Consider the following 143,561-nt stretch of genomic DNA (forward strand, 5'->3'; position numbering starts at 1 on the left):
GAAATACATCACTCCAAGCTCTTCTTGCCTAGAGGGTTTGCATTGAGAAGTCTGCTGTGATTCTGATGGGCTTTCCTTTGTATGTGATTTGTTTCTTTTCTCTCACTGCTTGTAGAATTTTGTTCTTCTGTTGGATTTCTGGAATGCTAACTATTATATGCCTATGTGTAGATTTTTTTTGATGAAGGCTAGCTGGAGTCCTATATGCCTCACTTATGTGTATGTCAAGTTCTTTTCCCCTCCTTGAGAAGTTTTCTGCCATCTCTTCCATGAAGAGTTTTTTTTATGTCATCTGCACTCTCTCCTCTTTCTTCATTGACTCCAATCAGTCTTATGTTATTCTTCTTTGCATCATCTAGCAGCTGGATTGATTTCGCATGCTCCCTTACAATTTTAAAGCAAGTTTTCTTTTCCTCCTCACTAATTGCAATCTTATCTTCTATATGTGAAATTCTATCCTCACATTGGTTCATTCTGCTGTGTAGACTTTCGATGGAGTTTTTAATCTCTTGGAAATCTGTTTGTATCTGTTTTATGGATTCCATTTGTTTCCTATGTTGGGATTCCATCATGTTCCTCAGATCCTCTATTTTTTTATCTGTGTCCTCTCTAGATTTATTAATCATGTCTTGCACCATGAGCAAAACCTTTGCTGTTATCTGAGTAATTATTTCTGATTTCATTTTTCCCAGATCCTCTTTTGTTGCCAGTTCAGAGAGTCCAGGTGGTTGAGTATCAGAGTGTTCCATCTCGTTTCCGTTTGCGGTTGCTGTAGGGGATCCGGAAGTCTGTTTTTGAGGCTTGTTTATGTGTCTTCTCATTTCCACGGGGAGGGGGATGCTTCTGGCACCCACATGGTTCACCTTCTCTGCCCTAGGAGCTTGGGATGGCGGTGGGGGAGCTTCCTTCTGGGTGCTGGGACCAGCTGAGCTTCTTGGCCCTAGGAGCCTGGGATGGCAGCCACCACCCATAAATCTTAACTCCATGGCTTTATCAACTACAAGTTCAGCCATAAGTCCAAAGCACTCTTCCTTCCAGTACTTCGATTCATAGATTTGGGTCCGAATGATCATCTCCACCAGATGTTGGGGGTTGGTGCCATGGATGCTATGTGCATCCTTCACTGTATGGTTCGCCATTTTAGAACTCTAGTTCTACATATTTCTGTCGGATCCCTTACTGTGTCCCCTCCAGGTCAATAAAACACAAGGAAAAGAATGGAGAAAGGCGGAGGAAATCTCTACATTGGCCGAGCAATCATTTTGGAAGGGGAAAGCTCAGCGTCTAGAACTTCTGGGGACTGCGTGCCAGTCAAATGGATGTTCTAAGTTTATTTTTTTTAATTGTTGCACAGACTGAGAGGTGTCACAACACATTCCAAAACTGAGTTTATTTTGTTACAGTGTTAAAAATATCAGCATCACCAAAAGATAAATACCATAATTCAGAGTATTCATAATTTAGAGTATTACCAAGACACAAAAGCCATAAAAAATGATATCCAAAATTTTGATAATAGCAGCTTCCAGATGTTTAATAGATTCCTTCAGTTATAATGATCAGTAAAGAGAAAAGATTTGGCTTCTGACGTATTATACAGGTTCGAACGCCTTGCTTCTAGTCGTAGCTGTCTAGCTCTCTCTTCAACAGCCTGCTGCTCTGCTGTTTTCTCTATTTGTTTCCTTCTTAGTAGTTATTTAAAAGCCTTTTCCCAGCCTTTTGTTCCTTTGAGAAAGAATAAGCATTCCTCCTGCTTTCATAGTTCTTCTGACTTTCTTTCATCTGCTCCTCATGCTTTTTCTTAAGCCATAATCGGAAAGCTTCTTGCGGATCTCTGTCTTCTTGTCTGCTGTTCATGTCCTCAATTTGCTTAGCTCGCTGGATTCTCCACGTTTCTGGAATCTTCTTTCTTTTTTTGCAGCCATGCTTTGAAGACCATGCCGTTCTCTTTTTTTCTTTTGTTTCTCTTCCATTTTCTGTTGTTCTTCTCTCTTAAGCTTTTCTCTCCTCTTTTCTAGCTGTTTCTGGAGTTCTTTCTGTTGAAGGGAAAGGGTATGTTGAGGTCACTGGAGATATACTGGCAGACTGTGTCCGATGATGAGCTTTCCCATTTCCTTTATTTCCATCTGAGGTGGCAGCAGAGCGTGGATGAGTCTTCGGGTTGGGTGGTGGCTGAGGGACAGAAGCCAGGGGCTCTCCTGCTGATGACTGAGTAATGTGAATTTTTGCCGTGGGCTCTTCTTTCTTGACACCACTGATAGATGAGTTGGAAGATCTGAGTAACAATTGCTGGAGTTCATTTTCAGTACTATTAGCATTACTGATTGGGGGGGGGGCAAAACCCCTGGCTGTCAATATCTTGTAAATTCAGGAGTTCAAACTTTTCATTTTTCTCTACCAGTATTTTTATATCCTTGTTTTCTTCAAAGCTTCCTTCAATAAGTGCCAGGAGGGCCGGGGATTTAGCTCAGTGGTTTTGCCGCCTGCTACGCAAGCACAAAGACCCGAGTTCGATCTCCGGTACCAAAAAAAAAAAAATCCAGGAAAAAAAAATAGTGACAGGAGTACATTTTCTTGCCCTAACTCATTGGAAAGACATAACTGTGATAGTTTTCCAGACGTATTATTTTCATTTTCAAAATAATTTTTGTAATTATCCCTGTCTTCTAGTGGAGAAACTTCCAGATCAACTAATTTGTCCTTGAACTTAAGTTTTCATTCCCTTTTATCATCCACGGGTTCTTGGGTCTGTAGAAGCTTGTTAGCTTGTATAATTTTCTCCTTAATATATCTGCTTACTTCCTCATCCTCTTCCTCCTCCAAGTCTTTCTGACTTTCTAGTTTAGATTCCTGAAAAGAGTTTTCACTATCTGAATCTGATACACAATCCAAAGATTGAATACTTGGGACAGAAATAAAGTCATTTCTTCTTGCTGAAACTTCATCCTTCAAAGATTTATCAAGATCAGAGAGCTGTTTCATGTGTTCTATTTCTGTTTCATTTTCTTTTAATTCCTGAATAATATTCTCTTCCTTCTCGTAAGCCATCTCTATTATGCTGGCATCAATTTCTTTTTCATTAATTAACCACTCGAGGTCCTTCTCAAAGACATCTTTGTATTCTCCACTTTCATTTGAATCAGTATCTTTATTTTCATTCATTTTTGGTTTGTTTAAGAATAGCTGCTGTGTGAGATGCAGCGACTGGGGTCACAGAGATGGCAGGGTTGGGGGAGCTCTTCTCCCCTTGTCTTCCTAAGCTCTGACTCGGAGGCAAAGGAAACCCAGGCGCTACCATGGCAATGGCGTGTCTCCTCGTCCTCCATCCGGGCTTTCCCCATAATCAAATTTCTTAAAACAGTGATAAAGGGGAAAACCTTAAAAGTAGCTGAGAGAGGGGACAAAGGGCACATTACATAGAAGCTGAGAATGAAAGCAAATTTCTCATTGGAAAAAAAAATTCAAGTTAGGAGACAGTGTGACAGGATCTTTAAAGTAGGGGGGGGCCATCTGTCAACCTAAAATTCTTTACTCAACAAAAATATCTTTTTTTGAAAAAAGGTAAAGTAATACCTGCTCCAGATAACAAAAGCTGAAAGAATCCATCAGCAGCAGACTTGTTTTACAAAAACATGTTTAAGAAAATCCTTCATGGGGCTGGGGATTTAGCTCAATGGTTCCGCCACCTGCCTTGCAAGCGCAAGGTCCCAAGTTCGATCCCCAGTACCAAAAGGAAAAGAAAAGAAAAGAAAATCCTTCAGGTAGAAGGACAATGATACCAGACAGAAAACTGGATTTACTCATAGAAATGAAAACCAGCAACAGTAACTGTATGAGTAAATAGGGGGGAAAAGTCTTTAAATCTCATTTCAAGATAATGGAATGCTTAAAGCAAAAGTAATAACCATGTACTGTGAGGTTTAGAAGTAAAATATGTGACAACAATAGCACACAGGCCTAGAGGGAGAGATGAAGGTGTAATGTTTTAAGATTTTTGAGGCAGTGTAATCTCATTTGATATATCACAGATGTAAACTATAACCCTAAAGCAACAATAAAATAATATGACAAAGAGCTATAGCTAGTAAGGCAACAAATAAGATTAAACTATAAAAAATAACCAACACCAAGAAGGCAGGAAAAGAAGAAAAAGGAACAAAGAATAGATAGAACAAATAGAAAACAACTATCAAGATGAGAGATTTAAACATAAGCATATTAACCATCATACTAAGTGTAAATGTTCAGATTGGATAATAAAGCAAGGCTCAACTATGTGCTATGTATAGGAAATGCAATTTAAATATAAACATGTGCAGGGGCTGGGGCATTGTTCAGTGTCAGTACACTTGCCTAGCTTGTGTAAGACTCTGGATTCTATCCCCAACACCAAACCACAAAGCAAAAAAAGAAAGAAATGAAAAGGAAAAAAAGAAAAAGAAGACATGTATGCAATAAATCACATATAATTATCTATTTCCAACTAGATATTGAAAAACAAAGAAGGGCAAATTGATTTACCAGTTAATTGAGAAGACATACTTCCCAATGCACAGTATTAAAACTGGATATTAGCACAAGAAAGATAAACAGACAAGTAGTGTCTGGGTCCCTATGGTGAACCTATGGCGAATCTGCCACAGTGGGCTGTTTGTATCATTGAAAGTTCTGTTATTCTGTTTTTCTTTTAAAATGAAAGATGTTAATATATGAGTTGTTTTTTTCTAAACTAAAACGTCAATATTGGTTTAATGGCAGTGTTGGCATTTTGCGGTTGGATTGCAATATGGGCACTCAGTCTCTAAAAGGTTCACCATCACTGATCCAGGTGTTTTAAAAAATGTTCCCAAACTACCAAGGAAAGAAAGCATTGCTTGATAAATGGCATTGAGAACACTGGTTTCCATATGGATAAAAATAAAGCAAGATTGGGCTGGGGATTTAGCTCAGTGGTGCTGCTGCCTGCCCCACAAGAGCAAGGTCCCAAGTTCGATCCCTGGTGCCAAAAAAATAAAAATAAAAATAAATTTTAAAATAAAGCAAGATCTTTATACTGTTTGTAAGTGAGAACCCCAGTGGAGTTAAAGAACTAAATATTAATGGTGAAACTTAAGAAGTAATAGAAAACGTTGGAGAATTGTAAAATTGAAGTTGATAGCAATTCCTTCCTAGAGAATATCCATCCATACCTAAAAAAAAAAGCCAAGCATAAAGCAAAAGGATATGTGGACTTGAGCATGTCAAATTCATGGACTTCTATTTCACAAAGGACTCAATAGAGTAAGTTATGAGACAGCTGACAGAGAAGAAAAGATAATGATAATGACAAGATTACTACATAGACCCTGCATTGTCCAGCATGGCATTTGCTAGTCACCTGTTGCTAGTTACTTTTAAATTTTAATTAATTAAAATTAAAAATTTAGTTCCTCAGTTGCACTTGCCACATTTCAAGTTCTCAATAGCTTCACATGGCCACTGCTACTATTTTGGACAGCACAAACATAGAACATCTCCATATCTCACAAAGTTTTATTGAACAGCAGTGCTCTAAGATACACAGGAAAATTTTGTAAAACAACAAAAAGAGATCTTATTAGAAAAGTGAACAAAGAGTATAATGAAGGCAAGCCCAAATGACTAGTAAGTATGTGAACAGAACTCACCTCATTTCTAGTAATGAGAACATAAAACACCACTTTATAATTATCTGATTATCTAAAAGTTGAAAGCTTGTAAGAAATGGAACCTTCATTCTTCGATAGTGGGAGTGAGGATTGGCGCAGCCATTCTGGAAAGCAACCTGACACTGTCTAGCGCGACTAAATGTGCACATACATCTGTGACACTAAGATACCTTTATGTGTGGCCTTCCAGAAAAGTTGTACATTGAATACAGCAGTTAGAAGCAGAGCACTACGTCAGATTTACAGCAGAAATGTTGAATCAACAAAAGTTCAAGTTGAAGAATCTTAAAGAAAGTAGATAATACCAGAACCATAATCTTAAGAGATGCCAATGAAAGAGAAAGATTGGGAAAATTAGAGTTTCAGTTCAGTAACTCAAATTACAGGATCCAAAAAATACAATGACCTTGATGTAATTGAAAACACTAAATACCACCATATGGGGATTGAACTCATGACCTTGTGCTTGGGCTCAGCGCCACTGAGCTAAATTCCCGACCCCTGCACCATAGAATTTTTTTTTTTCACCACAGAATTTTAAAGATTCATGAATTATACAAATGTGCACACAAGACATCTCAGGGGGGACTCCGAAGGAGGAAGGCCAACAGAAGTGGCACTCAGATGAGGAAAACACAGTGGAATTCATGTGGGCTGATGAAGACAGTGTATACAGAGTATTTGCCTTTAAGGGGACAGAAAGAGGAAGGTTATATGTAAAGGAAGTATGGATTAGAATGAGAGAAAAAAAATCAAAAGATCAGTCATGTAGAAGCAACTTTGAAGAGGAAGTTCTTTATTTTCTTTTTTTCCCTAATCGATATATCCAATAATATATCCTCCCAAGGGAAGAAATGTACAGTGAAGGCTGAATGTGGCATTTAAATTTCTTTTCACTTAAAGAAACAAGAGCTGGGATGATTTATAACTGTATCAGGAAAAGGTAAGAATGACTTTGACTTGGTGGTATCCTACCAAGAAAAAAAGCACGAGTGCTCCAAACACACCTTCAATATTTCCATCATCAGTAAATTGAGATCCTTTACCATCTTGCTCCTATTGATCTTTTGCAGCCTCAATTTCCACCATACTCATAGTAATGGGGGCTGAGTTTCACCCAGACTAACTCAGTATTCCAACAATTGAGACCTTGAGATTTCCTAAACATCTGCCTATCATTTGCCAATGTCTCTTTAAAGGCTGATTAATCTTTACTCATTTCTTGTGACTTTTTCATATCTGTTCTGTTCACACTTAGGAACTGCTAGAGTACTTGTTGTCTACACCATTCATTGCCTGACTTTTTAAAAAAATCATTTTGAAAATATTATCTGCCATAGTCCATTTTTTCTGTCTGGTATAAACTTATGGCTTAATATCTTTTTTTTTTCTTTTGGTATTAGGGATCGAACTCGGGACCTTGTGCTTGCGAAGTACATGGTGGCACCACTGAGCTAAATCCCCAGCCCTGGCTTAATATTTTTAATAACTATTAACTCTTCAAATATTGTTTCTGTCCAACTTACCTTCTTTCTAGACTCCTGTAATTTCTTTGTCTCTTACCTTCACTTCTTTTCTACCATGTTTTATCTCTTTCTATTGTATTTTATATAAGTCTTCTTTCCATCAAAATTTAATTAATTCTGTCTTCAGTTGTTTATTGTTTTAAACACAGAGTTAATAATTTTTATAATAATATTTATATTTCTAGAAGTTCTCTTTAATTTTTTTCAAATAATCTCACTTTATATCTTTCCATGAATACAACCAGCATAATTATTTTAAAGTCTGAGTTTTACAACTTTGTTCTCTAGATTTCCTATGGCTCTACTGGGTTTTGCCAGTTCTTATTTATGTAGTTTTATTCCCTTGTGTGTCTGCTTAGTCATCTTTTTTTTCAGGTGAAATCCACAGAGCATAAAAGTAACCTTTTTAAAATGAATGACTCAGTAGCATTTAGCACATCCACAGTGTTGTGTAACCACTACTTCTGTGTAATTTCAAAATATTTCCATCAGCTCAAAAGAAAACCCTGTATCCATTAAGCAGTCACTTCCTACTCCCATGCCCCACGGCCCCTGGAAACTACCAAAATGCATTCTGTTTTTATTTTATGTCCTTATATTTAAAACAGGTTTCTTCTAGGCAGCATGTAATTGGATCTTATTTTAGTTGGGTCTCCTTCCCCATACAGCTGCCTAAAAATTCCCAAAACACTAATCTAATGGCACTGATTTGATTTTCTTTTGTCAAGATTATTGTTCTTTGTTGCCTGATGTCCAGGGTCTTGCAAACCATTGTTTTCTATATTTTGTCCATTTTTTCTTTTTTTGGTTGCTTCGGGTGGAAAAGTAAATACAATCTCAGTTACTTTACTGTGCTCTTTAAAAGCATAAATCATGAGGTTTGATTTAGCAGCTAAATTTATTCTATTCCATCTAATTCAATTTTCAGTTGTTTTTTTTCTTTGAGGCACCATGGCATGTGATCACATTTTAACCAAGACATTGACCATTCTGAATATAAGCTTCTCTGGTAGCTTATATTATACAAGATACGCCCACTTCTTCCAAGTTAACATTCCTTGTATATAATGAGCAAGTTCCAGCCTTCAGACCTTTTTCCCCAGGAGAGGGCGAGAATAGCACCTTTATGAACTGCTGACAGTATCCTTAGTCATCAGATGCACTTGACAATAGCTGGGTTCTCTCCTAAAACTAGGATCATTATATCCATCCCCACACCCACCTACCCGGTGTCCACAGAACCCCTGAGCTCTATGGAAACCCCTGTTAGAGCCCTGGAGGTTTTTAATAACTCATTAAAAAACCCACCTTGGGGCTGGGGATTTAGTTCAGTGGCCCAGCACCTGCCTCAGCCTCACAAGTGCAAGCTCCTGAGTTCCATCCCTGGTACAAAAAAAAAACCCCACCCTACTTAACTTTTAGGTGTTTATAGATTTCTGAAAACAATATACATTTACACAAAGATGTTCTGAGTTATTTCTCCTCCTTCTCAATCTTTTTGCCATCAGCATACAGAACTTCTAAATGCCAGAGTTGCTTCCTGCTACCCAGCTAAGACGCTTGGAGTGGGGACTTTGAGAACCACTCATGCTGTGGTATACATGTGATTGGTGACATCAGTCATCTTATTAGAGGCAGACGACTGTGTGAATCCCTCCCTAGAGACCAACTAGATATCACACTGACCCTACCATGGTACAACTAAGGACCTTTTAAACATAAAGCAAAATTTCTGTCATGCTCAACCTTGCTCATCATCAAACTCCCTCCCTGCAGTTATTGTTCCATCTCTCTCTGCTCTTTCTCAGCCAGACTTCTTAAATGAACTGTCTGCATCGCTCCCTCATGTCCCCATGCCTGGCCCATTGCCATCTGGCTGTGACAGACACTCCACACCCAGCCTCCAGGAGTGTCTCACACCAGCCCTGCAATCTCCTTCAGGTATCATCCTGCTTGCAAGGGGAGCGTCTGATACCGCAGACCCGCTCCCTCTCTTCCTTAGTTTCCTGCCACTTCTCTGCTCTTCTGTCCCTTCCTTGTCTGGGTGATAGTCCTGAGGGCTTTGTCCCTGCTCTCTTTTCTTCCAGGAGAACCCATGACTCCAGAAGCTTTGATGACTCCTCACCTGATGGGAATGAAGATGAAAAAGACTTTGTAATCAAGGAAGTGTGCCAGGCCTTGTGTTCAACCCTGAGAGGATTGCTGGGAAGGAGAATTTAAATCAGCTGAAAGAGAATAGGACTCTAAGGATGAGCCTGCTACTTCTAGGTGTGGCATTTAAATGCTGACAAGTAAATAGGACCTGGGTTTCCAGAAAACAGAAATTTTTAAATGCACAAGGCAAGAGGTTCCCACAGACAAGTTATTATCACACCTGACACTTCATGCAAACAGAGAGCAATGCATCAAATTGGAATGCTGAATGAGATTTCATTGTCTCACATGGAAGGAGGAGTATGACTTCAATATGTCAACACTCCTGCCCCACCATGGGAAGAGAACCATTCAGATGTGTCCGTTCCCACTGGATTTTCACGTGTGATGTGTGAACAGAAGACACTGCCCTTTTGAGGCTGCTGGTCTAAACACCAGGACCTAATAGCTACAGTTTTATCCACTTGCCACGCTCAGCCTGGAAATCTCCCTTCCTGCTGAGACTCAACTCTCCTTCCTAGCAGAGTTTGAAGTTGCCTTTCCCAGAAGTCTTTGCTTGCCCCTTTGTGAATGTTTAGGTGCTCACACTTCATTCATCTTGCTGCAATTCAGGTAACTTAAGGACAAACCTTCCTTTTTCAGCATTTCTGTAGGCTTTTCTCCCCCCAGTGCTGGGGATTGAACCAGGATTCACACTGAGCCACATCCGCAGTCCCCTCCCGCACCTTTTTGAGGTAGGGTCTTGGTAAGTTTCCCACGCTCGGCACGCACCGCCATGCCTGGCTTCTGTAGGCTTTCTGAAGGCAGGGCCAGTCCCTCAAGGCACCTAACAAAGCACCTCACACACTATGAGCTCTCAGTGAGCGTGTGTGAACTGAAGTTTACCTGGAAATCCCTGCAGGAAGGTAAGGGTTCCCGCACAGGGGTGGCAGAGGCAAGGCTTCCGCAGCTCACTTGTCTCAGCCTCGTCTGTCAGCCTCGAAGTGCCCTGATGCAGCCTCACCAGTCCCTGCAAATAATTCTCTACTCCAAGGGAAGAGGGAGGACTGGGAGAAAACACTTCAGCCCCTCGGTGCCCCATCCCACAGCACATCCCACCAATAAGCTCTTGGGCGGCATCAGGGGTGCCATGGTAAGGAGGAGAATCACCCTGTCCAGGTTGGGTAATGGTTCAGCCCTGGGTCACCTCAGGGTGTGTGTGTGTGTGTATACACACTTGGGGTAGGGATCCTAGAAGCATCCTAACAGGCAAGGGGCAACCTGGTCAGTGTAGCGCATCAGTGAAGGGTCAACATCCCCTTTGGCCCACAAAGCCTGCCCCGCTGCAGGCAGTGTGAAATTTCACTCCAGAATGGAAGTTAATAGGTTAATATACGCCAGGTTGCTGTCATAGCAACCACTACAGTGTCCTCTGGCCCCTGTTACTATATAGAAACCCGAAGGTGACCAGAGGTGATGATGCCTCTGGTTTGGCCAGGGTGCCCTACTTGCCTGGCATGGGGTAGGGGGCTGACTCCCCAGGAGGTGAGGCCCCTGCACAGTCTGAGAACAGAGAAGGATGAAGGACAGACAATTGGCTACCAAAGTATTACCATGGCTGGGGAGCACCAGAGGAGGGGGAAAGGTGGGGGTTACCTGCAGAGGAGAAGCTACTGCCCCCCAGGACTGGAGCCCTTGAGCCCGCCTGGCTTCTGTGTTACAGGGTGCCAGGACCTTTAGCAACAACCACTGGTAGGGCCCAAGCCAGCCCAGTTGGGCAGTGTGGGCAGTGTCAGCCCCAGGCTTCCAGCCTGAGCACTGGGCCACGGAGGGCAAGTGCAGGGCTCCCAGGCCAACAGGAAGGTCCCTGGAGCTGGTCCAGGGAACAGTGTGCATGTCCTTGCTCTTCAGAGAGTCTTCTTGTCCTTTTCCAGAAGCTATACAGATTGAGATATGGAAAACGACAAATTCAGAGTAAAGTGCCAGAGGGAGGCTCTGGGAGGTCCTTTGGTCCCCTCTGAGCAATCCTACTTGAGTTTCACGGATGAGGGAACAGCAATATTTATAATAAGAGCTGCTTCTTTTTCGTACATATAAAAGGATTCCTGCATACTTGAGAAACACCACCTCATCTGTTCTCAGGACAATCTGATGAGACAGCTGCTATCTTTGCTTACATTTCACAGTTGAGGAAACAGAGACTCCAAGAGGCAAATTCACTTGCCTCAGGTGCCCTGGCCAGGAAGAGCCAGCTCTAGGGGACAGCCTGAGCTACATGACTGATCCCTGGTGATTTCCATTATGCTAGGACACCACAGAGCAGACAACCTCCTTGGGATTGCTCTCCTAGAAGCAGGCTGTTGGAAAGGGTTCCACTTGCCAAGTTGGACAGAGACACAGCTTTGTGTTTAGGTTGAAATGCAAGGGCAGAGCATGAAGACCAGGCCATCAAAACAGTGGTCACTGTGGAGACAACATCCACTGTATTCTTGAGAGCTCGGTCCATTTCCAAGGCCTGAGAGAGGCTGGTTGAGGAGGCAACAGATGTGAGACTGTGGAGGGAGAAAGGGTGGCAATGCTGGGTCTGGGAGAGGAAGGGGCCTACAGATTAGGGAGGAAACAGCTAAAGACCAGGAGAAACTTGGGAGAGAGAAACTTGGAGCCCTGGACTGAGGCAGCCTGGGCTGGGTCATTTCAGAACTAGGCCTCAGATCATGGGGAAAGGGCTGAAGGAAACATCAGTCTATACAAGTAAGTTGTCCTAGACCAGGAAATGGCCTCTGTGAGGAGAGGGTTCTCCCTGGAGAAGGCTGTGAGAGGCGCAGGATTGGGAGGTGTGTAAAGGTCATAGGATATGAGGGGTGGCGGAGGGAGGACAGAAAGTGCTAGGAGAATTGGAAAGGAATGCTCAGGAACTTAAAGAACAGCTAAGAAATCTCAGAAACTGCCAATGTTTGAAGGCCAAGTCTCAGCTAAGAGCCCTTCACCTCTTTCCTCACCCACCATAAGGTCCAGTGTGCTATTTCCTGCATTCCCAAGGTGGCCACGCTGGGCTCTCTCTGCTACCACAACTGACTTCTCCAGGTTGAGTCCATTCCATCTCCACTGCCCTACTCAACATGTTATTGACATTGCTGCTCAGTACACAACCATCCCTCTTCAGCCCTTCAGGACCTCTTGGGCCCTTAGCATGTCTTCCAAATGTAGCATTCTTAATCTCTGTTATCTCACTAGATTGAGTCTGAATTGGGTCTGATTCATCTGGGACCCTTGTACAACACCCTGAACCTCAAAGTTGGTTGTTCATGTAGGGGTGAACCCTGTTCATATCCATCATAAGGGCCACAACCAACACTCCTATAACAAAATAAAAATAAGAGAAAACCAAAATAAATTTATTTAAACAAGGCTTTATATGACAGGAGAACCCTCAGAAATGAGCACCCAAACACCCAGGGCAGCTGTGTGTTTTTATAGTTAGATTGGATTAAGGGACAGCTATGTAGAAATGCAACAGGACAAGAGTCTGATCCAATGTGATAGTGCGGGGATGCCCAGCAGAGCCTGTCTGGCCAGATTCTTCTTGGCCTCTGTGAGGCATTCTTCCTCCTGTGGGGGAAGGGAGCAGGCCTCCTCTGGATTGAAGGCCTCCAAGGAAGAAGGAAGAGTGATCTTTCTAGGTTTGATAGCCTGATTTGGAGAGGGATTTTAGTTTCTATGAGCTACTTTGGGGAAAAGGAATTGTTTCCTTTGACTCACTTCAGGAAAGAATAAGGGGGAGAGACAGGAGGGCAGTAGGAAGGCAGAAATACTTTTTCTGAGGTTGTCTCTGAGGGCTTCTAATCTCCTTTGGTTCACAGCACTCAGCAGGCTGGGCACAGTGACGAGTACCTGCAATCCCAGCACTCTGGGAGGCTGAGGGAGGAGGATGGAAAGGTCAAGCCCAGCCTGAACAACTTAGCGACTTAATGAGACCCTGTCTCAAAATAAAAATAAATAAAGAGCTGTGAAAGAGTGCATAAAACTCGGGTTCAGTTCCTAGTACCAAAAAAATTTTTTTTTCCTTTTTAAAAAGAACTTAGCATGCCAAAGCTTGCAGTAGCATTTTCTGAGTCCCAGCAGTAAGATAATTAACAACAGCAAACTTGTCAGTTCCACCAACTTGGAGATAGGAGGTGGTCTGCTGATAGGCGGGAGTCCGAGTTTAAACAATCAAGTTGAAAAATCTCATTCACCATGTGCCCTCTTGTGGGGAAGAGGACAAAGAACACATTTTTCTACTGTACTGGGGGCTGGAACCCAAGGCCTTGTGCATGCTGTGAAGCACTCTACATCTGAGCTACATTCCCAGCCTGTTTTAATTTTTTGAATTCTGAGACAGAGTCTCACTAAGTTGCTCAAACTGGTCTTGAACTTGTGACCCTCCTGGCTTAGCCACCAGAGTAGCTGGGATTATAAGCGTGCACTATTTTACTACCTTCAAAGAGAGAAATTTAGGGCTGGGGCTTTAGCTCAGTGGTTCCACCACCTGCCTTGCAAGTGCAAGGTCCTGAGTTCAATCCCTGGTGCTAAAAAAAAAAAAAGAGACAAATTTAGATGTTTCCCTACATCTTCTTCTTCCTCTTTTTCCAAATATAATCCAATATTAATGATAAACTTTTGTCATATTATGATTTTGTAAATATTTTCACAAGTTAATCAGGCAGTATTGTATAATTATATTTTGTTTCTGATAACATTCTTTTCTGTTTTTATACTGGAAAATCATTACTTGGTTCATTTTTTGCTTAGTTTCTAGGCACTTATCAAAACTAACGCCTAGGGCCGGGGATTTAGTTCAGTGGTTTCGCTGCTTGCTGCGCAAGCGCAAGGATCCGAGTTCGATCCCCAGTACCAAAAAAAAAACCCCAAAAAACTAATGCCTAAACCCTCTTCTGAAGCTGTTAGAATCTCTCAGTATTGCCAAATGACATGCTTGCCTTTCCATTCTTTGTATGAATAAAAAATTTGACTTTTAATAAATCAAATTATTATATTTTGCTTTGTGGTTAGAGCTGTTAATGTCTTGTTTTTAAAGTCTCTCTGAATCCTCATAGTGTGAAGATATTTTACTATGCTATGTTCTATAATCTTTCTTAGTTTGCTTATTCACAATTAAATCTACAGTTCACTTGGAAATAATTTTTGTGCATGGTGTGAATTAGGGGTCAAACTTTATTTTAGTTTTTCTGTATGGATTTGAACTTATCTGCATAATTTGATGACCATCTTTACCCTGGTATTCTGTAAAGCTATTTGTTTCTTTGGTCAAGCATTCATGTGTGTGTAAATCTATTCCTGGGCCCTTAAATCTCTTCCTTTGATCAGTTTATTTATCCTTATATTAATTCTACACTGCTTCCAACATTGCAACTTTTAATAAATCTTGATAACCTGTAAAATATGTCTTACCACTACATTCTCTTGGCTCATCTTAACATTTTGCTTTTTCATACAAATATCAGTATTAGTTTTTCAATTTCTTCAGAAAGTGTTTCAATTTGGTGGGGGGAGGTTCACATTAAATCTACAGATTAGTTTAGGAAGAATTATCACTTTGCAATATCAGATCATCTACATAATCCATGAACATAGAATATAACTTTATATATTTAAATCTTCTTTAATTTCTAACAGTAATACCTTTTTACTGGCTCCTAAATAACCTATCTAAAAATTTTAATTTCATGTCAGGTAACAACATATTCAAGGGTTTTAGGGATGAAGACATGGATAATTGGGGGCGTCATTATTCTGTCTCCCATACTTGCCATCTTCGGTGTGTCTGCCTTTCATCTTTCAGTTCACTACCTCACAGTTTCCAAATAACTGCGCAGCTTCAAGCATCACCTTCTCACACAACTGTATTCAAGTCAGAAATAATAGGGAAAGGGAAAAGTGTTTTTCTTTTATTGAGAGGAATATCTTTCCCAAAAGCTTTCCAGGAGATTTCTCCTCCATTGTCATTGTTAAGAACTAGGTGTCCTGGGCCAGCCTAGCAGCAGATGAGGCTGAATATGTGATAGGTTAAAAAAGGGGAAATGGAGTGTTCTACCCAGGGGAAAGACATCATCCCTCCTCCCTGCCCCCCAGAATCAGGATTGTGTTAATGAAGAGGGGGGAACTACTATCAAGCAGACAACTAATGGTGTCTGCCTCAGAGAGCCCCAGCAACTAAGTTTTAGTCACTTCCCCTCCCATATTCCTGCTTTCCCATTTACCAGCCCGTCACATTTCAACTTAGGCAGTTGTGTATTTTTTCTGTTCCTTAAGCTATAAGCTTTATATTTGAATCCTTCAGGTGTTGCCTTTTGATTTTTGAAGACAAATTTTTATAACTCAAGAGTAGAAAGAAAAAGAATAGAGAAATGTCTTCAAACTCCCACTTTTTTTTTTTAATGTTTACCGTAATAAAAAGTCTTGGCTTTAGCCAGGGATTTAGCTCAGTGGTTCCGCCGGCCTCAAAAACAGAAGGACCCGAGTTTGATCCCCGGTACCAAAAAAAAAAAAAAAAGACTTGGCTTTAAAGACCATTATGAGGTTTAAAAATTATTTAGAAAAACTCTCTGAATTTTTCTGCCACCTGAAACAATATCCCTTCAGGCTTATAAATTAACTGTAATGGCAGAAAGGCTTCAGGTGAAAGGGAAATTTACTGAGAACAGCATTATCAGAAGTTATTGTTTTAAAGTCCTGGCCACTTGCAACACCTTGATGCCTTCTTTCTGCTCTCAAAATTGAGTCCTCAACTCACTGCAATCTGTATGTCTTCTCAAACCTTTTCTTAGCAACTGTTCTGATACAGAAAACCACAGCTCCCAGGCGAGGGGAGCCTAGGGGGAAGCTCCCCACAGATTCCGGGGCTCACCTCAGGCCAGAAGGTCCGGAAGCCACTTAGAATAGAGACTTTAGCCTCTGGCATGCAGAGGAGGTTACTTCATTAAACAGGTGACAGGTACTTCCTGTCTGCAGAGGATTCAGTAGAGTGATTCTCATAAAACACTTGTCACAATAATGTTAAGTTCTTACACAATGCTTTATTGTTGCTAGTATAATAAATTGATTTCCCAGATGGGAAAAGGAAAATGAAGAAGTTATGCTCTTTGGCTCTCTTCTGTGGAAAAGAAGATTTGGAACATGTGTAATAATCTGTTTTCCACTCTAGGTGTCATTATCTTAGAGGACAGTCTCTCTTCCTGTAGCACTGTGCAAAATTTGGGGAAAGGACTCCCTATTCCAGTCATAAGCAGACCCCTATTACCATGAGGCAGGGAAAGCAGCCTGAGGTAACTGTAACTGGAGCTACACGCTGTGAGGAGTTCAAACTCCTTATTCCAAGTTCCATTTTGTGCTTTATGAAACAAAACATTCTTCTAAAATAAATTTGGCCATGTGAATAACTGCTACAACAGTCTTATAAATTATTTGGGAAACTTAATTATGTTTCCATTGATAAAATTATCTTCTCAAATGTTGCCCTCATTAGGAGACACCTATATTCCAAAGGTTTGCAATTTGCCATTCCTGGATAATTTCTGAAGAGGGAGACTCACGGTAATAACTCGTTTTCTGTTTCACTTCACAGCAAGGATGTCTGTTGAGTTTAGAAAAGATTCTTTGCAGGTTCTCTGAGCTACACATGAAAGAGGAAAAGGTAAGAAAGCGGTACGCAAGGTAAGAAAAGGTAAGAAAGGTAAACACAAGAGGAACCAGGAGAGAGAAGGAGACAATAGCTGAGAGCAGTACCGTAGCCTAAGAGAATTAAATAACTGCCATGGACCGCAGGTCTTTCTAAACTAATGCAGGAAATTTTGCTCTCCAGTTTCACCTGGCCCTTGTACAGTTCTGAGCTGCCTTCAAGGACCCTGCCAACTACGGGGGAAACCAACAATGTACGTGAAAGGGCAGCATCAGGCACTGTGGTGCAAGAATGTTCTTAGTCTTGGTCTACAGAGCTTCAGCCCAGCTCCAGCAACAGCAGAAGATGGAACAGAAGCTGAAAGCCTGTTGCAGCCAAATTTTTCTGAGTGGTTCAGAAATCACTAGAAAACTCAAGTGGGAGCTCACCATGATTTGATTTTATTTATTTATGGTTTCTTAAACCTTTTTTTTTTTTTTTTTTTGCAGTACTGGGGATCAAACCCAGGACATTGCACATACTAAGCACACACTACCACTGTGCTAGGTCCCCAGTCCTCCCTGTGGGTTTCATTGCAACTTCTTATGGACTGGTGGTGTTGGCCAAAATTTCATGTGCTTGTTTTTGAAAACTCAAATTGTTTGCCCTATTGAGTTGTAAGAGTTTTATATAATCTGATGACAAATCTTTTATTGGATTTATGTTTTCAAATATTTTCTCTCAGTTTGCTTCTTCATGGAGTCTTTTGAAGGACAAAATGGTATTTTCTTCTCCTATGGTTCTTCCTCATTGTACCCTACTGAAGAAATCTTTACCTAATTCAGAGTCAAGGACTTTTTTCTATATTTTCTTCTAAGAGGTTTAGTTTTTGCACTTATAAGTAGGTTGGTTATGCATTTCAAAATCATTTTGTGTGTGGTATGAGGTCAGGGTGAAGATTCACTTTCTATGGTGGTTCCCAGCAGCTGGAGACTGTAGAGGATGGGGAGTAGCTGCTTAGTAAAGCAGAATTTTGCTATGTGATGATAGAAGAATTTCGGAATTACATAGTGATCATTTCCAAAACCCCTAAATTGTACAGTTTAAAATGGTTAAGGGGATGAATTTTGTCATGTGACTCTTATCTCAATAATAATTTTTTAAAATAAAAAATTTAAGATTCACTTTCTACCAGATTTGCCAATTAGGGAACATTTAAACTTTCCTTTCAGAGGCTTAACAGGGAGGAACAGATATGATAAATGGTTAGAAGTCAGAGGAAACCCTCTTTTTGGTGGGGGCAAAATATTATGCCCTTGTACAAAATTACAGGCAAGTTTTAAATCACCTGGGTTGTTCAGAAAAATCTCAAAGCTTGCACGTGGTTTAAGATGGTTCTGGATAGGCAGTACCGCTAGGTGTTTAACAAGTAACAAAGGAAAATCTTCCTTAGAAGAAAATGCCTCCATCTAAATCTAAATCTCAGATTCTGAGTTTGATCTGGAGTACTGAAGGGGGAAAGCAGCCCAGATTATTCCTACAAGTAACTTAAAATACAGTTGAAAAGCTAGGTCCTGTGGCATGCACCAGTGGTACAAAGTGTGTCATTTTGTCCACTTGGTTATTGGAAAGTTTCTCTGCAGTACACAGTCACGGCTCGCCTGATAGCAGGAAAGTTCCTGTTGTGCTATGGTATAAAACCTGTTGGAAATCGGTACAGCAGAACCTGCCAGAAAACCTTTCCATGGGAGGCAGCTCCCTGGAAGCACTCTGCAGCAAAACTGCCAACACGACACGGCTGCCAGGGAAAGCTGCTGCTGGACGCGAGAGAAGCTGGCTGCTGCGACTGCCTGGCCAGTGTGAGAGAACGGAAAGGGAAGCCTTTATGCCTGAGGCGTCCCTCCAGCGCCTCCTACTGACAAATCATAGCATTATGCCTCTTGCTACAGGGAAAAATTTGTAAGACCCATTTCATGTAATAGAGTAGGCAAATAAGAATGAATTTCAACAAAATAATAGCTGGCAAAGACACTGTGCTGTGTTGAATAGTGTACACCCCCCAAAATCTGTGTCCATCTGGAGCTTCAGAATGTGACCTCATTTGGAAATGTATGCTTTTTTGCAGGTACAGTTAGTGAAGATGAGGTCAGACTGGGTTAGAGGGGACCCTAAGTCCAATGACTGGTGTCCTTTAAGAGGAGATGAGACGGGCTGGGGATTTAGCTCAGTGGTTCTGGTGCCTGCCTTGCAAGTGCAAGGTCCTGAGTTTGATCCCCGGTATCAAAAAAAAAAAAAAAAAAAAAAGAGGAGATGAGATATGGAAGCACACTCAGACACAGAGTGAAGGAGACCACATGACAACAGAGACAGAGACTGGGATGGTGCAGTTGCAATCCAAGGAATACCAAAGATTGTAGGCAAGGACTGGAAGTTAGAAAGAGGCTCTAGAAACTCCAGCACCTTGATTTCAATCTTCTGGTCTCCAGAACTATGAGATAATAGACTCTTGTTGTTTTACACCACCAATTTTGTGGTATCTTGTTATGGTAATCTGTGCCAAATCAGGTATCATTAAATGTTTAGTTGTGGAGAGTCAACTCGTCTATGAGTACATCGAGCTGAGGCTTTGGAAGAGAGATGAGAGGCAAGACTTTACATTGGGCCAGGGCACTGAAATTCAACATATATCTTGGTTTCATCGTGCTTTACTGTCTTCCTAGATATGGAGTTTCGATACTGTATAAAATGTATCATCTTTATTTCTTTACATTCAAATTGCCAGGAAGCTATTATGCCTTTTATTCACCATGTCCACCTTCATACTTTCTTTTTTTTTCTTCCCCCATTAACTTTATTGGTACATTTTAGGTATACAATACAGTTACATTCATCATTGGGATCTTGTACCATTACATGGGTCTCTTGGTTCTTATTTTTTTTTCCCCTTCCCTTGCCCTCCCTTCATCCCCTCCACCCTTCCCTATTTGCAAAGACCTTGTTTCCATTTTTTTCCTTTTCTCATATTTTTTCCTTTCCCTTTTTTCCCTTCCCCTACCCCTCCCAATTCCCCTGCTCTTTTAGACCTTTTCTTCCTGTTACACAATATCAGTTACACATTTTTAAAATTACAATATTAAGATCTAGGAGACATTAACACAGATTTTACAGAATTTGAAAGGATATAGAAAGCATATTACAAAAATCTTTTTTGAAATAAATTTGACAACTTCTAAGAAGTACCTTGGAAGACAAATTAATGAAACTAACTCTGGAGGAAATATAAAATTTGAATAGCACCTATTAAAGAAAGTATATTCCTAGCTTGAAAACCTACCTATATGACAACAGCAGGCTCATAAACATTTTAACTGATAAAGTATATCAAACATTTAAAGCAGAAAAAAGAAGGAACACTTCTCTCCTCATTTTAGGAAATCAACATTGTGCTAATCCTAAAACTGGATAAAAATAATAGAAGAAAAAAGTATGAACATAGATAGAAATTTGTTTAACAAAACAAACTATTGGAAGTCAGATCTGGCAGGATGTAGAAAGTGGTTTTGTTATAGGGATGGCAGTGTTGGTTCAGCATTGGAAGATCCACCCCCAAAAGTCATCATTTTAACAGAGGAAAGGAAAAACCCATATGATCCTGTCACTAGTTGGAGAGAAAGTGTTGGACCAAATTCTACAGCTGTTCATGGTAAAAGCTATCAGGAGACTAGAAGTAGAACAGAACCTTCTCAACAAATTAAAGATATGTACTCCATACTTCCAGTGGGAACGCCCTGTATGAAGAGAAGATACAATGCTTTCTCCTTAAGGTGGGGAACAAGGGCAGATATGCTTACTCTTTATCTGTCCATTAAACTTTGAAACCTAGTCCCCACCAAAATGGTCTGGCAATAAAATGACACAACTAGGATAGGATTGGCATGGCAGAAGCAAAATCTTTATATGTAGATGAAATGATCATCTCCAGAAAAAATACTAAGAAATCTCTAGGAGCCCCTAGAACTTGTACTTGAATTTAGCAGGATTAGAAACACAAGGTATATATAAAAATTCAGGTCTGTGTATACTTGCTATAAATGAAGAACTGGATATTGAAATTTTAAAGTTATGTAGGAGTACAAAGGACCCAGAAAAGCCAAAAACAAAAACAAAAACGAAAACAGTGCTGGAAGAGATTTAGCATCCAATTTTAAGACTTCTTCTAAAGCTACAGTAATCAAGGCAGTGTTGGTGTGAGGAAAGACATATAGATCATTGGAATAAAACAGAGCACCTAGAAATAGAACCACACATATATGGTCCACTGAGTTTTGAAAGATTATTTAACATTAGCATTTTATAGAATATAAACTCGATTCAAGAGCTGAGGAAGAGATGGTGTCTTCAGCGAATGGCACTAGAACACCTGGTATCCGTATATAAAAAATTAACCTCAACCCCTTTTTCCATACATGAAAATAACTTGAAGGGATCTATGAACCTAAATATGAAAGCCTAAAAGTATAAAACTTTAAGAAGAAATTATAAGGGAAAATATTTATGAATTCAGGGTAGGCAAGAACCACCTAGGATACAAAAAACATGATGTATAAAAGAAAAAAAAATTGATAAATGAGATTCCATCAAAATTTAGAACTTTAAATGACATCATTAAAATGAAAAGTAGTCCTTAAACAGACCATATTTACAATGCATATAAACCTATGAGCAGACTATATAAAGAATTCTTAGAGCTCATTAATAGACAACTCAATTCAAATGTAGACATAAGAAGATGATAAATAGCCAGTATAGCACAAAGAATGGTGTGCAACTCTAGAATCAGAAAAATACTAATTAGTACAATAATAAGATTGAATTATACACTCATTAGGGAGATGAAGTTAAAAGTTTTAAAAGCCTTGTCATGACTTTTTCTTTTTGTTGGATTCTCCCCCTTTGCATTTAATTTGTCACCCCCAATGGATTCATTCTGCTGGGTTTCCTGGGGTTGTGATCCTCACTGTCTTTTCCTAGGGCATTGTCTAAAATTTTTTGGAGTGCCGGTTTGGTATTCATGAAGTTCCTGAGATCCTCTTTATCATGAAAATATCTTATTTCTCCATCAATTTTGAAAGATAGTTTTGCAGGTACATCAGTCTGGGTTGGAGGCTGTTTTCCTTTCAGGCTTGAAATACATCACTCCAAGCTCTTCTTGCCTAGAGGGTTTGCATTGAGAAGTCTGCTGTGATTCTGATGGGCTTTCCTTTGTATGTGATTTGTTTCTTTTCTCTCACTGCTTGTAGAATTTTGTTCTTCTGTTGGATTTCTGGAATCCTAACTATTATATGCCTATGTGTAGATTTTTTTTGATGAAGGCTAGCTGGAGTCCTATATGCCTCACTTATGTGTATGTCAAGTTCTTTTCCCCTCCTTGAGAAGTTTTCTGCCATCTCTTCCGTGAAGAGGTTTTTTTATGTCATCTGCACTCTCTCCTCTTTCTTCATTGACTCCAATCAGTCTTATGTTATTCTTCTTTGCATCATCTAGCAGCTGCTGGATTGATTTCTCATGTTCCCTTACAGTTTTTAAGCAATTTTTCTTTTCCTGGTCACTAACTGCAATCTTATCTTCTATATGTGAAATTCTATCCTCACATTGGTTCATTCTGCTGTGCAGACTTTCGATGGAGTTTTTAATCTCTTGGAAATCTGTTTGTATCTGCTTTATGGATTCCATTTGTTTCCTATGTTGGGATTCCATCATGTTCCTCAGATCCTCTATTTTTTTATCTGTGTCCTCTCTAGATTTATTAATCATGTCTTGCACCATGAGCACAATCTTTGCTGTTATCTGAGTAATTATTTCTGATTTCATTTTTCCCAGATCCTCTTTTGTTGCCAGTTCAGAGAGTCCAGGTGGTTGAGTATCAGAGTGTTCCATCTCGTTTCCCTTTGGGGTTACTGTAGGTGATCCAGAAGTCTGTTTTTGAGGCTTGTTTATGTGTCTTCTCATTTCCACGGGGGGCGGGCGGTGCTTCTGGCGCCCACACGGCTCACCTTCTCTGCCCCAGGAGCTTGGGATGGCAGCGGGGGAGCTTCCTTCCGGGTGCTGGGACCGGTTGAGCTTCACTGCCCTAGGAGCCTGGGATGGAGGTGGGGAGCTCCCTTCAGGGTGCTGGGACTGGCTGAGCTTCACTGCCCTAGGAGCCTCCACCTGCATACTTTCTGACTCACCGACTCTTGTCCTAATGGATTATCTGTCTTCCATGGTAATCGTGCCTTAAAATCTGTCTGAGCAGTCTTTGTTAAATTTCCAATTTAGCATTTTGGCTTCATTCTTGAACTCCTTTTGATTCTACCCTGGGCTCCCATTACCGATATAAATCAAATGTCACATTCTTTTGTGTCCATTTCACACTCATAATCCCATTGCTAATGGGAAACTGACTCATTTATCAATTTATTCATCATATTTTTAATCATATATTTATGGTGCCTGAAATAAGTAGATATCAATGTCCCAGCCACCAACCATATAGGGAACAAAAGATATAAAGAACATAAGATGAATGAGACACAGACCCTCCCAAACATACACATGAGTGGAGATATATCTCCGAAGGTCACAAATTTCCAGTGGACAGAATACATGGATAGTTGTGCTGGTCTAGAAAACAGAGGATCCCGGGGGAAAAAAACAAGTGAGTGTAAGGGAGTAGCTCATGATTAGTTTAAGGTGCCTGTGAAACAAGTATTTAGCAGCAGTCAGCTTTGGGGAAGGAAGCTCGAGAAAAAGGTCAAACTCAAAGTTTAAACCAGAACTCATAGTCAGGCATAGTCCCAGCTCTTGGGAGGTTGAGGCAGAGGAATCTCTGAGAGTTCGAGACCAGCCTAGCCTACGTTGTGAGTTCTTATCCATGTCTTCTTGCCTGGTTTACTCTCTTTTGTGAAGCCTCCTGACAAAGGATGATAGCAGGTATCTTTTTACAAGTAATACTTGCCATGTCTGAAAATGTCTTTATTCTCATTTAGAATAATGATTAGGCAGGGTACAAATTTGAAATCAATTTCCCCCAATTTTATTGGCATTATTCATCATCTTCTAAACTGAAAAGTCTAATGCTATCCTGTTTTTAAATTTTGTAGTGTATGAACCGTTAGACTCTGGAAACTTCTAGAATTTCTCTTTGTCCTATATCTTGAGAAATTTTAGAATGGGATGTTTTCATCCCTTGAGTTGAGTACATTAAGGGCTAGTCTTTTAAATCTGTGAGTTTTTTTTGTTTAGTTGGTTTGGTTTTATCTTTCGCTCTTTTTTTTTTAATTAATTGTATTGGTACACTTTTGACATATATAATGATCACAAAATCATAAGGAATTTGTACCTGTACATATTTTAATTCTTTTCTTCCCATTCCCCTCCCTTTTCTTCCATCCTTCCCCCTCCCTTTACAAAACTTGGTTTTTATTGTTTTCCTTCCACTCTTTTTTATCCCTATTCTCATCCTTTCCTTCCTCCTCCCCCCTCTTGTTCCCCTTCCCATTTGAACATTTTCCTCCTATTTCCCAGTACCTATCATCCATTTTAGTTCTTATTTACTCTTTGGGTTTCTCACACACACAAGAGGAACAATGCAACATTTAAACGTGTGTTTGATTTATTTCACTTAAAATTATGTTCTCAAGGCGCATCCATTTACCTAAAAATGTCTCAAGTTTATCCTTCTTTAGGATAGTTTAGTACTTCATTGTATATAAAACCCACATTTTCTTTATCCATTCATCCACTGATGGGCATCTGGGCTGTTTCCAAGATATAGCTATTACAAATTGTGTGGCTATAAACATGAATGTGCATATATCACTGTGATATGATGCTTTTAACTCTTTTGGGGAGATATCTAGAAGGGGAATAGCTAGGTCAAATGGAACTTATAGTTTTAGTTTTTTGAGGAATAACCATACCAATTTCCATATTGGTTGTACCAGTTTGCATTCCTACCAACAATGGAGAAGGGTTCCTTTTCCCCCAAGCCTCATCACCATTTGTTATTGGTTGATTTCTTGATGAGAGCCATTCTTTGTGTAGTGAGATGGAATCTCAGTGTTGTTTTAATTTGAATTTCTCAAATGACTAGTAATGTTGAATATTTTTTCATGTATTTTTTTGTTGTTTGTACATCTTCATCTGAGAAGTGTATATTCATTTCAGATGCCCATTTTTGGATTGGGTCTTTAAAATTGGAGCGGGGGGGGTCTGGTTCTTTTTAAAAAATTCTTTATATATTCTAGATGATAGTTGCTTGTCTGATGAATAGCTGGTAAAAATTTTTTTCCATTCTGTGGGTTGTCTCTACACTCTGTTGGTGGTTTCTTTGGCTGTACAAAAGTTTTTTAATTTGATATGATCCCAGTTGTTGATTCTTTGTATTATTTACTGAGCCATTAGGGTTTTTTATAAAGTCTTTGCCTACACCTATGTCTTCAAGAGTTTTCCCTATTCTATATTTCAGCAGATTAATTGTTTCTATTTTAATATTTAGATATTTGATCCATTTTGATTTTAGTTTAGTGCATGGTAAGAGAGATGGGTCTAGGTTTAATCTTCAGCATGTTGAAAGCCAGTTTTCCAAGAACCATTTATTAAAAAGGCTATCTTTCTTCTGGTGAAGATGTTTGGCTCCTTTGTCAAAGATAAGGTGGCTGTGTGTGTCAGGAGTTGTTTCTGCATCTTCTATTCTGTTCCATTAATCTTCAGGTTTTTTGTTTTTATGTTTGTTTGTTTTGCCAGTACCATGCTGTTTTTATCACTGCAGCTTTGTAGTGTAACTTCAAGTCAGGGATTGTTTTGCCCCCTGCCTTAGCTTTGTTGTCCAGAATTGCTTTTGCTATTCTAGGTCTCTTCTGGTTCCAAATTAACTTTAGGATTATTTTCTCTAGTTCTGTGAAGTATGCTCTTGGTATTTTGATCAGGATTGAATTATATATGTATAACAATCTTGGAAGTATGGTCATTTTCTCTATATTGGTTCTGCCTATCCAAGAACATGGGATATATTTCCATTTTCTGATGTTCTCTTCAGTTTCCTTTTTCAGAGTACTGTACTTTTCAATACAAAGGCCTTTTACTTCCTTTGTTAGATTGATTCCTAAGTATTCCATTTTTCTTGATTCTGTTGTGAAAGGTGTTATTTTCTTAATTTCTCTGTCAGTGAATTTGTTATTTGTGTACAGGAATGCTACTGATTTTTGAGTGTCGACTTTGTATCCTGCTATACTACTCAATTTGGTTATTAAATTAAATTTGGTGGCATTGTGGGGGTCTTCTATGTGGAGTATCATGTCATCCACAAATAATGATGATTTAACTTCTTCCTTTCCTATCAATATTCTTTTTATTTCTTTCTCTTGTCTAATTGCTGTGGCTAATGTTTCCAGAACTATATTGAACAGGAGTGGTAATATTGAGCATCCTTGTCTTCTTCCTGATTGCTTTCAGTTTTTGACCATTTAGTATGACGTTGGGTGTTGGTTTGTCATAGATGACTTCTATCATATTGAGGTAAAGACCTTCAATTCCAATTTTTTGTAGGATTTTTTTCTTATCATGAATGGGTGTTGGACTTTGTCAAATACTTTTTCTGAATATATTGAGATGACCATGTGGTTTTTGTCCTTGGTTCTATTAATGTGATGTATTACATTTATTGATTTTTGTATGTTGAACCATCCCTGCATCCCTGGATGAATCCTACTTGATCATGGTGTATAATCTTCTTGATGATTTGCTGTATCTTATTGAGGTTTTTCACATCTATGTTCATTAGAGATTGGCCTGTAGTTCTCTTTTTTGGTTGAATCCTCCTCTGGTTTTGATATCAGGGTAATGTTTGCTTCCAGGAATGAATCTGGGAGTTTTGCTTCCCTTTCAATTTCATTAAAGAGTTTGAGGAGAAGTGGCATTAGAACTTCTCTGAAGTTCTTGTAGAATTCAGCAGTGAATCTGTCAGGACCAGGACTTTTCTTTGTTGGTAGTTTTTAAAATTACTTCTTCCATTTCATTGGCTGATACTGGGTTAGAGTTTTTATATCTTCTTGATTCAGCTTTGGTAATTCATATGTATCTAGGAATCTGCCCATTTCTTTTTAGTTTTCCATCTCATTAGAGTACAGGTTCTCAAAGTAGGTATTGTTGTTTTTTAAAACAGGGTCTCACTATATCATCCAGACTGGCCTTAAACTCACTATGTATCCCAGGCTGGCCTTGAACTCCGATTTAATGTCATTGTTTTATGTTTATATGTTTTTTATCGGTTAAAGTTCTTGCAGCTGCTTCAATAAAAATAATTTTTGAGTAAAAAAACCCCTCCAAACCTATTCTTATTATAACTATAACTTTTCTAATCAATATTTTACATTTGTGCCTTTTTTTTCGCTTGTTTTTCACTTTAGCCTGTGAGTTCTGACTATTTGGTGGAACCCAGTTCTATAAATTCATCCCTGACCTCTTGTGAAATCCCAAAGCATTTCACAATTCCTTGTTCCCCTTATAGCTTTTGCCTACTGTCCACTTTCTTCTTAAACGTGCTTCTGTGACTTCACACCTTGCCAAGCATTGCTCTTGTTTCAGATTCTCCTTACCTTGAGGCATTTAGCCTGTGTATGATTTCCATAAACACATTCCTTTCTCTCTGTCTGGGCCCTCTCACCCTTTGTGCTAACAGTTGCCTCAGGAAACAAACAAACAGACAAAAAACCAACCACTTTACCCTGTGAAAGCCTCCTGTCTAAAGTCCGAAGTAGAAATTTCTTCAAATGTCATGTCCTTAAGGAGTATTTTGTGTGTGTTTGTGTGCATGTGTATCTTTTTTGTTTGTTTGTTTTGAGGCAGGATCTTACTATGTAGTTCAGGCTGGCCTTGAACTCACTAGGTAGCCTAGCCTGGACTCAAACTTGTAGCTATCCCGCTTCAGCCTCCCAAGTTCTCAGACTATGTGTGCCATCATGCCTGGGGCTTAAGGGCAAATTGTAAATTTTCAATCTCTTCAAAGCTAGTGTCACCTCATCCCCTGGGTTATAGACTGAGTAACTCATCCTTTTCTCTCTTCACTTCAGGCTCCAGTACTAAAATACTTTTGAGGGGAAGGAGCAAAAGGTTTTTTGTCTTGTTACTGATGTTTATGAATTAGCAAATGGTTTTCTAGCATCTCTTTCCTCTTCCTTATTCCCCTACTTCCTTCTACATTTTTGAGAAAAATACCCTAGGGAAAGCGAATGGAGGAGGAAGCCAGTATATTGAGCTGTGCCACCTTTAGATCCAAACTGTTTTTTGAGACAGGATCTGGCTATGTAGTTCAGGGTGGCCTTGAACTCAGGAGATCCTCTTGCCTCAGCCTCCCCAGTGCACCACCACGCCTGGCTCAAATTTATTTTCAACTACACTTACAACTTATTTGAGATAATATAAACTTATAAACTTGTGACGAAATGAGCGTGTGTGTGTGTGTGTAGTGGGGAATAGGTTCTCACCAAAAGGGTGAGAGCCACTACGTCTTCGGGGGGAGAGGGGGGATGGAGTTGTGGGGTGTCAGACCTGCTCCATAAAACGTCAATACTAGGGGCCTGATCCTATGATTAGAGGAAAGCTGTGCTCAGCGCTAGAGAGCACAGCAGTCGCCAACTTTGTGACCCTGAGCAAGTCCAGGACCTTTGATTTTATTTTCTGTAACTTTAGAGTTGTTGAAAGATTAAATGAAATAACGTAAGTAAAAGTACTTTGAGAAACAACAGTGCTGGTTTGTTTGAACTGGCACAGCGCTCTGTTAGATTCCCACCCTAAGGTGCTATCTTCTCCTGCTCCCCTCCTTTTCCTCCCCTCCTCGCTCTCCTCCCTCCCAAACCGCGCGGAGGTCAACTGGAGGCCTTTGTGGTTTGTCTCCTTGGCAACCGCCCCGCTTCCCGGGCCCCGCCCCCCACGCGCCTGGAGGACCGGAAGCTTCTCCGACTCGGGCGCTTCCCAGGCCTTCTCCCCGCCTAGCTGCGCCAGTCCTTCCACGCTGGGAGGTGAGAGCAGAGGCCTTGCCGGGCCCACAGGCGGGCAGGAGCTGCCGTCACGAGTGGGGATGTGGGGCGGGGGGACCTCGGCGCAGCCCCTCCGTACCCTTCCACCCTGCAGCCCGGCTGTCGAACGTCGGCCCTGCCACCCGCCCGCCCGCCCGGTCCTTCCCGCGCCCCGGCCCCCTCCGAGTCCAGGAGCACCGAGTGCGGGAGCGGAGGGGCCGAGGAAGGGGTGGCCTGGGCCGGTCGGAGGCGGCCCACCAGAGCAGGAGTTTGCAAAGAACCCCGAATCCAGGGCTCTGGGGGAAGCCTCCGCTCCGGGGACCCAGCTCCTTGTAGGTCACCGCGTGCTGTTGGTGGATTGTTGGGTATGGAGCTTTTGTGGAGAGGCACAGCCCTCCCCTGGTGCTGAAGTGGCCTTGTGTTCCCGTGTCGAGTCTCGAGGCTGCTTCAGCTTTATAGTCCCTCACATGGCCTCAGAGGGCCTCTGATGACTCCAAAATCTTGCCGCCAACCTCGCGGGTCCCTTTCCTCATCCTCCGTTCCGGCCTGAGCTCATCCGGATGTGCTGCTGCAGGACCCCCTTTCCTCTGCCTGGGCCAGTGGGCAGGGGTCCCCTGGCGGGATTTCACCGCACCCTGGAGAGGTGCAGGCTGTGTGGATTCAGAGCCCAGCGCTGCCCCTTTGTCCTAGAACACAGAACCTACCATAGCTTGTCTGACAGGTTCCTCGTCTACAATATGGGGGATAACCTCCCAGGGCTTTTATGAGGCTATAAATGAGCTTTATTTATTAAGGTGTTTAGAACAGTGCTTGACATGAAGTAAATATGTGTCACTGTTAGGCTTTGCATTATACCACAACACTGTAAAGTTGCATGACTTATTTGGTGACAAACTTTACGAAGCCACAGGTTTTACTCAGGTCATTGCTATATCTTTAGTGCCTAGAAAAGCAACTTGGTGGAGTAGGGGGAAAAAATTGAATGGCAGGCTACATAAGGAGGGAAAATGGGGGCACACGTAGGATTTTTAGTCATTGCTGAACTTGCACCAAATCAGAATCAGAATCACTGTCCAGCTTTTTAAATCTCATTAATTACTGCTGATACTTATACTAAGATGGTACAAAGAAAATGGTCTCCTTTCCCTTCTTGTTAGCAAATTAATACTTGCAGACATCATTGTAAACTGAGTCTTTTTTGCCATTTATTTGATAATACACAAGATAGAACTTACCACTCTCCTTTGACCCCCCATAAAACAGGCCTTAGCATATGCTTGAAGGAAATAATCTGAAAAGAGAAAAATAGTATATTCATGAAGGTGTGCCTCAGCATCATTTGTAGAAATGATAATTGCTTACAAGCAAAGTATTCTAAAAGAAATAGTTAAGTAAACAATATAGATATTACAAATGGGAATTAGAAGTGACTATGGAAAGTGAGAATACATTAAGATGAAGGAATATGCAATTGTTTTTCCTTTTGAATGGTTCCTTTAATGTAAAAATAACTATCTTAATAATTAGCAAAAGTCGAAGAACCTGCACAGAAGTCTTGTTCTCATGAGACTATTCCTCTGAGCTCTTTGCAGCAGACTAGGTAAAACTAATTGGCTCTTTGAACCTGCCCCAGAGCCAGCTTTTCTTAGGCTTCCCTTATGTCTGCTCTCTGGGAGTTCCTTTGTAATCCTGTCTATTATAATATTTAGTCTCATGGGCATAGATTTCAGAATAAATTGGGAATGCTTGTGAATTAATAAGTCTTAGTTCTTTGGTTCGCTTAGAGAAGTACTCTTTGAAACCATGGTTTATGTTAAGGTTAAGGTGAATACTTTCTGGACAGCCTTATGTTTTCATTTTAGTTGTTTTGTTCTAAGAAGCATTTGTCATTCATCTTGTTTCCACTTGTTTCTTTGGTCTCATTAAAGGAGTGTCCATAAGTAAAGCTTCACTGCCTTAAGGATTAAAGCCTCATTGTCCTGACCTATTGCCAGTCAAAATGTCTGCACAATTGAGAGAGTCTTCAACAAGCCTTCCACGAAGTCCAGAGGAGCCTGGCAGACTTCTGATTATGAAGATGGAAGAGAAAGAGCAGGCCTGTGATCCTGACTGCAATCTCCAATGGAGCAGCTGCTATAGCCCAGAGACCTGCCGCCAGCGGTTCAGGAAGTTTGGTTACTTGGACTCCACCGGGCCCCGGGAGGCTCTGAGCCAGCTCCAGGAACTTTGTCATCGCTGGCTGAGACCAGAGGTGCACACCAAGGAGCAGATGCTGGAGCTGTTGGTGTTGGAGCAGTTCCTGGCGATCCTGCCGGAGGAGCTGCAGGCCTGGGTGCAGAGGCACCGGCCAGAGAATGGAGAGGAAGCTGTGACTCTGCTGGAGGAGCTGGAAAGAGAGGTTGACCAGCCAGACGAAAAGGTAAGGAGACCTGTGGGAAGTAACCACAGCACATCATGGAGAGAGGGGCTATCAAATCGTTTTCCTGCTCAGCACAACTGGAGGCACAGGCTGGTGAATGTACTCTTGGGTGTCCCAGGAAATAGATCATGGCTCTGCTTTTCTCCTCCTTTTTTTCTGAGCCCAGGATGTTTTCCACATGCTTTCTTCTCTGTTATTTTATTCTCAAGTCCCTACCTGATGCCCTTCTTCAGTCTCATTTATACCTAACTGTTCCCAGGTCTTCTCTGGAAGAAGAAAGGACATGATGGTAGAGAAGCTGTCACCTTGGGAAATCACTTGGGAATTACCAAGTAGCCAACTCAAGCCCTTGAAAAAGCAGCTCCAGTGGGCATCGTGGGAGCTGCACTCCTTAAGACAACATGGTGAGGTGCAGGACTTAGCTTCTGATGGGAAGTGGAGAGGGCCCAGCACACCCCACACATCTTGGCTGCTTTAAGAGGTCTCAGATCTCTCTTCTGTCTCATCCTCATCTGTTTTATCCAAATGAAAACACGGCTCCTCTGTCTGAAGCAGGAGCCCGGCCTACAAGGCCTCCAGTTCAGCCTCTTTCCCACCTTTTTCCTTTTAGGCAGCCTCTGAGGTCCTTCTGTGGGACCCCAAGGTACACAGCCAAGAGACCACTATCTGCCTATCATTTCCTATGTATCTGCTTGTCCAGTTATCTTGGCATCCAGGAGCAAAACTGCCCATACTGCTAAGATGACTTTGGTCTGTCAGGGTGCTTTGAGAACATGTCTCCCTCGTCCTAAACTGGCTTCTGTTGCTCTGCGTCAGATTTTTATAGAAGTGCTCCAGAATGGCTGGCACAGCAATCTGTCTGTGCATTGCAGGTACAAAAAAAAAAAAAAAAAAAGTGGAGAAACGAGCAGATGGATAGCGTGGGGGACAGGGTCTTATTCAGAAGTGACAGCATTTGAGCAGAGACCCTCCTTCTAGATGATCATCCTGGATAAAATGAGAGCCAGAGATCAAGAGGGAAACCTCATTTGGAAACCACCACCACCATGTACACATAGCTTCTCTATTCCAGGGCTGGCATATGAGCTAAGCAAGGTTAGAAAATACAGAAATCTAAAGAGATGTTTAGAAAAGATTCTAACTTTTACATGGCAAGTGCCTGCTCCCACAGGCTTGTACTAAGCACTCAACACCTCCAGTCTAGAAATAATTTTGCTTAACCATTAGAAGTAGGAGGGATGGAGGGGAAGGGGGAAAAAAGAATTAAGATATATTATGTACCTGTACCAGTTCCCCACAACGAATGTAATCATTATGTACTGCAAACATGTGCTAATGAAAACTTAAAACTTTTTTTTTTTTTTTTTGGTGCCAGGGATCGAACTCGGGTCCTTGTGCTTGCACAGCAGGCGGCAAAACCACTGAGCTAAATCCCCGGCCTTAAAACTTTTTAAAAAGAAGAGGGAGGGATACCATCCCAGCCTCACCCTTTTAGAAGCCATGAGTCTCAAAGCTAGGCCATAGGCTCCTGGTGTCAGCGAAGCCATGTTCTACTTGTAAAGGTTCCCCCAGAGAAATTTCCTACATTTAAAAATATGCATGAAAATTTGAAGGAGAAAGCCAAAGATTCCAGGATTTTTCTAAATTTTTTTTTTTTTTGCTGTATCAGGGATCGAACTCAGAACCTTGAGCTTCTGAGGCACGTGAGGCACCACTGAACTAAATCCCCGCCCTTCCAGGCTTTTTCAATATAAAGTAGACAGAACTAGTGTCTCACTACTGTGTAAGGACCATTTTGTAAGGCTACAACATGATTTCTGTAGTTCTGTGTCATCTCTTACCAAGGCTTCTACAGATGACCCTCTTGGTCTCAGCACTAGGAAGTGCCAACTATTGTCATGATTTTGATAGTAGCGACTGAATATTGATGTCACTTTGGATGCTGAGCTATCAAAACCAAAATATTTATCATTTGTAAAATGACTTCTGTTTAAACCAGCAATAGTTAATAAGTGAATATGCTATAATTATGAACAAATTCAAGAATTTTAATTCATTTTGTACTAACTATATTCAGAGCCATTTTAAATTAAATTCTAAGAATTAAAAAAAAATAACTCATAGCGCTCTTAGCCAGTGTCACTCAGTCACTGACATCTTTTCTCTCCCAACCTACTTTTCTCATGTTAACCTTTTGATTGGGCCTTAAGAGGACCCATAGAATCACCATCAGTCTCTCTCTTATTTCCTCAGCCCCATTTATGTAATCCTTACAGATAAAGGAGCCCCTGTTCAGCTGTCATGGTCAGCTCCAAAATGATGCTTCTTGCAGGGTGATTTTAAACTGCTGCCTTTTAGCAACTTCCATTAAAATCTACCTGAGGATCACTGAAGCAGTCTCTTCGGTACATACTTAAAATTAAGTGCCATATCCACATGTGAGTTAACAGTTCGCCTACAGCTTTAGGTGGTCTATGTCACAAACCCTCTATACTCAGCTAGATTTAAGTGACCACAGCCCATAAGCAGCCATGCTCATTTTTTCATAGACTTTAAAGGCAGTATAAAACAATACAGGAAACTTAGCCACTTAGCCAGTGTTATAATTTATATACAGGAGGAGAGGTTTCTGGTAAATGGGTATTCTGCACTACACTTGACCTTTTGAGGTGCCACTGTTCTAGTTTATAATCCTCCCTTTTTGCCTAAATTGTATTTTCTTATATATTTATTTATTTATTAGTAAGGGCATCGAACTCAGGACCTTGCGCCTGCAAGGCAGGTGTGCTGTTGAGCTACATCCCTGGCCCCTAAATTGTATTTTCTAACTGCATTTTCCATATTCCTTTTTTGACCTGTTGACTTTCTTCAGCTCATTTGCTTATTTATTGATTCATTTATCATTATTAAGCTTTGTTTTGTTTATGAACACTCTCGTGTTAGATTTTGTTCATTACTCATATTTGATTCCTCTCCTTCCAGTTGCTATCTGTTCCCCAAATAGTTGCTCATCTTTTAAGCCCTTTTCGTGTCTTCCAGACTTTCTCTGGTCTCTGACATGTCTGTTTTCCCCTTACTCACCATTCAGCTTTTTCAGTGGAGCTTTGCACCTTTATAGTTGGCTGTCCCTTCAGTATGTAAACACTTCTCTTTGCCTCATGATCTTCTCAACATTTTTTCTTACGTTCTTCATCCTCCACATTATGATGTTATTTTATACACATGTGGCTAATAATCCATCGACATATTTGGGTCATTCTAGTTCCCTTTCTTTCTGAACAGAGAACTGGTGATACTGTTTTTCTGTTTATTATTTCAGAGGAAGACACCAAACCTGTAAATGTGAAATCTGCTTCGAAGCCAAAGACCTCCTCAGGCACAGAACTTCATTGTGATGTTTCTAACACCCTTCATATGAGTGCCCCCCAGAATTTTACATCTCAAGGAACCTGGGAACAAGATGGCAAGTTTCCAAGAAGACAGAGAAACCCTTCTGGAAAAAAGCAACACAAGTGTGAACAATGCGGCAAAATCTTTAGTCAGAGCTCAGCCCTTCTTTTACATCAGAGAATTCACAGTGGAGAAAAGCCTTATGCATGTGATAAGTGTGCAAAGGCTTTCAGCCGAAGTGCAATTCTGATTCAACATCAAAGAACCCATACTGGAGAAAAACCCTTTAAGTGTCATGAATGTGGCAAAGCCTTTAGTCAAAGTTCAAATCTTTTCAGACATAGGAAAAGACACATTAGAGAAAACGTCCCATCAGTGTCATGAGGGAACCAAAACATTTATTTTGAGCTCTTGCAGAACAAGAGAAGACACAAGGCACAAACACTCCTTTAGTATAAGTCCGTTTTAGTGGACACCAGTTTCCTTTCATGGGTCATAAAAGCCACCAGAGAGAAGGAAGAGTATCTCATGTCAGCACTATTTGCTTTTCTGCTTATTGTCAATTCAGATGTTTGAGATTCCAAAGCTTAATTTATATTTCTATCCCTAAGCAGCCTTTGAAAAGCCATTCTCAGATGTTTTCTACTATTCCCATTATTAACTTAAATAATGAACTAGTCTACTCATGACTTTTTAAAACAAGTATATATCTTCCCAATTGAGAAAAATGTGTTACTCAGTATAATAGATATTTTTCTCTGTTTCATAATTTGAGCAATAGAATTTTAAGGACTAGGGCCGGGATTTAGCTCAGTGGTTCTGGCGTCTGCCTTGCAAGCGCAAGGTCCTGAGTTCGATCCCCAGTATGAAAAAAAAAAGAATTTTAAGGACTAAAGATTAAACCATTCTTTAAAATTTTTTCTATTTTATCTTTGGTTACCAGATTCACAATATGACAGTAGTATAGAGGGGGCCCAAAAGAATTTGTATCTGATAAACTAAGCTGAAATGTTTAAGGTCATTGTTAGGTAGGTAAATAAATTAGTATCTTATGAAAGCTCTACACAATGCTGATGATACTAAGTAATTTCCTGTGCTGGAAGAAATAGTCTTTTTTATAATTAATTAATAATTGAATGAAAGCATTAAAATGATTGTCTAAAAGGAATGATGTAAATTTAAAGAATGTTTCCATAATAAGTAGAGCTATTCTGGGGTGCTTGTATAAGGGTGATGATGAAAAGAAGGAGATGAGGAACAAGACTGTCCAAGACTACAAGGCTGATGTAGCATAAATGTTGGCAAGCGCAGTAATGAGAAGTGTACCACAGCTTACCTGGGAAAGCAAGTCCCTAACAGCTGGAGACTATTCTTCGTTTTCTTTTTATCTACTTTTCTGGCATAAATCATCTTTAAGTATGTTTTAGGCACCAAAGACAGCCTTTTCAGGGATAGTAAGATAAGTCATGAAATGAGACTCTGGAGTTTGATACTTTTGTACAAATGAAAAAAAATCACTAAAGATTAAAGTCCACCATAGTCTCTTATAAACAATTGTTCAACAACTTTTCCAGTTCATAAGTTTTAAGACAACGTTTTTAGAATATCATCTACAGGATGTAAGTAGCTAGTTGTATCCATATTCAAATTCCTCACTTAAAATGACAGTCTCGTATATTGTTAAAATTAGTCTGACAATATATAACAAAATGTTCTCTTTTCTAGGGATTCTTGATAAAAATGTTAACACATGTGTCACAATTTTAGTATATGTGCTGCCAAAGCAAGCACAACACTTGTCACAAGGATACATATACTGTTTTGTTTTTCATGGAGGTACAGTTAGCCACGATGGAAGCTGACCTCAGAAGTGAAAGTCCTTGAAAAAGGAAGAGGCTTCTAGGCATGTCTGGTGGGTTCCTGATAAAGTAAAATATTTCATTTTCAGAAAATCCAGCCACATCTAGTGCTCAAAGTAACTCCGGAAATGAATGTGGAATTGTTGTGCTCTGCTTAGTACACTGATAAATGTAAGAGTAATAATGGGAGACCAGTAAAATGCAAATTTTGTTATACATTATTTCTAATTGTGCTTTGTAGCTCTACTCTATATACTGGGTTTTGTGTATTATCAGTTATTTTAAATGTAGGTATATTTTTATTGGGTTCATTCTCTTTGTAATTAAAGAGAAGGCCAAGTCATCTGTTGAAGCAACAAATGCCTTGGATAAATGTACTGTGAATTACTGTTTACATTTGGGAGTTTTTTTAGGCTCTATGTGAATAAGAAGGAAGATTCTAAATCAAGTCTTCTTATTTGTCTTCAGTTGGTAAAACCATAGATTTTATAGGATTATGTACTCTTTATTGTGAATAATCTGAACTTCATCACCAAAGAGTGGTGTGAATCATATCATCTAAGTATATGATGAGTCACAAAGGATGTTACTGGGTACTCTGAGATATTTTGCACTTGCATGGGTCTCCTAATGAGTAGATGGCACTCATTTATCTAAAATGAGAATTACTACGATTTGATCTAAGCTTGATAAAAATTAGCACGATAGGGCTGGGGATTTAGCTCAGTGGTTTCGCCACCTGCTATGCAAGCACAAAGACCCAAGTTCGATCCCCAGTACCAAAAAAAAATTAGTACGATAATACCACTCCCATTAGATTAATTAATTTCCAGGAATAGTGAATACTCTAAAATGAAACTGATATTGTTATATAAATGCCACTTCATCTGGGTCTTAAATATTACCAATGATCCTGTCTTCTCTCTTTATCTCTCTCCTGTTGTCTTCAAAGACTAAGTCAGATATTCATCACTGTCCTCAACCTTCCCGAATTAGTTTGGAATGCTTCTAGATGCAAAATCCATCTTTGGTGGTTTAAACAGGAGTTTATAACCTGAAAACTGGAGAGTGGGTTGCTGCTGGCACTCAATTAGCAGCTGGATAGTGACTGGTCTGGCTCATGTCTCTGCCCCTCTTTTAATATTTCCCTCATGCTTATTTCTCAGGTTTTTGAGAGAACTGTCCCAGCTCCAGGAACTACATCTAGAGTCAAATCAGGAAGAAAGGGAAAGGTGTTGGCCATGAGGAAAAAAAGCTTTTCAAGAAATCCCAGCAAATTCTCTTTGTATTCCTTGTTGCAAGTTTTTTGGGGCCATGGAGGGAAAGGAGCTGAGTTGAGGGACACCGAAACTGATGTTGCTGGGTCAGACAATGGTGTTGGCTGTCCTGCTCCATTGACAGCTTATTTTATGGGAAGATGACTGTGTTTGTCTCCTGCTTTACAGAGAAAAAGATGAGAATTCTTACAACTTCCTACCACCAAATTTGCCAACCTGTTTATACCTCATCCATCATTTCCTGTCCTCCTCCTCTCAGAATGCTAGATGGGTCTCTCCTCTCTGACCCTTACCATTGTTTCCCACCTCTGAAGGGCTTTGGCTTCTAGCATTCTCTCTTTTACTTCATCTTCTGCCTTCCTTCAGGATCTGTCCATTTGACATTTAAACGTGCTGTTGTGACCCACCCTCCAACCCTAAGCTTTTCTAAAATATATTTGCAAAGTCAAGATGGTGACAAAACTGAGTGAGGAGAAGCATAATCCCCTAACTTTGTCCTCTTCATATGCATTTATTTCCTTCTACCAGAACAGTCTTTCTAAAGCACAGAATGCACCATGGCATTTCTTGCTTAAGATGTAGACTTCCCATTGCTTTTAGGATAGAGTCAGAACTTCTAAACACAGTTTTTGAGGCTCTTCATGATCTGAATACATCTTACTACTTAAGCTTTATCTCTCTTTTTTTTGTGTGTGTACCGGAGATCGAACTCGGGTCCTTGTGCTTGCGCAGGAGGCAGCGAAACCACTGAGCTAAATCCCTGGCAAGCTTTATCTCTTATCATTGGCCTCCTTTTGGCTGAAGCAATGTCGAATTATCAGAAGCCTTTCTCCTGCCTCTGGGTCTTTACGTGTGTTCCTTTTGAACTCTTGGCAGCTTTTACATGTCATTTCATTCCTTTGTATTCTTCAGGTTTAGTTTACGTGCTACTTCTTCCAAGAAGCCTTCCCTAGCAGCCCAAGAATAGGTTGAGGTGTACCATCGCATCTGCTGTGGATTCCATAGCAGTCTATTCTTAATCCCTAGCTTTACATTTATCACATGAAAAGAAAATGTTTTTAAAATATTAAACTGAAAATATGCCCCCATGGAAGACAAAGAGAATGAATGAGATCTTGGGACAGAAGTTATGAGGCAGCAGCAGTAGCAAAAAAAAAGGTTTAATGCCCAGTCCTGAGAATGGTAAGACAATAAGAGGGTCAGGCACAGGGTGTCCTTTCATCTCTGTACCCCAAGCCCTGGAAAAATTGTTAGTGGGGGAATCTGAAAGCAGTGAGAACTGTGCCTATTTGTCACTCAGTGCTTTGGGTTGAACAAATTCTGAACAGCCAGCCTGTGCTCCAACACTGGACTCCTGTAACAATGGCAACAGTGTCAGGCAAAAAGTTCCTACCAGTTAACACGTGGCTTGAAGATTATAGCAGTTCTTTATGCCCAGTGGAGACCTTAGAAATTAGCCAACTGGATGGCTGGAGAGTTCGGATAGTTGTGCAAAGTAACAGTGTTGATCCTGTACCTATGAGCTAGCCAGGATAGGCTGTAAGTTTCAGTCAGAATTTAGAGGGGATCCATAGGTCTCCCTAGAACAGAGGCAGAGGCAAATCACCAAGGAAGAATTCTGGCCCCCAGCTCAGCCAGAAGAACCGATCATTTGTTGCTGTGTGCTGGTGAGCAAGCACCAGAGCAGAGCAGACCAGCTGACCAGAACTGAGACTAGAGAAGAGCAGGAGGTCAGCAAGCCCATCTGAGACCCAATCCATCCATACTGGTAAGGAAGCCCCCAGGGAGCCAGAAATTATTATGGCTATTTCCAAGATGATGAGATCAAGTTTGATCCCTTAAACTTGTACATGAACTTGAGCTGCCTTTAAACTACACATGCATGGAGCTGACCCGAAACAGTAGTTCACAGGCACTGAGGACTGAGCCACAGGGTAGACTACTGCATAGGCCCCAGGGAGGCCACTGGGTGGCACACACAAAGGACAGACCTAAATAAATACACTGGAAAAGTTTGAGAATCTATTTGACAGTGGAAGCTGAGCTCACATAATGCAGGTCAGAACTTGTGGCCTGACTAGGGCAATTGCCTCATGAAACAAACATAAAAATCAACAAATTGGGGCCGGAGATTTAGCTCAGTGGTTCCACTGCCTGCCCCGCAAGCGCAAGGGCCTAAGTTCTATCCCCAGTACCAAAAAAAAAAAAAAAATCAACAAATTAATACTATCAGGATTTAAGTAATACCTAAAACTCTGATAACATTCAAAATGTGCATGACACAATGCAAAATTACTAGGCATAGGAAGAACTAGGAATATCTCAGTTTCTAAGGAAAAAGGTAAACCTACCTATGTCAATTCCTAGATAACACAGCTGTTAGAATTAATTAAAAATATATCAAATTAGGTTTTATAACCATGCTTATGAAATAAAGGTGAATAAATGCAAAGTCACATATCAGGAAAGAATATAAAGAAGAACCAAATGGAAATTGTAGATTTGAAAAATATAACTAAAATTATTGACTAGATGGGCTCAAAGGAAGAATGGAGATGACAGAAGAAATGGTGGTACATCCAATCTAAACAACAAAGAGAATAGAAAATTGAAAAACAAGAACATACAGGATAAAACACTGAGAACAAGTGGGCTTTATTCCAGAACTATAAGGTGCGCTCAATATTTAAAAATATATCAAAGTAATTCACAATATTAATAGTCTCAAAAGAAAAAATACCACATGGTTGTATCCACTGAAAGGTACTGACAAAATCAGCAATTCATTTATGATAAGAATAGAAGGGAACTTTCCTAAAAAGGACTGCTACTAAAAAACTAGAATTAATATAAGTATGAAATCCTGAATACTTTTCCCCCTAAGATTGAAAACAAATTAAGAATGTTCACTCTTCACTCCTATTCAGTCTTGATTTGGAAATCCTATAGAGATTGGAAATTAAAAAATAAATTTCCATAATTTGCAGATAATGTGATTATCTATATAGGAAAGAGCACTGAGTCTATTTTTAAGAAAAGCTCCTACTAATAGTAATAATGGAGTTTAGCTTGGTGTTTGCAGAATACAAAGTTGTCTTACTCAGTGCAGGCTGCTATAACAAAAACACCACAAGCTGGGTGCCTTAAATGACAGAATTTTATTCTTTACAGTTCTGAAGTTTGGAAAGTTCAAGATCAAGATGCCAGCTAACTCAGTAGCTGATGAGGGCCCGCTTCCTGATTTGCAGAGAGATGCCTTCTTGGTGTATCTGAGGTAGGGAGGGGGATATCTATCTTGTGTATAGTCTCATAAGAGTTCTATGTTAGTTTACCATTGCTGTGACAAAATACCTGAGGGGAAAAACAGCTTAAAGGAGAAAATTATTTTGGTTCATAGTTTCAGAGGTTTTTATCCCTTAGTCATTTGTCTCTATTGCTTCTGGGCTTACGGTGAGGCAGAATATCATGGCAGGGAGCATATGGCAAAGCAAAGCTGTTTGCCTAACAGCAGACAGGAAGTGGAGAGAATGAGTAAGGAAGAGGCCAAGGACCAGATACACCCAGAACATGTTCCAGGGACCTACATCCTCCAAGTTGGCATGCCAATTATTTTTAAGCTGATGAATAGATTTAACACAATTCTAATATAAATTCCAGCCAGGTATTTTTTTGTAGGTATAGGTATGTTGATTCTAAAAGTTATATGGAATACTAAGTGAACTAGGATAGCTAAAAGATTTTTTAAAAAAATAAAGTTGTACGATACACACTACTACATTTTAAACAACTATCATAAAGCTATAATAATCAGGGTGTGATTTAGCAAAGAGATAGACACATATATCAATACTGCAACAGATAGGAGACTTCAGAAATAGACCTACACAAAAAATGGCTTTTTTAAAACTGGGGGTTGAACTCAGAGGCTCTCTACCATTGAACTTCATCCTTAGCCTTTTTTTCAAATTTTGAGATAAGGTCTCCCTAAGTTGCTCAAGCTATCCTTGAACTTGTGATCCTCCTGCCTTCGCCTTCCAAGTAGCTGGGACTAAAAACATATGCTACCATGCCTGGCTTCTAATTTATTGTTTATAAAGATGCAAATGTAATTCAATGGATACAGAATAAACTTTTGATCAAACAGAACAATTGGATATCTCTATGAATAAAATTTCTTAACCTATAATTGATGATTTACAACAAAATTAATGAAAAATAAACTATATATCTAATATAAAGTGTAAAACTATAAAACTTCTGGAAGAAACCAAGAGTATATTCATGGCCTTGTGTTATTTTTAGATATGACACCAAAAGCACTAAAGAAAAAAATAGTTATCAAAATTAAAAGGTTTTAATCTGTGAAACACACTAGTAAGAGAATATAATACAAACTGTAAACTGAGAGAAATATTTTCAAATCACAAATTACCGGGCCAGGGATTTAGCTCAGTGGTTCCACTGCCTGCTCTGCAAGCACAAGGACCTGAGTTCAATCTCCGGTACCAAAAACAAACAAACAAATCACAAATTACCTGGTAGTGTAGCTACTCTGGTAAAGGGTTTCACAGTTTCCTCTAGAAATAAACATATACTTACCATATGATCCAGTAATTCCATTTCTAGATGTTTACTCTAGAAAGATAAAAACATTTTATATAAAAACGTGTCCATACATATTTATAGTAGCTCTATTCATAATTCATCAAATTCAGAAACAAACTAAAAGTTCTTCTGTGGTTGAATATGATAGAGCTCTCTGCTAAATAAAATGGCCCCAACAACCCCACATCCTAAAATGGGCCCTGCCTACAGGGAACAAGTCACTCCAAGAGAGAACAAAGACCTGCTTTTCCCCATCTCACCCCCACTTGTAGCCAGCCATCTGCCTCCAGCACACTCCCCCCAGCCTTTATAAACCTCACTCACCCAGCCCCTGGCTGCTGCTCTCGCCATTGTTCAAGACAGCCCGGCAGCTCTGTTCCTTAATAAAAGCCCTGCTTTGGGTGTTGGTGTTTCAGCTCATTTTATTTCTCTCAGAATGGATAAACAACTTTGAGACACACAAGTAGAATCCTACTCAGCAATAAAATGGAATGAAATATTGAAATATTGGAATTGAAATAATGCAATAAAATATTGATATGACTCTCAAAGGCATTGTGTTGAATGAAAGAAACTAGCCTGAAGAGGATACATACTTTTGAATAAAACCTGTCTGTGAAGCTCAGTGGAAATGCCTCTCGGAAAAAAGTTTTAAAAAGAGGATACCTACTTTGTGGTTCCATTTCTATAACATTCTGGACAAATCAGAACTGTTGTACTTAGTAACAAATTAATGGGTTCCATTGGTTAAGAATGTAAGAAAGGTATGAGTACACCTTTATGAAGTTCTAAGAAGTGATGAAACTATTGTGTATCTTGGTTTTGGTGATATTTCACAAATCTATGTGTTAAAATTCATAGGACCTTATGCCAAAAAAGCTAAATGTATTGTATGTTAATTTTTTTAAAGCACAAAATTCTACACAACAAATGAAGCCAAAATTCCATTCTTTGAAAGATTAATAAAATCGATAAATCTCAAGCAAACCTGATCAAGAAAAAGAAACCAGACATTACCAGTTTTGAGAATGAAAGAGAAGACATCACTAAAGTTCCTATAGACATTAAAAAATTTTAAGGAAATATTCTAAACAACTTTATATCAACAGATTTATAGACAACCTAAATAGGTTTTGTTTGTTTTTAAGACAGGACTATTTCTGCTCACATCTCATGTTGAGAACAAAATCCTGGTCATGGATGTCTTAGGTCAATCACAGTTATTTCCTTATGACCAGGCACATCGTTCCCCTCCTTGACAAATACAAAAAACTCAGGGTGTGTTAGAAGTAAGGGGGAGGGGCTTTATTCAGGAAGTTAATAATACCTCCCATGGTTAGGTTTTCAATCACTTATAATCCAAAGACTCCTGGTACAGTGCACATATTAGCTAAAATGGAATTTTTAAACCAGTGTAAAGTGCCCAGGGGGAGAGCTCCAAAATAATGGTTAGAGAAAAACCTAGGAAAGATCTTTCTTGGGTGATAGGTGATAATGCCAAATCTGAAGGTCTGCGCTTTCCTTCCAATGGTAAAACTTTTCTTACTTTGCTTCTTTCATCTCAGGATGCCTGTCTTCCCTCTTAGCACCTCATGTCAAGTGCCCCAGGTGGTATTCTGTTCTCTATTATAGTGTTTCTAAACTTACTTCTTGTAAATATTTAATTTCTTGTCTATTTCCTTAATAAGAAGGTAATGCCAAAAGAAAGAAGCATAACAATTTTATTTATTTTGAATTGTCTACCACCCAGGTAGTACCTGTCCATTTTTTGTTTGTTTATTTTACCATTAATGAATGAGATGCTTTGTATCAAGACAAGGAAAGGAAAAAAATATTTACCTGATAAAGAAATCAGCTCCTGGGCCCGGGATTTAGCTCAGTGGTTCCGCCACCTGCCTTGCAAACGCAAGGTCCCAAGTTTGATCCCTGGTACCAAAAAAAAAGGGAAAGTGCAAGCAAAAGTAGCCAACTTCCCCAGAGCTTTTTTCACACAAATCTAGATTTTGACACCAAAACAACAGGGGACAGATGACTGCAAAATGAGTTGTGGGACACCTTGTTGCTACAGCTAAGCTTAGCAGGTGAAGTAGACTCATTAGAATCCAGAAAATAATGAGAAAAGGCCTCATGACAGTCCCCTTGACAGCTAGAAGAGACATCTAGTAGCTACTTACCAGCCTCCCATGCTCCCATGTTCCAAGAACACCACCAGGTGTTCTGCCAAGATTTAGCTCAGCTTGCCTGGGTGGCCTAGGTGGATATGTGCAATGTTGTCAGCACTGGTGCAGTTGTTCCCCACACACAGGCTGCCCAGAGGAAGATGATACTCTGTTTTGACTGGATCTTTAAGAAGGTAACAAGAGTGACATTTAGGAAAAGGTCCACATAGTGGGGCTCAGGATGGTATTTCAAAGTGGGGGTTGTTGGTCCTTGCCTTCTAAAGAATAACTTAGGAAAAACTCATTGTGGTTTGCATTTACTATTATAAAAAAAACTAGGAATCACAGGCAAGGGATTCTGTAAAATTTTGCAACATTTTTAGCTCCCTCAAGTTTTTTTATGTTTATTATTTTTGTTTTCCAACACTAATTAGCTGAAAAACCCTTAGTAAGAAGCTGGGGATGTACCTTACTGGTAGAACACTTGCCTAGCATACATGAGGCCTGGGTTGGACCTATAGTGCTGAAAAAACCCTCACCTTTGGGAGGGAAAGGTTGGGAAGAGCAGCCAAGTTGGCGCTGGCAATAGCCAGGTAGGAGAGTGAAAAGGCTAGATTTCTGCAGTCTCCTCCAATGAAGAAAGAAAAGCATCAGCAAAGGTTATTCGAAGACCAGATCTGGTTGTAGTGAAAAGTAGTGCTACACCATGAGCTGCTCACTCACTTGCATTCTCATTAATGCAACAGAGGCTGAAGGCATTTTGCAGAGGACACTTTCCTGAATGAGACTAGGAGCTGAATGTTGAGAAACTTGAAATGCTTCTGGAAGGCTGGACTTACACTGCTGAGTACAAGGCCTTACACAAGGCTCTTTTGTGCACACATCCTTTCTGATGCTTGTCATGTGACTTAGCAAAGACAGCAATGTGATCAGCCCACAATTAATTTACTTATTCAACATAAATTTACTGTGTTCTATATGTACCAGGCAGTCAGCATCCTGGGACTACCTGGGGATGCTGTGGTGAACAAGACAGACAAGGTCCCTATCCTTATGGGACTTACAGACAAAACAAGTAAATAAATAAATGAGATCTCTTCTAATACTGCTGTAAAGGGTGCGTAGGCTTCCAAGAAGAAAGGTCAGCAGAGACTGAAGGTGTTGGGCCACGATGTGCCTAATAGCCATGATTAGAGAAGGGGACCTTGGAGGTCAATGTAAGGAATTTTTGTCATACATAAGGTAGCTGGGATCCATTGGAGGCCTTCAGTTATAGAAATGAAATGGTCTGATTTACATTTTTAAATGACTATGCCTGCAGCAACTTTATGGTCTAAAAAGCCCAGCCTGAAGTTAGATGACTACGCACTCTGAAAATTCAGTTAGATCTGTACGAAAACTCTTTTAACACGTCTCATCTTGTTTCTCTGGTACACTGGTCATAATAAAGCTCTGGGGTATAGCTGCAGAGAGCCAGGGGTCTGAAAGGTTTGAGCCATGTCTTGGTTAAAACTTACTTTCCGTTTGAGGGTTCTGAGCGCTTAGAAAGTTATTATTTTTTTGTGCCTCAATCTCAGCTGTAAATAGGCATAACTAAAGTTCCTATATCATAAGATTTTTGTGAAAAAAGGAGTAACAATAGATGTAAAGCACTGTAATAGTGCCTGGAACAATGTAATAATCTTTCACAAATATTCACTTTTATTACTACTTTTTCAGAGGATCACATGAGATAATGCATCTGAAAGGGTTGGACACAAGTAAAGACTATCTCAATGGCAGCTTTCTCTCTTCTTTTTCTTTTAAACTGAACCGAGAACGCTGGGCTATTAGAGCAGAGTGGCTCGAGGCCAAGCGCAGCCTCAATGTGGTCATTGTCATCGGGCCGCCCCTCCCCCGCAAGGGGCGCATCCCCATGGTAACGCGGGCTATGCCTCTCTCTCCGCCTCCACGGGCCTGCAGACCGGAAGCAGTCCGCGCCGGGGGCTTCTGGGAAGCGGTTTGTAAGCGGTGTTTCTGCGTCTGCCTTGGACAGCGAAGCTGCTACCTCCTGAGCCAGAGGTTTGCGCCGGAATTGGGGGGAAGGGTATGAGGAAGCGGGGGGGACTCAGGGCTGGGGTTTTCGGACCCCTCAGCAGGAGTTGGCGAGGAAGCTTGGCGGGGTCCTTTCTCGGCTTCCCGGGAGTCGCAGAGGAAAGGCCGCTGTCTTCGCGCCCCACAGCTGAGGGGCAGGCAGGGGTCGGAGGGAGGCCTGTTCGAGTCTTCAGTATCTGCGAAGTGTTCTCCATCCCTGTGTCCTGCACGACCCTCGCCTTCCCCCTCCCCCACCGGCCGGTTTTGTTCTATTTTGAGGCCCTGGCTTCTCGCGGAGGGTTCTGGGAGGTATCTCGGTGGGCGGTGCTGACAGGGCGGGCCTTGCGCGGAGGCTGCCGGGACTTGTAGTCCAAGCGGGCCGCGGGCGGAAATGCTGTAGCTTGGCCTCTCTTGGCAAGGTGGCCTGTGGTCATCTGAAGTCAGCTGTCGAGAATGCTGGGGAGGTGGGGGACACAGCAGGACTGCAGGAATGAGGCGGGAAATCACCTCGGACCAGGCGTCCACCGACTCTCGGGGCCCACCTGGCTCTCCATGTTCCACCTAGCAGTGTGTTGTGTAACATAAAAGGAAAACATGATATATAGAAATACTTGAGCCATTTGACACTGTAGAAATATTGCCTAGATCCTATTTTTAAGGCCGCTACACCTCAGAGTACTTAAATATCTATATATTATCTGTCTGTTGTGGTGTTTTGTGATTCCTAATTTTCATCTTGACTGGTTAAGTAAGTTTTCTTAAGTTACTGTTTTTAGGGTTCTCTGGGCCCTGAATAAGTGTGTAGAGAGTGTTTGCATGGCTCATTCTTCCCACGTGTGGTATAACTATATAAAGGAAAGGATCGCAAAATAGTACAAAGATTCTCTGCAGGTAGAGTGTAGGAAACGTTATGAGTCATCAGATGTAAGGAAAGACTGGGCTACTGCAAGAAGTTAGAACGGTTCTGAGAGTACTTTTTCTTAAGAGTAAGTTTGTTGTCATTAATACTAATGCCTGTCATTATAAATTTAAATGTATTTATGGTGTGATGGGTGACACTATTATTTGCATATTATTATGCAGAATATTTTACTTTTTTCCAATATTATGTGATCTGTTACTGAGCAAGTGAACATTTTTCTTCACATTTTGTCTCAGTTCTTAAACTTTCTAACATTTTGAAACTTTTTTTTTAATCCTAGAGTAACTGCCTTTTTAAAAAACAATACTGAGTATTTAGCCCAAGGCCTGTAGCACAGTAGGCAAATAAATGATCTACCACTAAGCTACATCACCAGCCCTTCCACCCTGAGGCTGGCCTCAGACTTGCTATCTTCCTGCCTCAGCTTCCCAAGTAGCTGGAATTAAAGGCATGTGCCACCATGCCCAGCTTTTTAAACTTTTTTTTTAGTACCCAGGATTGAACTTGGGACCTTGTGCTTTCAAGGCAGGTGGTGGAACCACTGAGCTAAATCCCCAGCCCAATATTGTTTTTTTAAAAGGTAGTTACTTCTGAGTTGACTTAAGTATATCAGAGGAACCAGTCCTGAATTGCAAATAATGCGTTCCAGGGTTATGCAGGTTTAAAAACACTGACGTACAGCTCTTGGATTCTTTTGATTACTGAAGTAGGGTTTGTTGCCTTTGTAGGTCATAGATTGCAGACTTTCTCTGTAAGGAGCCAGATAGTAATACCAAGTTTTTTAAGTCATGTGATTCCTGTTGAAACTATTCAACCCTGCCCCTCACAATTCATAGCATGAATTGTGAATGAATTAAATGATTTATGGAGACAGACATTTTAATTTCATGTTTTCATGTGTCAAATTTTTTTAACCACTTTAAAATTTATATACTATTTTTGGTCCAACTTTGTATAAAAATAGGCAACTGGCTAGATTTGGCTATGAGCTGTAGTTCGCCAGCTCTGGGAATGTTAGCTCTTGAAATTTTTAATCCAGTAAAAAGAGCAAATATGTTTTCCCTTATCAATTTAAATCCACGTTTTTAGGAAGATATTTAATCATTTATGTATTTTTTTATTTTTTGTACTTCAGGAGTACCTGTAACGAACAAAAGCGTGGTACTTCCCTGAGGCTTACATTCTGCCTTGTCTTTTCCTGAAGTATAAATCAGGATGTCTACACAGTCAGTGGAAGAAGATTCAATACTTATCATCCCAACTCCAGATGAAGAGGAAAAAATTCTGAGAGTAAAGTTGGAGGAGGATCCCGATGGTGAAGAGGGATCAAGTATCACCTGGAACCATCTCCCTGACCCAGAGGTTTTCCGACAGCGATTTAGGCAGTTTGGATACCAGGATTCCCCAGGGCCCCGTGAGGCTGTGAGCCAGCTTCGAGAACTTTGCCGTCTGTGGCTCAGGCCAGAGACGCACACAAAGGAACAAATCTTGGAGCTGGTAGTGCTGGAACAGTTTGTTGCCATTCTACCCAAAGAGTTGCAGACTTGGGTCCGAGAGCATCATCCAGAGAATGGAGAGGAAGCAGTGACAGTGTTGGAGGATTTGGAGAGTGAACTGGATGACCCTGGACAGCCGGTGAGCCTGCTTGTGTCACTTTTCCTGAGTCAGAACCACTGACATACCGGTAGGCAGAGCTGCTGTATTAATTTCCACCCAACTGTGTTAGAACTGTGTATGTTTATACCTTCTCCCCTGTTCCCCAATCACGCCCCATTATCTGTACTTCTTTGCCGCCGTCTAGGCCTCTCCAGTGGTTTCTCTTGTGTGTTTTCTCAACTGAACCAAAATCTTAATTATTTCTAGGTTTCTCTCCCTCGACGGAAACGGGAAGTGCTAGTAGAAGAGATTGTATCTCAAGAAGAAGCTCAGGGATTGCCAAGCTCTGAGCTTGATGCTGTGGAGAACCAGCTGAAGTGGGCATCCTGGGAGCTCCATTCCCTAAGGCACTGTGGTGAGGACCAAAACTCTAGACTGGAATGTTGGCCTTTTCCCAGAGCTCTTTGCTTGTTCTTACGAAGAGGGTAGGGGTTGTCACTTTTATCCTGATCCCCCAGACATACTGTAAGATAGTGATGGTGAACCTTTTAGAGACCAAGTGCCCAAACTGTAACTCAAAACCCACTTATCACAGAGTGCCAAACTGCAATTAAACCTGAATGCTGATATTTTTTAGAAAAAACAACTCATACATTAACATCTTCTGTCCTAAAAGAAAAGCATAACAGAGCTTTCAGAGTTACAAACAGCTTTTTATTGAAAGGTAAAAGTTTGCATTTGGTGTGCTTTTGCACAGTTAGTGTGATCTTTGCTCTAGTATGCATACTGATAATTTGTCAGAATTCTCCTTTGCAGCTGCTACAATGCTAGAAAATTTCTTACAGATTTCCTGATGGCTCGTAGGATTGCCTGCAAATGTTGTAGAATTTTCTAAATGCCTTCTTAGATTTGGAAAATATTTCAGCTGCCTACTTTCAAGGTTGGGGTGACTTGGCTTGTGTGCTAACAAGAGAGGCCTCTGCATGCCTGCTGTAGCATGCATGCCATAGGTTTGCCACCATTGCTATGAGATCTTGGTTTTTTTCTGACAATTGATGTGCTGGCATCAGGGTTTTTTATTCCTAAACATTAACATCTTCAGCCTTTTCCCTTTCAAGGCATCTTTCCTGATTACTGGTATTTGTCCATGTCAGGCTAGAATTTGTCTTACTTTGAACCAGCATCTAGCCTATAAACCAGGTCTCTATATTGTAGGCAGTATTACCCATTTATCATCTGTCTTATATCTTTATGTTTCAGTCTTTTGCTTAATCTTATTGGTACAATAAGCTTACCTGAGCATCTTTTTTGTTTTTATTATTAATATTATTAATTTTTGTTTTCTTCCTTGCAGTACTGGAGATTGAACCCAGGGCCTTTGCACCAAGCTACACCTTTGCTCCTTGCCCCCCCCCCCTTTTTGTCTTGAGACAGGGTCTTGCTAAATCACTAAATTGCCTAGGATGGGCTTAAACTTGTGATCCTCCTGCTTCAGCCTCCAGAATGCCAGAATTATAGGCATGTGCCACCATGCCTGGCTCTAATGTTTTTGTATATTGTGTATCAGTGAAATCTTTCTTAATTTTTAATTATTTCTGTTTTCTTTCAAATCCTACCCAACAGTAAATTTTTTCTAAGAGTTTTTGTAGAAATGACTTTTGGGGTAAATACTTTCTCTAAGTATTTATGCAGAAATAAGCTCCTTAGCTATAATAATGCTTGAATGCAGAAATATTTTTAAATCTCATAATTGTAGTAATTCACTTACTACATGGATTCCCAATATATTGACTATTAATGGCATATACGTACATGCATATAACCCTATATAACCCTGTATGTTCCTAAAACTGGTAGATTTCATTTTATATTGATATGAGTTTAAATGAAATTTTGTTTGAGACCACTTTGGGAATCATTCCTTGAAGTAGTTGGCGATAATGCTGGTGTGCTTAGACAGAATGAAGTCTGAGCAGATTTTCTTCTCTTGCAAGGAAACATTGCTAGCAAATCACAGCTTCTGGGATACAGCTGAAATCTGCTGGTTATCTGCAGTGTTGTATGTTTTCTAGGGCATTTTTCTGTGAAGAAAGCTTAAGAACTAGCCTTTGGTCTTTGAACTAGTCTGGTTTTTTGGCATTTTCTGGGGTAGAAACTTCTTCCTTTTTGAATTTTAGAATAATTTTTAGAATAATAATTTTAGAATGCAGCTATTTTAAATAGCTACATTCCAGCACACTAGTCCTTCCACATTTGGGAACTTCCTTTTCTTTTTGTGCTGATTGTCTCCGTGTAACCTTCAGTCACTTCTCTGTTCATGTGTCCAGTCCTAACTAACTTCCTCTAACCCTTTAGTCCCCTCTCCTTTTTCCTCTCTCCCTTCCTCTGCCTTTTCTCCCGACTTTGTCCTTTTGTTAAATCCTGTACCTTTGACCACTTTGAGTGCTCCTGTTCACTGTATATCACCTGTGTGTCTGCTCTTTAAGGGTTGAAGTTTCAGGGAATTCTTAAATGTGACTTGTGCTTACCTCCCCCTACAGGTGGGTAAAGGTATCTCATGTTGATAATTGAGGCTTTTCTTTTCACTGAACACATCTCACTTAGGCCTAGCAGTAGAAATTTTTCTAGGCATCATGACAAACACCAAACAGGACAAGCTTCTTTTTCTGATACTGGGGATCGAACTTGGGACCTTGCGTTGGCGAGACAGGTGGCGGAACCACTGAGCTAAATCCCGGTCCAGGACAAGCTTTTTTTTTGGTACCGGGGGGGATTGAACTCGGGTCCTTGTGCTTTCGGGGCAGGCGGTGGAGCCACTGAGCTAAATCCCCAGCCCCAGGACAAGCTTTTTTAAGAGTAAACCTTTTGTTTATTAAGGGTATATTGAATTTTAAGTGTCATGTCTCCAATTAACACATGATGCCCTCTGGTTATCTTCAGTCTCTTCATATTCAGACTCCTGGGTATTCCTTTTAGTCTAACTTTGGCTGTGACATGCCTTGTCTTGCTCATTTTTAGAAGTAGTTACAGATTTTTTTGTTTTTTGTTTTGGTACTGGGGATCGAACTCGGCTCCTTGCGCTTGCGCAGCAGGCGGCGAAACCACTGAGCTAAATCCCTGGCCTACACCTTTGTGTTTTGATGTAATTTCTTTCTTAAAGGAAAGAACATTATAATGATTTTCTAATGGTTCTTTACTAAAAAATTTTATCCAGATCTTGCTATATCATTTTTGACTGTTTCCCTAACAGTCTTAGAATCTACCATTTATAACCTTCTTGACTATGTTTTCCCTAGATACAAGCTTTTAAGTTACCATGTTCTTACCTTATCTCATAATCAGTCGTTTCATTTTTTTCTTTTCTGGAGTAGACAGCTTTACCAGTAGTTTTCAGAGTACTATTTATAGATGTGTACAAGCTGGGGTGTTTTGTTTGTTTTTTTGCAGTACCAGGAATCGAACTCAGAATCTTGCTCTTGAAAGGCAGGTTCCACTGAGCCACTGAGCTAATTCCCCAGCCCTGTACAAGTTGTTTTTATGTTTGGTTCATTAAAAATTCTTTTTCTTGTTGTTTTTTCCCTAAATAGGAAATGAGTGTTGTTTGCATTTTCTTTTTATTTCAGATGATGATGCTAGGACTGAAAATGGAGCTCTAGCTCCAAAGCAAGAGATTGCTTCGGCTGTAGAATCTCACGAAGTTCCTGGGACTCTCAATATAGGTGTTCCTCAAATTTTTAAATATGGAGAAACCTGTTTCCCAAAGGGCAGGTTTGAAAGAAAGAGAAATCCCTCTCGAAAGAAACAACATATATGTGATGAATGTGGAAAGCACTTCAGTCAGGGCTCAGCCCTTATTCTTCATCAAAGAATCCACAGTGGGGAAAAACCTTATGGATGTGTCGAGTGTGGGAAAGCGTTCAGCAGAAGTTCCATCCTTGTACAACACCAGAGAGTACATACTGGAGAAAAACCTTACAAATGTCTTGAATGTGGGAAAGCCTTTAGCCAGAATTCTGGGCTTATTAATCATCAGAGAATCCATACTGGGGAGAAACCTTATGAATGCATTCAGTGTGGGAAATCCTATAGTCAAAGCTCAAATCTTTTTAGACATCAGAGAAGACATAATGCAGAAAAACTTTTGAATGTTGTGAAAGTTTAAGAAGTTACAAAAAAAAAATCAGCACTCAGGTCTTTTTCTTCAGAAATGAAGACAAAATTTAAAACATGAAGTGATACAGAATAGTTTTTTTCCTGTTGACTCTCAGAAAATCTACTGGGAAATGCTAAAAAAATCTTCACTCACCATGATTATTTTATCTTGAAAGAAATGATGTTAGCCTGCCTAGAAACTGAAATTTTAAACTTAATTCAGGTGTTAATGCCTAAATTTTCCATGTGATGGTTTTTTTTTCCAAATAATGAATTACTTGGTTCTTTGTCCCTTTCTTAAAAGTTTCCTTTTTCAGACAGATAACTTATTTCTGTGTTGATCATTGAAATGTTCTTTGTAAGGATACATTCCCTTCGCCTTTAAAAGGCAACATAGGGATTATAAGTCTGAAAAACATTTTAAAACCTTTTTTTTTTTTAAACTTACTGTTCTGTTTCCTTTTACCTAATTTGAATATACATTTAAGAAAATAGAAGCTAAAAGATGGCTAAAAGCCTCAAAATAAAATGAGCCTTAAGATTTCAGAGAAGTTTTAGTGATAAAACTTCAAAAAGTGAGCAGGACATCTAGATTGGGAAAGATATACAAATACTTTGACCTTATCATTGAAGTATATCAGTTTAAGTGTAGTCATTGCCTACAGAAAAACTTTTAAAAACACATTTAATCTGGGGGCATCTTATTAATGAAAATGTTTTCCCATATGTCATTAAAAATAGTTTAAAGAATAAGCAATTATAAAGCTGAAGGTAGAAATTAGAACACTAAGAATTTGCAGTGAATGGCAGTTATTGAAAAGCAGATGTTTTGGCTTTTAGAAGAAGAGATTCAAAGATCTAATGCATTCTTGTTTTGCCTTTATCTTTGTTGCGAACAGCGTATTCCCCAATAGGTGGGCAACAAGTGTCAGGTTTGCTCTTTTTATTTCTTTGGTACAGAAGGGTTGAACACCAGACTAAAAATAGTCTTGCATTTATTAAACATTTTTCTACTGACAAGGCACTGTGCTAGGTACTGTAATCCTACCATAAGTGGGTAGGTATTTCTTCCACTGTAAATCATAGGGGGTTTGATACAAAGCTGTTTTGTTTTATGTAGTTAGCTTCTTTTCCCTGTCAGCATTCCAAGAGGAGGTCACTGCTGAGATTCTCAGAGCCATAGTTCTCTCACCAGGGTGTTGTATTTGGAGGGAAAGGAGGACTCAGCTCAAAGAGCTAGCTGGCTCTCCAGCATTCTTCAGAGGTGAGTCCAAGATATACTTTATCACACTTTGGCAGTTTATAAATCTTAAAAAAAACTGAACAATCTAGTAGCATTGAGGTTGTACCTATCGGTGAGGTTGAATGGACTGTTCTACTTTAAACAACTAGGCTATTAACAGCTAGTTTATTAACTATCAGAATTGATTGAACTATTTTTTTTTAAATTTTCAGTCTTAACACATTTAAAAAATGTATTAAAGTAATACATTGTAGTAGTAGGATTATATACTCCTTGGCTGAGAATCCCAAGTACTGTGGTTCTATTATTTAGTGGAAAACTCGGGAAGATAAAGCATTGAGTATGAAAAAAGGCTTTTCAGAAATGGGCATCACGGTATGGAAAATGATCCATGTTAATACAGATATTTAGTAGTTCCAGATATTTGGGTTATATGAGGTGCTTGGATCAGATTTTAAAATGGAAGGTGAGATTTGCATGAGCCTGTTAAAAAGCATAGTAGTGCTGGGCCAGCTGGTGGAAAAGTGAGGCAGAATGGAGCTTGTTTATAGATTTTCTGATAACAATTATAAGAAACGTGCTTTATAGATTAAGATTTATTGAAGTATAAATATGTAGTAATGATATAATGTATTTTAAGTTATACAAGAAAATGTAGGGACTTTTGTTTGGGTTTTTTACTCTTTGTGGCTGAGAGGAAACAAGTCAATGTCTAATAAAGCTATAAACTCCTCTGCTCTTAAGTAAAATGATCTTGGGTTGATTGATTTATTTATTTATAACTGGCTTTTTTCCAAGTAGGTTTTGAGGTGGTATATTTGGAAGACTGCTGGGATGAAAGAATTTTTGTGTTAGAGTAGGTAAGAAGGAAGTGGCCTCTCAGGCTGGAAAATTCATGCTTTTAAATGTCTTATATATTGCCCGTATATAAGGAAGTTTCCCTGTGATAGATTTGTCATAAATACCAAAGATACTTGGTAATGTGAGAGCACAGAAAAGGTAGCATTAGAGTTGGCAAATATGTTTTTTGTCTTGCCAGCTCTGATACCTGTGCATTGTTTAGAAAGGATTCTGAGGCTAAGGCAAGGCTTTGTGGGGAAAGAGGACTGGACCAAAAATAATTGGATGATACACGGGGAAAGGAAGTAATGAGATGTGCACTCACCATCTCCAGCTAGGCTTAAGTCCCTGTGGACAAGTTGGTTCAAAATAACTAGTGTATTATGATATCATCCAGACATTGATTTATACCCACACAGATAATCGTGGTAATTTGGGGGGATGCTTAGCTTCTAATGAAGTGGTGATATGACAGTTACCAACCAGTGGCCCAACCAGGACTCTGGTTAGCAAATGAAACTTGTGTTAGGGCGTGCAGACTGCTGGTGACCTGCTCAATAGCCACTGAGCATTTCTAGTTGCTATTACATTTTCTTCTGGTTTTCTGGGAGGTTATGCTTTTCACATTGACACTCAATTGACATTTGATCATTTAGCAGTGTTTGGAGGGAAAGGTTACATGTATTGAAATATTCATGATAAGCATTGAATTTGTCACTTACCCCTATCACTTCTGTAGACTAGGAAATCAAGATTCAGAGACTTGCATGTGGCCAATTAGAGCTAAAACTCAAATCTAGTTTTCTGGACTCCCAAGACACTTTTTCACTGTGCTGAGTAATGCCTGCTAAATCTTAGTTGATAAATACTACATTTATATGTTCTATGGTTAGCATGCTCATCTGAATTTTTTACAGTACAGAAATGTAAAATGAAAAGGTCATTTCCTTTCATAGCCTTACCCAGAAGTGATGATAATGTGGTTTGTTCTTCCAGATTTAGCCATACACAAGTTTAAGGAAAAAAAAAAAGTTAATAGCTGACACTTAGGGTTGCTGTGTACAAGCACCAGTTGAAGTGCTTTACCATGGATTAACTCTTAATCTTTGGCAATGATATGAGGTAGGTACATGCCCCATTTTAACCAACCCCATTTTGACATATATTAAGTTCTTTATAGATACAGATAGAGTATATTTAACATTCCTGTACATATATTTTGCTACCTATGTGGGTATTTCTGTAATATAAATAGCTAGAAATGGATTTATTGGTTAGGGAATGCACATTTGACATTTTTGAGAAATACCATCAAAAAGATTGTCCAATTTATAACTCCATTGATAGTAAAAATGCCTGCTTTCCTACAGTCCCACCAACACTGCACCCTTAAAAGATTTTTGCCCATTTGATAGGCAAAATGTGTTTTATCTTTTTGTTGTGCCTTTCTTTGATTAATGGGGAGGAACATTTTTTCATGTTTATTGGCCAGTTTCATTTCCTTTGTCAATTGCTTTCATTTATTTTTCTTTAATTATGAAAGTATAAATGACTGCCTTCTAATATAAAATTTAATTGATATACAAGTGTAAGAACAAACACCATTTTTCCTGGGCTCCCAGTCACATTCCACTTTCCACAGTTTAGTATATTTCCTTCTACTACCCTTTCCATACATTTCCATATGATTAGACATAAGCATATAAACACTTTTTACATAAATAGGGTCATATATAGGAAATCCTTTTTTGTTTCAAAAATTCTGAGGTCTTTAAATTTCTTCAGTGGTTGAATGGGATTAAATACTATGACGATAACATTATTTATTCTCCATTTTTCTTGTGCTATTATATTGCCAAAGTAAACATCTTTTTCAGATGTCTTTGAGCATATGAGTGAATATTTCTTTAGATTGGAGTCCTATAAAGTGGATTGTTGGGTTGAAAGGTTTGCCATCTGACAGACCTACCTTAGCCTTCCAAAATATTTTCATAACATATATTTTCACCAACTGTATGGAAAGTGTTCATTTCCCCATATAGCCTTACCTATACTTGATAGTCTGTTGGGCAAAAGAGAGAAAATCCTTACCTTGTTTTGCATTTCCCTGATAAGTAGTGAAGTTGGGTTATATTCATGTTTATTGGTCATTTATAGTTTTAACATTGATTGTACCTTTTACCTGCTTTTCTCTTGGGCTATGTGGATATTTGTTGCTTTTGTTTGTTTATCATCTCTTTCCTCATCTAGTAACAAAACTCTTATTTATTGTGGTGAACCCATTCCGTGTGGCTTAGGTGAACACATAAACAAGCTTGGTCTCCTGAGTCCCATAGCTCCCTAGCCACAGCAATTAAAGAATGGACATATAATTTAAGCCAGCTAAGGAGAGCCCTCAACAGAACTGCTGTAACTACTGGAAACAAGGTTTTATGGAGATCCCAGGAAGCAAAGATAATGTAAGCCTGAACTTGTACCATATGGAGAAAGTCTGTCTGTGGAGAAACTTGGAGGCTAATAGAAATGGAAAGAGAACTAAGTTCTGATGTCATTTTCCTGGAGGCCCTCAATCCAGCTGTGCCTAAAGCCTGCCCTACCTCCGGACTTTAAAGTTTTGTGAGCCAATAAAGTCCCTTTCTTGTTTTAAGATAATTGGATTTGGTTTTTGTCCTGATTAATATAGGTTATTTGTATTTTCTTATTGATTTGTAGAAAACCTTTGTAATTTTAAATTCTAAACTTATACTTCATGCGCTATATGTTAATAAAACTAGCATGGCCTTCCATGATTTGGCCTCTCAACCTCTGCCATTTGTTACTTCACCCCAGTTCCTACACCACACCACACACATATAGTTGACAACAATAAATGTTGGCACTGAAAAAAGTCTGGATTAACACCTTTTGACACAACTGCCTCTTTAGAACTTCTCATCCTTCCTCCAGATTAATTCATCTGGGACTCCAGGACTAGGTATTAACGCTACTAAGTCTGCTGCATCCACCTAACACTGCTCTTGGAGCATTCCCTTCAAGCATCTGCTACATATGAAGACAATTTGGCAGTTTCTTAGAAAATTAAAATACTCTTTCGTATACGATTGAGCAATTGTACTCCTTGGTAGTTAACCAAAAGAGTTTAAAACTTACATTCACACAAAACCTACACACAGATGTTACAGCAGCACTGTTTGTAACTGCTAAAAATGTCCTTCAGTAGGTGAATGGGTAAACTGGTAATTCTAGACATTGGAATATTAGTGCTAAAAAATCAGCTATCAAGCTGTAAAAAGAAAACTCAAAGGCACATTATTAAGTGAAAAGCAATCTGAAAGATTATGTGATTCCAAATATATAACAATCTGGAATAAGCAAAACCATGGAGATACCTAAAAGATCAGTGGTTGCAGAGATTAGGAGATGGTAAGAGCACAGAGATTTGTCAGAACCCATGAAATGTACCACACTAAAAGTGATTCCCTAATGTAAACTGCTTTGGGTGATAGTGATGTGTCACTGTAGGTCCATCAGTTGTAACCAATATACCACTCTGGCAGTAGACACTGAAAATGAAGCCTATACATATGTAGAGATACGGAATATATGGAAGATCTCTACCTTCTCAATTATGCTGTAAGCTCAAAACTAAAAAAAAATGAGATCAACTGAAGTACCACTTAGAGAAAAATTTATAGCAATACAATACCTATACTAGGAAAAAAAACAGTTCTCAATTACCTCAGCTTCTGTTTTAAGTAGAATGACATACTAAACCCAAATTTAAAAGGAAAGACTAGATTGGAAATTAAAATAGAAAACAAAAATGAGCAAACAAGGATGAATTTCTATAGTCTAATCCAAAAGCTATTTTGTAAAGATTTTTTTAAAAAGTTCTAGCCAAATTGATCAGGAAAAATACAAATTATACTAGTAATTAGAGGGGTAACATTATTATACAAATTCTCCATATAGCATTCTAGCCAAGCTTGCTAACTGCCCTATTTCTGATTCCAGTCCTCATTTCTTAACATTTATGTAGCTGTCAGTAGTATTTTGCATAGTTGTTGCATTTTATTTGGTTTCTAGAACAACAATTCACATTTCTTCATCTCTGGATTTAATATGTTGGAGCTCCTGAAGACAGGTTTGCAACCTCATTTCCTTCTATATGCATTCCCTTGTTGATCTCATCTGGTCTTTGATTCTAAAGTCTATATCCTCAACCTAGGACTCCACTTTGAACTCCAGACTCATCCCTTTGCCTACCAGATATCTCCACTTTGATAATGGCCTTAGTTTGGATTCCTGATAAAACAGCTTAAAAGAAAAAATCTATTGCTAGCACATAATCAGGGTGATATATTTCCAGAAAAAGATGGCTGAAGGTAAATGGAAGGTGAAGCAAGGGAGACAAATAAGAGTAGGTATTATTGAGACATGCAGCTCCTAAAGAGGCACAGCTGTTTGCTTGGTCTCACTGAACACAATGTAAGCAGTATAAACTATGTCACTTCGCCATGGGCTGCAGAGAAGAAAGACTTCTGCAGATTCTCCTCTCCCTCTGGCTGAGCTTCCCTTACAGAGCATCAGCTCCTCCACACTTGCACTATTCAGCCTGTCGGGCAGCAAGAATGAGAAAACCAACAACATAAGATGGTACCTTGGCCAGTGATTAAGCAGGAGTCAGGAGCCTAAGGGGTGGATGGTGTCAGGCAATCTTAAAGAGTCATCAGTAACATAAAACAGAAAACTCTGGCCCTACAAATAATGAGGCTTATAATCTGGGTTTGGCAGTGTCTGGAGATGTTTTTGGTTGCCATAACTGAGGAAGGAAGGGTTGCTCCTGGTCTCCCAGATAGAGACCAGGGATGGTATTAAACATCCTATAAATCTACAGGATAGCCTTCCACAGCAAAGAATTATCTGGCCCAAAATGTTAATGTGCAGAGTGTGAGAAGTTCTAAGACATTTTTTGCCAGATTTCTCCACTGTCGTTACTATTCCATTTTTACTCTCTATGCCAAGTGAACAGTTCCCTGTCCCCTCTGAAGGTATGGAGTTCAAATACAACACTCCACACAGATGATTAAAATCTATACAATTTGGAATTCTTCTATAAGAAAGATTTATCTCTTCCATATGGACTCATAACATTTATTTGACTGTAGGAACTCTTGCAGGTTGGCTCTTGTGTTCCTTTGACATGCCTTTATCCTGTTTTTTGAGTTCTACTACAAGATGGTCCAGGTTCATCTTATATTTTCCCAGCCTTAGCCTTAGGATCAACTGTTTCTTAAAGGAGCCCAGGTTACTTTAATTTGGAGAATGGTATTTAGAAACCAAGGTCTAGTTATGCTTTTTTTTTTTTTGGTACCAGAGATCAAACGCAGGTCCTTGCGCTTGCGCAGCAGGCGGTGAAACCACTGAGCTAAATCCCCGGCCCCTAGTTATGCTTATTGATACTAAGGTATCATTGCTTCTGGGTCTTCTTGGAGAATAGGGGTCATTGTTAGTACATATGTGTGTACTGTATACTAACACATGTATAGACACATGTTCTGTCCTCTGTGTACTGTGTTTTTTTGTGTGTAAAATGTATATATGTGTTAATATTGATGTCTCTCAGTCTAACGTTTATGGTAATCTTTGAACACTGAATATTGCGCATGAAAAATTCCAGTCTCTGGATGAGGTTGTCATCTTACAGGAAAACAAATTTCAGGAGCTTTACAAAGTTTTTCCTTTTCTTTCTAATTATAACTAAACTCTACCTATTCTGAGAACTAATGAGTTATCTTGTCCTGCCTTTATGGTTACATTGAGCCATGTATTTTCTGGATAGTCCCTATCACTATACAACATATACTTTATTTGAAGAGACAAGTATGTTCTTCATATATATTACAAAACCCTCCCAAAGCCTTGCCTATGTAATTAACAGTATCTGCTAAATGGAAATACTAATTGTATAATTATGGGGGATATACAAAGTAACTGATAGTAGAACCTACCAAATGGTTAATACTAAAAAGGCAATTGGAATTTTTATTTTTAAAAATTATTTTTGTTATTCAGTTGAGAACTTTACATTTATGTTGCCTTTAATCAATACATCAGAAAAAAAGATGACTGTTGCCATTTTTAAAATAAGATCAAAAGTTATAAAAAATTTTTAGACAAAATTTGTACACAGATTAATCATGTAGGTAATACTTCAGCTACTGTATGGTGAAAATCCACTGTCTTCTCTATACTAACACATTTCTAACACCAGATGTGTGTAGGCTTTTCCCACACCAATTTTCTAGATAGCAACTGGGTGTCCTACAATTCAATTATAACTCTACCTAGAGTTGTCATAGACCCTTCAGGTTAAGCATTCAGTCCCACAAGACTGCCCCCTTCCACTTCAGGGCCCCACTTCAGGCATAAATTACATGTCTATGTTTTCACTGTTATTTCTGACTGGCTTTAAATCAGAGGTTTCTGTAACCCCTAGAATGGCTCATGGAACTCAGAAAAAGTTTATTTAGGAGACTGCTGGTTATTATTAATAAAAAATACAATACTTGGGATCAGCTGGGTGGAAGAGACTAGGGCAAGTTGTGTGGGAACAGACAGATCTTATCCCTTCGTTATGCTCCACTTTCCATTTAACTTCTGAGTTTACCAACTTGGAAGGTCTTTGAATCTTGTCCTTTTGGCATTCTATAGAGGCTTCTTTATGTAGGCAGAATTGATTAAATCATTGGCTGTTGGTGATTGAAGTCAATCTCAGCCCGTCCTCTCTCAGAGGTCAAGTTGGGGTAGGGTAGGACTACTGAAAATTCCAATCCTCTAATCATAAGTTTTGTTTTCCTGTCAACTAGCCCCATCCTGAGGTTCTCTAAGGTCTTTTCCAAAAGTTGTCACATAAACTTTGGCGTGGTTGAAAGGGGGTTGTTATGGATAAGAAAACATTCTTTTCATCTTTGCTTTCCACTCCTTTCATCTTAACCGTTCTTATCACTTAGGAAATTCCAAGGAACTTTAGGAACTTGTCCTCCTGTATTCATGATTTTGCTTTCTGTGATTTCAGATATTCATAGTTAGCCTTGAAAATATAAATATAAAAATAAATGGAATATTCCAGAAATAATAAATTCATAAATTTATGAGCAGTGTCACAAAATTTTGCACCATCTGGCACCACTTCTCTCTTCATGTGAATCATCTCTGTTCAGGAAATCTGTCTTGGCTCTTTTCTCATTACTGGAACACAGGAGCTGACACCCACAATGCTAAGGAGGACGGTTTATTTTGGCTCACAGTTTGTAGAGGTTTCAACCCACAGTTGGTTGGCTTCAAGGCAGGAGAGCATGGGAGAGGTCTATGGCAGAGAAGAAAGAGCTCATGGCATGCAGAGGGAAGTGGAGATCGAGGGAGGAAAATCATCCTTACAGGCCACGCCATGAGCTCCCAACAACACATTTAGCTATAAACTTATTCACAGACTAATTCATTGGTGAGTATCACATCCCCACAAACATCACCTCTTCAAATCCCCACTTATGAATGCAAGAGGCTTTGGGGGGACATTTTTTGGGGAATAAGACCCAAGTCTCAATTTGTCGATGCCAGAAAGAATGCACTCAGACACAAAACAAGAAACCTTGACAAGACAGTTTTAGTTTTTCTTCTGCAGAAGAAAATAAATATGAGGTAGCAGGCATGTTCTAGCGCAGAACAAAGGAGGGTCAGCTCTTTCTTTTATCCTAAGGCAGGAGTGGGTAGCTGACCTCTTCCTCATTGCCTGGGTAGAAGGTTCACAATCTGTCTTGACTGGCTAGCTCAGGTCGCATGGGAGGAATCAGAAAAATTATTGAGGGAGAAAGGGAGCAGAGTGAAGGGGGAATGTGGGGAACTGAATGTCCTTGGCTCCTGATAAGTTACCCTTGGTTTATAGCTGTGTTCCCAGGGTCTGAACTGAGCAGGTACTGGTGTGTCCAGGAAGGGCTATTTGGGGTAGGCCAGAGCCTGAGATACAGACAATTCCATTTGACAGAAAAGACAGAGCTTATTTTTCCATTATCTAGATATAAATGATAACAGTATCTGTGTTGTGTACACTACCAGCCCATTAAGTCACTTATTAGCTGTACTGGCCATCAAATTGACTATGTCTGTAAGGCATTTCTTTTCTTTTCTTTTTTTTTTTTTGGTACCGGGGATCGAACTTGGGTCCTTGCGCTTGCAAGGCAGGTGGCAGAACCACTGAGCTAAATCCCTGGCTCTGTAAGGCATTTCTTCTGTTCAAGTAATTCTTAATTTACTCAGTAATGGTCCAATGTGAAGAGTAGATTTCCTGGCAATTTGGATATGCCAAAGAGAAGCCATAGAATGGTTTCTTGAAGTAAAAGGTGGAAGTTTTTGAGTTAAGGAAAAAAAATCACACAGTGAGGTTGTGATCTGTGGTTAAGAATGAATCTTCTATCTGTAAAATCGTGAGGGGGAAATCACACCAGTTGTGCTGATGGGCCTCAAACTGCAAGTTATAGCCTCAGTGCATGTTAAGTGGTCAGTTAAGACAAGGCATTATAGTATACAGTTCAGTAGTGTCTAAGGCTTTAGGAATCCATTGTGAGTCTTGGAACCTCTGTCAATGAGAAGGGGGCTACTGATATATTTATTATAAATCATTAAATCAAAGTTAGCATTTTTGTTCAAAAGATGAATATACGCAGTGATAGAAAAATCTTCACATCAGAAAATTTTTTAAAAATTCTGTTTCACATATTTGGAAACTGTAATTAAATGGTAGTGAAGATGTAATTTCAAAGCAATAAAGTTTATGAACTGCATTACTGAGCGTGAAATGAATCAGTATTTGCTGTGTACACCACAGGAACTTGCACAAAATCATGCTCACTAGGAAAAAAACAAAACTAGACCATTAAAAAAAGTAAGAAAGGGGGCAATGGAGTTACCTAGTAAGTTTAATAGCAGAATGGCACAGCATGTTTACACATAAGAAATTTATAGATAGACATCCAGCATCATCATAAGACAGGACTCTAGTTTAGTCAGGGGATAAATATTCAATCAGTGTAAATACTGATTAAGATATGGAGATTTAAGTTTTTCCTACATTCTCTAAAATAACTTCTGATATGCAGATAGAAATCTGGATTCACTAAAGGTCTGAGATTCTAAAGCTAATTCATTTCCTTCTGAGTTTTGATGGCATGCATACCTCTCCACACTGATTTTTAAAATACATAAATTTTGTCCTAATCTTATTAAACATTTTTTAGAGGTAAATTCCTTTGTGAATTATATCTGAATAAAAGACTAGAGCTTTCCTTAAATTTTAACACATAGGAACTTCTTTTTATAGTTGATTACTGACATTCTGTAAAAATTTTATTCACATTGAAGGTTTTCCCACAACTCCCAGAACTCCTTGGAAATTTTGATTTTAGTAATGTCTGAGATCTGAGCTAAATTTTCACTATAAGAATTGAACTAATTTTCCCCCTAGAAGCTTTCTAAAATAATGTAGCATAAATGTTGAACACTGATTAAAACTGTTTGTGTCCATCAATAGCATTCATAGGATTGTTCTGGCATGGTATCTCCAGTACTGAATAAAGCTGGTGTATATGCTAAAGGTTTTTCCACATTCATCGCATTTAAACTGTCTTCCCTAGAATGGAGTTTCTCATGATTAATAATATCAGAGAGTTGGCTAAAATTTTTGCTGCACTGAACACACTGGTAGGACTTCTCCCTTGTGTGGATTCTCTGGTGTTCAGTAAAACCTGTGTCCGTGCTGAAGGTTTTCCCACAAATATCACATTTATATGGCTTTTCACCAGTATGGATTCTTTGATGATTATTGAGATCAGAGCGCCGACTAAAGTTTTTGCCACACTGATCACATGAATAGGGTTTCTCCCCAGTGTGGATTCTCTGATGTAAGATAAGAGCTGAGCACTGACTAAAAGCCTTCCCACACTCACTACATTTATATGGCTTTTCTCCAGTGTGGATTCTCTGGTGTTTGGTAAGGTCTGAGTTCTGACTGAAACTTCTGTTGCACTGTGTGCATGGGTATGGTTTTTCTCCAGTGTGAATTCTCTGATGCAGAATAAGGTCAGAACTCTGACTGAAGGCTTTCTCACAACTATTACAATGATAGGGCTTTTCACCTGAGTGCACTCTCTGATGTTTAGTGAGGTCTGAGCTTTGACTGAAACTTTTATTGCACAGATCACACATATATGGTTTCTCTCCGGTGTGTGTTCTTTGATGCTTTACGAGATCTGAACGCCGACTAAAACTTTTAGCACAGTTGGTACATGGGTAAGGTTTTTCTCCAGTGTGGATTCGCTGGTGTAGAATAAGGTTGGAGCTCTGACTAAAGGTTTTTCCACACTCCTCGCACTCATACGGTTTTTCACCTGTATGAATTCTATGATGTTTCACAAGATCAGACCTTCGACTAAACATTTTATTGCACTGATTGCAAGGGTAAGGTTTCTCTCCAGTGTGAATTCGTTGGTGATTAATAAGATCTGACAGCCTACTGAAGGTTTTGCTACATTGATTACATGTATAGGGTTTCTCTCCAGTGTGAATTCTTTGATGCAGAATAAGGACAGAGCTCTGATTAAAAGCCTTTCCACATTCATTACATTTATAAGGTTTCTCTCCCGTGTGAATCCTTCGATGTTTAATAAGGTCTGAGTTCTGACTAAAACTTTTGCTGCACTGATTACATGGATATGGCTTCTCTCCAGTGTGGATTCTCTGATGTAAAATAAGATCCGAGCTCTGACTAAAGGCTTTCCCACACACATCACACTTATATGGTTTCTCCCCAGTGTGAATTCGTTGATGTTTTATAACATCAGAACTCTGACTAAAATGTTTGTTACACTGATTACATGTATAAGGCTTCTCTCCAGTGTGGATTCTCTGATGCTTAACCAGGTCTGAGCGCTGGCTAAAACTTTTACTACAATGACTGCATTGATAGGGCTTTTCTCCTGTATGGATCCTCTGGTGTATAATAAGATCTGAGCTCTGACTGAAGGCTTTCCCACATTCATCACACTTATAAGGTTTTTCACCAGTGTGGACTCTTTGATGTTTAATAAGGTCTGAGCTCCGACTAAAACTTTTAACACACCAATTACAGGGATAGGGTTTTTCCCCAGTATGAATTCTCTGATGCAGAACCAGGGCTGAGCTCATTCTAAAGGCCTTTCCACATTTATCACATTCATAGGGTTTCTCCTGGTGGGCTCTCTGGTGCTGAATAAGGCCTGTACTACAAACAAAGTTTTGGTCACATTCACTACAGTTATGTTGTCTTTTTTTAGAGAAGTTCTCATCCTTTTCATTTGATTTATCTCCAAATTTATAGAATTCTCTGCCTTCAGAATCCTGGAGAACATCCTCTCCAGAGCTGCCAAATTCTTCAGTCAATGATTCAATTTTTGCTGTAATTTCTTCTTCTGATGCTGGTTCTCCATCTGGAACAATAAACAAAATCCAAATGGAATGCATTTTTACACTATAAGAAAGTTTTAGGTGAGACAAATCAGAGTATTTACCTATAAATATCATGACGATATGGTAATGCTCCACACACTGAAAGTTACCTTCTGAGAGGATAATTGCAAAGAATCAACAAACAATAGATCACATTAATCATTAATAGAAGTGACTTGCTGCGCAAGCTCAAGGACCCAAGTTCGATCTCCGGTACCAAACAAACAAAAAAAGCACTCATTAATTAATAGAAGTGACTTGCAATATACATTCTATATGATTGTCACAGAAAATCTCAGAAGATACTATGATTAGGAAAGTGTGACTAAGTTAGAGCCAATACATAAGCAATTTATTAACATATATAGGGTAAGAAGTGTAAAAATAGCCTAGAAAAAGGAAAAGAAGTTGGTTAGGCCTTATTTCGCTTTGTCCAGCTATTTGGGCTAAAAATATTGATGAAAAAAAAAATCAAAGCGCAATCAAAACCCTTCCATTCAACTGCATCTTTTCTATCCATTTTTATAAACTCCCGACAGGAGTTTTGTCTGAAAAGTCTCCTTCCCTTCTAGGGTGCCAAAGTTTCTTCACTGCACAGTAGATCCAGTGCAGTGAAAAGAACTCTGTGACTTTTTACTGTCATCTTGAAAAGGGTCTGAAAGCGGAAGACTACAGGAGGGGCTGAGTAGTAAGACAGCTGTTCCCATTTTTCCTAAGCATCAGTCACCCTGCTCCCCATCTCCCCAGCAAGCCAGCTGAAGTTATAATAATTTACCTGGTTTCTGTCTCTAATGATCACAAATCTCCCTTTTTTTTTTTTTTGGGGTACTGGGGATCAAACTCGGGTCCTTGTGCTTGCGAGGCAGGTGGCGGAACCACTGAGCTAAATCCCCAGCCCCAAAATCTCCCTTCTTTTATGAGTCTCTGTAACTTGTCTACCTAGAATGATTTTTTTTTTTTGTGGTACTGGGGATTGAGGACCTTTGTGCTTATTTCTTGAGACAGGGTCTCCCTAAAGCACTGTGTTGCTCAGGCTGGGGGTGAACTTGCAACCCTCTTGCCTCAGCCTCTCTGAGTGCTGTGATTACACGTATGTGCCACCTTGCCCAGCCTAGTATGAATCTTAATCACTAGTTGTTACAATGGGATAAACTTGAGGCTAAACACTAAACTGATAAATAGGAAGTTAGAAACAAGAGAGTTGCTACAGTTCGGCATCATTTAAACCACTGTGTTTGAACATGCTCCTTAGATTTGGCCTATACCATCCCCCCATGCATACTCATTAATAAGCAATAAAGTGGAAAAACATTTATTGTTCAGTTGGCCGTATACGTAACTTGGTCAACATGTTTGGTACTGATTCTTCTTAACTTCCCTCAAATCCTTTTAGGGCCTATAAGGCTCTTATCCTTTCTCTTCCAGAAAGCCATGTCTCTGTTAGCATCCCATCTTTGTCACTAAAACGGCTAAAAATGAAAATATCTGGGATTTTATACTTCCTGAAAGATAACAAGTTAGCCTACAAGTCTCATGGCCTCTGCAAAGACATATGACTCCTGGATGAGCAACAAAAGATAGTTTATTATGGCAATAGGAGTCTTTGACTCAGCTCCCGAACTTCAATTCCCACATGTGATACATGTAGTAAGTTGTATTACAGGAGAACCCTGGGCCTACAAGAACCGTGACACCCAAATCTTTTATAAAAGGTGTTAAAGACAACTGTCCTCTACTTCAGAGAGAGACACTATCACTGTACTCAAAGGCTGCTTGTCATACATCATTCTGAAAAAATAATCCAAAATGACGGCAGTCAATGTCTCTGTTTGTAAGATACACAGAAACACAAGAGCTCGTGGAGAACTAACTCTTAGCCCTAACTTTAATAGAAACTGCTGGGGATTTAGTTCAGTGGTTCCACCACCTGCCTTGCAAGTGTAAGGTCCCGAGTTTGATCCCCGGTACCAAAAACAAACAAACAAACACCTAACTTTAATAGAAATGACAGAAACCAGAAGGCAATAGAATGTCACCTTTCAAGTGATGAAAGACAATTAGTGCCAACCTAGAATTTCATAATAAGATGCTTTAAAGAAAAGTTAAAGATATTTTCAGCTGAGTGTGGTGCTAAGGCATTTTGCCTAGTTATGCATGAAGCCCTGGGTTCTATCTCTAGCACAATAAAAAAAAAAAAAAAGAAAAAAGAAAAATTAGATAAAAGCAAAGAAAAACTTTTACCGACAGACTTGCACTAAAAGATCTAAGAATTCTTCAGCCTGGGATTTAGCTCACTGGTGCCACCGCCTGTCTCAAAAGTGCAAGGTCCTGAGTTCCATCCCCAGTACCAAAAAAGAAAAAGGAAAGAATTCTTCAAAAAAGAAAAAAATAATCCTAAATGTAAGCAAGGTAATGAAAGAATGAAGAGCAATGAAAAAGTAAAAGTAGAGGGTAAATCAAAATGTGTACTGACTGATTAAAGCATTACTTTAATAGCTTGTATATATATTGTATAATATTATATATTATATGAAATTAACATATATGGCAAAACCAGTACAAGATGATGGAAATAAACAGAACTAAAATCTACTGCTAATCTATTGTTTTTTGGGTTTTTTTGGTACTGGGGATCGAACTCGGGACCTTGTGCTTGCGAGGCAGGTGGCGGCACCACTGAGGCAAATCCCCACCCCATCTATTGCTAGTTTTAAAGTCTGCAAAGTTTTTTTACATTGTCCTAAAAGTAGTAAATTAAATAAACTGTAAAAAAAATAAACTGTAATAGGGCTGGGGATTTAGCTCAGTGGTTCCGGTGCCTGCCTTGAAAGCGGAGGATTTGATCCCCGGTACCAAAAAAACCACATAAACTGTAATAAATTCAGTACATGTTTTATAATTTCTAAAGCAGCCTTTACCAACCATAGTTTCACAAAAGAATAAAATAAGAAATTAATAAAAAATAAAAACAAACAGAAATAATGCTGGGTTATTACTCAGTGTTGAGCATGTGCTTACCATGCGCAGACCTGGGTTTAATCCCCAGCACAAAATAAATGAAAAAATTTTCAAAAATTGAATTGTCCTTCAAAAAACAAGCAAAAGTTATTTGAATGACTATTTTTATAATTCTTCTAAGGATGGAACAGTTAATTACACAGATTTATTTATTTATTTATTTTTTTGGTACTGGGGATCGAACTCGGGTTCCTGTGCTTCCACAGCAGGCGGCGAAACCACTGAGCTAAATCCCCAGCCCCATAGTAGATTTATTAACAGAGGCATTAATCCATAACATACAAGACAATAGATGCCTTAGAGCAGTGGGACTCACTTAATTCACTCACAGAACCACACCTGAGAAAGGTTGTGATAAGATAACCATTAAAATTACAATAAAAGAATGAACAGTGGGTTAGGTGGGTGCCTCATACCTGTAATCCCCCGACATTCTGGGAGGCAGAGGAATGAGGATGAAAAATTCCAGTCCAGCCTGGAGAATTTAGCAAGACTGTTTCAAAATAAAAAATTAAAAGTGCTGGGGGTGTAGCTCAGTGGGAAGGCTTGACCCTGGGTTCAATCCCCCTTACTGCAAACAAACAAAACCAAACAAACCCCAAACAACAACAATAAAAATCAGCATAGGGCCGGGGATTTAGCTCAGTGGTTTCACGGCCTGCTGCGCAAGCGCAAGGACCCGAGTTCAATCCCTGGTACCGGAAAAAAAAACCAAAACCACTATAAATCAACAAATAGGAAAAAAATTAGAAAAACAAGAAGCCTGATAATGTAAAATAAAGACACAAAGGGAGAAAATTAAAAGAAAATGAAGCAAGAAGCTGGTACATTTAAATTTAAACACAGCAATTATGTTATATATAAAGTGACTCCAATAAAAAGCAAAACAAAAACAAAACAACAAACTTTCAGCTAACATAGTTAATGGTTAAATATTACATGTTTTCCACAAGGGAACAAGGCAAAGACACTCTTAGCACTGCTATTCAACACTGTACCACTTGTTCTAATCCTAGCCAATGTAAGAAGAAATGAAAAATACTATATATGAAAGAAAAAGTTAAACTGTACACTGTACTTACTTAGAGGACACACACAACAAATTCCTAAGCTATCTCTAAAAAGCTATTAATACTTCCAATGAGTTTAATAAAGCAATATACAAAAGCTAATTTTATTTCTATATATAAGCAATGAACAATTAAAATAAAAAATTTAAAACGTTTTTTAAATTGCACCCTAAAATGAAATACTTACAAACTGAAAAAAATATGTACAAAATCAGTATAATGAGAATTACAAAAACTGCTGAGAGAAACTAAAGATCTAATAAATGGAAATATATACCACTATTTAGGGTTAGGAAGATGGTAATTTGTTTCAACCTGATTTATAGGTTCAACACAACCCCAATCAAAGCCCCAATTAGGGTTTTTGTAGATATTAACACATTGATTCTAAATTTAAGCAGAAAGGTGCAGAAAAATCTAAACAATTTTGAAAAAGAAAAACTAAATTCTTGATTTCAAACTTTACACAGTAATCAAGGCAGTGTGGCACTGGCATAAGGACAGACATGTCCATTCATACAACAGTGGCCAGAAATACATGTTTTGTACAAAAAACATGTACAAATGATCTTCAACAAAATGCTAAGAAAATTCAATGGCCTCTTCTCAAGAAAAAGTGTTAGAACTGTATATCATAATGATACAAATGAATTGTGACTTTTTTCTAGCATTACTCATAAAAATTAACTAGAACGTAAATCCAAATATAAAAACTAAACTATAAAACTAAAACTAAAAACTAAACTAAAACTAAAACTATAAAACATCTAGAAGAAAGTATAAATGGCCATCTGCATGACTTGGGAGAAGGCGGGGATTTTAGATATGACACCAAAAGCATTAATCAAAAAATTCATCAAAATTATAAACCTCTTCAGAAGGCATTACTAACACAAAACAAAAAACAAAAAAGTGAAGGCACAGACTACAAGAAAATATTCACAAAACACATATCCGACAATGAATTTGTTTCCAACATACGAAAAGAACTTTTACAACTTAAAAATAAGATCACAACTCAATAAAAGCAAAGGATTAGAATGGAGAGTTCACAAAAGAAATTATATGGATCATCAATAACCACGTAAGAAAATGTTCAACACTACTAGCTACCGGGGAAATGCAAATTAAACCATATAGAACTGCTGGCAAATATCATTAGAATGGCAAAATTAAAAAGAATGACAATACAACTAACAGTTAATGGTTAAATGTTGGCAAGGGTTGGAGCACCTGGAACTCTCATACATTGCTGATGGAAACACAAAATAGCATAGCTACTTTAGAAAAATATGGTAACTTTTCATGAAGATAGACATAATCTTGCCATACAATCCAGGAATTCTACTTCTCGGTATTTAACCAAGACAAATGAAAACATACTTTACATAATGGCTTCTATACAAATATTCAAAGCAGCTTTATTAATAAAACAGCCAAAAATGTAAACAACTCAAATGTCTAGCTGATGCATCATTAGGCAAATTGAGATATGTCCAAGCAATAAAATACTATTCAACAAAAGAAGAATTACAGACAAAGCAAAAATATGAATATCAAAACATTATGTTCAACTAAAGAAGGCTGGCATAAAAAAGCATGGTTCCATTTTCATGAAACTTTAGAGAAGAAATAAAGTCCATAGTGACAGAAAGCTTATTAGTGGTTACCTAGGGGTTGTAAGGGACAGGGATGGGGTACAAGATAATTTTTCTGAATGGAGGGGGTGAAAATATAATGGTTCTATGGATTGTGGCAGTAGTGGATATAATGTATAAATACGTCAAAACTCATCTGAACATAATTAAAAAGGGTACATTTTATTTGTGTAAACTATACCTCTTTAAAGCAGATTTAATAAAAAAAATCAGTAAGAATGCATTAAAACTTGAATGACACAAAAAATCTTGAGCTTATATTCATTCCATACTTCTATTGCTTCATTTTTGTTTCCCTTTTCAATAATGTTTTTGGAAAAAATTTACACTATATTTTCCATGTACATTTTTGATACATAGTTAAAATGTATATAGTTATATATATATATAGTTACATATATATATACACATACATATATGAATAGTGATAAAATACAACAAATTAAATTGAATTTTCCTTTAGCTTAGGAAAGAAAAAAAAAATTACCAGAAAATTCAAACACTTTGGGATTGTTCTGTGCCTGTTCCTATTTCCCCCAACTTTTTATTTCCTATCCATATAATTTCTTTGCTGAATTGTGTGTTTATCCTTTTTTGGCTTTTCTTCAGAACTTTACTAAATGTCTGATATTAAGAAAATACTTCTTGGTTTTGCATATTCAAATCAACATTAATTCTATTAGTGTGTGTGTGTGTGTGTGTGTGTGTGTGTGTGTGTGTGTGTTGCTAGGATTGAACCCAAGGCCTCCTGCATGCTCCTGCATGCTTGGGAAGAATTCTACCATTGAGATACATTCCCAGCCTGAGTCAATTCTCTTTTTAATCCATTGTAATTAGGCTTTTGTTTCAATAATTCCAATGAAATTTGGCTTATAAAATCATTAATATGCTCTACCTTGACAAACTCAATGGTCAATTCTCAAGCTTATTCCAGATTTATTTGAATAGCTATTATTCTTTTCTTGAAACACTTGTGTTCTTCTTCCTAATTTATCTTTCTCTTATTCTTCACATTCCAGGCAGAGTGATCTTTACATGTCAATATCTTGTATGAAGAGCTCCAATGGCTTCCCATTACACTGGGAATGAAATTCCAAATTCTTGTGACAGCTTATAAAGTTCTATATGATCTGGTCCCTTTCTCTCTGCCCTGATTTCATTTTACTACCCTTGTATTAATCTGTCTATCTCAGGCTCACTCTGTTTCTGCTACAGTTAGGGGCCCTGGAGGGTTTCAGGAGGGAATATAATTTAATTATTGGTCAACTTGCAAGAAAATGGTAGCTTAAGGAACTTTGTTTGGTTTTCTGTGTTGGGAGCACAACAACCTAAATAAAAAAACAGAGGACAAAAGTAGATATTAGAGAATAGAAGGGATGGACTGTCGTGGATATTTTTTTCACCCCTCCAGATCTATTTTCCATCTGCTCTGTGCCCATGGGGTTGATGCTGATGGCTGTGTAATCTGGGGTTCCATGACCTCTGGCTTATAATTAGATCTGCACAATAAGGGAAGAAAATAGTGTGATCATCTGTCCTGGCCTGCCTAAAACTGAAGGGGTTATTGGGAAGTGGGACTGTAAGTGCTAAATACCAAGCAAACAGATGAGCAGGTCACCCTTCATCTTTGCTCCTTTCTTGCTAGCCCAGAAATTAGGAGTAGAGTCATTCCTCAATATCTGCAGGGGATTAGTTTCAGGAACCCTCATAGAAACAAAACTTGGCATATGTTGAAATCCCGTACATATAGCGGCACAAAGTAAAACCTCAATAACCAATATTATATGGCTAGTAATAGCTCATAAGATATGATTTTATTAATTAAATGACTGGAAGGATACATTAATATTACCAGTAATTATTTCTAGGTGGTAGAGTTAGAGGTTAAATTTTGTGTTTTCAATATTATACAAATGGACCACAGCATAATTGTATTACTCTATAATAAAAATGTTATTTCATACACATTCTAGGAGACCTAAACACATGGAATAAGTATATCAATTTATGTTAAATTGCAAGGATGAGCTGCAAATCTACACTGATTCTCAGGAAGAAGGAGAGCTAGATGACTTGGAATAGATTTTTTTTTTTTTGAGGCAGTCTCACTATGTAGCCCAGGCTGCCCTTGAACTCATGGCGATCCTCCTGCCTCAGCCTCCTGAGTGCTGGGATCACAGGCATGTACCACCATGCCTGGCTAGAATAGATCTTAACAAAGGGCGAATTATAATACAGGAAACAAACTAAATAATGATAATATAATAAAGCTGCTCTAAGACTAAAAAGCTGTAGATCTATATTGAAAGAAACAGGCAATGGTAAGAGAATTTCTTTTTTTTTTTTTTGGTACCGGGGATTGAACTCGGGTCCTTGCGCTTGCATAGCAGGGATAAGAGAATTTCATAGGCAAGACGACAGAAATGGCAGGACCACAACCAAAAAGAAGTAGCATATGATGTGGAAATGAAACCCTGTGAAACATCTGAACAAAATAAGGATCAAAATCATTTTACTACTATAATAGTGGCTAAAGAGTTTGCTAGAAGGCAAGATTGGTAGCGCACATCTGTAATCCTAGCTACCCAGGAGGCTGGGTTAGGAAGATCAGTTTGAGGACAGCCTGAATAACTTAGAAGATCCTACTGCAAAATAAAATGGATAGGGGATGTAACTCAGTTGGAGAGTGACTGTCTAGCACGCGTGAAGCCCTGGTTCAATCCCCAGTATCACAATAAATAAATAAATAAGTTTACTATGAGCCAGATCTATACTCATAACTTTATACAGAGTGCCTCATTTAGTCTCTCTCTTTTTTTTTTTTTGGTACTGGGGATCAAACTTGGGTCCCTGCACTTCCACAGTAGGCGGCAAAACCACTGAGCTAAATCCCCAGCACTCATTTAGTATTTTTTATAGTAATAACAAGCCCCAATGAACTGTATCTCCTAGTATCAATCTCCTTGTGCAGTTAGTTTCCTTTCACAGGAACTCTGAAACTTGCCACATGACTTGCACTGGTCAATGAGACATACACAGATGTAACACAAACCCAGGTATGCAAAGTGCTCATGTATCAAAGGGCTTGTCCTCTCTGATTTTGGATATTAGCTGTCTCGTGAAAAAGTCTGGGCTAGCCCATTGATGATGACTCAAGCCACAGCAAGCATCAATGGTCACACATGTGATTGAGATTTAGACCCCAGTCCAAGTAAAGCCACTGGATGACTGCCTAAGTGAATACAGACAACACCCGGAGAAAAATGCTGCCCATCTGAACCCTGCTCCAGTTGATGACCTACAAACCCATAAGAAATAACACAGATGAAAACTGTCTGATGTTTTAGGTCATTAAGTTTGAAGCTTTTTTATTTTGGAGTAACAGACATTATTCTCAAAATAACCTTCAAGGTCTGAATTATGATACACTTATAAAGTGAAAGAACAGAACTGTAAATTACTGAAGGTAGTAGACGATAAAGCTAGAATTGGAATCCAGGTCATTAGATTCCAAAACTTTTAACAATGCCCCTGCAGATGAGAAAGAGGGCTTAAAAAGATTATGAAGCGACATACCAAACACTCACAGATTGGTAATATTAGGGTCATTATAAAAGGAAAAATGGATGACTCTTGGGCCTTTAAAAAAGAGGGACCTGAATAAGAATTTGATTGCTAGAATTAGAAATAAAACCACACGACTATGCTTGAAGCACTAAAGAGATGGCACTGTCTAAAGGAGTGTGGGTGTAGGCAAGAAGGAATATTGATATCATGTGCAGACACTGGCATGGGGTCTACTCACCTGACAGAAAGTGATGTTCTTGAGATTCAGAATTGAATTGGTTCTCCATAGGTTGCAACTGGACACCTCAGGGAGCAACTGAAGAATTACCATTTCCTTTCTGGGATTTTCTTGTCTACACAAGGGTCTGAGGCCTGGAAGCAACTGGGCACCAATGGACTCAGAAGAGAATCAATCTGCAGACTAGAAATATACCTTCTGAGACTAGGACAACAGAAACAGCCTTTAAATACAAAAGAAGTGAAGGAGAAAACGAAACCTTATTTAATTTCCAAGTAATTTTATCTTAGGCTTTTTCAGCTTCCTCCCCCATCGTCCAGGAATGTGGCATTACTTCTCTTGGACACACATTCCCCATTCCCAGTTGAGAGATACTCAAGCAAAAGTGGGAGTTAATGTTACCAAAACAGGGTATAACTGGGAAGATAACAGAGAGATTTTTATAATTTATCTTAATGGTTAAGATGTTATCCCCTGCTTTTTCAAAACTGCCTCTACTGAACGTTCATACTAATGTCTTTCCTTCCTTAGCTTCTTCTAACACTCACAAATTCAGAGAGCTCTTTCCCGATTCGGTCAGCCGATTCGCGCGGATTCATCCGCGTTTCAAGATTACACCAGCTCCCCCAAATTTCTGGCGTTCATTCAGTTGAACCCAAGGCCCAGCGAGGGCTGACCGGGTACCAAAAGAACATTAGGCCAAGAACCGACTAGGTCTCCATGCCAGGGAGCGGTCCTGGACTCAACAAACCGCCTGTTAGGAGGCACCGCCCGGAATACTTGGGCTTTCGGTGAAGTACTCTCCTGCGTACCTCGAAGTGCCCCGCCGGTCGCTGTCAAGCCCCCCTCTGGATGAGCCAGCCATCAACCCGTCCGCTCTAGGAACCTGGGAGGATAGCTCAACTCTATGGCGCAGGGCCGCGCACGCGCGGAGCGGTGGGGTGGGGGTGGGGTGAGGGTGTGCCTAGAATTAACCCGTGAACACTCGCAGGGCAGTTACCACCCAGCAGAGCCCTAGCTAGGGACCCGCTTGGCCAGCGACACATTCCTTGGTGCCTTGTCTGCCGGTTCTTGAGGTGAATGTCGGACTCCATTATCTTTCGGGAAAGCTTCCTGGGGCTGGGTAGGTTTTCTGATTAGACGATGAGTCAATCTCTCCCTCTCCTTCCATTCCTTCACTCCCCCCTCCCCCATCCCATAATCAGATTCTCATTTGAGCTTTCGTTTTAATTTTCTTCCTGTCCTTTTTTTTTTTTTAGCCCCAGAACAGTGGCTTGCTTCAGTCACTTAGAGGCCTTGTACCCCAAACCCCAGAGTTTGTGACTCAGTAGGTCAGGGATGGCCTCCCAGGTGGCCTGATACTGCTTGTTCTGAGACCACACTTGAAGAACCGCTGCCCTAGAAATAAGTGATGCTGAGTAATTTATCCCTGAATTGCTGGGAAGCTGGAGCAATTTGCGATTGAGAAAGGGCAGGAGATCTGTTTCTAAAAGTTTGCTTGCCAGTACAATCCTCATTGTGGCTAAAAGATTGAGATGGGAAGAAGGACCCGAAATGGATCAGGGTAGTAAAGGATGTTTCTGCGTCCATGGAAATATCTTGGAAAATGAGGAGAACTTGGGAGAAGCATTGAGACCAGTAAGACATGACACTTGGTTCGAGGTGTGGGGGGAAAAGGTGGGCAAGGAGTGAGAAAATGGTGGGTGGCCCGGGTGATGGCTGAGATAGAGGAAAAGAGGGCTTCTTGTCTCTTTAAGGTTTTATGACTGAGACTCTTAAGATACTTGTAAGAGGAAAGAGAGGTAGAAACTTCAGTCCTCCAAGTAGGGAGTATAGATACTTTAAAAAATAGTTTATTTAAGTATAACTGACAGTATAAACAGTAAGTATTTAATCTATAATTTAATATTTGTCATATGTATGCAGCTGTGAAACCATCACCACAATCAAAATAATGAACACGTCTATCAACCCCCAAAGTTCCTTTCTGCCCCTTGGAATTCCTCCTCCCTTCCACCACTGCTGATGTGCCATTAGTATAAATTAGTTTCATTTTCTAGAGATTCATTTAAGTGGACTCATACAGAATGCACCCCTTTTTGTTTTTGCTAGATGTCTTTCTCTGAGGATTGTCCTATTGCTGTGTCAATAGTTCATTCTTTTCTTGTTTGTGTATGTATCCATTTTGTGTATGATATTCCATTGTGTGTATGTATCACCATTTGTTTATCCACTCATCAGTTGATGGACACCTGAGTAATTACTAGTTTTTTACCATTACAAATAAAGCTGCTATGACATTCATGTTTAAGTTTTTTTTTTTTGATACCCGGGATCAAACTCGGGACCTTCCATTGGCGAGGCAGGCGGCGGAACCACTGAGCTAAATCCCTGGCCCATGTTTAAGTTTTTATATGGACATAAGCCTTTCCCCCTTCTTGGTGGACATGTGTCTGATGTTTAATACATAGCCACAGTTTTAGAGTGGCTGTGCCATTTTGCATTCTCATCAGCAGCATATGACAGTCCCAGTTCCTCTTTATTCTTACCATTCTGCGTCTCACTGTGGTTTTAATTTGCATTTCCCCGATCACTAATGTTATTTAACATTGTTTCATCTGTATATCTTCCTTGGTGAATTGTCTACAAATCTTTCGCCCATTCTGCACCAAGTCATATATATATATATATATATATATATATATATTTGCAACCATATATATATTATATATATATTTGCAACCATGGTTGCAAATATGTTATAGCTTTGCTTTTCTTTCTCTAAACTTTTTTTGGAGCACAGAAGCTTTAAATTTTGATGAAATATAGTTATCATTTGGTTCTTCTATGGATGATATTTTTTCTTGTCATATATGAGAAATCTTTGCCCTAATCTAAGTAACCAAGATTTTCTTCTATTTTTTTTCTTCTGGTCTGTAGTCTCTCTTGAGTTAATTTTTAAAAGCATATTCTAAGGTTTGCAGCAAAGTTTTTTTTTTTAATGTATGTTAATATTCAATTGCTCAGCACCATTACTTTTCTGAATATCCTTTGAACCTTGGCCAAAAATCAGTTATCCATATATGTATATGCCTATTTCTGGCCTCACTACTTTTTCTCTTCATTCTGTCTGTCTGTTTTGAGGCTGAATCCACACTTGTTTTGTAGTGCTGGGGATCAAACCCGGATCCTTCCACATGCTAGGCAAGTGCAAGTGAAAGTTCAAGTGCACTGAGCTACACCCTCAGTCCCACGAAACACTTTTGATTGATTACAGTAGCTTTATAATAAGGCTAGAAACCAGGTAGTGTGAACGCCAATCAACACTGGAGTTTTTTACTTTGGCTATTCTAACTCCAATGCATTTTCATATGAATTTTCAAATCAGCTTGCCAGTTTCTACAGAAAAGCTTGCCGGGATTTTGATTGGGATTGAATTGGATCTATAGGTCAACTTGGGAAGGAACAATGTAAAGCAACATGGAACTTTCTGATCCATGAAGATAGTATAACTCTCCATTTATTTAGATCTTCCTTGATTTCTCTCATTTGATAGCCCTTTTCAATATTTTGCAGATCTTTTATAACTTTTGACAGGTTTAGTCCTTTTTTTGGTACCGGGGATCGAACTCAGGACCTTGCACTTGCAAGGCAGGTGCTGGCTCTACTAAGCTAAATCCCTGGCCCAGTTTTATTCCTTAGTATTTCAATGTTTGATTCTATTATTAATGGTTTTTCTCCTTATTTTAATTCCTAGTTGTTTGGTGTTGATATGTAGACATACAATTAATTTTATTGATTTTGTTTATATACTGCAGCCTTCCTAAACTCACTGTTTTGTTCATGTAGCTTTTTTGATAGATTATGTGGACCTTCTACATATGTAATCACATTTCCCACATATGATGAGTTTTACTTCTTCCTTTCTGATATGAATGCCTTTTTACTGTCTCATTGCCCTGGCTGGAACTCCAGTACAATGTTCAGTAGAAATCATGAAAGCAGAAATCCTTGTCTTTTTTCTGATCTTAAGGGTAAAGCAATCTTTCATTATTGTTATGGTTTGGATATGAAATATCTGCCAAAGGTCATGTCCTGAGGGCTTGGTTTTTCAGCCGGGCCCAGTTGAAGGCAGGGGTCATAAAGGCATGACCAGGGGACTATGTCTTGTTCCTGGACACTGCCTTTCTGGTTCTTTCTCTCTTTGCTGTCCAGCTGCCACGAGATAAGCAGCTTTCCTCCCTACTTGCCCTTCCGCCATGATGTTCTGCCTCACTACAGCCAGAAACAATGTAGCCAAATGACCATGAATTGAAACCTCTGAAACTGTGAGCCAAAATAAATTATCCCTTCTTTGTTTTTCAGGTATTTTGTCACAGGGAAAGCTAACACAATCATTAAATATGATCTTAGGTATATTTCTTTGGTATATGCCATTTATTATATTGTGCAGAGTATTTTTCTTTTCTTTTGGTACTGGAGATCGAACTTAGGACCTTGTGCTTTAGCAAGGCAGGTTTGGTGCCACTGAGCTAAATCCCTGGCCCTGCAAAGTATTTTTCTACTTTGTTAAAAGTTTATATCGGGAGTATATGATAGATTCTATTGGGGGCTGATCAGACCCCCAGTTGCCTGGACGAGGGTATGACGAAGGATAAGAGACAGAAACAATAATTTAGGATGCAAGGTCCAGAGGGAGAGATGCCTCTAGTGGACATTCTCAACAATGTCTCCAGTGAGCCCACTTGTTTTAGCCAGCAAGCACAGGGGAAGAGGGTCATGTGTCATTTACGGAATAGTGACTGCTAGTAGATGTCAGTACATGTTTAACTAATGAGTAATGGGGAACAAGATTAATGGGGAACAGGTCCTTCCTTCTACTCGGATGCCTACATTCTATGCATTGTCCTCAGTAAAAGTTACCTTGGAGTGCTGTGCTTATGAGTTTTCCCATACACAGTCAGAAAGCTTGCATTTTTTTTGTTTTTACTTTTCTGTTCCTGAAGCAAATTATATTGGCCCTACTCTATGGGATGTGTTATGACTTGTGTTTAGATGTCCCTCAAAGCCTCATGTGAATGAGGTGGGTTTATTTTAGAGCGCATGATTGATTTCATGGTGGGGCTAGGCCTGAGAGCACTAGGATTAAGGGCATGAGTGCTACCTGCCCTAAGTAGTGTGAATAAGATAACAGGGGCAGAAAATGCTCTTTTTTTTTTTTTGGTACCGGGGATCAAACTCTGGTCCTCAGCTTGCAAGGCAGACGCCAGAACCACTGAGCTAAATCCCCGGCCCAAAAACATGCTCCTAAACTCTCTTGTTGCTTTTGCTGTCTTCCACTGCCATGAACTGTTGCCCCTTTACCATGTGCCTCTCCCTCTACATCTTACCTTGTTAAGATGGTAATTTACTATTATGGAAAGATCTGGTCCCAGTGGATGAAAAGTGGCCACAGGTGTGCTGAGACTGAATCGAGACAGATCCAGGACTGCACAGAATGAAATTTATTGGTGAACTTCCATATAAAACCATGGCTTGAGTGGCAGCAAGACAGGCGAATATCTGTGATTTGGATCTGAAGGAGGGGGCTTATATAATAGGACAAAAGTGACTTTGTTCAAGTCCAGAATATACCTAGTTTATCTCAAACTCCAACTCCAAGACATCAGGCACATTTCTGGTGCTGATGGCACCATGGTCTGGTCATAAAGCTCCACATACCATTCTGATGGTTTCGTTTATAGTTTACTGGGAAATTATGCAGGGAAAATAGATCAGGGTTACCCAGCGGCAACTGTGGCAGCTGGGACCCAAGGTGGCTGTAATCAGGTTATGTTAATCACCTTTCCCATCAATGGGACACAATACCTGATACCCTCAACTTAAATGGAGGAGAGGTTTAATTTGGCTCATGGTTTCAGGGAATTCTGTACAGGGTTGGCTGGCTCAAGGCAGAAATACCATGGGGGAGGGGTGTAGTGAAGCAGAGATGTTCAGTTCATAGCTTGGAAGCACAGCAGGAGAACAGAGCCACACAGAAAGCCAAAATAGCCAAAATCATGCCACCTTGACACCCAGACATACCCAGAAGTGTGCTTTCCAAATCTACTAGGAATTTCTTAATCCATTCAAGTTGACCTTTCACTTTTAACAGTCACACAGGACCAACTAAATTCCTACATTTACATACATTGACTTTGTTTTTTTTTTTGAGACAGCATCTCACTTTGTAGTTCAGGCTGGCCTTGAACTCACTATGTAGCTCAGGCTGGCCTTGAACTTGGGGAGATCTTCCTGCCTCAGTCTTCCAGGTGCTGGGATTACAGGCATGTGCCTGGCAACGTACATTGAATTTTGAATGTTAAATTAAACTTGCATTCCTGTGATAAATCCTGCTTGTTTGTGATATATTATCCATTTTATATATTAGTGGATTTGATTGGCTAATAAAAATTTATGTTCATGAGGAATATTGGCTGGCGGTTTTCTTGTAAGGTGTTTAGTTTGGTTTCAGGGTCAGACTGGTCTCAAAGAATGATTAAAAAAGTAATCTGTCCTCCTCAATTTCCTGGAAGAGTTTTTCCCAGAACTGGTGTTGTTTTTTCCTTAACTATTTGGCTGAATTCACAGTGAAGCCGTGTAGGCTTGGAGTTTGGAATGTGAGAAAGTTCTTAACTACAAATTCACTTTCTGTAGTAAGCTTTATATTTTGGATTATTCAAAGAATTAGTCAGTTTTATATAAGTTGTCAAATATATTGGAATAAAATTGTTCATAATATTCCCTGTCCTTTTTGTATGTTAATCTGCAGCAATGTCACCTCTCTCATTCTTGCTATTTGTGTCTTCTCCCCTTTTTCTGTGGATAGACCAGTGAAGTTTATTATTTTTTTCTCAAAGAAGCAGCTTTTGGTTTTATTGATTTTTTAAAAATTGATTTTTCGGGGCCAGGGATTTAGCTCAGTGGTTCTGCTGCCTGCCTCATAAGCGCAAGGTCCCGAGTTCAATCCCTGGTACCAGAAAAAAAATTGATTTTTCTGTTTTTCATAGTATCTTTAATATTTCCTTTTATTTTCTTACTTTAAGTTTAATTTGCTCTTTTTTCCCCCTACTTACTTAAAGTGGAAGGCAAGTTCACTGATTTGAGATAGTTCTTATTTTCTAGTATAGACATTTAGTATTATAAATTATCCCCTACTGCCTTAGCAACATCCCATACATTTTATGTTTTATAATTATTTTCAAATTCAAAATACTTTACAATTTCTCTTTAATTTTCTCCTTTGACCCATGGATTTAGAAGTGTTTATTTTCTAACTATTTGAGGGTTGTCCAGATTTTTTCTAATACTAATTTCTAATTTAATTGCATTATGGTCAAAGAACATCTTTTGTATCAGCTGAATTCTTTTAAATCTATTGAGACTTGTTAATGTCCTAGAATATATCTCTTTAAAAATGCTCCATAGGGGCCAGGGATTTAGCTCAGTGGTTTCGCCGCCTGCTGTGCAAGCGCAAGGACCCGAGTTCGATCCCTTGTACCAAAAAAAAAAAATGCTCCATGTGCATTTGCAAAGGATATATTTTCTGTTCTTTTGGGTAGAACATTTGATTATTGTCAATTAGTTGGTAGACAGTATTATTCAAACCTAGTGGGTCTTGCTGATTTCCAGTCTTTTTTCTATTAACTATTGAGGAAAGAGTACTGAATTCTCTGACTATAATTGTAGATTTATCTATTTCTCATTGCAGTTGTCAGTTTTTTATTTCATGTATTTTGAAGCTCTGTTTTTATTTTCATAAGTACTTAGGACTGTTTCACCTCTTGATTAACCACTTTCATCATGAAATGTCCTTCTTTATCCCTTTATCAGCCATATTCAACCTGAGAAGCGTAACTTGTAGTAAATTGTGTGTATACATAAATACTTGTTATGGAAAATAGGCTTACATGATTATAGGAATTGGCCAGGTAGTCTTAAGTGCTCTGTGTCTGAATCTGATGCTGGAGTTAAGTTTGATATTGACAAGGCAGTCAGGAAGGAAGGAAGATGGGAAGAATGTGGGGAAATCAAGGTCAGGCTGAAAGTCACAGTGCAAGTTGAACCTCATGAAAATGGACTGAAACAACCTATTCTGTTGTCCTTGACCCTGGTGCTGAGGATATCCTACAAAAGCTGGAGTTACTCACCATGGAGCTAAACACACATCTGGTCCATGAATCACAGACACTTGAGGATGTATAGGAAGGTACAGCAGTTGCAGGTCAAGTTACTGTTTTATGTCAATAGTAAGTAAGCAGTCATCAACAACATATTGGAGCTACAATGTCACTGCCATTTCCCTTCTACTTTATAAATCTCAAAAAAAAGTCTTTTTTCTGTTCCACCCAAACCAGAAACACAAAAGACAGCAATTCTAGGAAAAGTAGTTCATCCTAGCCAAGTTGACACATTATAAAGTCTATCCCTTGTCAATTTAATGCAAAACATGTTTCTTTAGATCATTAATCTCCAAATTATAACAAGAAATGCTTCCACCAAAATGGCACAGTTATCTGTCATACAACCATTAACATACTAATCCTTTCCCTGGAAGAAGATACAAAAACCCCCTTTTTGTCCTTGAGTGATGTTCATTTTTCTAACTAATAACACTCCTACTTGAATATCATATAACTTATATACTGAGACATAAAATTAGTTATTATTAGTATATGTTATGAAAGATGATAAGAGCATGAGAGAGAAAGATAGAGAAATTTTCAAGGCGCTCTCAAAAGAAGCTGAAACTATACTATTGCCCACCAGGGGGTTCTTTTCAGATTCAGTTAAACACTCAGACCTTATAGACCACCTCTTGCTTCTTTCTCTCCCTTCCTTTCTTCCTTCCTTTTCTCTGCGGATTGAGCCCATCCCAAAGCCCACCACTGCACTATGCCTCAAATCTTACCCCCCTTTTAAAAAGTTTTTTAAATTTTGAGACAGGGCCTTAACTGAGTTGCCCAGGCTGGTCCCCAATTTGTAATCCTCCTGCTTCAGCCTCCCCGAATGGCTGGGATTACAGGTGTGTACCATCATACTTAACAGCATCAGATTCTTCACAAATAATGAATTTCAGCCTAAAAATCAATCTGCAGTTTTGGATAAAAAATAAATTGAGGGCCAGGGATTTAGCTCAGTTACCCACGCCTGCCAAGGTCCTCAGTTTGATCCCTGGTACCGGGGAAGAGGGTGGGGAGTACATTGAAATTGTAAATCTACAGAAAAATTAACTTTCCTTTGCTCAAATAAATATCAATAAGTAGGCTGATGCTGTTTTGAATGACATTTTAACTATGGACAATAAGACATCTTTGACATATTAACATTGTGTCCAGTTAATTTTGACCTTCTAAAAATCATAAGCAGTGCTGTAAACTCAGATTCTGAAAGTAGAATAATGGCCGATATAATCAAAGCACCCAAAGTTTACTTTGATAGAGGTGAGTAGATTTATATCAAGAAACTCCAGAATTCCCCAAGACCTTTAGAATTTAATTCAGATCAGATAATTTCTTTTCCCTTCAGTGAGGTCATTGGTATCAGTTTGAAAAATCTTCAACTCCAAGTAATTGAAAACCAAGTGGTTTAAACAAATCTTAGTTTATACTTAGCACATTGTGTCCTCCAAAAGATATGTTCACATCCTAACCTTTGTGCATGTGAATGTGACTTTATTTGGAAATCGGGTTTTTGCAGATATAAGTTAATATGAATTAAGGTGGGGCCTAGTTCCGTGCTGTTGTCCTTCTAAGAGAGACAAATTTAGACAGAAAGGAGACACAGAGAATGGCATGTGGAGATGGAGGCAGAAGTTGGAATGATAAATCTTTAAGTCAAATGCCAAGGATTACTGGCAACTACCAGGAGGGAGCATGGAACAGATCTTTCCTTTGAGCCTTTAGAGGGAACATGACCCTGCTGGCATCTTGATTCCAGATTTCTAACCTCCAGAACTGAGAAAAAGTAAATTCCTGTTGTATCAAAGCACTCTTGTTTGTGGTATTAAAGGTGGAGAGTTCCTATAACAAATAAAAATGAAGATGTATCCTTGAAACCAGGTAATAGGTAGAATCCAGAATGTTTTGAGGCTTTTAACAGACAAAGCATTGGTTGCCTTGAAGAGACTGCTGATAGAAGTAGGTATATTAAAGGTAATCTGAGCCTGGGATGCCTAGACTCTCAGCACTCTGGGAGGCTGAGCCAAGAAGATCGCAAGTTTGAGCCCAGCTTCGGCAACTTAGTGACTTAGCAAGACCTTGTATCCAAATAAAAAAATTAAAAAAGGAAAAAGGCTAAGGATGTAGCTCAGTGTGAAGGCTCTGGGTTCAAGCCTTGGTATTGGGAAAAATTAAAAAAAAGTAGTTCTGGCTAGGGTTCATATGGATGTGAAGAGGACACTAGAGAAAGCTTCTATCATTTTAGAGAATACATAGATATCATCCTGAACAGAAAGCTGCTAGAAATAATGAACAGTAAAGATACTTCCAATGAGATCCCAGACAGAAATGAGGAACATATTTGCTATAAAGCAGTGGTTGCAAACCTATGGCACATGTGCCACAGCAGGCTGTTTGTATCATTGAAAGCTCTAAAAGGTTCACCGTCACTGCTATAGAATAAATGATTGTGTTTCTCCTGAAAATTCTTATGTTGAAATTGTACATATAATAATATAGCTGAATTTCACAAATAATCTCAGCCTCAACGAGTATATATTGAATTCCATTTATATGAAGTACAAAAAACTAGCCAATACCTAATGATTGAAGTTCCTGTGAAATTGTTACCTTTGGTGGCTAGTTGGAGGGTAAGGACTTGAAGCTGGCTCAAGGGTAACTTCTGAGGAGTGATAATGTTCTATTTCTTCATCCACATACTAGTAACAATATGTTCAGTCTGTGAAAATTAAGCCAAGTGTATGTGCATTACTTACTTATAAATGCAGATTTACTAACCCATACTATTCATCTGTTCTTCATTCAAAATATCACAACATGAACCAAGATGCCCCCCTCCTTTTATACTAGAGCACTTCATCTTTTTTTTTTTTTAACCAGGGATCAAACTTGAATTTGGGACCTTGCACTTGGGAGGCAGGCGTGGCGCCACTGAGCTAAATCCCCAGGCCTACCTAGGGTACTTCACCTTTAACAGAAATATGTATAAGGCAGTAAAAAATAGAAAACCTTGGGTTTTCATAAAGGAGATGTCCTCCAAAATTAGTATTTTGATTTAACCCTTTTTTTTGACACTGAAGAAATTTGTACAGCCGAGGATGTAGCACACTGATCCAACACTTGCTTAGCATGCACAAACCCCTTGATTTAACTCCAGCACTGCAAAATAAATAAATGTAAATAAAATTTTAAAAGAGAAAGAAATTTGTATATCCCAAGACAATATACCATATAAGGATGCCAGAACATCTTAAATGAACATTTCTGGGTAGAAATGTGATTAGAGAGATAGGCAGTTGTCAGAGAGGTAGGCTATTTTAAACATGTTGGATTTGCTCACAAGACCAATGAAGAACCATTAAAAAGTTTTTAGTGGGAAGGTAACACCTTTAACCTTAGTCTGATCATGTGGTAGTGGTGGCTTGGGTTGGAGTGGTAACACTGAAGATGGAAAGCAACAGGGATATGATAGAAGTGTGTTTGGGAGACACCTTATAGTCACCTCTGGTTAGTCACACTTTTGTGTAATCTCTTCCTCTTGAGTATAAGCAGAACCTGTGACTGGCGTCTGATCAACAGAATATGGCCAAGATGATGGGGTACCCCTCCCTTTATTTCCTTACATGGCAAAGGAGATGCATATTGTGTTAAGCAACTAAATTTTGGTAATGCAGCACAGAAAACTAATACAAAAAAAAGAAAAAAGAAAAAGAAAAACTGTGGCCAGGGATGTAGCTCAGTGGTGCTGCCGCCTGCCTCACAAGTACAAGGTCCCAAGTTCAATCCCCGTACCAAGAAAAAGAAAAACTAATATAGATTGTTGGTGACATCAGTGGAGTGCCATTGTATCAAATACCTTAAAAATGTGTTCTTAGAGCCAGGCATTAGAGAAAGGCTAGAAGAAGTTTGAATCCAATAGAGAAACCCTAAATCACCTTGGTCATTTAAAAGAAATCTAGACTTTAAGGATGATACTGATAGGGGCTCATTTTAGCCTCAGACCTAGGTTGAGTTCTCTATTCCAGCTTTTACTAGAGCTCACCTCTGGCATGTATGTTTTTTGCCCAGGCATTGTCCTTCCCACTGAGCATTTGCTATATCCTATACAGCTGAGTGAGGGCAGGTTATGGGATTCAGGAACAAAATCCCTTTCCACATGTCTACCAGAATGGTAGACAAGAAAGGGCTACACAAAGGGAATAGTGACCCGAGAGAGAGATTAGAAGCTACGCAGAGGAATGTGACGTGGATGTCACAGATTCAGGGCAATTAAAAGACTGCATTTAGCAAAAGAGAAGTCATTTATAAGAGGGGAAAAAGTTTTACATAGTGTGTGACAAAGTCCACATTGAAGTAGTATGAGAATAAAATAAAATGGGCTGTCTGGAAGTGGAGAATTAATCATAGATACTTCAGTTGAAGAAGAGAAAAGAAATTATGTGATAGAGTTTAGAGATGAAGTTTTGGTTGGCTGGTGGTTGATAATTTTTAAGACAAAAAATATGTAATATGTGAAAAATGGTAGGAAGAATCCAGGAGCAAGACTAGACAACACAGGCAGAGAATGAGGAGTTGATGGTGTATGACTGATAAAGAGTAGCTGGTGAAGGGAATGGGACCCAGGGCACAGGTGGAGGAATAGGCCTTTGAGACAGGAGGAACTCTTCTTCCATTCTATCAAAAAGTGGTAGGGGACATTGGGTGCAGGCTCAGGTAGGTTAGTGGCCATCTGAGATTGTTATAAACCAAAAGTTTACATTCACTAGGAAAAAGGATGTTATACTATCATTTAAGAATGAGGGGTGGAGAGAGAAACTGAAGATTTGAAGAGAGTGGAAATGCTTTTAAATAGTCTTTGTCGAAAGTTTGAGCCAGCTAGAAAACAGTAAGACTGTCAAGCAATATTGAGTGGCCTGTAGTCTTACCACAGTTTTTGTGATTCTTAAATTGCTAGCTCTGTGACTAGCATTCTATAGGCTCTATAGAAATCACAATCACAGCACTAAAGATCAAAGTTAAAGACATTATCCTAGGTATGTATCACTCTCCACTTTCCTGGACAGATACTTGTATTAATCTGTTCACTAAACAATATGTGTATTCATCTGTTCGTTAAACAGTGGTGGAATTTATAGATTAGGAAATGTGTTGCTGCTGGGTGTGGTGGTGCACTACTGTAATCTCAGCACTTATAAAGCTAAGGCAGGAGGATTGCTGTGAGTTGGAGGCCAGCCTAGGCTACACAGTGAGTTCAAGGCCAGCCTGAACTACAGTGAGGCCCTGTCTCAAAACAAAACAAAACAGAGTTGCTAGTTCCTACAAATTGACAATGTTGTGTATAAACTTTATGAACTTTAAAAATGGAAGTCTTGTTTTGACATTTCTTATCTGATCTATTTCATTAAAATAGAAAATAATTTTAGTCTTTTTTTGGACATTTTTTATTTGATCAGGTTCATTTAAAAAAATCTATGTTTAAGGGCCAGAAATTTAGCTCAGGGCCACCGTGCCTGCCTCGCAAGTGCAAGGTCCTGAGTTCGATCCCCAGTACAAAAAATAAAAATAAAAATATTTTAAAAATCTATGTTTATTTTACTCAGTGGGTTATTACCTACTTTCCAGTGTGGTAGCTGCTAATCACATGCAGCACGTTAAGTGTAATTTAATTCAAGTTCAATAAAATGAAAAACTTAATTCCTCAGTTCCATCAGCCATTGTTCAAGTGATTAAATAGCTTCACGTGACTAATGGCTTCCATATTGGACACACAGATACAGAACATACCTTGAAAACCTAGTACAGTATTCCCTTCCAGTCACTGAGCTGATAGTACTGTCAAGGACTGATTCAAATGTAACATCTGGTTAGGTGCTCAAAGTCACCTCCTCTTTCCAGGACCCCGCGAGCGGGCCATAGAGCTACAGTCCTCCGGTTTTCCTAGAGGGGCGCATCCACCCCAGTTCCGGTGGGCGCAACGGGAGCGCGCTCCGCCTGCTCTGTGGGGTCGGGGCTCGCAGCCCGCAGAGAGAAGGGTGAGTGGGGAGTTCAGGTGGTGCGGTACCTGATCCTTCCTAAACCTTCCGTTTCGGACTCCCTCGCCTCCTTTCGCTACGGGTGGAGCCTGTGGCTGTACCAGCGGTGAGCCTGCCCCCGGGGTACCTGTCGGCCTGAGGTCGGTCCGCCCATCCTTTCAGTGCTTCCTCCACCAGCCCTTCGTTCCCCCCGACTCCTGCAGCAGGTCCCTGGCGCAACCAGGGTGCCGGGCCACTGCCCCAGTACCTCTCACCGGCCGAAGCTTACTCTTGGGTCAGGACTCAGCCATCCGTCTTGGCTTCTCCAGTTTGGGCGAGATCCTTAATCAGACACTCCGAGAGCACCTTTTTTGCACTTTTTTTTTTTTTGGTATCGGGGATCGAACTCGAGACCTTGCCCTCGCAAGGCAGGCGGCGGAACCACTGAGCTAAATCCCCGGCCCTTCTTTTTGTACTTTTAAAAACACAACTGAGTTAGGCAATTATGTGTGCCATCTGCTTAATGCGGTGCTTCCCGTTACTTTTAAATTCTGCAATGGCAAGGACACTGTCTTCGTAACTCTTTGCTTAATACCCAGCACAATGTCTGCACAGATTGGTCCTCAGTAAATATTATTAAAGAAATGTGTGAAAAAACGCAAGCCCTCTTCTAAACGCATTTTGATTCGGTTGCGGGTAGAAGTGTGAAATGGCATTACAGCAGAGTAGGCATCTAAGATCATGGACCCTGGCGTCAGACCATTTAATTTAAGAACAGTCCAGACCCCATCACTTAGAGGCAGTACGCCCTAGAGCAAACTGCATGTGTTTTTTCTTTCCCAACAGTTGAACTTCCGCCGAAGAATGATGTGAAGATAAAATGAATTAACAGCACTTAAAGCAGGTGCTGGAGTGTGTAATTAAGGCCCAATCCTTGTTTTCTCTTAAAACTAAGGAAACATATATTACATTATAATGCAGATATGTTGCAGTAACAACGTGCCTTTGCAAGCAGGATTGTGCGGAAGTGCTCTGGAGGTTCCCTCTGGGTTGCTGGGATGAACACTTAGGACCTTCTTCCAGGGGGAGGGGCTGTACCCAAGGTCAGGGCTTCCCACCTTTCCAGCCCCACACCCCACAGGTCTGGGTAGCTGGTTTCCTAGACTATTTCATAAACAAATGACAACTAAATCTAGGCATCTGATCCAAAGAAGTCGGTTTACACCTCCCATCGACAGGACTACTTTCTCAAATTTGCACACAAGCAGGTTGTGGGAGCTCTCCCCTTAAACATCAGAGCACCTCTCTCCAGATTTCCTTTATGAGGCGATAGAAGAATCAAGGGGTCTGCGCTTTCTTTTACTGGCTCGTAAATTTCCCCATTAAAGCCTATTCTGTAACCCATGCCTAGTGATGTGAAATTTGCCCGTACCTGCCTCATGTCTATCGTGCCTTGAGTATTTACTCTGGCCCCTGTTTCAAAGTGTAGATTTTGTTATTATTCAGGTGTTGTGAGGAGAACAGATCAGGAGATGATTGCTGTTGAAAAGATAGTTTCTTACTGTCAGTTTTCAAGAGAAGGGAGCATTCCTCGGCAAGGAAGCACCAAGGAACAATCAGGAGGCATAGGGAGTGAGGAAAGAGTGACCAGGAGCTTTTGCTGTGGTTTCTGTGTGAAACAAACAATCAAAGCAGGGTAAGCAAGCTTAGTTTGGCTAGTTTGAAAACTTTCAGTGTGCTCTGGGGCATTGAAGTTGTCCCTAGTTGTTTGGTACCTGATCCTGAAGTGATTAGGGCAGGACTGTCCTGAGTGTGACAGCCTGATAGGGGAGGTAGTGATGTGGGCTCTGGGTCTGTTGGTTTTCTTGAAAGGCATGCTCACGCGTGAGTTGTTTACTATCTCTAGGAATTGACTAGCTTTCGGAGTGCCATCCAGTGTCATTAAAGACCCAGATGTCAAAGCCTTGGAATAAAAAGACATGTTTAATACACCAGACAGCACTATTCAGATGTTTTATGTTATTTCCAAATCTACAAATGCAGCATTACATTGTTAGCTCCATTTTTAGGAGAGGAAATGGGAATCTCAGAAAGGTTCATTGGTGACTAAGGTCGCACACCTAGTAAGAGACTGCACAGTGATTCTAATTTGGGTTACCTGAGTCCAAAGCCGGTGTTCTTTCTGTGAACTAGATCACTTCCCTGTAGTATAAGAAAGATGCTGTGGGAACATTTTTAGTCCACATTAGCAACTTGACAATACTGTACTGACCACTGCCTCTGAAATTCTTTGACTATAATTCCATCCATTCTTATATATAGAATGTACTATGTATCATGTATTAGATTGAGTGATGGGGATATAACAGTGAGCAAAAACGTTGATATATTGTACCTCAAGACAGTCATGGATAAAACAAGTATTAGCCAAATAGTCCCCAAAGAATATATACTGACAATGTGAGAGAAACACTGAGGGCAAGAAACACAATTCTCTTTAGTCTTGTTTCTGATGACTCCTTGACTGATCCAGCATTCTCAACCCTAACTAGACTTCAGAATCATTTGCAGAATGTATTACAAATACAGGTGTTGTGTCCACGTCTAGGAGATTCTGACTAGGCTGGAGTGCATTCCCACGTGAATGAAATGAGTGTAGTCAGAGAGAGCATCACTGTTTTTGTTTTTGGAAAACTGGTCAGAGGCCCATGGAGAGAACATGTGTAGGCATTCCTATTGGTAGCCCCAGCTGAGCTTCCTGACATCAGCTGGAATCAGTTACTAGCCAGTTACTAGTGATGAGCCATGGATACCCAGGCCAACAGAAACATGAGGTGTCTCCAGCCTGGCTGACAACAAATTACAGCCACATCAGGGATCAAAAGTTGAAACCAACCACTGACCCTGTCAGTGAACTTGACTGTGAGAGAGGTTTTTTTTGCAAAACCTTACACAATTTTTATTATTAAATGAGAATCTCTCATTTGTTACATCGTCACATTGCTAGTCAGAGAAATGCTGCAGTGATGAAGAAAGTCAATGTTGGATCAACCAAAGTCCTCACTTCTACAACATTCATTTACAAAGAAATAATGTTCAGCACAACACAACCCAATATTCTTGGTTTTCTTCACATTGAAGTCCCCCCCAAAATCATCTTCTAATGGAGTATTTCACTACATAAATTATAGTTCTTCATTTTTACAATTCACCCCAAACTGCATGAGAGATGTATCACACTAAAATTTCTAAAGCTGTTGGGAAATCCTTCACACATCGTCGTCATCTGGTGTGTCACTGCTACTTGTCTCTGTGTCATGGTTCTCAATTGTGGGTTTAAAAGTGCTGTTTTTCCAGGGTCCAAACTTGAAGTCACGGATCAGGCCATTTTTCAAAATACCATTTTTTCTCAGACCATTCTTCTGTAACTGTTCGCTAATAACTTGGAATTCTCTCATTTCATCCTCAGTTAAGGGAGCACATGTTTCATCATTTTCACTGTCCTCCTGCCAGCCCATCTCCTTCAACAACCTGTCTTCTGCCTCAAGTGAACCGGAAAGAATATCAGTTTGTGGGAGGGCTGAAGATCGAATTATCTGTTGGGAAATTACTGAGGCATTGCCATTCTCTTGTGGAATCTCATTTTCATCAAAGTTTCTATTTATATCCCTTTCTTGATGAGTACTATTGCTATTATGCAAATTGAATGAGTCTTCATCCTTCTCTGAGCCAGCATGGCTTTCATCTTCATGTTCCTCTTCTACTCTCCCTTTTCAGTGCTTTCAAAAATTCACTCTTATCAGTGTGAATTCGTGTCAGTTTGGTTAGACAAGGCTGTTGATTAAAAAGAGGCAAAGAGGAATTTGAACAATTACACTCTTTCACTGAATTTGTTGATGGACTAAAATTCTTGACAGTTGATTTAAAAGCATTGAAGTTGCCAACACTATATGCAGACTCATGAGGGAAAGAAGTTCCACCTTTATTTTCTTTAGTTTGGCTTTTCCACTGTATAGGTTTTGTAGGTGGAGCGGCAGGCTGAGAGATTAAGCCTTTATAAACACTTGGAGCAGTTCCATTCTTAACTGACTGTGACTGAAGATTTCCTACTACCGGGAATCCAGATAGCTGTAAATCTTTTGTATTACCTTTCTTAATGACCAGCATTCTTGGAGCTCTAGATTTAGGATTCGGAGAATATTCTAAGAGAGGAGCTTCGGAGATTTTTTTGGTTGGGTAGTATGTGTGTGTCTGGGCGTGTAGGCCCTATACACCTGCAGCTAAAGATTTTTTCTGATTTGGTTCTCTTTCATATTCAGGATTTAAAGATGGAAAGTCCTCAGCCTCAAACTGTTTTTGCTCCCTTTTGTCTTCTTTCCTCCCAGTTTCATTGTCAGGTATGTTGTTTTCATGTAGTCCTTGGCTTTCTTCAGAATGGAAAATACTGCTACGAGAATGAGAATTTCCACCATGGTATCCCCCTCGGTGAGTTACGTTTTCAGTAGTATTTCTACCATGTGTACGCCATCCATTTTTTTCTTTCCTTCCAAAGGTACCTCCATTAGGACGCCCAATACCAGAATCAAAGCCATCTGAAGAGTTATGTCATCGACAGTTCACATCATATCGATTTTCTGTCCGTGAAAAATTTTTAGAATGTTTCTCAAAATTCTTTGAGAATTTTGTTGATGATGGTGGAGTAGGAAAATTAAGCCAGGCTGGAGCAAAGTCATGCTGTGCCATTTAGGTCCACTCTCTCTGACACAGTGAAACAAGGCTTCAACACCTCGTGGCAAGTCCCAATTCCAACAGGACTGCACAAGGTGTTGATTTTTTCTCTGTAATCTTTATGTTTTCCAGTTTGTTTTTTTATTTTGTATCCTCTGAAGTATCCAAGTTCTTTGAAGATAGTTAACCTATGACTATTTGACATAGAGTTATTTCAAGTCAGCTACCCATTCTTCTGTTTTAAAGTTTTCATATGGCTATCTCCAAAATTAGCCAAGTTCCTTGGATTTAAGATCAAAGCCTTCTTTATTATTCCATGTACTTGTCACTGTTGTACTTATCCTACTCCAGAAGAAACATCCAAGTTATGAGCCAAAAAGTAGAAACAAAAAGAAAATTTCACATCTGAAGCGTAGTCCTAAACTTCGGCACACAGATACAAATAGCTATCTCAGTACTACCACACTGGTGGGAAACTGCAACATCTTAAATTTTCCTGTAAGTAAAAGATGAAAAGAAAAAAACTCTGTATTCTTTCAATGTCTTCATCTAGAAAAGCTGTTCCATTGAGACATGAAAAGGATTGAGGTCAGAAAATCCCTAAAACTTTTAATAAAGGTAAAAATAAATTGCCATTAAACTTCAACAATATTTAAACTGTAATTTGAAACTGCTGAAACTACTCAGTACACAAATCAATCATATCTTACAGTTTTGGCTGAAGAACACCAACAAGAGAGGTTGGAGGGGCGCCACCACCTGAAATACGTTAGCCAGTTATATAATCTGTCTGAAGCAAAATACTGATGAAATGTCTGGGTCTCTTACTGAGTAGCTTGTTGAATTGATAGCACTATCAATTCACTTCAGAGATGATTCTTGCCAATTTTAATAAACTTCTGGGGCAAAATTATCCGAAAACACTGTAATTCCAAAATGGCCACTTGAAGTATCGGGGGCCTTTTACACAAAACCTAGAAGATGGTGTTCACATCTGAGTAATTCAGTCACCTTCTGCCCCACCAGAGGTACCCATGGCCAGGGGGTGCCACTGGGCTCAATCCCGGGAGGAGGTTTTCGGTGCTTTTGAATAATCCCCTTTTGCCCGAGAATATTATTTTTAAGTCACTAAAAGCAAAACAAAAAACTTCAGAAGAATATGATCAGATTTACAGTTTGGAAAAGATCACTGGCTACAACATAGAAAACAGATTGATGGGTACTGAGTGCATGTGGGGAAGCCAGTTGGTGACTTTTTGTGCAGTGTGACAGATTAAATGGCTGCAGGGATAAAGCTGGTGATGACAGAGAGGAAGAAGGGCAAATTTTAGAGATAGGAAATAAAATCAGTGGAACTTAATTTGCATTAAATGAAAGGAGGTAGAGGAAAGGACTTTGTTAGGGATTCCTTCAGGTTTCTGACCCACACCCAGATGGATAGTCCTTTTTTCTGAGAGGGAACTACTGGGAGAAAGCAGATTTGAGGTGGGAGGAATCATGAATTGTTGAGTTTGAGAAATTCAGGAGAAGTTGTGGTGAGAGTGAACAACTGTGTAAACAGATCTGGAGCACACGGAGGTCTAAACCAGATGGATGGTAATAAGGTGAGGTAGGGTAGGTTAGGAGGAAAGTAGAGTGAAAATAAGAATTTAGGGCTAAACTTATGGAACTCTGATATAGAGGTGAGTAGACTTGTGAAGGAGATGGAGAATGAGCAAAGATGATTTTTTTATGGTTATAGACTTCCCTTGGCCACACACCCATGGAGGACAAGTTGGTGAGGCACATTATCTATAATAAAAGTTGAATAATATCACAAACATAGGAATTAAAAGGCAAGAGACATAACAGATTAGTAGTCACTAAGTGAAGGATGTATATCAATATGATGCAGCCCTGGTAAATGGTGTTTACATACCCATGCATGGATCTGGCAATCCATCATCTCTTGATTTCTTAAATGCCAATTTTACATAATAAGACCTAAAGAGCCACTTAGGAGGCTGTGTCAGAAAGATTGCAAATTTGAGGCCAGCCTTAGTGAGATCCTGTCTCTAAATAAATAAATAAATAAATAGGGCTGGACATATAGTTCAGTGGTTTCTAGGTTTAGTCTCCAATACTGAAGAAAAAAACTAAAGAAATGTATTTAGTATTTTTGTTATACTAAAATATTAAGAAGAAACTTCTCAGGTTCTCTGTGGAGTATAGAAAGCATCTTTTACTATCTGGCAAAGCACAGTTTAGGAAACGCTGCTTTGAAGGCATCTCAGCTTTAACTTTCTTAATGAATAGCTGAGCAAAGGACACCAGCATCCTCCAATCATCAGGAACAGCCAGAAACTTGAGTCTTTCGCTCTTCTCTCTTCTAAACCCTTTTTAGAGTGCCCTGATGTCCTGTCAAATCTCCTGTATTTATTTTGGTTCCCATAGCTCAGGGCCTCATTGTCTCCTGACCAAACTTTCCATCTGTTTTCCACATCACTCTTCCTCCAGACATTTGTGTGGCCATAGGAATCCCCTGGCCCATCCCAGACTCTCGATGGCCTGGCTCTTCCTGTACAAATGCCTCTTCTTGCACTATTCCTTAACTACATTCTAGGCTCTAGAGCAGGGTTCTTACACATCAGAAGCACTTGGGGGACTTAATGCAGCCCCATCTTGGAGAGTCTGACTCAGTGAATCTGTCATGGGGTCCATGCTCCATGGCTGACTCTGAGCCATAACCAGAGGTGACAACCATTAGTCTGACCTCTCCAAATCACATGTGATTTCTTCAGTGGGACACCTGCTGTCATGCTCTGACTCTGCCTGAATGACCTTCCCCTGCATATTCACCTGGCTCACTCAGATCAGACTCTACCGAGATGTCTCCTCCAAGCAGCTCTCTCTGGCTCTTCCAGCCCTTCTCTTCTTGCTCTTGGTCAATAGTCTTTTCCTTGTGCTTACTATACTTGGGTTTATCACTCTGTGTGTTTACTTTTCATTTTCCCAAACTAATCCTGGAGTGCTTGGAGACAGAACACATATTTTGAGATACTATCACACTGCCTAGAACATAGTAAATGTGCAAATATTTGTTGAAATAATATGAAAGAGTCTACTTCTCTTTGTATTATGTCAGAACTTTGTGACCTAAAATCCAAAATAATTTTTCCTTATTTGTACATTCATGGCTATTCTCCATGGCCCCTTCCTAACATTTAACCATCATTCCAGATTTGCAGTAACACCCAAGATTATTCTTGGCATAATTAATCCATTCTGAAATAAAAGGAGCAAGAGTTGAGAAACCCTGGGTTCATGTCTTTGACCAATATGGGGCCTTGGACAAATTATAAACTTTCAAGAAGCTCAGTTTATCTGTTAAACATGGGAATAATAATACTGCACTGTTATTGTCAACCCCAATAAAGTAGTATTTGTAAACTGCCTGGGCTATAGTAAATGTTTATTAAGTATGTGTTCCTTTTTTAGCACTACTGAGCTAAATCTCCGGCCCTATGTTCCCTTTTTTGAGGAGAACCCATTCTATAATAGCAAGAACTAAATATTTCACCTGCAGAACCCAGTTATGCTCCTCATTCCCTGTATGGCTCTGATTAGCTTACAGTTCTCAGTAGCCTCATTTGGTGAATGAGCATAATTGTGATTGTCTTTATAGAGTACTATTTCTTATCCTTAATGTCCCTAACATTATTACTAAAAGTCGAATTGATTTCAACTATACTAAAATTTTGTTTCACATCCTGAAAAAATTCTTGAATCGTCTAAGATAAATCATTTATATGGAAGCTGTCTTTTAGTCAGTTTTCTTTACAGTGCTATGTTCCCTAGTAACTGGCATTAAAAAACTTGTATTTACATTTCAAGCATCTATGTAACTTGAGTACTGTTGGCCTCAGGGAGATCCTGAAGAGTTGGAATTCAGAAGGAATCCCCCAGACACAAGGCTCCACCAAGTCCCTGCCTCAACTGGGCAGGTTTTTCAACTTTCTCTGCTTAGAATGTCAGGAGAGGCCACAGCCTTGGCCTACTATGCTCCAAAAGAACAAGAAGGACTTACAGTTGTGAAGGTTGAAGAAGAGAATTATGTTTGGGGGCGGGACTTTGTCCTTCAGAGAAACCTCCAGAGTCAGGAGGTCTTCCGCCAGCGGTTCAGGCAGTTTGGTTACTCTGACTCTGCCGGACCCCGGGAGGCTCTGAGACAACTCCAAGAGCTTTGCTGTGGGTGGCTAAGACCAGAGACGCACACCAAGGAGCAGATCCTGGAGCTGCTGGTGTTGGAGCAGTTCCTGGCCATCCTGCCAGAGGAGCTACAGGCCTGGGTGCAGAGGCACCGGCCAGAGAATGGAGAGGACGCTGTGACTCTGCTGGAGGAGCTGGAGAAAGAACTTGATGAACCAAGGCAACAGGTAAGAAGTAGATGTTTTTATTTCTTTGTTTGATCTGTTGTAAGTTAATGCCATTGTGAGTGGAATTAACTAGGCTCTCAGGGAATTATTTAAATTTTGTCTTTTGTTGTATTATTTACTTATTGGCTCAAGTTACAAGGGGTATTAATGCTTTTGTTTTCTCTCTAATAATCTAAATAGGTTTCTGATTCCTCCTGTTCTACCCCACCGCTCTAGGCATTTTCATCTTGTGTAGCCTCAGACTCATAGTGCTGTGCTTGATTACTCTTAGGATACAGTTGATGGCCAAGAAATGATCTGGAAGGAAATGACACCCATGGGAGCACTGACATCTCTGAGCAGCTTACCACAGCCTTTGGTGAACCAGTGCAAGAGCCAGACTCAGGAGCCTCAGGCTTTCTATGAGAAAGGTAAGGAGCCTCAATCCATTTAGGGTTGAGGATAGAAGAGAGGGCTATCAAATTTGCCATGGCTCGTTAACCACTAAGTGTTGTAACTAAAACCAAGCTCTGAAGTGCACAGGAATAGCATACAGGGAGTCTCTGTGGCGGAGGCTCAATGCTCATGGAAGAAAAACACCTGCAAGAGGGTGCCATGTCTTTCCGTCCTACCAGGAATGAGGTCCACATCCTGTTCAGGAGGGCAAGGCACGGCCTGGTGAAGGGAGATTTCACTGAAGTGTCCAGATGGTCAAACTCACTGAGGAACAACACTCTGGGGCCAGAAAGCCCCCACAGGGAGGTGACATGGCACACAATTTGCTGGGAGGCTGAGGGGATGGTGCCTCTGAGTGTCCCACATGCTGCAGGAACAGAGAACAGACCGGATCTGGGAAGAAAAGCTCATTCTTCCTCCATTGCTCCTCTGGCTCCCTCTGCTGATAGAGCTCACGTGGTGCCTTTATTACAGGTAGGGCAGTGAAGGGTAGACTTGAAACCAGGAGGCAATAAATTGATAGCTGTCTGGATGCCAAGTTTGAGAACCAAAGGGACCTCGATTATGTTACTGGTAACATCAACCCTATAGGCAGCAGCTACATCAGGCTTGTTAGCTTGTTCCCATTAAACTTTTGTTACATCTAACTACTCTTCTGATTTCATCTTCACCAAGCAACCTTATTAACTTCCTATGAAGCTCAGCTGTTATAAGAAAGTGCATTAGTTCAGTTTGGTTTGTTACATTATTCATTGTCTTAATTACTTTCTTGTTGCTGAGAGAAAATACCTGGCACCCACAAGTTAAATGAGGAAATGTTTATTTTAGTTTACAATTTGTAGAGGTTTCAGTCTCTAGGGGGCTAGCTCCAAGGCAAGGTGGAATGGCAGACGAGAAACAGTTCATGGCATGGCAGGCAGGAAGCAGCAAGACTTCTTTCTTCTTTCCCTTTTTATTCCATCCAGGCTACAAGCCTATTGGTTGGTGTCACCCACACTCACAACAAGTCCTCCCCCTTTAGTAAATCCACCATCAAAACCTATAACCTTACTAAACGATCAGCAGACTAATCCAGTATCACACACCCATGATCCAGTCACTCCCAAAAGCTCCACCTCTTGAGTGCATGAGGTTTGGGGGAGAGATTTAGATATAAGCCATAATACTCATTGAATTTCTTTATGGTTTTATTGCTCAGTTTCATGAGCTTGGTTAATAAGAATCTGTCCCAAGAGGTGAATCTATTTATTGTATGATGATAGAATCAGGTTTGTAAGGACCAAGCCTGAGAGCCAGATCCTACAGCAGTGGTGGCAAACCTATGGCACATATGCCACAGCTGGCTATTTGTTATCATTGTTATCAGCTCTAAAAGGTTCACCATCACTGTCCTAGACCTTTACAATTCACCAAAGAAATCCATATCATTCATCCACTGAGGTCTCCTTAAGAACTCCCTCTCTGTTCTTCCCCATACATCATAACCTGATACTGCCCTCTCAAATATCCTCCATACCAAGTGAGAGGTACATTAAAATGGATTTTGAAAAAATCATCTACTCCCCTGTCTTAAAGCAGCTAAATGACAATATTAAGTCAGTTTTTCATCACTATAATGAAATACTTGAGGTGGCTCATTTTATAAAGAAAGAAATATTTTTAGCTCACAGTTTTTCCAGGTTCATTTCTGGGGAAGGCCCTCTGCTGTGTCATATCACAGTGACAAGAGTACATGCAGGGTGAGTAATCACATTTTAAGGCAGGAAGCAAAAAGTGACTTGGGGTCAGGTTTAGGCTTTTATAGCAATCCTCTCAGAAAAACTGACTAGGGTCCCATGAGAAATACCTTAATCCCTTTGAAGGGCAGAACCTCAGTTGACCTAAGGAGCTCCCACTACCACCTCTAAATGGTTCCATCAGTTCCCACATTGCCACACTGGGACCAACTTGGCCATACATGGGCCCTGAACACAAGCTACACCCAAGGTGTAGCCATGTCTGAATCACTTAGGGTAGATTATTTTTACTTTCTTTTTAAAGGGCTTAAGGGACAGAGACTCTACTGTAATTTAAGTGCTTCTTGGGCTTTTTCTTTTCTGGGGAGGGGGTTTTCAGACAGGGTCTTGCTATGTACCCAAAGCTGGCTCTGCCTTCATAGTCTCCTGAAACCCTCTACCCCCTAATACTATCACCTTAGGGGTTTGGATTTCATTATGTGGATTTTAGAGGGTTGCATACATTCAGACCATAGAAGGAGCCAACTCTCAAAGTAGCTGAGGGAAAGAGGCACCACAGTTGTAATGAGGTCTGGGTGGAGCATTATCTAATAGCATTAATAGTAAAAGCATCTGTCAAATGTGCAAGAGAGGCCACATCCTTAGTTAAAAGGATTTTAGGCTAAACAGGAGTAGCAGGGAGAGCCTACTATAATGTGCACCCCACCATCCAGCTCCTGGATTTTGGGCTTGAATTCTTTGAGTTATTTCTGTGCTAACATTTCTAAGAACTCAGGTGACTATTTCTTATTCTACTTTTACTTTCTGTCATTTCTAGGAATTATTTTAACTGTTTATCTAATTCTCCTTTTTTTGTGAGCATATTTATTTTTATTATTATTTTAAAAATTATTTTATTAGTACATTTTAGGTATACATTTACATTTATCATTGGGTGTTTGTACCTGTACATGATGTGTCTTAGTTCTTATTTTTTTCCCCATTACCTGTGCGCCCTTCACCCCCTCCACCCTTCCCTATTTACATAGATTTTGTTTCCATTTTTTTTCTTTTCTCATAATTTTTCCTTTCCCTTCTTTCCATTCCCCTTCCCCTCCCACTACCCCTACCCCTTTAGACCTTTTAATATTTCAAATTATCAATTATTCATTTAATCATTTTAATCTTTATTTACACTTTAAGTTTCTCACACTAGTATCTAATTCTTATATAATCATAAATGTATAGTTGAAAAGTAAATCTTGATGCTTTTGTGATTTATACATCTAAGGTCAAAGTTTTTCTCTGGTTTCATACTGTGTATGTGGTACTGGATATTGAACCCATTGCCTTACACATTTTAGGCAAGTGTTTTACTACTGAGTTACACTCTTACCTCTCTTTTTTAAAATTTTTATTTTTACCTTGAGGTAGAGTCTCACTACAGAGGCTGATTTCCTCCAACTGCCTAAAAAGGGGGATGGCGAGGGCTAAAGCAAAAGACAATAGAGACTTGTGTAATTTCAAAGTATCTGGGGGGCTGCGAGGTCAGTGTCTCAGAGTGCGCAAAGACCAAGACTCTTCTGTACTAGCCAGCATTTGCTGGGTACACACAATAATTGGAGGGAGTATCAGGTGACTTGGAGGGGGCAGAGATCCTATGTTGATGCAAATCTCATGCTAATGAGGGTGAAAAGGAGAGCATTCCCAGGACAGTAGGCGGATGAATTAAGCTAATAAGGAATTTGTCCCTCCTCAGGTGAAACCTTTCTCTTTGGATTACTAATGGGCTCTCAAGGAACCAGGATGTCTCCAGCGATGTAATCTTGTCTTTGAGCACCACAGCATCACAGACCATTGAGGCCTCAGCTGTGTCCGGAGGCAGATGGCGTTGTTTCTGCAAGCCATAGCCTCATGGGCAAGGCAACCTCGGGCCTTAGACAGCTATACTCATACTTTAATTATGAAAAGATTTTTCCCCAAAGTTTATGTAGAAATGCTCCTGACACTAAGTTATTGAGCCTGGCCTTAAACTTACTCTGCCTCAGCACCCTGAGAAGCTGGGACTCAAGCAATGTGCTGCCATACCTAGCTTAGTCTCATAGTTTGACTTCATGTAGTTATAGATTTTGAAGACATATTTTAAATCCTATAAGTTATATTGTTCTATGTGTCTTATTCTATTGTTTATATTTATTTGATCCCTTTGGAATTTTCCAAAATGCAATTGCCTTCATGCTCTTTTAGTTCCTGTCCACCTACTCCTCTTCTATCCAGTACTAACCCTCAAATTATATCTTCTGTTCTCCTACTTTGGTAGACATGCCACTTTGGTAGAGATGCAAGACTCTGGATATTTTCACCCTGCTTATTCTGTATAACCTCTTCTCCTGTAATCCAGAATTGTCTCCTAACTTCCTGGTTTCTCACTGATGGTCCTATTTGTCACCTAAACCGTCTTTCCTGGTTCACCATTACTCCCCTCCAATACTGGCTATCATTTATTGTCCACTCTTTGAGGGGACCACCTCCGACTACCCCAGGCTACTGATCTGTATTCTACATTGAGAAGCTAGTTCTAAGAATTTTCCTTATAGTAGATAAATGCCTACTTCATTTGGTTTATGTTCTACCACAGTACTTTCCTTTCTTCTAACATGGGGACTAAATGACACTTGCATTTTCTGTTCAGTTTTAGATAACAAGATGGTGGGTGACAAAGTGTTGGCAGTAAAGCAAGAAATTATTGAACGTGTAACATCAGCAGCTCTGATATCCCCAGGAAGGCTTCCTGGAGAAACTGCTTCAGGACAGGTAGTTGAAGCTTTGGGAGGTCTGGACAACACTGAGAAGCAGAATGGAAGTGTTGGACAGAACACAGTGAATCAGCTCTCTTCCCAGGAAACACTTGTCAGTCTGGCACCCTTCACCAAGAAAATCCCCACGGAACAGAGCATCTTTGAATGTCATGGAAGTGAAGGACATCTCAGTCTGAACTCAAATGAAATTACAAGACTGAAAATTCACTCCGGGGAGAAGCTCTATGAATGCTTTGACTGTGGAAAGGCCTTTTGCCAGAGCTCAAAGCTGATTAGACATCAGAGAATTCATACTGGAGAGAGACCTTATGCATGTACAGAATGTGGCAAAGCTTTCAGCTTGAGCTCAGATCTCGTTAGACATCAGAGAATTCACAGTGGTGAAAAACCTTATGAATGTTGTGAATGTGGAAAAGCTTTCAGGGGCAGCTCAGAGCTCATTAGGCATCGGAGAATTCACACTGGAGAGAAACCGTATGAGTGTGGTGAATGTGGGAAAGCCTTCAGCCGGAGTTCAGCCCTTATTCAGCACAAGAAAATTCATACTGGAGATAAAGCATATGAATGTATTGAATGTGGCAAGGCTTTTGGGAGGAGCTCTATCCTTATTGAACATCAAAGAATTCACACTGGAGAGAAGCCTTATGAATGTAATGAATGTGGAAAATCCTTTAATCAGAGCTCAGCGCTCACCCAACACCAGAGAATACACACTGGGGAGAAGCCTTATGAATGTAGTGAATGTAGAAAAACATTTAGGCATAGGTCAGGCCTTATGCAGCATCAGAGAACACACACCAGAGTCTAACACCGTGGGTAAGAGTCATGCAATTGTGAAATATAAGAAATTCACTTTAAGGTTAAGACTCATAGAAGTTTCTCGAGAGCAGTTTCTGTTCTTCTAGCCCAGTTCAGTACGATAAGAGGAGATCCACACAACATTAGGATTGTTGAATGGAAGAATGATAGGTATTTCCTAGAACTGATTTCAGGATGAGGACTCTCACCAATACCTCCTTCTCCCTACTTTCAAACCAATAGATATAAATGCCATTAGGTACCTTCACAGTAAGTCCAGAATTGCAGCAGATACTGAAAGAGCTCCTTATAATATGGCAAGGATCTTTGCCCAGCGAGGGCATTTGTGCATTTTGAGGTGGAGGCACATGCTAAGTTGAATTATGTGGCATGTGAAATGTTGAATTATGGCCTTCATCAGTTTAATGGTGTCTAAGGCTGTTTAATATTATCCAAGGAATGGTGGCTCATTCTGCCCCTTACAAATTCTTCCTACAGCTTTGAGCTTCCTGCTGAAGTTGATTCTGATCTTATGTGTTGAGTACCTGCTATGTTTAGCCACTGGGGCCTTTAGTTAAAAGCTTAAGGCTTGCAAGCACAAGGTCTTGAATTTGATACCCGTACCAAAAAGAAAAAAGCTTAAGTGATATACCTGTTTACTAAATAAGTAATCACAGTGAAGTGCAGTAAGTGTTTTGCTAGGATAAATCCAGGCTTCTGTTGAAGTACACGGCAGGGATATCTTACATGGTCTATGAGTCACTAAAGATTTCCCAGATTACATCAGTTAAGAACTAAATTGTAGAAAGTTAGCCAGGTGAAAGGCACAGGGAAAGAGGCAGAGGTTATAAAACATACGTGGCATAAAGCCAAGGGAGATCTGGAAACATCCCTTTGTCAGGATTCCACTCTTAATAGGAATTCTCATACTCTGGTTTAGAAGCCAAGATGTGTTGGTTTCTCTTCCTATTTATAATCGCTCTTACAGATCAAGTGAGCTATGAGGCTTCCCCATGCTCAGAATTAATGTGGTAGAAGACTCTGGTGCATTTTATGGAAATGGCATTATACGTATGTCAAGGAAAAAGTACATATTGGAGGCTGGTGGCAGAGTGGGTGATGGAGTGTTTGTATCCCATCATTCTGGGGCTCAAGAAATTCTCCCTTTCCAGGCCCCACTATTTCCCATTCTCTGACCCTTTTTCTCAGCACCAGGTTCACTTGTAAGCCACTTGAGGGCAATAAACATTTGTTGGGCCTAATCCCTCAAAACTGTACTTCCCTAATTTTTGTTTTGGCAGTTTTAATTAACCCGTGATTCTTGAAGACAATTCCTGTTAAGAGTAATGTTTGAAAACTTGCTAATCATAGTTATTGTGGGTAACGGGAGGTACAATTAAGGAGGCTTTGTGTCCAAAAGGTGCAATTGAGGAGTCTGTGTGTCCAAAGATTGTGCAAATTATCACTGAGCAAAATCAATCCTAAATTTAAAGGGATCCTTAATGATTTAATGTTCTTACTGCCTGGGAACTAATTGAGAATGCTGATAATACAAAAAGTATAAATAACCACAATCCCATTATCCATAGGAACAGTTAACATTTTGGAGTACTTCCTATTAGTATTTTTTTCCTTTAATCCTAGTATGTTTGGTAAAAATCTTGCCTAGTAAATAATTTTTGGTAACTGATTTTAACATTTATGTTGAATACACACTTCAACTGGTCAATATCAGAAAGTAATGTAAGATGTAATAAAACGAGTTTTAAAAGTTTTCTTTTGAAATTATTCATTCACAAATAGGGAACACAGTAACCTGAGTGTGGAGAGAGGATAAGGGTCAAGAAAGGGCTGTGAGAAGTCAGAAAAATTTGTTTTTTCTTCTCATTCCCTGGGCCAAAAAATATCAGGAAACTATGAAAGCCAGTCTCTAGGAATGCAATTGATCAGCCTCACAAAATGGACATTTGGGGTTGTGGAGGAACCATGAGAATAACAGAATTCTCTTCAGACATATACACATTCTATGTCCACTACAATTAGGATTCTTTCCTTTGATGGATCGTGTGCACCAGACTGCAACCCTTAGCACTAACTGCTGAGTAGAATCAATGGCCTGGGAGACTGCCATGACCACCCCTTTCTCCCTCAGCAAGACCTCAATAGAAACAGAAGCTTAAGAGACCACGGTCAGATTTGCTTTAAATTTCCAGTCCTCTCAGTTGTTAGTGGGCTATGGAAATGAGGGGGAAGGTGGTAGGTAGGAAAACTGGTATTTAAGCATTTTGCCTAAATTGCATTTTTAAAAAAAAATTCCTGTTAAGATCCATTTAGAATAGACATTGCTAACCCCCAGAATGCCTCTATACCGAGAAATAAGACAGCCCTGAGCAGAAAGGCATGAACTGCTTCTCTTACAGAAAAGATTGGTGAAAGAAAAAAATATGTTTCACAAGCATACAATGTTGAACTTCTGACCGTAAAAAGACCATCTTCTTCGGCTCTTTTCACATAAGACTTCAGACTTGCTTACAGCTGCAGAATTCATGGGCTAGCACTAATGACCAAAGGACTTGAACATTTTAAGGGTGTTGCTTTTCTCAACCATAAATCTTTTTTTTTTTTGGTACCAGGGATCGAACTCAGGTCCTTGTGCTTACGTAGCAGGCGGCGGAACCACTGAGCTAAATCCCCAGCCCTCAGCCATGAATCTTTAGGCATGTGACTTTTATTTGCACAGGGACTTACAATCTGCAGAGGACTTTTTAAATATTATATTTGAGATGGGCAAGTCTACCATTGTTGTTTTATCAACGATAAAATTGGGACTAGCGATATAGCTCAGTGAAGTGCCTGCCTAGCTAGCATGCCTGAAGCCACGGGTTCAATCACCAGTAGGGAGGTGGGGGAATGGTAACATAATTGAGGATGAGTTAAGTTTGCTAACAAACCAAGTCTTGGAAGGAACAGAGATGCTACAGAAAGCAAGTTTTGTTTTGTTTTAATATTTTCCCAACTATCCTAGGCTTCCATTCACTTTTTGGTGCTGGGGATTAACATGTTAAGTATGCACTCTACCACTGACCTACACCTCCAGCCCTTTCTTTAGAATACATAAAAGCACAATAGAACATTAAATTACCTATACCTCCCACCCAGAGATAACCAGTATAGCACCTTGAGGTTGTATTTCCAGTACTTTTAATGCATAAATATATATTTTACATGGATCTTATTGTACATATTATCTTGAAGTATTTTTATTTAATAATATATCATGAATGCTTCACTTCTTTCAGCATTAATCAACACCAGTTTTAACAGCTTTTAAGACTGTACATTCATGATCATTTCTGAAATATATTCCCAGGTAGAATTTCAAGTCAAAGGCAATGCTTAAGGCTTTTGGTGCTGATTGCCAGAGATACTGTCTATTCACATTCCACCAGCAGCACCAGTCCCAATTTCCCTGAAATCTTTTATCAGTTTTGTATGTGCTGTCTCAACTCTTGATTCAATACACTCTTTAACTCATAAGATTGAACATACATGTATTGTCCATTGGCACTGCTTCTTTTGTGATCTATTTAATTTTCCTATTGGGATTTTTTTCATGGAGAGGCAATATAAAATGGTTCCATAGCAGAGCTGAGTTCAAAGTCTGACCTTACCACTTTTTAGCTATGAGCTTTAGCCTTCATTTCCTCATCTGCAAAATATGGGCTGCAGTAGGAAATAATTCATATACACAAAGCCCTTAGCAAATACCTCTTACATTTCTTACTGACATATGCAGGAGCTCTCTATAGTGTATTTCTTTTGCAATATATCCCTACTTAACATCCTATCATTTTCAGTTTCTCTGGAAAAGGAACAAAGCAAGAGTTGTACAGCCCTTATATATTTTGTTACATTCTATGATAGTTCCAACTGATACCATTCTTTTTTTTCATTTCTCTCCAAACATGGGCACTTAGCTCTCTTGCAATTCTTACTGGCCAGCACATACTCACCTATATACATTAAGGAGGGTGTTCTTTTTATCTTCATGAAAATTCTTTTTCTATGCACAGGATTCTGGATTTCTACACAGATTTCTCCAACTAATTAGGTCTATTGAATGGTGTATTTTTCTGCTGCTAATTAATGTGTACAACTTTCCACCTCACACCAGGATCCAGCATAAGGCTCCTCAGAAGAGGAGAAATCTTGATGGAACATGATTGTTATCTCCTGTCTTCATTTCTCTTTAACACTGTCTTTAACACAATTTGCAGAAGATACTGTGAAATACAGTTGATATTAGGACAAAACCGAATGTGTAAGGTACCTGGAGAATAACTCACAGGCCTAGCCACTGACAAATACCTTTTGAGCACCCGAGCCCAAGGGAGTATACTAGGAATTGTGAGGCTGTCCCTTCAGAAATAAATATGGCAGCTCCCAACCTAGTCTTGGGGATTAACCTGACAGCAGGTCCAATACTGTCTTAGGAAACAAAGGAGACTTACATTTAGGAGAGGGAAATTTAGACCTCTAAAGGACTCCTAACATCCAGGCTAGGTTCTTTCATACATCTCCACCCACCTCCCTATGGAAATTCTACTCTATTTAGAGGTTGGGAAACAACACAAACCAGCTATTAGCTCTTCTCCTTGGGTCACACTAAGCAAGACAAAGCTCCTCACAATGCTGTGGTTCAAGGGCTCTAGGTTTTGTCTATTAACAGAAACTTCTCCATTTGTTTTTATTTTGCTATAGGCACTACTTCTGAGGCTACACTCATGTTTCTTACAGAAGTGGCTCTAATTCAAAAGGAACTTAGCAGGAAGTTTCACACTTTCTTCTTGGTCTTTATCTATTGCTCCCTCTAATGGGAACATTTTCCCTGGGACCACCACCTCCCTGGCTAATCCCTACTCATCCTTCACATAATTTTTGCCCCTTCCTCATGTAAGGCTGAGAGGTCCTTAAAATCACAAAGCACTCATCACACCATTGTGTCATTGCCTGACTAGCTGCCTTGCCCATTAGATCATAGGGATTATACTTTACTTTCCATTGTACATCTAGTCTCTGGTATGAAGGAAGTACTCAAAAACAACAAACAAAAAACCTATTGGATAAATAAATTTGTACTTTCTTCTATGCATATTTAATTTCTAGCCTGCTCTTCTATTCTAAATTGGTCCAGTGAAACTTTTTAAGTTCCTAAGACAAAGTCCCTCACATTATCTACGCTATGTCCCAAGCCGGGGGCACACTATCAGCTGTAGTATCAAAGCCTGGATCCCTACACCCTTTTCATGACATTTTGATAGAAAACGAGGCTTCAATATTATATTCCCGTTTTTCCTATTTCCTGAGTATTTCTAACTGTAAAAGAAAAGCTGAAGGTAATAATTCTCCCATTATCTGTTCTGATTAATCCGAGGAAAAGCTTTCATGGGACAAGTCACACTAGCATTGGGAAATGGTGCATAAAGCAAGCTAGAATGACTCAAGACCTAGTAGTTTATAACTCTGATGGAATCATGCTCCAAAGTAAACCTGTCTGGCTAATAAAAATAAAAATCTGATAGAAGTATTTACAATATTCATTGTATTCACAAGTTACTTCACAGTGTGGACTCTCTGGTGGCGAACAAGGACTGATTTGTGCCTGAAAGCCTTCCCACATTCATTACATATATAAGCTTCATCCCCAGAATGGATTCTCTGATGCTGGACAAGGGCTGACCTCCTTTTGAAGGTTTTGCCACATTCATTACACTGGTAAGGTTCCTCTCCACTGTGAATTCTCTGATGTCTGATGAGGTTCGAGCTTAGACTGAAGGCCTTTCCACATTCATTACATTCATAAGGCTTCTCTCCACTATGTATTCTCTGATGGGTAATCAGCTCTGAACTCTGCCTGAAAGCTTTCCCACATTCATTACATTCATAGGGTCGCTCTCCTGTATGAATTCGTTGATGTCTAATAAGCTTTGAGCTCTGACTAAAGGTTTTTCCACACTCATTACATTCATAGGGTTTCTCACCAGTGTGTATTCTTTGATGTATAATGAGATATGAACTTTGACTGAATGCTTTGCCACACTCATTACATTTGCAAGATTTTTCACCAGTATGAATTTTCCGATGTCTAATGAGGGCTGAGCTCTGATTGAAGGCTTTTCCACATTCACTACATTCATATGCTTTCTCACCACTGTGGATTCTTTGATGAATAATAAGATATGACCTTAAACTAAAGGCCTTCCCACACTGGTTACATTTATAGGGCTTTTCTCCGGTATGGATTCTCTGATGTTGTGTAAGAGAAGAATGCTGCTTGAAGCTGTGGCCACATGTATCACATCTATAAGGTCTGTCTTCTGTAGCAACTTTCTGACTTGTTACAGAGTTTGTACTTAAAATAAGGCATCTTTGAGGTTCATCAAGATGGTCTCTCTTTCCTAAAGATTTGTGTGTGACGATCACTTGCCTAAAACTGTTTCCGTGGGGAGGGGATCTTCTTAATTTCTCCCCAGTAGCACTTCTTTGCTGCCACTCTAAGTTGCTTTCATGCTCACCAATTCCTCCAAATGAAGATTCCTGAGAGAGCTCCTCTGGTTTTTCTCCTGAAATGTTCTCCTCTGCTGCTGTCTCACTGTTCTCACAATCTGAAATGATAAATAGCAAAAAGACCAGATTTTACATTTCTTTAGTCATTCTAAATATTCACTTTCTACATGAGAGAAAGTAGAAGGGTCTATCTATAATGATGTCACTGTCTATCTGTAATTTTTCTGCAACTGGTCAATAGGGTCTTTAATGCCAATACCTATACCTACACTTGTTTTGTTTTTTTAATTTTGTGAGACAGGGTCTTGCTATGTAGTTCATCCTGGCCTTGAATTCACTATGTAGTCCAGTCTGGCCTCAAACTCAGCAATCCTCCTGTCTCAGCTGGGATTACAGGCGTGAGCTGCAATGCCTGGCTTATACCTACACTTTGCATTTATCTTTTTCTGCCTTCTCTGAGACTCACCCAGTAATTTTATTATTTTCAACCTCTTTCTTGACCGACTCCTGTTTATCAGCATTTAAATAAGCTCAAGTCTCTCTCACTTTTTAAAAACCAACCTCCTTGCCTACACATTTCTGCCAAGCAACCTCACTCACTCCCATTCACAGTAAAATTTCTTAAAAGGGATGTCTGTACTCATCTTCATTCTCCATCTGCCTTCTCCCTTACCCTCTTCTCTATCCCTATCACTTCCACTGATACTACTCTTGTCAAAGTCACCAACTTAACTGCATAATCCAATCCAGACTTTCTGGATCTTAGTTGGCCTCTGTAGCACTGACACCGGGGACCATATTTTCCTTCTAGAGACATTCTCTTCTAGCCACATGGACCTCTTTTGTGGCTGATCCTTCTTAGATGCCAGGGCTGGTAACACATATAGTGTTCCTCCAGACCTGTTCTGGGCTCTCATGTATCCTCACTGTGCAAACTTTCTATCCCATAGGTTTCAATTACCACTTATGTTGTAAGGTAATGCCTCCCCATATCGCCAATCCTATCTCAATTCTATTAGACTCTCATATCCAACTTCCAATTTGGCATTTTCTTTTTTTAATGATGTTGATTATAGCCCAACTTATTTTTTTTTTTCCTGGTACTAATTTCCTATCAACTTTAAAAATTTTTTATTAGTACATATTTGTAGTACATGATTATATTCACTGTGGGGAATTAGCAAACGTACATAACACATCTTATTTCTTTTTACTTCCTCTTCCCCTTCCCTCTCTCCCTCTTGGTTCCTTCCTATCAACTGGGTATTTTCCTTGTGAATATTTCGCAAGCAGCAAAACATCCAGATCTACACATGTCACCAGATACATTTGTTTTTCCTTAATTTTCCCATTTAGCTGAATAGTTAAAGAGCACCACTATTAACCAGACTGTTCAATACTAAAACTTGAGCATCACCTTCCACTCTTCTTCCTCATGTTCCACTTTTTAACAATGACCAGACAGTGGAATGCAATTCTTTTTTTTTTCCTTTGGTAGGGGACTGAACTCAGGACTTTGGGCTTGTGAGGCAGGCACAGTGCCACTGAGCTAAATCCCCGGCCCCAATCCAAGGCAATTTTAATGAAGACAATAAGCATTTAGCCTTGATGTTCCCCATTCCTCTACCTTAATACACAGATTTACTCATTGTGAGCATTTGAATTAGAAATCTCTAACAAGCCTCTAGTTTTACCTTCCTCAAATTCATTCTCACTGCAGCTAAGTTATAAACTGGAAATCCAGCCACATTACTCCTTTGTGCCATGCCCTTTAACTATACCCCTCTGGACTTAAGAAACTGTTCAAATGAATTAATATGACACAAAGTTTTTACATGTCCCATTTTCTTGTCTAGTTCTTTCCCCTGACCTTCCTTAGCAATTCTCTACCCAAGTTAAACTGAACTACCTACAATTTAGTACTTTGTAGTCTCTGCTTAGGCCACTCATCCCTCCACCTATTTACTTGGCTTTCTTCTACTCATATAGTTCAAATCTTAGTTTAGGTAACTCTTCCTCCAGGAAATGTTCCTTGAACCTCTAAGATTGGGTTAGGTGCCATCGTATGTGCTCTGACAGTATCCTGTTCCTTTTATTCCATAATAGAGTACTACTGCATTACAATAATCTTTTAGCTTGTTCACTACTCATCTAGATCTGACAGCTCCTTGAAGATAAGAGACCTATCCTAACATAGGTATAAATGCCCACAACAGTATCAAACACGTATCGGTATTCTAGAAACTGACACAGTTCATGAGGGCTAGTGAATACAAAGCTGCTGACCTGGGCACTTCTATTTAGAAAAATAAACATGATGCTTACATGTGGCAAGTTTATAAACACAATTCATTCTGCATCCTCAAACCCAGAGGCTTAACTGATATGAGTTCCCAGACAAATTCCCATTCCTCACCACTTCTAGGTGAAAGGCAAGGTTTCCAGGATTTCAGCTGTGTCTTTAAAGGCTGGAGTTGGATGTTTGTTGATTCTTGGGAGGTTCTAAGAAAAGTCAAATCCTTCCATGGCACTGCTGGTCCCTGAGGATTAGTTGGGACCTAAAATAAGTAAAATATGGTTAGCTTTGTGAGAAAATCCCCAGGGAAACTGCTTAGTAAAAATCGACATGTCAACAAGAGTATCTCTGCAGATGAAGAAGAAGGGGAAAATTTAAGGGTAGAGACAGGTACTGCCCTGTCAATCACTGCAGGGTCATGTAGAAACATGTAACTTTTCATCTCACTGTTAGGATACTACATGTGCAGGCTGTACATTCCTTTTCCCACAATACATCCTTCTCTCTGTTCCCACCTGCTGCCCTGGATCATCAAACTCTCTCTCCAAATCCTCCAACAGGTTCACAGCTTCCTCACCACTTCTTGGACTCTGCTGCTGAACCCAGATCTGCAGCTCCTCAGGCAGGATGCTCAGGAACTGTTCCAGCACCAGGAGTTCTAGGATCTGCTCCTTTGTGTGCAACTCTGGCATTAACCACTGATAGCACAGCTCCTGGAGTCGGCACAGGGCCTCCCGGGGCCCAGGTGTCTCGTGGTAGCAAAACTTTCTGAATTGCTGTCGAAATAGTTCTTGGCAGGATTGAGTATCCCCATTCTGTTTAAATTTTGGACCCCAGGAAAAGCTATCTTCTATTTTCACTAGTATTACTCCTTGTTCCGGATGATCCTGAGGTATCAGGGCTGAAATTACACTGGAATCTTCAGCCATTCTGGGCTGAAACAGCTTAGCAAAAAGCTCAGTACAACTGGGTTCTGTGGTTGAGAATTTCTTTGAATAATTTCTTCTTTCCTAAAGGATATAAAAGCACGGTTAACTTAGAGACGGAAAAAAAAAATCTAAGAACTTTTAATAAAAAGTGGCCTCAGTAATGTTGAAAAGTAGGTGTAAGATTGTAACTAAATAAAGAATAATCAAATGACAAACTAAAAATCATCCACCTCATTACAGGAAATTATTTTAGAAGAGAATACGTATTAATGTGAACCACATAATGACAAAGTAATTTCCTTTTAAGTTCTTTCAATTCTGATTGAATCAAGAAGAAAAACTGTCTTCAACATGAATGTTGAACTTTCATTAACTTTTTAATAAAATTTAGAACTTGTACTTCCAAGGGTAATAAATAATATCCAGGTACAGAATTTTAAAATTTACTTGTAGTTACCTCCTACCTATACAGAGTTAATTTTCATTTAAGGTAGTGAAATATTTTTAAAAACTCAGGTCAAACGAGTTGACTTAAGTATTACGGGATATTCACCATTTGGTCGCAACTGGTATTTACTGAATTTCTTCAACCAACACTGGAGCACATATTATATGGCTCTGTCCGGAGTCGGCCTTAGGCTGAAAACATTTCTGCTCGTAAATGAATCTACGGAGGAATGAACCACGAGTTGTTAAATCGCTGCGTATGGGTTCAAAAACGTTAGGTATCACAGGCACTGAAAAGGTCAACCCTGAACTCTAAAAGCAGTACTTTGAGAGTACAAAAATTTCATGTAAACTGCATATGGCAACATTTATGCACTAAATTTTGTGAGACTAGGCATGACTTTAGGATGGGGTGGGGATGGCCACAGGCGCGTGCGCCCTTCAGTTCAGTCAGCAGAACTCACCAGGAAAACCGAATCCTACCTAGTACTCCGGGGAGCACTGCGGTCAGCCCGAGACCAGTCAGAATATTTCGGCTACACATCTCTGGTCTACCAGGAGCCAGCTGCACTCGGCCCTGTTTTTTTTTTTGTACTCCTGGTTATACCACAGCGTTTGCGGAGTCACGGGAGTAGGGAAACGACAGCGCTCGGACCGCAGACCACGGAGCCACGACCCGGGACGGACAGACTGAGGAGCAGGCTTCCTCCACCTCCAGTCCGTGCCAGTGCCGTGCGCCCACCCTCCCCTCCCTCCGCCACGGGGCCCGCGTCCCTCACCGCGAAGCCTAGGAGCCGCCAGGGCCCAAGCTGCAGACCCGAGGGGCCAGCCACAAAGACCGGAAGTGCGCACCCGCGGCCTTCCGCTGCGAACCCCGTAGCCTCTGCCCGTCACGCCCCTTTCTCGCAGACAGCCAATCAGCGCCGTGGGTTCCACTCTTTCTAGCGCGGTCGCTCCGGGCTGTTGGCCTGGCGGAGTCCGGAAAGCCGGCAGAGCGTGGACTGTACGGCGGGGGTCCCCGAGGAAGGCGACCCCTCTTTAGAGGACACTCCCACCTTCCCGTGCCTCCTCCCACCCTGGCGTTCCTCAGCTCCTCTAGGTCCGGTCATTGCCGACTAATCCACTCCCAGATTTTTTAGGAAACTGTTCAGGTTGTCTTGTAATTCCAGTTTTTTTCCATGATCTCTGGCAAAAGTACACGCACGGATGAATGGGCTGAATGAAAAGTAACGATCCCTTATATTGCTCATTTGACCATTACAACAGCTCTAGGCGGTAGCTGCACTGTCCCCACCTCACAGCCGTAGGCAATGCCCAAAGTCGAGCAGATTGTGACCAGACGGGTTGAAGTCCCCATGGTAAGGTCTCCAGGTCCCAACTCCTGCTCCTAACTGGTTTTCCCACCTTTCACCGGAACCTGGATGGCATTGCGTAGCCCCCCCCACCCCCGTACTGGGGATCGAACTCAGGACCTTGCGCTTGCAAGGTACACGTGGGGCCATTGAGCTAAATCCTCAGCCCCATTAAGTAAAATAAATTACTAATTTTTCTTTGCAGTTTTGTAGGTGATAAACGATTTCTCTTTTTAAGTTGCTGAACTTGAGAGGTTAATATATTTTTTCATGTTTATTGACCATTTATGGTTCTTAAGAGAAATGGGTTTCCCCTTTTAAAAAAAATTAAGGTGTTAGTATTTCCCTTTTTAATTTGTGAGTAGTTTTTTTTTTTACTTGTCAAGGATATCAACTCAATTGTTATAAATATTTTTCACTTAGTTGTATTTGTTTTTTAAATGTCAGTTAAAATGATAAAAAGGTGATACATGGAAGCAAGTTTTCCTTTAGTCGCTAAGACACTGAAACCGCAGCTATTTGGAAAGAAATGTTCACTAGCATTCAGTGCTATTAATAACTCAATGATTCTTAGTCACTGAAATGACAACAGCAATTGTAAAAAGAAAACATAATACTACTTTGTTTTTTCAGTTATCTATTGCTGTATAATATACCACTCCAAGACTTAGTCACTACAACTAACAGATGTTTTATTGTTCACAATTATAGGGTCAGGAATTCAGACAGAGCTTAGCAGATATTGCTAGTCCATGCTTTATATGATGCCAGTTTTAGTGGATTAACTGGGGTTCGATGGCTTTACTTACATTGTGGGGGTTGTGGTGCTGCCTTTTGGCTGGAGCTGCTTGATTTTTCTATTACAGCCTCTCTCCATGTAGCTAATCTCTCATCCATCATTCAGGACTTTAGCCTAAGCTTTCTTATATGGTGGCTGTCTCCCAAGAGAGTGAAGAAGGAAGGGAAGATCCTAGTTATTTTAAAGCCTAGATCTGGATCTGGCATTGTATTCCTTTTGCTGTATTTCACTGATAGAAGGACTAGATTCACAGAAAAGGGAAATTGATTTTACCTTTTACTCAGAGCAGTGACTTGAGTGTAAGAAGAAATTTGCAGTTATTTTTACATTCAATCTACCACACTTTATTATATTGAGATATTTAAGAAGACTACTTTTTAGGAATGTAGTTGTTAAAAGAATGAAGGTATATCAGTTAAAAATACTTTCCATTCCATCAATGGAAACTTTACTAAATGTGTTTATTGTTAAACCTTTAAAAAAAAACTTACGTAACTATTTTCATGGAGGACAAGCCATTCCCAGTGTCTAATTCAGTGTCTTGGCACTATTGTCAAGGACCCAGGCTCCCTCCTCTTTCTGCCATCTTTCACTGTGTTGGTTTGTTCTCCAGTCAGATTCTCCTTATGGCCATAAAGTAGCTCTTTCAGTGATGGGAAGCAGAATGAAGGTACCTCACCCACTTTGGTCACCCTTCTCCCTTTTAAGACTAAGGAAACCCTCTTCTTACCTCAAAATTTCCCCTCATGTCACATTAGCTAAGATTGCTTCAAGTACTTACACCTAGGCAAGGGGGCTAAGGGCTCCATGATGGGCTCAGGCAATTAAGATTCCTATGCCCAGGAAAAGACTTTATGAACAAAACCTCAGTAGCTCGGGAACTAGCACAAAGAATCAACAACTGGGATCTCATCTTATTAAAAAAGCTTCTGCACTGCAAGAGAAACCACCAGCAGAGCTAAGAAACAACCTACTATGTGGGGAAAAATTTTTACCAGCTGTTCCTCAGACAAAGGTCTACTATCTAGAATATATAAAGAACTAAAAAAAATCAGACCCCCCCAAGTATAAAGACCCAATCCAAAAATGGGCATCTGAAATGAACAGACATTTCTCAGGCAAAGAAGTAAAAGCAGCAAATAAATATGAAAAAATGTTCAGCATCACTGGTCATTCCAGAGATGCAGATGAAAACAGTGCTGAGATTCCGCCTTACCCCAGAAAGAGTGGCTGCTGACAAGAAATCAACCAATAACAAATGCTGGTGGGGTTGTGGGGAGAAGGGAACCCTTCTCCATTGCTGGTGGGAGTGCAGACTGGTGCAACCACTGTGGAAATCAGTATGGCAATACCTCAAAGAACTAGGATTAGAAGTCCCATTTGACCCATCTATTCCTCTCCTGGGTATCTTCCCAAAAGAATTAAAAGAATCGTACCACAGTAATATATGTGCACTCATGTTTATAGCGGCACAGTTTGTAATAGCTAAAACTTGGAAACAGCCCAATTGCCCATCAACTGGAGACTGGATAAAGAAGATGTGTGTGCTTTTTTTTTTTTTTTTTTTATAAAATGGAGTACTATTCAGCCATAAAGAATGAGAAACTGGAGACATTTATAGCTAAGTGGATGCACATTGAGGCCATACTCTTAAGTGAAATAAATAGGACACACGTGTAAATACCAAATAGTTTCTCTGGTGTGAAAAACTAAAAGTGTAAATAAGGATCAAAATGTATAATTGGTATTATGAAATAGGAAGAAAATGTTTAAAGGAGTAGGGGAAGTGGGAGGGGTAGGGGAAAGGAAAGAAGGGAAAAGAAAAAATATGAGAAAAGGAAAAACATAGAAACAAAGTTTTGTAAATAGGGAAGGGTGGAGGGGGTGAAGGGAGGGCAGGGGAATGGGGAGAAAATAAGAACCAAGACACGTCATGTAAAGGTACAAGATCCCATGATGAGTGTAACTGTATTGTATTCTTAAATGTACCAATAAACTTAATGAAAAAAGAGAAAAAAAAAAAGATTCCTATCCCAGGGCTGAGGAGGGGACCAGCCTCTCCTGAAGAGGCAGACCCTATGGGGAAGGTGTATGAAATAGCATAATTTTTTTTTTTTTTTTTTAGTACTAGGGATTGAACCCAGGACCTTTGCACTGAGCTATACCCCTAGCCGATTTTTAATTTTGAGACAGGGTCTCTGTTTCCCAGGCTGAGCTAGAATTTGCAATCCCCCTGTTGTTAGGGGTTGTGACTGTCTTAGTTTCTTGGTATCCCAAATAAAGAATTGAGGAGCTGGGGATTTAGCTCAGTGGTTCTGCTGCTTGCCTTGCAAGCATAAGGTCCTGAGTTCGATCTCCAGTAGCAAAAAGATTTGAGCAGGACACATAGAGGTAGAAGTGGAAGTATAGATTTATTAGCAACAGTGTACTCCTCAGGGTGGGAGTGGGCAGTGAAAAGAGCTCAAGGCCCAAGGGAGCCAGGTGTGAGTCTATGTGTGGTTTTGACAGGGAGGGAGTAGCTTTTTGAACTAAGAGGGCGGGCACCTTAAGCCAACCAGGGGCAGCTCTCCTCCTTGCTGTTGGAGTGGGAAGTTTCTGTCCCTACGTGGATCTCTTGAGGAATTGTCATGGCACCCAGAACCCACAGTGGAGTGTCAGACCACAATGTAAATGAGGTTATAATTAATTATAATTGAGTGGAGGTCACTTTTCGTTAAGATGTTCCATAGTTTATGTGTCTCTGGGCATGGCTTAGTTGTTAGAGGTGGGTGGGGTTTGTGGTTTCTAGAGAGGTTATTTTGGGCCTCCTGGAAACTTGAGTGCATGCACCCGCTCGTCTTTACCACTGTGGTGGAGCTGTGAGAAATGGACATTCTGCAGTTTTAGAGAGCCAGCTTGCTTTTTCCCCGTTTGCTCTTCAGACACCCTCCTTCCAGGAATTTCTCCTCTCTACCCCCTACTTCTTTCCTGCTTCAGCCTCCCAAAGTGCTGAGATCACAGGCCTCGGCTTCTGGCCTAGGTTAGCATAATGCTTAGAAGCAGAGAAGGGGGATAGGTAGATGGATGTTGAGCATGCAGCAGTAGCAGCTCAGGATTCCTTGTTTAACAACCCACCGTTGAAGGAGTGTTCAGATTTAAGACCCAACACTCAGACTTATGACCCATCTGTTTTTTGGGTACAGTTCTGTACATCTTGTTTATAGAGGCTCAATGTCTTTTTTTTTTTTTTTTTGCACAGTCACCTTGTTTATATAGTACTGTAACTTTTTTTACTGCAGTTTTATGCTCTGTAATGTATTATAGTACTGCATGTAAGAGTTACGCAAATAAAAGCAAAGTTATCAAGTTGGAGTTTCCTTGGACCATTTCTTTGTTCCAAATATTGTAAGGTACATACTGTCTGCAATTTCTCACTTAGTGACCAATTCAGTTAATGATCCAGTTGCAGGAACAGAACTCTGTTGTTGAACGAGGAATGTCTGTACTTCATTCAGTAGATAATCTGATTTCTGTGTAAGGATAACAAAACAGGAAACTAGGAAAAAATTCAGATTTTTTTTTTTTATACAGGGTTTTGTCATATAATTCAGCTTGGCTTTGAACTCACTATATAGCCCAGGCTGGCCTTGAACTTACAGCCATCTTCCTGCCTCAGTCTCCCAAGTGCTGGGATTACAGGCAGGCACCACTAGATTTGTCGCAGATTCTCTCTTTTTTTTTTTTTGTGGTCCCAGGGATCGAACTGGGGACCTTGTGCTTGCGCAGCAGCCGGTGAAACCACTGAGCTAAATCCCCAGCCCTGTCTCAGATTCTTATTATTCCTTATTAGATGGTGCACACATTTAAAATACAAATCAATTACTCAGTTGCAAGAAATGTGAAGTTCAGAGCTAACCTCTAGGATTTGGGTGAGCAACTGATTACCACATAAAGCCAAATGACTTATTTAACTTTGAGTGGTCTGACTTGTATCAGCATCCTCAAAGATCATTCCTCACCCCTATCTTACACACATGTGGCCTACTTTACTATGAAAATATTTGTCTCATAAATCATTGAATCAAGGTGGGAAAATTTAATTTTTGTTTTTTCCCCTTTAGGTACTCTTAATTTTTGCTTCTGTTTTTTTATGATAGGTTTGATAATTGTTAGATGATGCCTGTCCCAGGTATTACTGGTGGTTGGTGAATAAACCTCTTCACTGAATACATGTGCCTGTAATGCCAGCACTTGGGAGGCTGAGGCAGGAGGATCGCTGTGAGTTCAGGGCCAGCCTGGGCTACACAGTGAGTCAAGGCCAGTGAGACCTTGTCTCAAAAAACAAAAAAACAACTTCTTACCTATAAAGCACTATTCAGTAATAAAGCACAGAGAAAATGGTTTCTGATGTACAAGGGAAGTGGATCATCCCCTCATTCAGCAAATATTATGAAATATTAGTATATATGAACCATTTCAAATGAAATAAAAGATATGTTCCCTTTTGTCACTTATCAGTATAATCTCTAGACTATAAACTCCACAAGAGCAGGGGGTTTATTTTCCATTGTTATCTCTCTAGTGATGCCTACCATTGTGTAGATATTTGGATGAATTAATTGATTGATGTATATTAGAAGACAGAGTTTTGGTGCTAAAATTAATGATTGTTAAGTATTTGAAGGATTCAACTATACAGGTAGACAATTTTTTAATAATACCCTTTGACTATTTTAATGAGAATCTAGGATTTGTTTTAATCAAATATGCTAAGATGACTGACTTAGAGATAACTGCCTTTGAAGGAAGAGTTTATAACTGGGCACAGGCCTCTAATCCCAGCCTTCTGGGAGGCTGAGACAGGAGGATTGCAAGTTTGAGCCCAGCCTGGGAAACTTAGCAACTTAATAAGATTCTGTCTGAAAAAAAAAAATTAAAAAAAAAAAGCTTGGAATGTAGTTCATTGTGAAGAGCCTAGATTCAATCCTCAGTCTCACACACACACACACACACACACACACACACACACACACACGAAGAGTTTATTACTTAAACTTTCCCAGTGGATGGGAAGCAGATGAGAAGCCAGGAGGAGCGAAATCAAGAGAGAGAAGATAAAAAGTGGGACTAATCCCTTATTAACACAGCGGTGAGAAGTAGCTAAGTAGAGGCATCCCCTGTTGGGCAGGAAGAAGAATACACATGTTAAATCAGTGGTTGAAGGGGCTGTCATAAGATTTCCCGAGAAAGCACCCGATAGTGGCTGTGTAAACAGCTTTGGGACATCAGCTTGGCCCCTTAGTTCCAAGATAACTAAATCATTAATTGCAAAATATCAAGACCAGTAACTACACTATTGTGTTGCATTACTATTACCACCAGGTCTCCAATTTAGCTTGTGGCTTTCAGAGACAGATAACAGATGTGTTTTCAGAATAAGACAATGCTTATGCGTAATGTCCAACACAGTAAACAAAAGCCATATTCACTCAGTTGTTTCTCTGTGCTTCGATGTCAGTGGTTGTGCTTGAGGTGCCTTCTTCCATTTACCACGCACAGAGCAGAGTTAAAGTTCCGGGTAAGCTCTTATTATTTTACCTTTTCCTCCCTTTCCCAAGGTAACTACGAATGACCCGTCACGTGACCAGGATCCCACCCCAGCTCTTGACCCTATCAGGCACTTTATTTATTTATTTATTTATTTATTTATTTATTTATCTATCTATCTATTTGGAACCGGGGATCGAACTCGGGTCCTTGCACTTTTGAGGCAGGTAGCAGAACCACTGAGCTAAAGCCCCGGCCCTCAGGCACTTTAGAATGATCTTCCAGTGTGCTATTTTACAGGTCACTCAACAAAGATCCATTCTAAGCTTTAGGAAAAAAAGTGTTTTTAAAGGCAGTGCTCTAAGTCTGGATAGAAAGCTTTTTCAATTAAGTGGTGGGACTGACTTGAGTGCTAAAAGATGTTCACTTCATTTCATTATACCTATATTTGTGGTAAGCTGGATATGTTAAAAATTAATTTGTTTGCCTTGAGCTTATAGTATTCTTACATTCTTTTGTTGTAGCAATCATTACCGGGAAAGTTAGGTTTTCACTGAATTTTTTTGCAGAAAAGTGAGTTTATTGAATACTCATCAGATTTCTGTTTGACAGTGTCTAATGAGAAATTCACATTAAAAGTCTTATTGGTAATGAATGGATAGATAATTTATATATGATCTAATATTACCTTCAGCCCTCCTGACTGCCAGTCAAATACATAGCTTTAAAAAATATTCCGGAGTTGCAACCTAATTTGCTTATCTTGTCATGCTTTTAAAAATTAATTATTTTCTATGTTTTTATGACTGAGATGATACCACTGTAGGTAGTATAACTTTACTCTTAAATGTTTACTTCTTTTGGTTATATTCAAAAGATCCAATTGAATACCTTTCTGTGAGACTTCCTTTATGTATAATCTGCCAGTTTGAAACTTGTGATATGTATATGGGCACTACAAATTGACTTTCATTACTAGAAGTGGAAATGGGTATCCAGAGGGGACATTGGGGACCATCTTTGGGGAGGAAAGGCTAAGTGGATGTGGACAGGACATGGTAATGATAGGAGTTCAGGTTCTGAGCTGGGTGTGGTGGCATGTGTCTGTAATTCCAGCACTCTGAGAGGCTGAGGAAGGAGGATTGCAAGTTCCAGCCCAGCCTGAGCAGCTTGGTGACTCAGTGAGATTCTGCCTCAAAATAAAAAAAAGGGTTGAGGATGTAGCGCAGTGGGAAAGCTCTGGGCTCAATCTTCAGTACTGGAAAAAAAAAATTAAAAGTTCAGCTTCTGTAGTAAGACTGACTCAAATATCTACTCTCTTGCTTATTGGTTCCATGATCTTGTGCAAGTTTCTTACACTCTCTGTGGCTTGGTTTCCTTTCCTGTTAAGTGGGGATAGTTACAGGACCTAACACACGAGGTTGCGTTAAGCGTGTGTACGGGTCCATTTAGAACCATGTGCAGTGACTGCACACTGTTATTTTGAGAAGGAGAGACTGAGGTGGTGCGGAGAGTATGGCTGCTGGAAGCAGGAACACTTCCACAGGTCTGGATTTGCCCAGTGGTCAGAATCATTTAGCATGTTCGTTAAAAATAAATATGCCCAGGCCTTCAATGAGAATAGCTAGAGAAGGTTCTACGAATTTATACTTTTGACAGATACCCTGATAATTCTTATTATCAATTATTTTGGAAACTGTAATGTGGCAGCTAGAGTGTAGGCCACAGGCTCAGACAGATATGGATTTGGATCCATTCGTTAAACAATTACATTCTCTATCTATCTATCTATCTATCTATCTATCTATCTATCTATCATATCAACAATTACATTCAGATATCTGCATGTACCAGGGACTATTCCAGCTGCTAGAGAACTAAAACTGACCAAATTGCTCTCCTTTTTGTCCTTACAGACTTTATAATCTCCTGGTAGTCCCTCTTTCTTTTTTTTTTGAGTACCGGGGATCGAAGTCCGGTCCTTGCACTTTCGAGACAGGCGGTGTAACCACTGAGCTAAATCCTCGGCCCCTGGGATTCCCTCTTTAATTGCTAACCTAGGCATTGCTGTGACTTGAATGAACTAGTTAAACAATAAAAGATTTATTTTCCTTGTCACAAAGCATTAAGACTTTACTAAAGAAAAACCAGAACCTGTAAGTCATAGCTCGTGAGCTCATGTAGGAGAGGGAACTCTTTCTTCAGCTGTCCGGAGGCCTGGTGTTCATTTAAGTTGAGAGAATTCACTGTAAGGGAAAGGGGATGGGCTTGGTGGCAGGGAAGATGTTCATGGGTTTTACCATCAAGTGGGAAGTTGAGCCACCTGACCACAGAAAAGGGGAAGATTTAGTTTCTCTGGGTTTGCAGTTTCTGTATTTATTGTCTTACTGGCCAATTGCCAAGCCTAAGATGTTGTTTTGATCAATTCTGTGCAAACTGCCCTTGAAAAGGGAGATTATAAATGATGGCTGAATTTTAGTTTTTTCTTCCTTTAGGAAGGTGTGATCAAACAAGAATATTTTCATTTTGTTGATGGCTTCTTATAAGAAGACACAGCTACCCTTAGAACTGCTGTTGTTGCTCTCGTCAGGGGATACCAAAAATATTTGACTCTGGTTTGAACTGGAGTTCAACTTAACATAAATGTGTCATTATGGGCTTCTAAGTTCAAACCAGGAACTGTAACTCTATTTGTTTGATTTTTTAAGTAAATGAATTAAAGAAACACTCATCTTAAGATTAATGTAAGAGTGCTATTTAAGTCAATAGTCCAAAAATACATATTAAAGATAAAATACTATTTTCTTTGACTTTCCTGAGTATCTTAGTTTTTATCCTTTGATTTCCAAAGTCTAAATTTATTTCACACTGGGTGTGGTGGTTTACTATTCTTGCTGCTATTTGTGCTTATGCTTCATATTCAGTATAAAAACAAACATTAAAAACTGAATATATTTTTGGAGTTGCTGTTGGGGAAATCAGCTTTTTGAAAATGATATTTTTTAGATAGATGATGCTTATCTCTTCAAGAGCTAAAATTATCACATTTTTGCACACTGTAAATGTTCTGCACATTCCCAAGTCTTTTGAAAGTGCATGTACTGAATGCTTTTCACGCTGTTTTTTATTTTTACTCTAAGGTTTGGTGTTTGGAAATTATAGAACTGTACGAAGCAGAATACTTATCCCTTATTTACTGCTCAACCAGATACAATCTAGATTCCTCTTTTCATTCCAACCTCTTCATTTCAACCTTTGTCCTGCCTGAACTTTAGCATTTTTTCAATGTTGCCAGCTTTGTAGTTTCTAAGGAATTTTTTTCTCTATCACACCATCCATAGCTTTGTCTTACAACTAACTCCACTGTATTACCTATTTCATTTATCTAGGCTTCTGCTAAGCTCATCTCCTTTCTGTTTATCATTTCCCTGGAGGAGTATTCTCGTTCTTTTACTCATATATAAATGACCTCCAAATCCACGTTTCCGTCCCTGACCGGTCTGCCAAGCTCCAAGCTTCATTTCCAGTCTGTGTTGCCATCTCTCCTGGACGTTCCACCAGCGCATCAGCATTTGCACAGCCAAGCCCCATTTGACTGCCTTCCTCATGATAGGTTTTATCAACCATGAATTGCTATTGTTATGTAATTATTACAACAGAATAACGTACTTTCTTAACTAGCCTTTTTGCTGCACTGTTTTAACTAAGTAGAAAATTTAGGGCCAGTGTAAGGAACCCGGAAAAATTGGGCATTTCTTAACTCTAGGCCCTACTGAAGCACTCATTTAAGATAGCTCAAATGTATCTTCTGTTTGTTCTTGCTCTTTCAGTATAGGCTTTTATTGTCTTTCATGTCATCAGTTTTAAATTGGTCTCCTTGCCTCTCATCTGTCTTATTATTCCAATGCATCTTTCAAATTACTGCCAGAATCCTAAAATGAATCTGACTATAATCATGCTATGGATCTTTGCTGCCTTGCAGCATTCAAAGAATGCTGTGCACACTTTTACTATACCATCTTTTTCCTTCTAGTCTCTAGCTATTAACTCCGCCATGTACTCAGCGCAGCAGCTGAAGACCATTTCTCTCATCCTGCCTTATCCAACTCTCTAGCCTCTGCGCTGACTCTTTATTAACATTTTTGCTTTTGGGTGAAATTCTCCACCTCCTTTAAGGCCAGGTTATGTGTTAATTACCTTGTGATCTTTCCTCAGCTTCCTAGGAAATGTTCTGCAATGATTTGCTCCTCTTGATTTATTTATGTTCATACTCCTGGGACCCAGCAAAGCAGAGCATATGTTAATGTCTTTTTCAAATTAAAAGTACTTGTTTTTTGAAATTATCCTCAGAAGATAGCTTTTATTCCATTTAGTTCTTCATCTGGTAGATTCCCTTTGCTCGATTTCTTTTACTTGCTGGAAAACCAAGCCAGTGTCATTACTGCCATCATCACTTTGGCAAACATTCAACAAATCTTTTGACTGCTTCACACAGGTGGAGCACAGAAAGATGTAACAATTGGTCCAGCAGTCACCAGCCATGTGAGCTATACCGTGGACTTAGAGCGCTATTAAGTGACTGCGAATCTTCCAGTGCTGAGTTTCCTTGTACTTGACACATTTCTAAGCGTAGTAGTTTCTGTCTTATACAATTGAAAGCCTCATGTAAGTTATTTGTAGCTGGATGACATAGTTGATACATGATTTATTTTTACTGTTTATAATACCGACTGTACATATAACTACATTATTAATGTAGGTATCAGTAATTGTAATGCAATCAAATAACTAAAAAAACTATTGACAATTTTTAGATTGATTAATTTATTCACTTTTTTCTCATTTCTTTCACCCTGCCCTAACTTTCTTGCCTTTACTTTGAATATTGTCTTTAGTAACCTTTTTGCTTTTGGCAATTAAAGACAAAACTAAATTGACTAGACTTGTCAGTTTATTTTTGTATTTAAATAGCAACTGATTTCTTAGTTTCCTAGGAAACTGCATGGAGAGTAGGAACTCAAATAAAAACCCTTTAAATAGAGAGCATGTCAGGATCTCTTAAAGCTTTAAAATCAAGGACACTGTTAACTATCAGTTTGTGTAGGTAAGCATGATAACCTGGCAGAATAAAATAAAATTAGGAAAATACTCAAAAAAATATATTCCTTTAATGACTAAATCTAATCAAACCAAATAGAAAACTAATTGTTGATCTTCTCAAAAAATCTAAGTTCCCCAAATTTTACCATAATTTATTAATCTGCAAAAGGATTATAATATACCAGTAACATCCTACAGGAATGAAAAATTACAAAAGTGTTGAATGTCAATCTAAACAGAATTACCTGTGTCCTGTGATACTTTCTTCCACTTTTACAGAAGAATTTACTTATATAAAGAATGACTAAATTACTGGGCTTAAAAGTCCTTGCAATTAATTGTATTTATATTAACAGTATAGTAATGGGCTAGTATTATAGGCAGTAAAAATATCACATTTTAATCATGTTTGTTAGATTGAAAGGTCATTAAGTGCAAATGAGACGTCTTCTGGATCACTTGAGCATTTTTCAATTTTTCATGTTTTTCACGCCCTCCCTAATCTCTTTCCTTTCTCCCCTCTGGCTTCCGAGGAACTTTGTTATTTTGTAGTTATACCTATTATGAATTAGCAAGCAATGATAATTAGCAACAATGGTAATACTGAATCCAGTTAGAACACAGTTGAAACAATTCCATGAACTCTATAGCTTTAGAACACAATTTGCCTGGAGCCAACAGAGTAAATGGATTTTTGTTTACCCTACATTCCACAGTCTCTAGGAGTTCTATAGAATTCTGCATATACTAGAGAAAAAAGGTCACAGGGTTCTCGAGACAGTTCTCTGGGATATGCTGCCACCTTCTGGTCATCCTAGGCAGGGCAGCTTCGGTGATTCCTGGTTGAGCCTGCCGTGTTATTTTTAATACCTACTAACATCTAACACTTTTTTGAATAAAATTTTGTATATTCAACATCTAAAGAGTTCACGAAAATTTTAATTATAAAGAAAAATAATATAATATCATAAGGAACCAAAATAGTCTCGAACACTTTCTAGTTACTTAGAAAGACCCTGTAGAAGAATAAATTGTATTATAACTACTTTTGAGTTATATGAACAGAGAAAGAAAATTAGCCTTGGAAAAATGGTTTATTAGAACTTTATAGTTAATCTCTCGAGATTCAGTTCTTCTACTATGTTTAATCTTTTAAATTTGCTTTTTTTTGCAACCAGGGATCAAACTCGGGACCTTGCACTTGGGAAGCAGGCAGCGGAACCACTGAGCCAAATCCCCGGCCCACAATTTGCTTTTTTAAAGTGACAGTATATATGAAAACTAAATGACTTTGACCTAAATGAAAATGTTGGCTATTTAAGAGGTCACTCATATATAAAATATGTGCTGTAACTCTTAATTAAATAAAAATGTTTATTAAGCACTGATGACTCAGGCACTCTGCTAGGTTTTTCTACTGTTACAGTAAATAAAAGACATAGAACCCTATCCCCTAGAAATACATCTATGTTTTTGTTTTGTTTTGTGTGGTTTTTTTTTTTTTGGTACCAGGGATCAAACTAGGGACCTTGCGCTTGTGAGGCAGGCACCAGAACCACTGAGCTAAATCCCCAGCCCTTTTGTTTTGTTTTGAAACAGGGCCTCTCTATGTAGCCCAGGCTGGCTTCTAACTTGTGGTGTGATCCTCCTGACTCAGCCTCCTGAATGCTGGGATTGCAGCCATGCATCACCATGTCTGGCTGCAAAATCTGTTTAGAGAGCGAGACAGATACCAACGGAATCCTAGAATATGAGAGAAAAATATTGTACATGTAGAGTGCTTTGAGAGCATGGAAGAGGAGGTTTGAACCCTAACTTGAGTTATGGAAAAGAAAAGACAAAGCATATTAATCTAAATATCCATTGACAGGTACATTACCTTTTAGCTGCAAGCTAAAATGCATATGCTCCATAAAAATTTAAATTCCAGTTTTACATGATCAGATCTCTATCCAAAATGTATATTTTCCATTGTGAATTTCTCTTTTCTTCTCTTGAGGAAAAATACTTAAATTTATAGTAAGGCTTTGTACTCTTTCCATGGTTAAGATGTAGGCAACTCAATAAGTAAAGCTTAGATGGAAATGACTATCGGCTGTGAAAATGTTTATGTTTACAATGTTTATGTATAACATTTGGTGTCTCAGGAATGATCACTTTTGCTTTTCATGATCACTTCCCAATATTATAACCACACTGTCCCTTATAATTTAGTTGAGGGTTCAGTAAAGGATTGCTTCTTTAAGGTGATTTTCATCTCTGTAGCTGTATAAGTTATGAGAATATAATTTCCTTCTGCTTTTATATTTATTTTATTTAAAATGAGAGGGCAAGTTGCCAACTTGCTGTGAATGAGTGAATAAAATAAATAAATGAACACACACACACTCACACACACAATGAACTGCTGGCATCTTTCTCTCTAACTTGAGGTTATGCTGCAGTGAACTAGTTCTTTAATATTTTTCTACCAGTCAGCTGTCTACTGCAAAAGCTTCTTCCTTTCCCCTGGCAATTGTTTACTTTCCTCATTGTCTTTTCCTTCTATTTTACATCCATTAACTATAGGGTGGCACAGCTAGATCTCAGAATTTCTCACCGGTGCTCCCTTTGTCAGCACATGCACTAAAATCAGAATTTCATATGGCCCAGTTGTTGGTGTCTTTAAAATTTGCAAAAATACTTTATCTTTATTCATATTTTAGGGAAAATTTTAATTTCTTAGATTGCTGAATAGGAAGTCATCTAGTCATTTTGACATAGAGCCTTTTTGTGGCATCTTAAGACCTCTTGTCTCTGCTTAAAGGGATTGACCAGACTATTTCAGTCTTGGAAAAAAATTCACTTGAACACCTTTTTTTGCCCCTTAAATTGGTCTCACTATGCTCTTGGACTCAAGTGATCATCCCACCTCAGCCTCCCAAACAGCTGGAACTAGAGGTGTGCAGGTGCCTGACTTGGGATGTCTTTTAATGGAAGTTATAATGAATAAAATAATCTTTTCCTATCCTGTTTAATAGTTCTTTTTAATTCAATGTTTGGACCAATTTTGAATGGTTAGAAAATGGAAAAGCGTATAAAACAAAAAATTTTCCTCATTCACTCAGTTCACACTCACCTGCCTAACTCCTGGAGAGCCAGTATAAGTGATTTGCTATATATCATTCTGGGTTTCTTTATGCATATATAAGCAAATAAAATATGTTTTCTTATTTTATTACTTTTACACAAAAGGCAGCACATCCTGTTTTCTTTCTTTTTTTTTTGGTTTTTTGAAAGTGCTCCACCACACCTGGCTTACTTTGCTTTTTAAAAAACTAATAACATATCTAGAGATCTTTCTATATTATTTACTTAAATAACTTTCTCATTTTTTTACATTTGCATAACATTCTGTAACATGCAATTTATTAATTTAACCAGCCCTTTACTGGTTAAATTAGCTTGGACGTTTAGCTTATTTCCAGTCTTTGGGTATTATAAAAATTACTGTAAGGAATAACCATACAAATTTTAAATAGGATTGTTGATTTCTAAATTTGTTTTATATGATTTTTCCTCATTCATACTTTGGCTTTTGGCTTTGATTTTTCTTTTGGTTTTGCCATGGAGAATGTTTTGATTTTTATGTAGTAGATTTTGTCAATTATTTCTTCTGTGGTTGCTTCATTTTGTATTACAGACTCATCTTCCTTACTTCAGGGTTGTAAACTTTTGTGGATTTTTTCCTAGTAATTTTATTGTTTTATTTTCTCACCTAAGTTTGATCCATTAGAATTTATCTTAATGTACAGCGTGGTTCAAACACTTTTTTTCAATGGTAATCCATTTGTTACCTCACCATTATTAAATTGTCCATTTTCCCCCCATAATTTTAGATGACACTTTTTTCATATCCTAAATTCTCGTATTTGATTTATTTATTGGCTTCATATTCTATTTATTGCTTGAGATAAGGAATATCAATATTATAACCAAGGATATCATTATACTTGTGCAGTTTCTTAATTGGCTTTTGATTTATTAAATATTATATGATTTTTGTTTGTTTTTGTTTGGTGTATAACGTGGGGTTGTAAACATCCTGTACTTTGTAAAATATATTTTGATTCTTAAGGCAAGAGGCGACCAGTGTCAGATGATAGAGCTGACCCTGTCTTACGCTGATACATTCTGCATCTACTCTTCGTTGCTCATCCTGCAGGCCAGTGCTTTCTTGGATGTGTTGGAAAGATGCTTACAACATTTATTAGCCAGATAGACTCTGGATAATCGCTAATTTGATCTTAAACTAGGTCATGTAAAATAGTCATAGATAAAGGAAAGCTTGATCTCGCTCAGCTCTACAATGTAGAAAACAACTGCTTAGTACTCAGAGAACATATTTCTTTTTATATATTATTTCAGTTATTTCTTATCGAATCTTGTTAGATATTTCATTGTATGGTGATAAAAGCAAGGCATAGATTGGTTAAATGAACCTAAATTCACACAGGGAGTAGAGAAGCCTGGATTTGAAGTTAGGTGATATTTTTGGTTTAGTTTTGTCTCTGTGTTTGTTTGTTTGTTTTATTTTGTTTTTTACATAACCACAGATTTGGAGGAAGTGGCAAAAAATGCTAGAGAGGTTCAGTGTATCATTTATCCTGTTTTCCTGAATGGTTTCTGAAGATGTAACTGGAGGGAAATTGCACATAAGCCCTACATGGAATGTAAACATAGGCAGCTGTGGTGACCCACGCCTGTAATCCCAGCACTCTTGGAGACTGAGGCGGAAGGATCACAAATTGGAGCTCAGCCTGGGCAATGTAGCAATTTAATGAAACTATCTCAAAATAAAAAATAAACTGAGGATATAGCTGAGTACAAAGGCCCTAAACTCAATCCCCAGTACCATGAAGAAAAAAAAAAAAGATGTGAACATGTATAACGCATAAGCATAAACATGATCGATATAACTAATATTAAACCAGAAGGCTTCTGAGAATATGGCACACTAAGAAGGCCCAAGAATCTGCCTCCCCACCTAGAGGACAACCTCACTACAGAACGTGATTAACTATTTGGAACTTTGGCATCTATTGAAGGCTTGTACCTTCTAGGGGAACGCTTAGGTGAATCGTGGTTCATTTTGATCAATTTCAGCTCGTAGGATAGTAGCAGTTGCCCCCCCCCTTCCAGCCCTGTGGTAGCAGCTGTATGCACGTGCCCAGAGAGCCAGGGAGGACAAGAAGAACTTTGCTCCGCAAGTCTCGGGGACCTGTGCTCTGATGGCTGGCTGATTGCTCCTTCTTATCGGCTCTTGCGTTGCTGCTTCTACGCCTCCCCCATTGTCGTGAGCCCTGTTCCGACTGGCTGAGGTAAGTTCCAGACATTTAGAGGGCAGTGCCTGGAAGGCCAGTGTCCTTTTTTTCTTCCCTCACTTCAGTTTTCTTCTTTTTCCCCTTTGGGAAGTAGGCATTAAAGGCTGGGGCATTCAAAGGCAGCTGCATGCATATGGAAAATTAGGCACTATGCATGCTTGGGGAAAGGTGCTGATGTAGGATAGGCTGCAATAATCAAAAAAACACAAAAAATAAAGACAGAAACAAAATATAGCAAGGGGAGAAGCAGATTTCTAGGGTTCCACATTATTAGTTTCAAATGTCCAGTTTTAAAAACAAACAAACAAACAAACAAACAGAAGGCATACAAAGGAACGGGAATATGCATTCAAGGGAGAAAAAAAATCAACAGAAACTGTCCCTGGAAAAGACCTGGTGGCAAGTCTACCGCCAGTGATGGCAAACCTTTTAGAGGCCAGGTGCCCAAACTGCAGCCCAGAGCCCACTTACTTATCCCAAAATGCCAACGCTGCAATTCCCTGAACACTGAACTTTTAGTTTAGAAAACACAACTCATACACTAACATCTTTTATCTTAAAAGAAAAACAAGATGCATCCCATAGGTTCGCTACCACTGTACTAGACAAAGATTTAAAAACAACTATCTTAAGGATTTTCAAAGCACAACAGCTAATTGTGTGCATTTTGTTGTAGACAACATATTGTTGGATTTTATTTTTATTTTTACTTTTTTTTTTTGGTACCGGAGATCGAACTCTGGTCCTTGTACTTGCAAAGCAGGCGGCGGAACCACTGAGCTACATCCCTGGCCCCAAGATTTTATTTTTTTTAATGGTAGTACTTGGGAGTGAATCCAGGGCCTTTGCACTGAGCTACATCCCCAATCTTTTTCTTTTTCATTTTGAGATAGGATCTTGCTAATTTACTAAGTTGCCCAGGCTGGGCTTGAACTTGCTGTCCTTTGGCTCAGGCTCCCAGTGTTGGGATTACAGGCACGGACCGCCATGCCCATTTTTGTAATCTACTCTGTCAATCTATTTTAATTGGTGAATGTAAACTATTTTCATTTAATGTTAATTATTGCTATGTTAGGAATGAGGTATTCCATTTTTTCATTTTCTCTGTGGTTTTGTTTCTTTGTTTTGCCTTCTTGTGGGTGACTAAAACTTTTAAAAATTCCATTTTAATTTATCTGTGGTGTTTTGAATGTATGTCTTTTTATAGCCTCGTAGTAGTTGCTCTGAATGTTACAATACATACCTTACTGTAGTCTACTGGCATCAAAATTTGGAAATTTGAATAAAGAATGGAAATCTTACTCCTGCCTTTTACCTCCAATTATAATGTAATTAACTTAACTATTTTCTCTGCATATATTAAGAACCACATCAGATTATAGTTTTTTTTCTTCAACCATTAATTTGGAAGGCTCAAGAGGTGAATGAATATCTATTATATTTACCCAAATTTTTACTCTTTTTTTTTTCCTGTACTGGGGACTGAACTCAAGACTTTGCACTTGCGAGGCAGGCACTGTGCCACTGAGCTAAATCCCAGGCCCTGTTGTTTATTATTTCTTTTCTTTGTTTTTGTTTATTACTTCTTGATGTTCCAAGATACTCTTTTTTAAAATCATTTTTCTGTTTGAAGAATTTCACTTAGCCATTCTTTTTAGTTTAGTAGTCTGATAGCAACAAATTCTATTAACTTTTCTTTCCCCTGAAGCTGACCTGATTTTCATTTTTGAAGAATATTTCCACCAAATATATGAAATGTGATCGAAAAATACAGTGAATATAAATTTTAAAAAATTTAGTAAAAGACACATTGTCGTCAGTCCCGGTCAAAATACCCTCTCTTTCTCTGAGCACTCTTATCCCATCATTCTTATCACTTTCTGAAGGAGTTCTGGAAGTTCTCTTTTGTAAGCGTCTTCATGAGATATGATAAAAAAATGGGGTGAATGCTGCTGCTGAGTGCCATCCACCAGAAAGGCAGGCTTATAAAACATTATGGTGTGTCCTAGTCTACCTTGTTCACTGGATCTGGCACAATGTGATTTCTGGATTTTTCCCAAAGTCAAGATGATCATTAAAGGTGTTTTGAATCCATTCAGGACATCACAGTGGCCAACTCAGTGTAACTAAAGTCACTTGTGAAAGAGGGCTTCCAGATCTGCTTCAGAAAGTGGCAAAAATGATGGGTAAGTGTGCTTGAAGTATGAGGGAATATACTGGGGGGGATTAATGACAATGTGTCTTTTACTGTGGTAATCTTTGAAAAAAATTTTAAACATTCACCATGTATCTTGATCACCTCATACCTTGATCTCCTGTTGTAGAGTTGTTTTCCTTAAGCATTTATGCAATGTTGTGATGCTTCCTCCTGACTTCCATGGTCTCAGATGATAAATCTACTGTTAACCAAATTGTTCCTTTTACACTCCCACCACTGTCTACCACCCCAGGTTGGTGAGATGGTTTTTTTCTCTCATTGCTTTCAGGACTTTTTCCCTTTATCTTTAGTTTTCAGAAGGGTGACCATCCTACGTGGATTTATTTGGCTTTGTTCTGTTTGCAGTTCATTCACCTTCTTGAATTTATAGGTTTATATCGTTTTCCAACTTTGGGAAGTTTTAGCCATGATTTTTAAAAAGTATTTTTTCAGCCCTGACTTTTTCTTCTCTTCTTTTTAGGCTACAATTGCATGAATGTTGGGTGGTTTGTTACAGTCCCACAGGTTCATTAATTGTGTTCATCTTCTTTCAGTTTTGTCATGGTTGTTCAGATTGGTAATTTCTATTACTCTGTCATTAAATTCACTGGCTCTTTATTTGGTCCTCTTCATTCTGCCATTGAACCCAGCCAATGAGTTTTATATTGTGATTATTGTAGTTTTCTGTTCAAAAATTTTCATTCTGTTCTGCTTTATATCTTCCGTTTTCTTTATTAAAACTTGATTATTTGAAGGTTGAGAAGCAATCAAAACTTGATTATTTTTCCTTTTTGTTTCAAATATGCTCTTAACTGTTCACTGGAACATTATTATGTTGGGTGCTTTTAAATACTTTTCAGATAATTCCAACATGGGTGTCTTCCCAGTGTTAGGTTCTATGATTCCCTTTTTCCATTCCAGTTGAGATTTTTCTGCCAGATCATGGTTGGAGTTCAGGTCCCCCACTGTGACCATTAAGCTTACTTGTCAACTTGATTGGCACACTTCTGAGTGTATCTGGGTGGGTCACTGGGGCATGGCACTAGAGGCATTTCCAGCTGTCAGTAAGTAAGCAGCTTTGCTCCACTGTGCCCTTGTGTTGCAATGTTCCTGCCTTGGAGCCAGACAGCCATGAACTGAATCCTCTGTAATTCTGAGCCTCAACTTTTCCTCCTTTAAAATTATGAGTGTTCGTATTGTGTCTCAGTAACGAAATAGTGACTAATATACCCATTTGGCATTTGAGAGTGCCTTGTTACTGCTGGGTGGAGGTGGGAGTTCAGGCTTCTTGCTAGGTTTTGCTGACACCATGCTGGCTGGGAGGAAGAGGAACTCCCCTTGGGGCCTCATGATACTGAACTGGGGGAACCTTGTCGTTGCTGGAAGGCTTTCCACTCGGCTTTCTCAGAAACCACCTAAGTGGGGAGATGCGTACCTTGTTACTTCCAGGCCAGGATGAAAACCTGAGCTTCTTCTCTGCCATGGCCCTGGTAAGGAGAGGTGCCGTATAGCAGCTAGACAAGGGTGAAAGTGTAAAAAAGGTTTTTAGGTCCTCTGGCTACAGGAAGCTAGCTTTTCTTTCTTTCCTTCTCTCTCTCTTCTTCCCCTCTCCCTTCCTCTCTCTTTCTGACTCTGGTACTGGGGATTGAACCCAGGACCTTCCCTCTGAGTTACATCCCCGGCCATTTTTTATTTTGAGACAGGGCCTCACTAAGTTTCACAGGATGCCTTGGACTTGGGGTCCTCCTGCCTCACCCTCCCACTTAGCTGGGATCATAGAGGTGCATCATTGTGCTCAGCTAGGATGTTTGCTTTGTTGAGAGATTTTTTTTGTTTGTGTTCATTGCTGTTCCTGTTGTTTTCAGCTCTAAGTCTTGCATATGTGAAACAAAAAATGAAACAAACAACAAACAAAAACAAAAACCCTCAAAGAACTCACCATTGCATTTTTCTTGGATCTTGAGAGCCATAGCCAGTCTGCTATTTTCATCTTCTTCATAGTGTATTTTTCCAATATATATTTATTTTGCATATTCATTATGCAAAATATTGAATATTGGGCTGGGGATGTAGCTCAGTGGTTCTGGCGCCTGCCTCGCAAGCGCAAGGTCCCAAGTTCAATCCCAGGTACCAAAAAAAAAAAAGAGGAGAGACAAAATATTGAATGTCATCATGGCATTTTCATATATGCGTATAACATACTTTGATCCACCCCCTTCCTACTCTCCTTCCCCTACACCCATCCTCTTGTCTGATAGTCTCCTGTCTGCTTTCATGTCACCCCCCATTCCATGAGAGGAAACATTCCATACTTGTCTTTTTGACTCCTTTAGAAAGTGTTTTCAGTATATGTTTTACATATGATATTCAGAGATGTTAGCTGTACTCAATAGGAAGAATAGGGAAAAATGCATGGATTTACTTCATTTTGTTCTGGAACCAGAAATCCATGGGACAGTTTTAAAATATTTAATAGTATTTGTATTCAGATTTGGATTCAATGGTATAAATACAATAGTATTTGTATTCAGAACAAACACAGAGCTCTCCAATATAGATGATTTTTTTCAAGAATTTGACATTTTTTTTCTAGAATTATCATGTGTGATGTTTAAATCATGTCTTGAAGTCAGTAGTAGAATGTCAAGAACAAGATATTGGGTGCAAAAACTGGATGCATATCTAGGCAATGTAAAAGGATTTATTTACCAAAAGACAAATACAATAGAATATAAACAAAGACACTGGCTAAATAAGTCCACTGCTTGTCACCCGTTCTCCTTTGGACTGACTACTTTCTGAGAGCTTAATAAAATAGTCCTTTGTGAAAGGAAAGGACTTTATGGTCATTTAGGAGTCCTTTCCAAAATTACACGTGCAGAGCCTTAGTGAGACACACACTCATTAGTGTCGAGTGGAGTCATGCAACTCATATTACCCAGGGTATTCCAGCTTGCTCTGTTAGTGTCTAATCTAGTGCCAGACTCTCAAAAGGCCCTGAATCTGGCATGGCCACAGCAAGATGAAATGCAACGCTGTTTCTTAAAAAAAAAAAAAATGCAGTCCAAGCTGTTCTCTGTAAGTTTTAAGTTTAGATTTAATCAAGTCCAGCCAAAATTATTCCACCCAGGAGCTATTATCACATTCCTGCTTTGGAAAGCAGCTAAAACCACAGAATTGTTGGCAGTCACATCCAATCCTTTAGAAACGAAAAATTCTTATAGCTTCCCAAAATCTAACTCTAACTTCCTTTTCTAGTTTGACATGTTTATAAAGTTATTTGGGGGGAAAAAAGATTTGCTTTTTAATTTGTAAATCTTCAATTTAGAATTTTCTGCTAATGAAAAGGATATTGAATCTGGGAAAAGTAGGCTTTGGAAAACTCTGGATTTTAAGGGGCTTAATACAGAGAACCATATATAATTTTTTTTAAGCTGGAAAAGGAAAACATAAAACAAAAACAAAACCCAAAAGATTATGACAGTAACCTCAGACTGACATTAAAAACCACAGTTTTTATTTATTTAAATACTTTTTGAGCTGGAACTCCTTGAAGAACTCATAGCTAGGCTGAGCCATAATCCCTTTTCTCCACATCTTCACCTTATTTTTATAGATAGTTGCATGAAAATAGTAATACTTAAAAGATTCACATATTCTACTTCTATCTTGTCGGAAGCATCTGTGGCTTGAGATATGTTTGAGGTCTTTTTCTAGTAGGTACGATAGCCACTTGTATTGCAATAAACAAACATTTTCTGATTTGGGAGGATAATTCTCCAGGGCTTGAGTGCAAAGGTTGTGTTCATTTTAAGCAAAATTGAGAAATACATGGAAGCACAATTTTGGCCCTTTCTTCCATCAGTGGGTTGTTTCTGTTTTCTGACTTCACCTATTTCCATCCCTGGGGTTGTCCTGGGGCCTGATTCTATCTTCACAGGGTTGTCAACAAATATTTGCTAACAGTCACTTAAGGTATTTATAAGGATGGTTATAGGAAGATGGATGGACCTGGAGACTGTAATGGTAAGTGAAATTAATTAGGCACATAAGGTTAAATAGTGCATGTTTCCTCTTATATGAAACCCAAAGTATAAATAAAGAGCAAAATAAAAGATAAATGATAGGAAGTATAGAGGAGATCTTTCTAAAAGGGGAAAGAGATTGAGAGATGGAGGGAGCAGGGAGGGGAGGGAGAGAGGATGAGAAAAATAATTAAGATTTGTTATGTGCACGTACTAATTCCACACAAGGAATGTAAACAGTATATATTGCAAACATATACCAAAAAAAGAAAGAAAGAAAGAAAGGAAGGAAGAAAGAAAGAGATGGAGTGGGGAGAGAGGGAAAGGAAAGGAGATGAAAGAAAAGGAATTAAGATATATTATGTACAAGTTCCAATTCCCCACAAAAAAGCGTAAACATTATGTACTACAGATATGTATTAGTAAAAAAAAAAGAAAAAGTGTCAAAATAATAAAAAAAGAAAAAACAGACAAAGATATGATTGCTTGCAATCTTTTTAATTTTTTTTAATGGGATCTTTGGGAGATAGAAAGAGCTTGCCCTCTTCCACTCTGTTTTTGGAAGGCCAGAAGTAAAGATAAGTTAGCATGCCCTCTGAAGGAGTATGAATCGCTGGACTGTGCTTGCTTGATGTAAATGTGAGGCTTTTTATGAATTATGGAATCCACTTTTGGGAGGAGGAAAGCTCCAACCTGAACAAATCACTGTAGTCCAGCCATCCGGGCTCTCAAGGGAAGAGCTTAAGCAAAAGACCTTTCTTGTTGGGCCATCAAATCAAAAAGTGTCTGCTCATTAAATTTCAAGTGGCCATCTGCTTGTTTAATCATGTGTTTCTTTTTCCTTTGGGCTGGTTGTTACTGTCTGGTCTGGCCCCTTTACTAATTAGTCTAAGCTTGATCTTTAGGTGAACCAAAGGTTAATTTTATCTGGAATGGAATACAGATTTATTTATTCTTCCATTGGATTATATCATTTGAGAGAAAAGAAAAAAATAGTTGTTGGTATTTTAAAGTTTACAGGGACTGGTTATTTAGAAACTGGATTGATGTTTGGCTCTTGTTGAGTATATTTGAATACTCCCAAGTGAATTTTTTGAAGTTATTCCTTTTTTCAGGGGGGCAATGAAGACAGTCATATTTACATTTCCTTTTTTTTTTTTTTTTAGAGCTGGAGAGTATTTTTGTTTGCTTTATCAAGATACACATGTTTTAATGGATCCAATTATAGTATAAAGGCAAAGATTAGATCACCAATATTAACAGCTTGGTAAGCATTCCTTTGCTGTGCTTGTACAAATACATATTTGTGGAATTGTCGCTATAGGACAGTGATGGCAAACCTATGACATGTGTGCCATAGCCAGCTGCTTGTTATCATTGAAACCTCTAAAAGATTCACCATCATTGCTATAGGAGAAGGTAATTTGAGACAGCTATACTCTACAGACAGAGAAAGAGCTGATAAATCCTTTGGTTAAGAAATAATAAACCACTAAAATTTTAATTTTGGAGGCTGTAAAGCAACATGTAAAATACTTACCATGTCCAGGCTGCAAAATTGATTAGGCGCTATGACTTTACCTAAACAAAATCCCATCTATAGACGATCCACTTCTACGATTTTATCCCATCAATGTATTGGGTATCTGCTTAAGATTTAAATACTGGAATGCTTGTTTCAGCGTTATTACACATTATTTTAGTCAAAAGGGTGAGAAGTGATGCAGCATTATTTATAAAAGCAAAAATTATAAATGACTTGGTATTCGGTAGGGACTGGATAAAGAAATTATGCTATATTCATACATTGAAATATCACGTAGTTGTTAAAAATGTGATAGCTCTACATAACAATATGAAATAATTTCCAAGAAACATTTTAGGTGAAAAAAAGCAAGTATTATATAATATACTCCTACTAAAATTAAGGGTTTTGTATATGTGAGAAAAATAAGACTACCTGGACATATTACAAATGATTATTAGAGTCAGAAATGTGGGTGACGATTTTTCTTTATTTCCCAAACTTTCTTAGTGCTTCTATAATTTTAAAAGGAAAATAGTGTTTGCTGAAAGAGCTGTCCAAGAGTAGCTTGTCTGGTTTTGGGATTTGTAGCTAAAAATCTAGTTTTCCTTGTATGAGTGAGAGGAAGGAACTTTCACTTTCAGGTGGAATGGCCATCACTATCAAGATCAGCTCATGGAAGGAGTAAAGAAAACATCTCAAAATGAGACAAACTGAATTTTTTTAAGTGCCTTTTTTGTGCTCTTGCAAGACTATACAAAACTATTTTGAGAAAGCAGTGAAATCACTTGAAGTTCAGTGCTCTCACTGTAGAATTTAAAAAGCCTTACTATTGGGCCTGGGGATTTGGCTCAGTGGTTTTGTTGCCTGCTGCGCAAGTGTAAGGACCCGAGTTCAATCCCCAGTACCCAAAAAAAGAAATGTATGCACTGTTTGAAATGTAAGTTATTTTCAGAACATTTTCAGTGGGAGTTGCATCGCCCTTTTAGTACCTTAATTTGAGAGAATTATTTTACTGCCGTGAATAAGTATAGAAATCACAAAAAAGGCTGGGGGGGGGTTCAAAAAATTATGTGGGTCAGTGGGTATTTTCATTGATAATTGGTTTAATTTAAAATATTTAGAGGTTTGTTGGGTTTTCATAAATTGAGTACAATCTTTTCATCAAACCACCTGCTGCAATAATGACTTTATAAAACTATACTGCCCCAATATAAAAAGAAAAGTACAACAATACATCCATGATATTTTCCAGTGAACATAGGAATTACCAGATAAATACTGTTAAACTTTTGCTCAGTAACAAGTTTATTTATATGAGCAGTTTGATTTATTGTTTATTTTTTCAACCAAATACCTCCTCAGTAATTTATAATGACTTTGCAGTAATGTATATCAAATAAGCACTGGAAAACTGTCTCCAGGATGATGTGCATATTTCAAGTGGTATTGAAAGCTGCACTGATGGATATGTAATAATAAACGTACCTGTTATTAATATGCTAATGACTGCTTATTTAATGAGAAATAAAAGTAATTTATGGATGGATACTTAAAAAGAAAGATCTCTGTGTAATTTCTTGTTAAGTCATTATGCACAAGGTAACAGGAT

General features: G+C 39.2%; 5 protein-coding genes and 3 pseudogenes across 15 annotated transcripts; 3 read left to right on the forward strand and 5 right to left on the reverse strand.

Moving 5' to 3' along the window:
- Positions 1-1,546: 1,546 nt before the first annotated feature.
- Positions 1,547-3,162, reverse strand: LOC101708462 (coiled-coil domain-containing protein 181-like; annotated as a pseudogene).
- A 25,807-nt stretch (positions 3,163-28,969) lies between these two features.
- On the forward strand, positions 28,970-36,946 carry Znf396 (zinc finger protein 396). The gene is made up of 4 exons (XM_004855215.3): positions 28,970-29,062; positions 30,988-31,478; positions 31,738-31,882; positions 34,798-36,946. Exons 2-4 carry the CDS (start codon positions 31,059-31,061, stop codon positions 35,250-35,252), a joined length of 1,020 nt encoding a protein of 339 aa, XP_004855272.2. The 5' UTR covers positions 28,970-29,062; positions 30,988-31,058; the 3' UTR covers positions 35,253-36,946.
- A 9,770-nt stretch (positions 36,947-46,716) lies between these two features.
- Znf24 (zinc finger protein 24) lies at positions 46,717-58,246 on the forward strand. Of its 2 annotated transcripts, none has more exons than XM_004855211.4 (4): positions 46,717-46,829; positions 48,899-49,398; positions 49,627-49,774; positions 52,983-58,246. In XM_004855211.4, exons 2-4 carry the CDS (start codon positions 48,979-48,981, stop codon positions 53,519-53,521), a joined length of 1,107 nt encoding a protein of 368 aa, XP_004855268.1. In that variant the 5' UTR covers positions 46,717-46,829; positions 48,899-48,978; the 3' UTR covers positions 53,522-58,246. The 2 variants fall into 2 exon arrangements, with proteins under 2 accessions (XP_004855268.1, XP_012931454.1); XM_013076000.3 differs by having other exon boundaries at positions 46,729-46,829; positions 48,968-49,398.
- A 6,305-nt stretch (positions 58,247-64,551) lies between these two features.
- Positions 64,552-77,609, reverse strand: LOC147830120 (uncharacterized). 5 transcript variants are annotated; one of them, XM_021236674.2, is made up of 3 exons: positions 77,496-77,609; positions 76,684-76,866; positions 64,552-67,113 (listed from the first exon to the last, which is right to left on the reverse strand). In XM_021236674.2, exons 2-3 carry the CDS (start codon positions 76,730-76,732, stop codon positions 65,174-65,176), a joined length of 1,989 nt encoding a protein of 662 aa, XP_021092333.1. In that variant the 5' UTR covers positions 76,733-76,866; positions 77,496-77,609; the 3' UTR covers positions 64,552-65,173. The 5 variants fall into 5 exon arrangements, with proteins under 5 accessions (XP_021092333.1, XP_021092332.1, XP_021092334.1 ...); XM_021236673.2 differs by having other exon boundaries at positions 76,684-76,906; positions 77,496-77,604; XM_021236675.2 differs by having other exon boundaries at positions 76,684-76,887; positions 77,496-77,587.
- Positions 77,610-77,657: 48 nt separating this feature from the next.
- On the forward strand, positions 77,658-107,597 carry Zscan30 (zinc finger and SCAN domain containing 30). 5 transcript variants are annotated; one of them, XM_013075997.3, is made up of 4 exons: positions 77,658-77,759; positions 99,547-100,056; positions 100,328-100,466; positions 104,899-107,597. In XM_013075997.3, exons 2-4 carry the CDS (start codon positions 99,649-99,651, stop codon positions 105,831-105,833), a joined length of 1,482 nt encoding a protein of 493 aa, XP_012931451.1. In that variant the 5' UTR covers positions 77,658-77,759; positions 99,547-99,648; the 3' UTR covers positions 105,834-107,597. The 5 variants fall into 5 exon arrangements, with proteins under 5 accessions (XP_012931451.1, XP_087049488.1, XP_087049509.1 ...); XM_087193362.1 differs by having other exon boundaries at positions 77,673-77,806; XM_087193383.1 differs by lacking the exon at positions 77,658-77,759 and adding an exon at positions 90,803-90,934.
- Positions 94,083-95,080, reverse strand: LOC147830121 (vasculin pseudogene; annotated as a pseudogene).
- On the reverse strand, positions 95,180-95,811 carry LOC147830122 (vasculin pseudogene; annotated as a pseudogene).
- Positions 107,598-108,808: 1,211 nt separating the features above from the next.
- Positions 108,809-116,961, reverse strand: Znf397 (zinc finger protein 397). Of its 2 annotated transcripts, XM_087193352.1 has the most exons (5): positions 116,842-116,956; positions 116,169-116,282; positions 115,202-115,696; positions 114,807-114,948; positions 109,008-112,488 (listed from the first exon to the last, which is right to left on the reverse strand). In XM_087193352.1, exons 2-5 carry the CDS (start codon positions 116,169-116,171, stop codon positions 111,437-111,439), a joined length of 1,692 nt encoding a protein of 563 aa, XP_087049478.1. In that variant the 5' UTR covers positions 116,172-116,282; positions 116,842-116,956; the 3' UTR covers positions 109,008-111,436. The 2 variants fall into 2 exon arrangements, with proteins under 2 accessions (XP_021092336.1, XP_087049478.1); XM_021236677.2 differs by lacking the exon at positions 116,169-116,282 and having other exon boundaries at positions 108,809-112,488; positions 116,842-116,961.
- Positions 116,962-143,561: the final 26,600 nt, after the last annotated feature.

This window comes from Heterocephalus glaber, unplaced genomic scaffold (assembly GCF_053883595.1).
Source record: "Heterocephalus glaber isolate CG9 unplaced genomic scaffold, H.glaber_assembly_v1.0 deba00000331, whole genome shotgun sequence".
In the NCBI taxonomy this organism is placed as follows: domain Eukaryota; kingdom Metazoa; phylum Chordata; class Mammalia; order Rodentia; family Bathyergidae; genus Heterocephalus; species Heterocephalus glaber.

What these genes read in the sequence shown, in the direction of transcription:
- Znf396 (XM_004855215.3), top strand. Translation starts at nt 31,059, where the DNA reads ATGTCTGCACAATTGAGAGAGTCTTCAACAAGCCTTCCACGAAGTCCA. An exon ending in TTGACCAGCCAGACGAAAAG is followed by an intron (nt 31,479 to 31,737) that starts GTAAGGAGACCT and finishes AACTGTTCCCAG; the next exon opens with GTCTTCTCTGGAAGAAGAAA. An exon ending in GCACTCCTTAAGACAACATG is followed by an intron (nt 31,883 to 34,797) that starts GTGAGGTGCAGG and finishes TTATTATTTCAG; the next exon opens with AGGAAGACACCAAACCTGTA.
- Znf24 (XM_004855211.4), top strand. Translation starts at nt 48,979, where the DNA reads ATGTCTACACAGTCAGTGGAAGAAGATTCAATACTTATCATCCCAACT. An exon ending in TGGATGACCCTGGACAGCCG is followed by an intron (nt 49,399 to 49,626) that starts GTGAGCCTGCTT and finishes AATTATTTCTAG; the next exon opens with GTTTCTCTCCCTCGACGGAA. An exon ending in CCATTCCCTAAGGCACTGTG is followed by an intron (nt 49,775 to 52,982) that starts GTGAGGACCAAA and finishes TTTTTATTTCAG; the next exon opens with ATGATGATGCTAGGACTGAA.
- Zscan30 (XM_013075997.3), top strand. Translation starts at nt 99,649, where the DNA reads ATGTCAGGAGAGGCCACAGCCTTGGCCTACTATGCTCCAAAAGAACAA. An exon ending in TTGATGAACCAAGGCAACAG is followed by an intron (nt 100,057 to 100,327) that starts GTAAGAAGTAGA and finishes GATTACTCTTAG; the next exon opens with GATACAGTTGATGGCCAAGA. An exon ending in TCAGGCTTTCTATGAGAAAG is followed by an intron (nt 100,467 to 104,898) that starts GTAAGGAGCCTC and finishes TTTTCTGTTCAG; the next exon opens with TTTTAGATAACAAGATGGTG.
- LOC147830120 (XM_021236674.2), bottom strand. Translation starts at nt 76,732, where the DNA reads ATGGAGAACCAATTCAATTCTGAATCTCAAGAACATCACTTTCTGTCA. An exon ending in AGAACATCACTTTCTGTCAG is followed by an intron (nt 67,114 to 76,683) that starts GTGAGTAGACCC and finishes TTATTGTTCCAG; the next exon opens with ATGGAGAACCAGCATCAGAA.
- Znf397 (XM_087193352.1), bottom strand. An exon ending in TTGATGATCCAGGGCAGCAG is followed by an intron (nt 114,949 to 115,201) that starts GTGGGAACAGAG and finishes TACTTATTTTAG; the next exon opens with GTCCCAACTAATCCTCAGGG. An exon ending in TTGCCTTTCACCTAGAAGTG is followed by an intron (nt 112,489 to 114,806) that starts GTGAGGAATGGG and finishes TTATCATTTCAG; the next exon opens with ATTGTGAGAACAGTGAGACA.